This window comes from Trichosurus vulpecula, chromosome 2 (genome assembly GCF_011100635.1).
Source record: "Trichosurus vulpecula isolate mTriVul1 chromosome 2, mTriVul1.pri, whole genome shotgun sequence".
Classification (NCBI taxonomy): Eukaryota; Metazoa; Chordata; class Mammalia; order Diprotodontia; family Phalangeridae; genus Trichosurus; species Trichosurus vulpecula.
In genome coordinates this window covers 327,451,748-327,595,926 of record NC_050574.1, presented here as the reverse complement: position 1 = coordinate 327,595,926, position 144,179 = coordinate 327,451,748, and the positions used below count along the sequence as shown (strand labels likewise).

Sequence of the window (144,179 nt, the reverse complement as noted above, 5' to 3'; positions counted from 1 at the left end):
GACTCCCTGCGTATATTTGGAACCTGTATCTTATTTCTTATCACGTTTTATTTTGTTTTAGTGGAACAGGACAGGGAGACAGGAAGGAAGCCTGTCTTGTCAGTTCACGGTGAGGGGCAATTAAAGACAGTGTTAGGAGAAAGATCTCTATGTTCTCCCTTCCCTTCATGTTCCAGTCTAACCTCAAAAGGTCAGACAGAGTGGATCCAAAATAGAGCAGAAAAGCCTTCATTACCTGCCTCTTTTATTTTATAGAACATTAATAAATGTCTTTATCCCTATAAACCTCAGTAAGGCATACATATATTATCCACTACCTTACCCACATACCAACTTCAAAGGAAACTGTGTTCTTGGTTCTGCAATTCTATATTTCAAAAGGTCCACAGTTTCATTTCTAGCTAATAGACAGAGACTTTAAGAAGTAAGTCATGGCCACAAGAGGAAGATCCAACTGAGCTACCTGCTGAGATCAGTCAGGTTCCAGCTAGGGTCCAACAACAGAATTTGACTGTGGGTGGCTGGGTGGGGGGGTCAGGGTGAGAAGTGGGGAGAGACAGAGAAGTTCCATGGTGTTTGAATAACATTAAACCATATGCCACTGAAGGGGAAATAAAGGTAAGATTTATTTCTAGAGTCTAGGTTGAGCCTGATTAAAGCTCAGTTCAATCTTACATTGATGATCAAAGCCTCTTGGAACCTCAGCCAGGACCTGGTGGAGGTGTCCCATAAGTGAGGTTTAATGAAACCCTTTGGAGGACAAAACAGACTTCAGTCAGTCAACAGGCATTTTTTTGGGTGGTAAACTTTTTAAATTTAATTTAATTTAAATTTATTTAACATATTTAGTTTTCAGCATTGATTTTCACAAGAGTTTGAATTACAAATTTTCTCCCCATTTCTACCCTCCCCCCCACTCCAAGATGGCATATATTCTGGTTGCCCTGTTCCCCAGTCAGCCCTCCCCTCTATTATCCCACTTCCCTCCCATCCCCTTTTCCCTTCCTGTCTTGTAGGGCAGGATAAATTTCTATGCCCCCTCAACAGGCATTTTAAAAGCACATCCTGTGTGTCAGGCACTATGCTAAACAATGCAAACACAAGTACAAATATAAAGCCTTCTTAGAAATCTACCAACTGCCCAGGTTGGTAGAACATGATCTGGCTTCTGGGAACATCTAACATAGTTTAAAAATTTGTGGAACCCTAATTAGTCGATCATCCTCACCTTCTATGAAGGTTAAAAAAATTCTGTCATCTGGTTTTCTCTCTTTTGGTGATGACCCTCTAACCACTGATGAGCTTAATACACCCCTCTAGGCACAACTCTTGAAGTCTTTGCAGTTTGGTTTAGTAATATTTTGAGTTGGGCCCAACTCTTCATGACCCCATTTGGGGTTTTCTTGGCAGATACTGGAGTGGTTTGCCATTTCCTTCTCCAGCTCATTTTACAGATGAGGCAGAGTGAAGTGACTTGCCCAGCGTCACCTAGCTAGGAAGTGTCTGAGGCCAGATTTGAACTCAGGAAGATGAGTCCTCCTGACTTCAGGCCTGGTGTTCTGTGCACTGTGGTGCCACCCAGCTGCCCCTTCCAATTTGGTAGGACTTGCCAAATCTAGCATAAATTTCCAAATCTACACGCAACTCCATGATATGACATCACAGTAGGATTTTACTGGAGGCTTTGTCATCTGGGAGATAGAAAATATGAAATCTCTATAGCCATGTGGATCTAAATTTACAGAGGGAAAGTATCTACTAGCTTCTCTGTCTTCATGCAGAAAGTATCATTTGTAGGAAAATCATCTGCAGCAATGTAAGCCTAATTGTAAAAATCAAGGAAACTGAATCTATAGCTTCAGCTCCTACTATGCATTGTGTTTACTCTGTAGCCCAGCAAAACTGGCCCCCTTACTGTCCCTCACACTTAGCATTCCATCTGCCACCTCAGCACCCACAGGCTTGAAATACCTTTCCACCCCACCCCTGGTTCTCATGCTTAAGCACGGTCTTCTCCATGAAGCCCCTCTGACCCGTCCTCCTCGCTCCATCCCAGCTGCTAGTGCCTTCCCTGACCAAATTTACCTTTCCTTTAGGCTGTATATACTTTGTATTTACTTTTATACATGTCGTTTTACCCAATTAACATAAGTTCTTGTTGTATCCCTTATCCCACAGCACAGGCGCTGGCACATATTAGGTATTTAACACAGTGCTGATATACTTATGGCTAATAACAAGGCCTAAAATACAAAAACTTCATCCTTCATTGATGTAGCAGAACCAAAGCCCTTTCAAGGGTTTCTAATTAAAACCAGAATCGCCCCTCTTAGGAGAAATTCATCCAGGGAAGCAGCAACCTAGAATATCACAGAATCTCAAGGAATGTCTTTTTTTTCCCCCAGAACATAGTCACTCTCCCAGATCTGCGTATTTATTTGTTCACCACAATGGGTGATGTCATTTTCACGTAACTGTCCATGAATGCTAAGCCCTGGTGATCATATCATTCAGTACAAGGATGCCTTGTAGGGTCCCAACAAGAGGTTTTTTTTTTTCCTTCCTTCACTCTCAGGGAACTTTTGTCATTGGCCTTTGTGCTTCTGTCCTGGGGATTTGGGGGAGGGACAAGCATGCAATTGATGAGAACCAAGGAAGCTTAAGTGTTTGATCTAGTTTAAAGGTGGGCTTCTTGCTCTCAGTGTACCAGTATGGCTCTGTGGGACACCATCATAGACATCTCTGAGCACCCCTGCCTGTAGCAACAACTGGTCCTCTGGAAATGGGGTGGGGCAGCTTGAATGAAGGAGGACAAGGGGGAAATTGATGCTTTATGATGTCAGGGTCCCCTCAGATCCTCTCTCTGGGATAAACGCATTGAAGTTCAGTCTTGCTTTAGGTGTCTGAGGAGCACACATCTAGTTTTCTCTGAATCCCATGACACAATCCTCTTGGGGAAAAGTGCTTATCTTTCTGAAAAAACTAGATTTTGCTTTTGGTGACTTTATATTTGTTGTGGATCCTATCCCTAAAGGCTTTTTTTTTTTTACTGTAGGGAAGCTTGTAACCAACAAGAATCACAAGCAAGAATTGGGCTGGCAAAAATTGCTGAGTATTAGAACATTTTGAGATACCCTGCTCATCTTGGAAGTTCTTACTGGTAAGATCTGGGTGCTATGGTACTCCCTCTGAGTATATGTTTAATGTACTTTGCAAACCTTTAAAGTGCTGTATAAATACCAGATACTATGATGGCAACCTTATATTGAAACTATCTAGGCCGGGTGGTAGATTTCATTTGCTAAACTCTCTGTTCAAACCCAGAGAGAGAAATTTTTGTTTTGAATCAGACCCTTGAGGTCTGACTTACATCTCCCTGAACCAAGGATAGATCCTATTTTCAAATTAAAAGGGAAATGCAGTTATTTTAGTCATTCATTCATATAAAATATAGCCAAATAGCTTTGTGCAAGGCACTGAGTTCATTTAACATCTGGCAAAGTAATGGAAAAAATATTTGCTGTCTGTCTACCCAGAGTTTACTATGGTAGCTGTGATAACAAAAGGGACAGGACTATTCATACTTTTTGTTCTTATTGAAAGAAATACTGACTCTTAGTGAATGGAATGATGGGGCAACCAAGGACAAACATGAAATTCCATTTTTTTTTTCACGGAGCTGGAAGATCAAGCTTTTCGTGTTTTGTGTTCCTGGAGGAGCCTGCCAATGGAAAGGGATCTTAAATCACCCTGACCTGAAAATATTCCTGTGGATGACAGACACTTACTACTGTTCTGTGATTTCAGGACCTCGGGTCCCTAGAGCAGTCCTACTATAGGGACCCAAAAACATTTAGTTTTCTCTGCCTCTTGAGATCCAACCTCCTCAGGAAGAAAAGAAGAGGGGTTTTGAAGAGGTCTAATTAACCCAGTCCTGCCCATCTTAGCTCCACTTGTAAAATAATCAAAATAGTCTCTGGTTTCTTGAGGAGGGCATCCCAAAATTCTCCACAACTTCAAAATAAAATGTATTCATCACGGTAGGAAATAAGAATATGAACACACACAATAAAAATCCTTTGGTGATATGGTGATATGAGGGATTTCAGTAGGTCTTAGAGTGTGAGCCTGAGCTAGCCCTTGGCCAGTTTGTGATCTCCTCTGACTCTGGGGAACCTGATTTCTCTGAGGCTGGGAAAAGGAGATATTGAACTAAGAAAATGCCACCAGACATCACGGGGGGTGAAATAAGAAATCTCTGCCTTGAAGCTTTGTTCTTTTAGCTTGTTAAAAATGCCCCCTGAAAAGCGGATAGTTCTCTTCTTTTCTCAGTGAGTTTGTACTCATGCAAGTTTCTTGCATCTTTTCCTTGGAAGGAACTATTACTGGGAGGGGCCAACCTTGGTTGAGGAGGGATGGGACAGAGTGGGATGGGGTTTGACTCTTAGAGAAGGTTTGGAAGGCCTGGAAAGCAATGAGAGAGAGAAAAAGAGAGAGAGAGAGAGAGAGAGAGAGAGAGAGAGAGAGAGAGAGAGAGAGAGAGAGAGAGAGAGAGAGAGAGCGCACTGCTTGGCCAATTTTATCCATTCTATTGATGTTAGTGGTAAGATAAGGCTAGAACAACTCTGTCCCAAAATAGGGACCACAGTGATCCCAGACAGACCAGGGTGGATCTAGAGGCGAAAGTGAAGTGAGTTGTCACACTAGCCAGCCTTTTAACTCGAATGATCTTTTGAAAAGTTCACTGGAATCAGATCTCTGTACACTTTTCATTAACATACTGTTTTCTCAAGGAGACCTTTTGAAAGAAGAATGGAGAGAAGACCCAGGATTTTTCCCAAAGGTGAGAACTTTGGTTTTCAGTGATCCCAACTCAGTCCCTGTCACATCTCTTCTTGACTACTTTTTTTGGGGGAGGGGTGCGGAGAGGGCAGTACTTATTCAACTATCTGACCCTGATCCCATCAGAATATTCAGAATAAAAACTCAATGTAGTGGAAAGACCTCTGTCCTAAAAAAAAGAAGACCTGAACATAATGTTCTAGCCTTGTTCTGACATATTAGCCATATGGCCTTGGGCCAGTCATTTTAAATGCTTTGAATTTCTGTTTCCCAGATCTGAGTCCTGGCTGTTTATCATTTACTATTCTTAAAAACCTTGAGTGAGAGTAACTTCTTATAAAATTGACAATAAAAATACAGGAACTGCCTCTGGGGAGAGACAGTAGCAAATGTATGGGGCAAAAGACAAAGGCAGAATATAATACAATAAAATATATGACATAATAAAGTATATAATATATAAAGTATAAAGTAAAGCACCTTTTCTTTCCTCATCTGTCATACGGGAATAATGATATATACATTGTCCCATGAGCTTTCTTTCCATGTGGTTCCAAGGGGAGGAAGACATAGAGAGTGCTTTGAAAATGCCAAAAGGATACCAAAATGTTCAAATATTAAGATGGTTTTATGAAGATGCACACACATATAATACATACATACACATATACATATATACAGATATACACACACACATTATATATATACATACATCATTTCTTTTCATTTCAATTTACTAAGTACTTCTTTAGAAAGCCTAGTACTAAATACACTAGCACTGTGTTAGGTTGGGTCACGCAAAGAAATTTATACTTTCTATTGGGAAGAAACAACAACGTATACACAGTTAAAGAAATATAAAATATATGTAAAGTAAAAACAATGGAATTTCCAGAAGACTGGGAAGGGGGGTGGTCAAGGGAGGGAGGGTAGATAAGAGAGAAACATGAACAAATGGGAGAATCGGGTCTATGTAGAAAGTAGCAGATGAGCTAAGCCTTGAATGGAGTTAGAGATTGCAAGTGTTGGAGATCCAAAAGGAAAGCATTCCAGACAGAGGACATAGACTTCCAAGAGGCAGGAGAGTCCACCAGGAACAATGAGCTGTTCATCTTGGTGGAGAAAGTAGAGTATGATGAGGGTGGAGGCAAAATCAGCCAGGTTATGAAGCACCTGAAATGACAAAGAGAAAAGCATTTGTGTGTTATCTTAGGACAGAAAGGAAATTATTGGAGCTTCTTGAGCAGGGGAATTATTTTGGCCAAATTTGTGCTTTAGAAATATCAATTTGGCAGCTGCTTACTGTTGGACACTTACTTGCTTTTCCCATACAACATAGTGGATGTGAAGTGTTCTGTTACCCTTATACCCATTATCTTCTTTACCAACAGAACTGGTCCATTTCCCTCGGAAAGGCCTCCAAAACAAAACACCATCAGTGCTGTTACCTTGTCCCCCCCACCGGATTTCCCCTCTGTGGGAACAAAACTGTAAGTCCAGGGCTGAGCAGGTGCCCCAACTCAGCTACCAGGCCAGAGTCATTGAAACATCATCAGCCCATACTTTCCTCAAGGCTGCTGAGACAGCATCCTCAACACAGGTGCTCAGACATCTGTCTATATCTTCCCATCTGTCCCTCACTGATCACCAGACAATGGCTGTCCTGCTACCCTGTCTTCACCACCGAGGTCTGACTAAACCATCCCCTCGCCATAAATACCGTGCCTTGGCCACAGTCATGCCTTTTCCTAGGTCTAACTTTAGGGTCAAGAAAACTACTCTGAGCCTAACAGCTGATGAACAATGTCTGATGCCTCTACCACGTGACAAAAACCAGCCTAACTACCTACTGGATGCTGACTACAAGCTTTCTGATTATCCGGGCCCTGACCACCTTCCTAAAATTTTCCCAGGCTACAAAAATAAGACTGAGGCCATCATACATCTTGACCAAAAGGCTCCATCTCCAACAACTCCTGCCCACAAGGCTGAAGTTCCCTTATGTGAGGGTGAGAAGACCAGGATAGGACCTGTATGCAGACCCCACCTAGACTCCCAGACAGGAGCAACACTTGGGCCACTGACCACTACACAACAGACTAAAGCTTCCCTGAGGCACAGAAGAAACCAGGTTAGGGCTGCAACTATGTTGTTAGGATTTACCAAGAAGGGAGACAGACCTACAGCTTCAACCTCTTCCCACTGTCTTAAAGATTGGTCCAGGGCCAAAGCTTTAAAACCACCAGACCTGGCCAAAGTGTTGAAAAAATCACATTCTGACCTCTGCCCCAGGAATGCAGTATCACTGACAGGAGGATTCACTAAATTCAGGTCCAGATCCCCGACTCCATCCTCATCACATCATGATCAGAAGACCAGGATTGCAACTGCTCTCAATCCTGACCATCAGGCTGAGGGTATACAAGCCCCAACTGCTCAGGTAACACTTCCAATGGAGGTAGAGCCCTGGGAAGAAGCAAGAGCACCAAGGACAGATGACCAGGCCACAACCGTAGCAGAGAAAGATCATGAAGCAACACCTCTGCTTAATCAGGACAGCCCAGAATACTGGACCACACCAACAGCTGTCTCCAAGGTTGAAGATTTACCAGACCCAAATATCCATTTTCCCCTTCAAACAGAACAAGACCAACAGAAACAAATGAATGAGGAAATAGAACACCAAGCTGTAATCCCAGCAGGCAAACAACTTGAGACAACACATCCACCCTCAGTCCCACACGATTCTTCACCTGACCAGTGGGTCAAACTTACACCAAGCCCTCCTCACCAGGTTGAAGATACACAATGTCTCTTTGCCCATGTCTCAGTTCAAACAGACCAAGGCCCCGTTGCCCATGCCTCAGTTCAGACGGAACAAGAGAGTTGGCAAACAATGTCATCAAGAATAGACCATCAGGCGTCAGCACTCATAGGCTCAGATCATGGGACAATACCTCCGCCGGGCTTAAATCCCAAGATGAGACTCTCTGGCCTCAACCACCATTCCATACCCACACAGAGCCCAGACAACCAGGTGACTGGAAATACAGTAGATATTAATCTTCCTGTTACACTTCCAGCAGGGCAAGACCACTTGGAGGAAATGGAACAAGAAGTAGATCTAAACCAGGCCATATTTTTCACAGGTCAGGATCACGGGCCATTGTATTTAGAACCTCAGGGCAAAACTCTACCTGGCTCTGACCAAGCTACAACACTGACTGGCCAGGATCCTGGGACAATACCTCCAATGACCTTAGGCTCACGTGACCCTGGCCAACAGGCTACATCTCTAACAAATCCTCATCACTTGGCCAAAGAGACACAAGGCCACTTTGCCTATGTTTCGGTTCAAAAAGAACATGAGCCCTGGGAAATAATGCAGAAAACAGATCAGCAGGCTACAGCTCTAACAGGCCAGGATCATGCCACAGCATCTTTACCAGGCTTAGACTCCAAAGACACACTTCAACCTGGTCTTGACCATCAGACTACATCTCCACCCAGCCTTGACCATCAGGCTGAGCATTTATCAGTACTAGGTATCCAACTCACATTTCAAAAAGAACTACTACCCTGGGAAGAAATAGCACTAGGAATAAACCACCAAACGACATTATTAATAGACCAGGGTCCTGGGGCAACTCCTCCTTTCAATTTAGACCCCCAGGATAAATCTTTACCTGCCTCTGGTGACTGGGTTACAACTCCATCAGACCAGGACCATGGGACAACACCTCCACCAGCCTTAGGCCCACAGAACAAAACCTTGCCTGAGCCTGATTCATTATGGTCCATGGTTCTAACAAGCCCTCATCACCCAAACCAAGCTATTCAAGACCACATTCTTGAAATCTCAGTTCAAACAAATCAAGAGCTCTGTCGAACAATGCCACCAAGAACAGGTCAGCAGGCCACAACTGTAATAGGCCAAGATCATGGCGTAACAATGCCTTTACCAGTCTTAGACACGAGGAACACATTTCCACCCAGCTTTGACCACCAGGATGAGACCATACCAGATGCAAATGTCCAAATCACAATTCAAGAAGAACAGGACTCCCTGGCACAGAAAACGCACCACCAAACCACAATCTTAGCAGACCAGAGTCATGGGACAATACCTTCATGGAACTTAGACCCCCAGGGCAAAACTGTATCTGCCTCTGCTCCCCAGACCACAACTTTAAGAGGCGAGGATCATAAGACTACACTTTCATTCACCTTAGGACAACAGAACAAAACCCTGTTTGAGCTTGACCAACAGGGCAAGGATGTGCAAAGTCATGTAGCCAAAGTCTTCATTCAAACCGGACAAGAGCCTCGGGAAACGATGGCACCAAGAACAGACTACCAGGCCATGATACTTACAAACCAAGATCATGGGGCTATACTTCCAATGCATTTTGACCCCCAGGACAAATTCATCCTTGGCCCTGGCCAACAGGTTTCAACTCTTATAGGTCAAAATTATGAAACAACACCTCCACTGGATTTAAACTCACAGGACAAAACCTTACTTGAGCCTGAAAACCGTGTCAAACCTCTACCACACCTTTGCCAACTAGCTGAGGATACTCAAGGCCAGACTCCTCAGGTCTCACTGCAAACAGAACAAGAACCCCAAGAAACAATACCTGCAGGAACAAATGACCAGACCACAGCATTAAAAGCCCAGGATCATGGGATGATACCTTCACTCATTTCTGGACCACAGAACAAAACCCTGTTGGAGATTGACCAGCAACTGTCCACACCACCACCACCTCCTCACCACCAGGCTAAGGATGCACCAAACCATATTGCTAAAATCTTAATTCAAACAGAGCAAGAGCCCTTAGAAACAATGCCACCAAGAACAGACCACCAGGCCACAACTTTGACAGTCCAGGATTATGGAAGAGCACCTCCAGTGGGTTTAGGCCCCAAGGACATTAGTCCTACAGACCTTGACTACTGGGCCATATCTCGAAATAGCCTTAACCAACAAGATAAGATGATCATAGACCACAATGCCCATGTCACACCTCAGGCAGATCATAACCACTGGAAAACAGTATCACAGGAAAAAGACTTGAATCATATGAATCTAATAGTTGAGGATTTCTTAGACTCACCTCCTTTCTTGGGCCTAGATAACCAAGAAACAACTCAAGCTGGCCTTGACCCCTGGGACATAAGTCCACCCAGTCCTTACTACCAAGTTGAGGATATGCAATATCCTAAAGTAATGGTCTTACCTCAATCAGAACAAGACCACTGGGAGTCGATACCACAAGGAATAGAACCCAAGGCTATAACTCTCACAAGCCAGGCAATAACTCCTCCATTGGCCTTAGGCCTACAAGAATTTCTACCACTCTTTGACCACCAGGCCATACCTCAAATCAAACCTGAACACTCAGCTGAGGTTACCCCAGATTCTAATATTCATGTCTGTCCTCAAATGATACAAGAGCCCTTGGAAACACCACCAACAGGAAAAGGCCAACAGGCTGCAACTTCATCAGACCAGGATCCTGAGGCAACACCTCTATTGGGTGTAGAGGAGGATAAGGTACAACCTGGTCTCTATCACCTCAAATGTTTATCCAGCCCGGATCATCAGTCTGGGGGTACACCACCTTCTAACGTCCATGCTTCAACTCAAACAGAACAAGATCCTTGGAAAACAATGCCAAATAGAAAAGATCCCCAGGCCAAAGCACAGACAGACTTGGATCATGAGGCAATACCTCTTGTGGGTTTAGACCAGGGCGAAGCTTTCGTTGGCCCCGGACTCCAGGGTATAACTTCACTTCACCACTATAAGCAGGCAGAGGATACACAAAGCTCCATTGCCCATATCTCATTTCAAACTGACCCAGAACCCTGGGAAACATTTCTGCCTAGAAGAGACAACCACACCACAACTCTCAAAGCTCAAAATAATAAGGCGGTATTTCCAGTAAGCTTAGACTTCCAGAACATAACTCTACCTGGCTCCAATTACCAAGACACAAATATGCTCAGTCCTGACCACCAGGCAGGAGATATACAAAGGCCCATTGCCCATGTCCTACTTGAAACAGAACAAGGATATTGGGAAACAACGTCGCCAAGAATAAACCACCACCAAAACACAACTCTCAAAGGCCAAGGTAATGGGCCAATATGCTTACTAAGCTTAGACTCCCAGGACAAAACTCTGTCTGGCTCCAGTCTCCAGGACACAAGTAAATTCATCCCTGACCAGCGAATGGAGCCTACACAAAGTTCCAATGGCGATGCCTCGTTTCAAACTGAAGCAAAGTGCAGTGAAACAATGCCGCCAAGAATAGCCCATCAGGCCACAAGTCATGTGGGTCAGTTTAATACGTCAGCATCTCCACCAGGCTCAGTTCCCTGGAACCCAAATCAATCTGGCTCTGATCACCAGGCCATCATACCTCCAGTCAACCACAGCCACAAGCCAGAGCTTGTTCTAGACCTCCAAACCTATGCCGCAGCTCCCTCAAACAATCATCGCTTGCCAAAATTGTCAATGAATTTCAATCACAAGGTCATGTCCAAATCTATTACCAACCTCAAGCCTAGGCAAAGTAAGCAGAATCCATGGTGTTTCAAGTATATCGAACCATACGCTGTGAATGGAACAACTATTCCTACTGAAATTATACATACCATCATTAGTTCGATCCCTCAAGAAAGAATAAAAAGTGATATCTCAAAACAGATTCTCCTAAGGAGGATGAAGGTCTCTACTCTTCACAGTGCTCAACAGATCTCCTCTAGTTATCCGGTCTGTTTGATCTGTGCCTCCTGGATCCCAGAGGAGTGTCCCCATGTGCAAAGAATGAAGTACCCCTGTGAGGCCCAACTAGTGGTCATACCAACCCCTCTGCCTGGTTCTAAGGAAGAAGACATGGGTGTGAAATTTGTCCTTCAAATACCTCACACCAAATGCTCCACATTTAGTCTCCCAGAAATGCACTACCTTTCACAAATGCCCTCATACCATTCAGCGGACTCTTCTCCATCTTCACGCTCAGAATCTATGAGGACCTCTGTGCTCCTGAAACATCGAACCCATATGCCATCCCCTGTTCCTGAAAGGATAGAGGGGCTCAGCTTTTTAATTGACAGGTATCGCCAGCCAAGGCGGAGGGCCACATTTAGAAGCCAACAGTCACTCACAGGCACAAAGCTCATGAGAGAGTACAGGAGCAGAGAAGGCCAGCCAAGGGCACATCCAATATATTTCAGGTCCCTGCTGGAGAGATTTCAGTTGAGGCAAAAAGTAAATTAAATGGCTAACGTTTCCTCTTCGAAAAGTATTGACTGTGTATGTCTGAAATTTGTATTTTGTTTCATACTTTTTTTTAATGTAGTTTGATAAATTGAGAGTAATGATCTCTTTTTAATTCGAGAGGGAATCAATTGAAGACTGTCTTAAGTAGTCAGTGAGAAAAACTTCCTGTTTTGACTACTGTGAAAATAGGTTTAATATGAGTGTGCATGTATAGCCTACACCAGATTACTTGCCATCTTGAGGCAGGGGGGAGTGGAGGGAGGGAGAAAAAAAAATGTGGAACTCAAACCCTTATAAAAGCAAATGTTGAAAACTATCTTTACATGTAATTGGAAAAAAATAAAATACTATTAAGTAGGGGGAAAAAAAGAAAAAAAAAGAAAAATTGTATGTTCTTCCTTACCTCTCATGCTATGGTTTAGCCTCTGCAGGGGTGGAGAACCTGTGGCCTTGAGGCCACATGTGGCCCTCTAGGTCCTCATGTGTGGCCCTTTGACTGAATCAAAATTTCATGAAGTTTAGATTCAGTTAAAGGGCTGCGTTTGAGGAACTAGAATGCCACATGTGGACTCGAGGCTGCAGGTTCCCCGCTCCTGTGTCAAACAGACTATATTCAAAATGAATGTATCGCAAAGCAGAAACCTGGTTTCATGAGCCCGGATCCCCTTATCAGAAGTGTGCTGGAAAATGTCCAACAACCAACTCTCAAAAAAAAAGTATGCATGATATACTTTTAAGTTTAATTGCATGATTAGAATTTTTCTCTATCATATTTTAAAGTCTAGAAATCAACAAAAACAATTAAGAAAGCCCTGATTTGTAGCATTTGCCAATTTCTGAGGGATAAATGTTCAAAATGAAAGTTAAACAATCTGTTTGCAAGCTGATCTGAGCTGGCTCCAGCACACTCCTGCCTCCTCCTCCCCATAAACCTTGATGAAATACCAAGTCTTTGGATATGGTATTGTCCATATACAAATACTCAAATGGATCTATGATCTCATCAATTCGGGAATTCCCTTCCTTGATAAAGAACATAACCTATTTATACCTGTCCATCCCTTTTTTTCCCCCTGTACTTCCAAAAATTCCCTACAAGAAGTCCACCCAAAATTCTGGAGTTCTTCCTCTATTTCTTCCAACACTGAGAAAACACCAGTAGATGTCTACCCGCCCATCCCTTGCCCTTGCCATGTGACCAGCCCATCATCTCTTCCTACCATATAATTTCTTAATCGTGTCCTTTACTCCTGTTTTTCACAGTTCCTCTAGGGTTGCAGGCTGTTGACATCTGCCATGTGCTTCTCCGTTGCCCCTCTGTGTGATAATCATTTTTAGTTCTTTGGAGAAAGTGGTGGTTTATATATCATCAGCCTATAGCAATACTGGTAAAACTGTGGTCATGGGAAGAATAGGTTCAGTGAAGGAGTTTTGCAATTTCCTAAAAGCGATCCAGCCCATGGTTTTCCTCCTGTCAAACTCTGGGCACAATTCATTGTCTATCTGCACTGTCTGTTCCGTATAGACCTACTGATGGACAAGCTCTGTAGGGAATCCATTCACATGCATGTTGAAATCTGATCAACAGATATTCTTCATCCACTTCGTCTTTCTTGAGTGGATGGATAGGCCAATCTCCTTTGAGTAATTATAGATCTCTTCCAAGGGGCTTTGCAATCTTTTGTAGCTTGATGAGATCAGTACAATGTCATCCACAAACAGGAGCATCTGGAAGACCCCATCGACATGGAATTCCTCTTTGACCTGGACTCTTTGCTGGATCTCCTCCTTCACAGTTAGAATCATTCCCCTAGAACAAACCCAACCTAAGAAGCACCAACCCAGAAGATCATAGATTTCACTAACAGTGACTATACATTATTATTCATAAACCTATTTATTCTGACCCACCGCCTCATCCATAACCCATCCTCAAAGGAAATCATGTTCATAGCTCCATACTTTATCATTTTAAAACTTCAAAAGATCCATAATGACCTCAATTCAAATACTTCACCATCCGGCATATAGCAGGAATCTGTTGAACCATAAGAGCTATTGTTAATTTTTTGCCTTTTATTAAGTTGAAAAAAATTCCATCATTTGCTTAGTGGTATTTATCTAACCATATTTGAGTCTTTCTATGTCATGGCACACTTTTCTGGGTTAATAACCAAAGCCTTTCCAGTTTGGTAAGGCAGCAAGATTTGGCAAAGTTTTCAAAACCACCCATTCACTCCTATCCTATGAAGTTGGCATCAGAGTAGGACTTTATGGAGAGCAAGGATCTATGGAACATAAAAAATACATGCAGGGCAGATAGATGGCACAGTAAGTAGATAGAGTACCAGCCCTGGAGTCAGGAGGACTTGAGTTCAAATCTGACCTCAGATACTTACTAGCTGTGAAGCCCTGGGCAAGTCGCTTAACCCTGATTGCCTCCTCCCCCACCCCCACCCCCCAAAAAAAAGAAAAAGAAAGAAAGAAGAAAGAGAAAATATATGCTATGTGGCCACTTACAGATAAAGTGTCATTCCGTCTAACTTTCCAAATGGCAGTATTTACTTTCTTAGTACTGAAAGTCTCACGTATGAAAAGCCCATCTGGTATTCATGGTAATGTCTTCTGCTGGCTCCACAACTCTTTTTCAGACTTCTGAAGTCACCTGTAGATAGAATGTCTGAACAAGCTTCTCTCCCCATTCCAGTCCATTCTCCAGAGACTCAGCTGCCTCAGCTTCCTAAAGTACAGGCCTGACCAAGTCACTCCCCGAGTCCTCTAGTGACTTCCTATTATTTCCAGGATCAAATAATCCCCCCTCTCCCCCTTTTGGCATTTAAGGCCGTTCCTAGCCTGGCCTTTTCCCACTCTTTCAGTGTTCTTATGCATTACGCCCCACACATACTCTGTGATCAGTGACACTGGCCTGCATGCTGTTCTGCAAACAAAGCATTCTAAATGCTGACCCTGTAGACATTTTTACTGGCTGTCCCCCATGCCCGGACCTCTCTCCTCCCCATCTCTGCCTCTTGGCTTCCTTCAAGTCCCAGCTAAAATCCCACCTTCTGCCTGCCTTCTGAGATTATCTCGAATTTATCCTGTGTATATCGTGTTTGTACTTTGTTGTTTTCATGTTGTCTCCCCCATCAAACTATGAGCTCCTTGGGAGCAGAGCAGGGGCTATTTTTTTTTGCTTTTCTTTGTACCCCCAGTGGGTACAAAGTGGAACAGTACCTGGAACATGGTAGGAACTGATAAATGCTTGTCATTGACTTGACAGGCTAAAATACGAAAACACTTCCCAATTACAGTAATGCTAAAATACAAAAATACCATCTCTATCATTGAAGTGGTAGAACCAGAGGCTGGCAAAACTGTAGAAAAAACCTTAAGGAGGAACAATGTGGAAGACCGCATGATATCAGGAAATATCTTTGTCCCAGAATACCACCACCTAGCTCTTTTTTAAGTTGGGGCTTCCAAGAAGTGGTTTGTTGTTTGTTAGGAATTTAGACGAGCTTCTGCCAGATGGATAGCAGTGTTTTGGTTGTAGAATCATAGGTAGAATGATATACTTAAAGGCAAAGAGACCTGGGTTCAAATGCTGCTTCAGAAATTTTTTTGTAATGGTTTTATAGCCCTTTGGGCATAGTTCCAAATTACTCAGCAGAATAGTTGAATCAGTATACAACTTCACCAACAGTGCATTACTGTCTCAATTTTGCCACATTCACTACATCATTTGCCATTTTCCTTTTCTGCATATTAGACAATTTGATTAGACAATTTGTGGGGTGGTAGTTCAGAGTTGTTTGGCTTGCATTTGTTTGACAAGCGTGATTTAAAGCGTTTTTCATATGATTATAAATAGCTTTGATTACTTTGTCTGAAAACCGCCTATTGATATCCTTTGACCATTTATCAATTGAGGAATGGCTCTTATTTTTATAAATTTGACTCATTTCTCTACATATTTGAGAAAGGAGGATTTTATCAGAGAAACTTGCTGTAAAATGTTTTTCACAATTATGATTATTGTGTATTTCCCTCCATCTTGTTGCCCCTCCCATTTATCCTCTTCTCTCTCTTCTTTCAACCCTATTCATCCTCAAAAGTGTTTTGCTTCTGTCTTTTACCTATTCCAATCCACCTTCCCTTCTACCACCCCTACCCTGCTTATCCCCTTCCCTGCTACTTCCCTGTGGGCAGGATAGATTTCTATAATCAACTTAGTGTATATGTTATTCCCTCTTTGAGCCAATTCTGATGAGATTGAGGTTCATTCTCTCTCCCTCCCTCACTTCCCCTATCTTCCCCTCCACTGTAAAAGCTCTTCTCTGCCTCTTTTATGTGGGATAATTTACCCATTCTCCCACTCCCTTTCCCCTTCTTCCAGTGCATCCCTCTTTCTCACCCCTTAATTTTTTTAATCATCCTATCATATTCAACTCATACCTGTGCCCTCCGTCTATGTATACTCCTTCTAACTGCTCTAATACAATTTTCTGATTATTGACCAGTATAATCTCAACTCAGTACTAGTCTTCTTTCCATTCACCCTGAATCCCTTAATTATTACAAAAAACTCCTAGATGCTGAAAACTATCTGTGTCACCAACACTGACTCCACTTTTGAGAAAAGCCTCACCCTTCTTTCCAGCTGGTCTGCTCTCCTGCACTGAATTGAGTCCTAAGCATTTCTGAGCTCTGTTCCCCTTTGATTTAAATGTAGAGCTTACTCTTTCTACATGGCTGCAGATGGAAATTTATTTATTCATTCCTGCTGCCATCGTTCAGTCATTTCTCAGTTGTGTCCCATTCGGGGCTTTCTTGGCAAAGATGCTGGGGTAGTTTGTCATTTTTTTACAGATGAGGAAACTGAGATAAACAGAGCTAAGTGACTGGCCCAGGGTCACACAGCTAGTAAGTATCTAAGGCCAGATTTGAACTCAGGAGGATCCAGCCCCAAAACTCTATCCACTGCAACACCTAGCTGCTCAGTCATCCTATCTGTGGCAAATCCTAGGACATAATTTTGGTTGCATTTGCATACTCTCTTCCCAAAATTAGAGGGCTTAAGGTGTATGAATTTACTCCTTTTCTTAACCCACAAAGAAATAACTTCATATTGCAAAAAGATAAGATCTTCTACTGATGAACAAAGGGTATTCTGTTCCCCAGCAGGCAGGAACATAGTATTCCAAAGCCCATACAAAATCAAAATATTTTACTAACATCTGAAGTACCTTTACCTCAGGCTAAGGATCCTGATGCTTCTTTCCCTCCCTCTTCTATCCTTCCCTCCCTCTGTCTTTGGCACTGGGAATTGGCGATCTTTCCCTAAGTAACCTCCTTGATGTATGTGTTAGAGCAGTGGCAGTCTGACCCCAGGGGCAGCTAGGTGGATAGAGTTCCAGGCCTGGAGCTGGGAAGACTCCTCCTCCTGAGTGCAGATCCAGCCTTAGACACTTACTAGCTGTGTGACCCTGGGCAAGTCACTTAACCCTGTTTGCCTCAGTTTCCTCATCTGTAAAATGAGCTGGAGAAGGAAATAGGAAACCTCTCCAGTATCTCCACAAAGAAAACCCCAAATGGCATCATGAAGAGTTGGATACAACTGAAATGATTGAATAATAAAATGTGATCCTATTTTTTTCACCACTGAAGGATGGGGGAATTCTGGACCTTACAACCTACAACTGCCTCAGTTTCCTCATCTGTAAAATGGAAATAATTGTAGCACCTACCTCTCAGGGTTGTTGTGAGGATCAAATGAGGTGGTATCTATAAAGTACACTTCTTAAAGTGGACTCTGCTAGACAGTCAAACAAGGCCCATTTTCCTGTGCATTCAATACTAATAACTATCATTAACGTAACATTTAAAGTTTGCAAAGTGTGTGTGTGTGTGTGCATGCGTGTGTGTGTGTGTACCTTATAAATTTTCTTAAGCTTTTCCCCATCAATCAATCAACCAAAAGTCAAAACACATTCATCTCATGTGCCAGACACTGGGCTAGGTGGTGGAGATACCAAAACCAAAAAGAGGCATAAGAAATTAAATGGGAATTTTGGGGGAGTTTTGCAGAAGCCACAGACGACGCACAAAGCCCAGCAAATGATACAGAAAAAGTTTAGAAACTCAGAAATGCATAAAATATATGTGTAGTATTATATGACACCAACATATTTTGTCTCTTAATACCGTAATAATTCAGACTTCTTTACCGGTATGAAAAGAGAGCCAAAAAATTTTAAGCAGATTTTCCAGATCACAGAGGTGTCACGCCCCTAACCCCCATAATGTGAAAGAGTTAATTGTATTTTTCTCTCCTGTCTTCCTACTTCTTAACTCATCATTTTTGTTGATGTTTTCATAAGGATATGCCGGAGATGCTGACAACCCTAGACATAAGGTTAACAGTTCATTGAAATCTTCATCTCCAAGGACCTGCCAGTCGTACCCCCAGCTACAGAGAGACTCAAACCCTCTAATTCTATCACCAGAGTTGAGAGTCTGGACTTGTAAGAAGCCTCAATAACTCTGGGGGGGAAGGGGGAGATAGCTGTACTCACTCTAGAATCTGGCTAATACTATTTTCACTATTTCAATATTTGCATCCTGATGAGAGGTTTATTGTTTCAGTTTCAGTTCTTTGCCTGGTACATAGCGCCTGGCACATAAGGAACCTTGTTGATTGTTTGTATCTTTTCATTAGCATAATAAGCAACTGGAAATCTAGGCCTAAATTAACTTCAGAAATTGCCAGTTTGCAGACAGGATGGGGGTGACATGATAGGTGAATTATCAGTCAAAGTCTCTATTGTTGGAAACCACGCCGTTCAGGTCCGCAGATCGGAGAAAAACATAAAGCACATAGTGGGAGCTATTCTGGAATAACCAACTCAACTGGGATTGCTTTCTGTGAGTTATGCGGCCATTAGTTCACTTGTGGCTCTAACTCCAAAAGACTCACAAAGGTACAGACAATTGAGCTCAGTATGCGGTAGTGGGGTCCTCTGAAAAGATTGTTCCCGTTTACAACATTCTTCTGGGATTTTTGTCAATGGTGTATAAGCTTGGGCTGAGTTGATTTCAGGTAGTGTCAAACAGGCAATTTTCTAGTGAAGCTATCTGGCACAAGATGAAAATGTATCATTGTGTTCATGGGGTTCAGCTGGCAGAAATGGAGGGTGCCTCCATCCTTTGGAATCCTTATCTTCCTCCAAAGCTCAACTCAAGCATCAACTCCTACAACCCCAGTTGATGGTGCCAATCCTGAAATAACACTGTAAGTAAGCTTCCTACATATTGCGTATTTAATGATATGAACTCATATAATTTCCTCCAAAAGAACATAATAAGATCCTTGAGGTCAGAGTGTTTCATTTTTGTCTCTGAAGCTAGCATGATGCCTGGTGTTTAGCTGGAACTAGACAAATTTTTAATGCTGCTCAGTTGTGTCTGACTCTCTGTGACCCTATTTGGGGTTTACATGGCAAAGATAACTGGAGTGGTTTGCCATTTCCTTCTCCAGCTCATTTTACAGATGAGGAAACTGAGGCAAACAGGATTAAGTGACTTGCGCAGGGTCACACAGCTAGTAAGTGTCTGAGGCTGGATTTGAACTCAGGTCTTCCTGATTCCAGGCCTGGCACTCTATACACTGTGCCATCTACCTGCTGTATAAATGTTGTTGGATGAATAAATAAATAAATAGGTGATAGAAAGTGATATGAGAAATTGGATGTGTGGATTCAATGCCCTAATAAAAAAGGGGGGCATATATCTATGCATGGATGATCTTTTTCTCTTCTATCTCACATGTCTCAATGCTTCAGGAAATAGCCAACTCTTAACTTTCTTTATATCTCCAGCACATAGCATAGTGCTTGGTACATAGCAAGCACTTAATAAATGCTTATTGACTATTGACTATTCAAAGGGACAATGAACAAAGAAGGGGACAGCTAACTGATGAGAACCAACAAGAAACTGAGTGTTTGATATAGAACCAAGGCAAGTATTGCTTATCTAGTGTGTCCTCACAGCTCCATGGGATACCTTCATCCATCCCTGAGGGCCCCTGACCTGCCTAGACTGACTAGTCCCCTAAATATGAGCAGGACAGCAGCTCTGCCTGTAGGAAGAGGACAAAGGACAAGTGGTGTTTTATGATGTCAGGGCCACTTCTGGTCCTCTATCTGGGATAAGAGACCAAAGGCTTCAGTGCTGCACTAACTATGTATGGAAAAAACATCTACTTTTCTTTGTATCCCAGCACACAGTCCTCTCTGGAGAGAGTGCTTACTCTTCTGAAATGACTGGATTTTTCTCTTAGTCACTTCGTAATTCTACAGACCCAGTCCTAACTAAGTAAGCCTTTCCCTTTTGGAAAATCTTATGACCACACAGAACCACAAGCAAGAATCAGGCTGGCTGAGACTGCTGATCATTAGAACACTTGAAATACCCTGCTCTCCTTGGAAGTTCTTAATGGTAAGGTCTTGGTCCTCTGGGACTGACTCTTATTACAGAGGAATATTTCCCCCAGAGACAAATGTGATAAATATTCTTGTGGGGCAAAAGGAAAGGGAAGAAAATCTGTGCTCAACAGTGAGAACACAACATCAGTGGACAGTCAGCCCAGGGGCAGGCCTCAGGTTCCAGTTCCTGGACCCTACAGCGCCCCTTCCTTCTGATTTACGGACAATCCAAGACCAGGACAGCCTCTGAGTGGATTCTGACAATGGGAGAGGGAGAGGCTGGAGTGGAAGATGAAGACTGTGTTGGGAGAGTTTAGAGCAGGGGTTCTTAGCCTGTTTTGTGGTGGTACCCTCTTTGCAGTCTAGTGAAGCCCATGGACCCCTCCTCAGAATAATGTTTTTAAATGCATACAATAAAATATGTAGGATTACAAAGGAAACCAATTATATTGAAATATAGTGATTATTTTTTTTCAAGTTTCTGGACCCCTGATTTAAAACTCAGGACTAGATGACCTAAGGCAAAGATCCAAACTGCAGATGTAATATTTCAAAATAACTTCAGCTTAATATCTTAGGGAATGGCCAAGATATTCACAAAATGAGGATTTTAATTTCAAGGTAGAATCAGAATAATTTCAGGGAATTTCTGAGTTAATTCAGGCCTAGTCTTCCAGTTGCTTATTATGCATTAAGTTGTAGTTATGGGCCAGATACTGTGCTAACTGTTGGGAATGAGGATGAGAATAGGGAGGTACCTTGAAAGCAAGGATAAATTCAATTCTTTTCTCCATACTATTGAAGTTGGACCTAAACGAAATCTAAAGTCAGCAACTAAACAAGTTCTAAACCTATTAAGGGCAGCTAGTGGTGCAGCAGACAGAGTGCCAGCCCTGGAGTCAGGAGGACCTAAGTTCAAATCTAGTTTCAGACACTTATTAGCTGTGTGACCCTGGGCAAGTCACTTAACCCAGCTTGCCTCAGTTTCCTCATCTGCAAAATGAGCTGGAGAAGGAAATGGCAAACCGCTCCAATATCTTTGCCAAGAAAACCCTAAATGCACACGACTGTAAATACTCAATAACAAAAATCTATTAAAAATGATGGAGCAGATAGCAGAAGAATTGATGTGTTGACTATTTTTGCTGAACTTGCTTCTTTCTTTTCTTTTTCTTTTTAATTCTTTATTATAATTCTGGTTATGTGTGTGTATGTGTGTTGTATTTGGAAATGAAGGTGATATAAAAATAAAAGAATGATACAGATCAAAAAAAATGAAAAGAATTGTCCCAGGCAGGGTAGGGCTATCCTGTAGGGGCTACCAGTCTTTAGTAGCCATTTTGAGAACCAAAGAGAGAACTTTATACTCCTTCATTAATATGTTGTTTTCTCAAGGAAATCCTTTAGGGGAAGAATGGAAGTCAGAAGGCCCAGGATAACTCCGAAAGGTGAGAACTTTGGTTCTTAGTCGTTTCACTTAGGCTCCCATCACACAGAGGTGATACCACAGTGCAGTGAAATGAAGTCAAAGGGTCTGGATTCACCTCTCACCTCTCTCATTTTACTTTGGTGAGCAAATTGCTTATGCTCTCAGAGCCTCGGTTTACTCACCTGTAAAATGGGGAGAAATGGACAAGATTGTTTCCAAATTCCCTCCCCACTCAAGGCAGAACATCTCAACCATTTCTTGTTTTGCTCGTCCAATTGTTCTTAATGCTGTAAATTTCAGTATGCAATGGTTCAAACATCTAAAAACTTGCAGTCTAAAGCTGTTGCTGCCTCTTATTAGCCATGTAGACTTTGGTCAATTCAGATAGAGGCAGCTAGTAACTCGTGGGTTAGAGCGGTGGGCCTGGAGTCAGGAAGACTCCAGTTCAAATCTAGCCTCAGGCATTTACTAGCTGTGTGGTCCTGGGCAGGTCATTGAACTAACCTTTGTGTTTGCACATTCCCTCATCTGTAAAGTGGGGATGATAACAGCACCTACCTCCTAGGACTGCTGTGAGGATTAAGTAAGATATCTGTGTGGTAGGATGAAATAAGATATGTGCAAACCTTAAAGTGCTACATAAATGCTGGTTATTATTAGTAAGCTACTTAAATGCTCTGAAACAGGGGCGGCTAGGTTGTGCAGTGAATAGAGCACTGGCCCTGGATCAGGAGGACCTGAGTTCAAATCTGGCCTGACAATTGACATACTTCCTACCTGTGTGACCTTGGGCAAGTCACTTAACCCCAATTGCCCTGGCTTCCCCCCTCAAAAATAAAAGGAAGAAAAAAAATAAATGCTCTGAAACTCAATTTTCTAGATTTCCATTCCTATCTGTGTACCACTTACTAACCACAATATGCAACTTAGAGCAAATTACTTGTCCTCTGGGTCTTGGTTTTCCTCATTTGCAAAGTGACAAAGAAAAATGCTTGTTCTTCCTGCCTTGCAGACCTGTAGGAAAACAAGTGGTTTTTGGTTTTGATTTTTGTTCATTTGGTTGGGTGGTTGGGTGAGGTTTTTTTTTTTTAAGGGAAAAAACAGTATAGTTATATAAATGTGATCTCTTTCATTTCCTGATATTTTCCTTAAGTACAATGAACCTCCTGCATAGGAAAAAAACGAGTATATGTGAAAGTGCTCTGATTATAATAAAGTGGCTGTAACAGATGGAAGTTATGTCCTCGCTATCCCTTCTACTGCCCAATGTCCCACAGCTGCCTTTCCCATCCACCCTATATGTATAACTATATGTGTGTAAATTATATATATGTATGTATAAATGTATAAAATATACACATATATGTATAAACACATTAAATATACATATATGCATAAATATATAAAATATGTACATGTGTGTATAAACATATAAAATGTGTATAAATATGTAAACTATGTACATATTATATAAACATAAATGTATACATATAATTAATATATAAATATTATAAAATATATACATGTGTGTAAATATACACATGTGTATAAACATATGGATCATATACATATGTGTACAGATTGTGACATATATGTGTGTAGATATATAAAATTTATGCATGTGCATGAATATATAAATATATGCATGTGTATAAGTATATAAAATATATACATGTGTGTATGAATATATAAATGGATGCATGTATGCATATATGTATATAAAATATACACATATACACACACCTATATACATGTATCTATATATATAGAGAGAGAGATTTGGTTCCCCTCACTCGCATAGCTTCTCCTTCATCAACAGAGCTGGTCCCTTTCTCCAGAAGAAGCCTCTATTACCAGGCTCCACCGATACTCTTACCGTGTCCTCCACACCAGATTTCACCACTGTGGAAACAAAATAATAGGTCCGCGATAAAGCAGATGTCCCGCATCAATCACTTCTCCAGAATCATTAAACAGTCATCCCCTCCCTGCTCCTGGACCAAAACATCACCTTCACCATGGCTCCAGCATCTAATTAGAGTTCCACGGGCGCCTCACACCTATCACAAGACAACGGTAACACCATTAGGCCATCTTCATCACAAGGCTACAGCTAAGTCACCTACACGCCACAGAGAGCATCCAGTGGCTTCAGCCAAGCCTTTTCCTAGGGCCAATACTGGGAGCAGTAAAACTGAGGGGTCATTAAAAGCTGATAAACAACATCTTACGCTTCTACTTAGCTCCAAACATCAGCCTGAGTCTCCATTGCTCCCTGATCACCAGACGGTGGATTCTTTAGATCTTTGCGGTCATTTTCCTAAGACTAACCGATGCTGTGATCAACCAGCTGAGAAGCTACCAACCTTCAATCAGAAGCCCCTAATTCCACCATTCCCCAATTACCAAACCACTGAGGATCCACCCTGTGAGGATCATGGGGCCGAAGCTGAAGCTATCCCCAGTACATTCCCTGACTCCCAGGACCCGGCCACACCTGCCACAACGAGCCCTGGGCATCAGGATGAAACTTCACTGAAGTCTAGGCAGAGTTTTGTCAACTTGAAGCATGTCATAATCATACCATCTTGTGATGACCAGTATTATACTTGGGCTACAGCTTTTGAGTCACCGAGTGAAGTCCAACATTCTAAAACATCACATCCTTGCCTACGCCATAAGGAAACAGCATCACAGTTAAGATGGGCTAGCCATCAAATACCCAGGTTCCTGGGTGTCACTCCATCACATCTGGATCAAAGAACTAGAGCTACATCAGCACCCGGCCCTAAGAAGCAGGCTGAGAATATACTGGCCCCCACTGCCCAAACCTCATTCCCAATGGAGGTAGAATGCTGGGAAATGACACCATCAAAGACAGACCACCAGGCTGCAGTTGTAACAGGCCAGGATCATGGAGCAACATCTCCACTAGTCTCAGATCCCCAGGACAAAACTTTACCTGGTCTTGACTCCCTGGATACCTCTCAACTGAACCTTAATCAGGAATTTGAGCATTGGAAGGTGATGCCAGCAAGAACAAGCCACCATGCTGCCACACAAACAGGTTCAGATTATGGAAAAGTGCCTCCACTGGACACAGAGGAAAAAATTCTACCTGGCCTCAATCATGAGGCCACAACTCACACCAGCGCTCACTGCCAGGCTAAGGATATATCAAACCTGATTTCTCAAGGTGAAGTCGATGTTTCGACTCAAACAGAAGAGTACTGGGAAACACTGTCATTAAAAACAGATCACCAAAGCACAATTCAAGACCAGGATCATGAGACGATGCCTCTTACGAGCTCGGTCTCCCAGGATACAACTCTCCCTGGCTTCCACCAGGCACCATATCCACCTGACTGTGATTACCAGCTGGAAGCTGCTCCAGACCCCAACACTCAGGCTTCATTTCCACCAGGCTACATAAAATTGTCAGGGGATCCAGAACACCATGTCACACCTAGCCTCAACACTCTACCCAATCATGAAAACCAGGGTAAGTCTGTATCAGACTCCATTGATTACAGGCAAAATCACACATCTACAATTCGTCTGAATGATCAGGAAACAGTGCAACCAAGACCCAGTTGTAGGACTAGATCTCAGCCAGGTCATAGCCATCAGACACTAGATTCTAACCATCGAGACCAGGTTCAAAATGGGCTCCGACAACGGGCCCAGACTGTACCCAAAAGACAAGATCCACGGGGTTTTAACTACATCAAACCATATGTTATTGAGGGGGGCTCTGTGCCTGCTAAAATTGTTCATGCCGTCATCAATTCCATTCCTCAGGAGAAAATAAAAAAAGACCTCAGCAAGAAGATTCTCTTGTGGAGGACTGGGAAATCTCCAACTCATTGGCCCGATCAAGTATTTTCCAGTAATTATATGGTCTGTTTAGTTTGTGCCTCCTGGATCCCATATGGCTGTCCCCATGCACAAAAAACAAAATATCGATGTGTAACAAAACTGCTGGCCATACCAATACTGATGCCTGGTTCTAAGCAAAAGCTAAATGTAAAATTTGTCTTCCAAGTGCCCCAGACAACAGCACGCAACATTTTCAGCCTCCCATATACCCATTATTGTTTGCAAAAGCCCTTACACCACCTGTCAGCCTTTCCTACATCTTCCCATTCAGATCCTGTACTTGCTGAGCCTGCAAAGAAAAAGTGGCTTCACCTCATCCTTGGCAAGAATCACCAACAGCCATACATGAAAGAAATGCCCAGGAAGAGACGAAGGAGCACCAGAGGGGGCACAAGGGGATTAAAACAGAGAGGAAATTAAACAACCATTTTTCTTCTCTTTGAAAAGAAATGAACAGAAAACCCCTACCCTGAATGTATTTGAATCTCTCTCTCTCTCTCTCTCTCTCTCTCTCTCTCTCTCTCTCTCTCTCTCTCTCTCTCTCCCTCTCCCTCTCCATCTCTCTCTCTCCCTCCTTCTTCCTCTCTGTCTCATTCTGTCTCTATTTCTCCATCTCTCTCTCTGTCTCTCTGTCTTTCTCTCCCTCTCCCTCCATCCCTCTTTCCTTCTCTCATTCTCTCTCTTAAAATATATCAGACAGTAAGAAAAGTTCAATTAGGGACTCTCTTGGGCATATAGGGAGAAAAAGTATTATGTTTTCTTCTTCCTCTCATGCCACAACCTAGCCTCTGGTAAGATATATTGTACCTTGATTGACTCTCCATAGAACGAAATAGCTTTTTTCTCTACCTCCCCTACATCCTATATGAAAGTGGCTTGATTAATATGTCTTCCACTCCATTAGTTTTGGTAAAGTACACCTGTTGTCCATGATTCTCTTTATTCTATCCCTCTTCTTCACCCAACACCCAAATTCAAATGACATGCTCCATATTTCAATGCTTCAAAAAATTCAGTGAATATGGCTGTCTTCTGGAACCATATTCCAGTTATGTTTCATATCACCAAATCTCACTGATATTCATGAGGTCAGATTTGTCTCTGCATCAGTATGTCCAGCTCATTTTCCTTGTTAGCTGTACTTTGAAGTCATGGGTTTTATAGATACGGCTGAATTTGTGGATTTTGTCTTTTGTGACCTCCTAAGGGTTGCAACTCCCATTCTTCCAACATTGTATATACTCTCTATAGTATTTATTTTGGTGGAAATGAGTAAACAATTTTTTCCCTTCCTTTGTTCTTTTCACTGTTAAAAACTTTTTGGTAAGATTTACAAGAATCCATGTAAATCAATTTTACTAGTCCTTGTTAGCTATACTCCATCTTTGCCCAAGAGCCTGCCACTCCTATATTTTAAGCCATGGTCCAGGCATCTAAACCTCATTCTCAGACACCATTTTTTCTTTACTAGTATTTTATTTTTTCAATTACATGTAAAGATAATTTTCAACATTCATTTTAAATAATATTTTGACCTCCAATTTTTTTCTCCCTCCTCCCACTCCTCTCCCACTGTCCAAGACAGCAAGCAATCTGATATAGGTTATATATGAGCAATCATGTAAAACATATTTCCACATTAGTCATGTTATGAAAGAAGAAATAGAACAAAAGGAAAAAAGATAAAAAAAGAAAATAGTATTCTATGATCTGCAGTCAGACTCTATCAGTTCTTTCTCTGGATTTGGATAGCATTTTTCATCATGAGTCTTTTGGCATTTTCTTGGATCATTGTATTTCTGAGAAGAGCTACATCAATTATAGTTGAGCATGGCACAATACAACTGTTACTGTGTCCAATGCTCTCCTGGTTCTGCTCACTTCACTTCACATCAGTTCACATAAGTCTTTCCAGGTTTTTCTGAAATCTGCCTGCTCATCATTTCTTATAGCACAATAGTATTCCATTACGTTCATATACTACATCTTGTTCAGCCATTCCCCAATTGATGGGCATCCCCTCAATTTCCAAAGAGACACCATTTCTTAACTAGTTGTTCATCTCCCCATTTGTCTTTTCTCTCTCAATCAATTGTCTTTCATCAGCAAGAGTAAGGAAAATACTACCTGTGCCCTAAGTTTTTGGTTGAAGGTCAAAGACTTTAATTTTTGGTTATATATTCTACCTTTCTTCTGGCAAATTCATTTATGCCTATAGGAATCATTGGAATTGGTAGCACTCATCTGATTTGGCAAGACTTGGAGGGTTCTCTGTCGAATCTTGGATACATTCTCCAAGAAGATGACACACTTCTATAAGGATGATACAGCAGCGTAAGTCCCCCAAACCAGAACTATTCATCTCTTCTTCCTCTGACCCTTAGTGGCTGATCTGTTGCCTGAGAGCACCTGTAGGTAGATTCACACATCATCCCATGGAGTAAAAAACAGATGCTTCCTGTTCCTAAGGTACAGCTCCCTCCTCTTCAGAAAGAGTCTCCTTTTTTTTTTCTTAGTCCCAAGTATTCTCTGGTCCTTCTTCCCTTTACTGCTCTGCATGAGAGTCTTCCAATCTCCAATATTGTCAGGGTTTGTCTCTGCTTCTTTGGATCTATTTTTCCTTTGTTTTCACTTCAGAACCTTCTTCTGCAAGGCTCAAAGTCTCATTGGATTTTAGTTCTTTGAAATTGAAGTCTGAAGAACTTCTCCCTCTGAACAAAAACAGCTCCTTCTTTCTGCCATTATGGCAAATGATATCAGTTGGAGATGCCGTCCTATGAACTCTTATGAGTCTGTCATGCCATGCCACCTCTGGCTGACTATGAAGGTGTTCACATTATGGTGGGACTCATGAACTATGGTTTGGTAGCATTCTATTTATTCCTAAATCCAAGTCATTGTTAAAAATGTCAAGCTGAAACAAGTGGATAGTACACTTTCACTTGACTAGCCCTTTCCTTTATATTTTGGGGGTCCAGAATTCTCTCTACTCTGTCATACAGCCTCTTGCTGACTATTAAAGATGAAGACATTGGTGGAACCTCATAGGGAAAGGTGGGTCCAGAGAGTACTTTGAACTTGGGGTTTGGGGCTGGGAGAGGGTAATTTTATTTGAAAAAACCCACACTACAAATTGGAGAGTGCTATCTAGGGGCAACTAGGTGGTATGGTGGATAGAATACTGGCCCCAGAGTAGGAAAATCTCACCTCACATACTTAATAGCTGTGTGACCCTGGGAAAGTTACTTAACCTCTACCTCAGTTTCCTCAACTCTAAAATAAGAATCATAAAATACCTGCCTCCCAGGAACATAGAAGGTACTTAATAAATGTTTGTTGCCTTCCCCTTCTCACTACTGTACCCCCACCCCCACCATATCCCCTTCCCTGGAGGGGCTACACTTATCAAATTTGCCATTGACACAAATCAGTAAAGGACAGATAACACACTGGATGACAAGTCAGGATTCAAAAAAGATCTTGACAGGACAGACCATCAAGTCAAATAAAGTTAGATGAAATTAATAGGAAAGGTGTAATAATATTACATTTGGGTTCCAAAAACAAACAACACCAATTTGGGAGAGCAAGGAAATAGTTTGCCTGTCAGATTTATGGATAAGAGAATAATTTATGACCAAACAAGAGATAGAGAGCATTATGAAATGCAAAATAGATAATTTTGACTATGCTAAATCGAAAAGTTTTTGTGCAAACAAAGCCAATGCACCCAAGATTAGGAGGGAAGCAGAAAATTGGGAAAGACTTTTTACAGCTAGTATCTCTGATAAAGGCCTGATTTCTAAAATATACAGAGAAGCGAATCAAATTTATAAGAATACAAGTCATTCCCCAATTGAGAAATGGTCAAAGGATATGAACGGGCAGTTTTCAGAGGAAGAAATCAAAGATATCTATAGTCATATAAAATGCCCTAAATCACTATTGATTAGAGGAATGCAAATCAAAATAATTCTTAGGTACCACAACTCATCTGTCAGATTGGCTAACATGACAAAACAGGAAAATCATCAATGCTGGAGAGGATGTAGGAAAATTGGAACACTAATGCATTGTTGGTAGAGTATTGAGCCAACCTTTCTGGAGAGCAATTTGGAACTTTGTCCAAAGGACTATAAAAATGGGCAAACACTTTGACCCAGCATACCACTTGTAGGGCTATATCCCAAAGAAATCATACAAGTAGGAAAAGGACCAGTATGCTCAAAAATATTTATAGCAGCTTTGGTGGCAAAGAACTGGAAATCAAAGGGATACTCATCAATTGGGGAATGGCTAAACAAGTTGTGGTATATGAATGTAATGGAATACTACTGTGATATAAGAAATGGGGAGCAGATGGACTTCATAATAACCTGGAAAGACTTACGTGATCTGATGCTGAGTGAGGGGAGCAGCACCAGGAGAACATTATACATGATTACAGATACATGGTATCTGTGATGACTAACTTTGATAGACTTGGCTCTTCTCAGCAATACCAGGCTCAAAGACAGCTCCAAAGGACTCATGATGGAAAAAGCAATTCACATCCGGAGAAAGAATTATGGAGTCTCAATGCAGATTGAAGCAAACTCTTTGCTCTCTTTTTTGTTTTTGTTTTTGTTTCTTCTTTCTCATGGTTCATTCCATTGGTTACAGTTCTTTAAAAGCCATTTAGAAGACAGTTGTGAAAATATGTTTGGTGTGAAGGTATATGTAGAACCTATATCGAATTGCACATCATCTTGGATAGGGAGGGGGTAGAAGAGGAAGGGGAAGAAAATTTGAAACTTAAAAACTTGAGGAACTGAATGTTGTAAACTAAAACTAAAAATTAATTAGTTAAAAAAAAGAAAATTCCAAATGGGGTCACAAAGACTCAAAAAAAACCCCAACAACACAGGGAAGCAGTTGCTTTTTTATATATACCAACAATAGCAATACGTAAGAAAAAAAAAATAATTGAAGCTTTATCGAACCCAAAACTCAATATGAATCAAAAAATGTGACCTCACAGATAAGAAAGATCATGTAATCTTGGGCTGCATCATTATGAAAGGCAAAGCACCCAGGAAGAAAAAGGTGATGGATGGTCTTGTGTATTCTACTCTGATCAGACCAGATCTGGAGGACTATATTCATTAGAGAAGGATGTTAAGAAGCTAAAAAATGTCCATGGAAAGGAACCAGGATCATAAAGATCTTTGAGTTCATGCCATATCAATGCCAAATAAGAAACAGATAAAGGAACTAAAGATGTTTAGGTTAGAGGAGAGAAAACTTAGCAAAGTCTTGACAGATATCTTCAAGCATAGGAAAGAGGAATTAGAGGTCTTCTACTTGGCTCCCAAAGGATGGAACTAGAAGCACGAGGTGGAAGTTGCAAAGGGACAAATTTAAGCTTGAAATTGGAAAAAAATATCTGACAGTGAGAGCTGCCCAAAATTGGAGCAGGTAACCCCAGAAGGTGGTGGGGTCACTCACATGTGGCCTTTCAGTAAACGATAGACAATGGCTTGTTAGGTAGTTGGAGGGAATCTTTTCAAAGGCATGGGTTAAGGGGGGATCCTTTTGGTTTTTCAGATACTGGTTGGACTGGATGGCCCCCAAGGTTTCCTTCCTTGTGTGAAAATCTGTGTTTCTGTAAAAACTCTGAAAAACAGAACTTACTCTGAAAGTCAGCTTGGCCAGCTCCCCAAAAGTGCTCTTGGGCTCCTGGATGCCATTCGTTGCTACCAAGAGCTAGCATGTATTTGGCAATTTATCCTCACAATAATCCTGAGAGGTAGGTGCTGTTATTATCCCCACTTTACAGATCAGGAAACTGAGGCAGACAGAGGTTTAACTGACTTGCCCAGGGTCACATAGCTAGCCAGTAAATGAGGCTAGATTTGAATTTGTTGTCCTGACTCCAAGCCAAGAACTCTACTCACTGCATCACCTAGCTGCCGATATTAAATATCCATTGGCCTTTCCACTAAAGAAAACAAAACTTAATCTTCCGTGGCAACAAATAATGTTTTTATTGTAATGAATATAATTTAAAACAAAGGTATATACATATATGCATATGTGTAAATGTGTGTACGTATAGATGTATGTGTGTATATATATGTATGCATGTATGTATGTATATTTCAGTTCTATGTCCTGGCCAACAAACAGAAAGGAGATAGGGAAAGCACAAAATACACACACACACAGACACACACACACACACACACACACACACACACACACGGAAAGAGAGAGGAAGAATAAGGCTGAGGAAAAAAATACAGAGAAACAAAGATGGGAATAGAGAGAAAAACAGCAAAAACTGACACATGCCCTGCCCCCCCCATCCCATCCTTTCATGGAGTAACAGCTCCACCTTTTGGTTTTTGAGATAATTTTTATTAAGCCGAAGATCTAGAGTGCAGAAAAACAGACAACACCAAAAACCGTGGCAGGTATAATTTAATTTTTCTTTGATCATTCAGGATGTTCCATTGTCTCTGGGTCATGTTTTTAAACCTTGGTTGTCCCATTACAGAAGTATGAAGACACAGTTGAATAGAGATGTCTACAGCCAGAAAGGACAAAACTGCTTACTATAATCTGTATTTCTCAAGAGGAAATGATTCCAAGAACAAGAAAACAATCATTTTTAAATAGGATGGGAATATAATGATTTTGAAAGTTTTCTCATTATATTTTCAGAACACTATTGTGCAAAGCTGAAAATACTGATAGAAAATACTGATAGAAAACTCCAAGAGTCAGGTTTTTCATTGTTCTTTCAAACACTGGTGTAATATAATCCATCCAGAAAAAAATGCCTATAGCCTCTCAATGGACATTAATGATGTTAACAAATGTGAACAGAATTTAGAAGGGGAACTATGAAGACTTCCATCAGCACTTCCTAAATAGGGCTCCATGGGATCTTTCCTTAAATCCATCTAAGGGTTTCCTGAAAAAAAAAAAATCTGTGATGCCAGACAAGTCCTTAGAACAACCCACTTGCTTTGCTGTCTGTCTCACCTAATTAATATAGGTTCAGGATTTATAAATTCATTCTACCAGTATTTCTTTATTAAGTTCCTATTATGTTCTAGGCACTGTGCACTGAGGGTCATTGTCGTTCAGTCGTTTGAGTTGTGTCCAACTCTGCATGACCCCATTTTAGATTTTCTTGGCAGAGACACTGGAGTGATTTGCCATTTCCTTCTCCAGCTCATTTTACAGATGAGGAACTGACGCAAACTGGGTTAAGTGACTTGCCCAGGGTCACACAGCTAGTAAGTGTCTGAAGCTGGATTTGAAATCAGATCTTCCTGACTTTGGGCCAATGTTTTATCCACTAAGCCACCTAGCTGACCCCACGAGGATATACAGACAAAAAGGTGAAATGATCCATACCTTCAAGAAATTTAGATTCCCCAGGGGTAAATATATGCACAGATATGACCATGCAAAATATATAAAAGCTAAATAGAAAAATAATGCCAAGTAAACCAAGAAATTTCAGGGAGGAAAGAAAGTGCTAACAACTAAGGAGATCAGGGAAGGCATTATGGAGGAGGTGGTAGTTGACAGTACTTGATGGTTCTTGAAAGAATCTAGGGATTCTCTAGAGTTGGAGGTGAACAGGGAGAGCACTCTAGGCATGGGAAACAGCCTTTGCTTTTGGTCTTATCCTTATTTATTTATTCACTTATTTATTTATTTCATTTTATTATTTGTTTGTTTTAAATATTTTTTAAAATTTTGAGTTCCAAATTCTCTCCCTCACTCTCACACACCTCCCACCCATTGAGAAGATGAGCAATATGATAACAATTATACATGTGAAATCATACAAAACATATTTCCATATTAAACATGTCGTAAAAATATTATATTTCAATTTGCACTCAGAGTTCTTTCTCATCATGAGATCTTTTTCATCATGAGTCCTTTGGAATTATCTTGGACCATTAGATCAGAGTAGATAAGTCATTCACATTATTACAGTATTACTGTTATTGTGTACAAGGATCTCCTGGTTCTGCTCACTTCACTCGCTATCAATTCATATAGACCTTTCTGGATTTTTCTGAAACTATCTGCCTCATCTTTTCTTATAGCACGATAGTGTTCCATCATAATACATACCATGACTTATTCAGCTATTCCTTAATTGATGACCATCCCCTCAATTTCCAATTCTTTGTCACCACAAAAAGAGATGCTATAAATATTTGTGTACATATAGATCCTTTTCCTTGTAGGATCATGGGATTTTAGGGTTGGACCTTAGAGTTTATCTAGTCCAAATAACGTTCATTTTATCGATGAGGAAACTGATGAAATGACTGACAGAACCTGTAACTCAAATCTAGGGCTTTTTTTCATTCTGCCTTGGTTCATGTCATTGAACATTTTTTTTTAAAAAAAGAAGAAACAACACCAAATCTCTGACCCCACCTTCCCCATACAATATTTGGAAATATTCAACAGAAAAACAAGCAGCCCATTTCCACTACCCCCTAGTATTAGTAGATATCTTCCTAGAAGAGTAACAGCAAGGGTGTGCTAGAATCAACTCAAATAGACTAGAGAACTAATTTTTTTTCAGTAGGAGCAGTCACATCTCAGGAATTGGCAAATGCTACAATCAGGACTTGTTTATTGTTTTGTTGTTTGTCCAGACTTAAGAAAGCGATGTAGAAAATATTAATAATATAGATTAAATTCAAAAGTATGTCATTGCTGCTGTCATTTCAGTCTTATGTAACTCTTCATGACCCTACTTGGGGTTTTCTTGGCAAAGATACCGGAGTGGTTTGCCATTTCCTTCTCCAGTTCATTTTACAGATAAGGAAACTGAGGCAAACAAGGTTAGGTGACTTGCCCAAGACCACACAGCTAGTAAGTGTCTGAGGCTGGATTTGAACTCAGGTCTTCCTGACACCAGGCCCAGCTGCCCTAAGTATGTTATACATATACTTTATTTTTGGAGAATCAGTTGTTAAACCTGTACCAGCCCATCCCTGGTTACAGCCACTCTGTAACCATGCCTGGTAAAATAATTTTAAGCAACAAAGTCAGGGCACAGGTCAGAGAATGAGAAGACAGCAGAAATTACCTAATTCAAGCACAGGTCTTTTGCTTGCTGAATGTCATTTATAAATTGGGTAATATCTAGCAACAAATATTCATTTACAGAGGGCAACTAGGTTGCGCAGTGGATAGAGCACCAGGCTTGGATTTAGGAAGACTCACCTTGCCGAGTTCAAATCTAGCCTCAGACACTTACTAGCTGTGTGACACTGGGTAAGTCGCTTAACCCTTTTTGCCTCAGTTTCCTCATCTGTAAAATGAGCTGGAAAAGGAAATGGCAAACCACTCCAGTATCTCTGCCAAGAAAACCCCAAATGGGGCCATGAAGAATTAGACACGACTAAACACACATTCATCAGAGAGATTTAACTTCTTAGCCTGTCTACCAGGAGCATCTTTCAGTTCAGATCTTTCCATAAGATGGCAGATCTATGAACAAACTTTAGTAGCCTTCATCTGCCTCCAGGGCAGTATCAGAGAGAATCACAGGATCTGAGAGAATCTCCCTTTGGATTATGTTTCTGAACTTAATAAAAAGTTGAACAGACCCCTGGGTTTCTTTTCTGTTGGCATACTCAGGCGTACTTAGGACACATGGAGACGTTGTCCATTCTGGATAAGATCACAAACCTAGAGCCAGGAGAAGCTTTGGAGGCTATTTAGTAGAATTTCTTCATCTGACAGATAAGAAAGCTGAGGCCACCAAGCTAAGTGACTTCCTCAAAGTCACACAAGTAATTCACACAGAAGTAAGATTTCAACCTAGGTCCTTCGATTCCAAAGATAGCACTTTCCCTGCTCTATCACATTGGGAAAAATCTTTGGAATCAGGGCGTAAAGCAGGAGGAAGCAGGAGTCTGGGGGTAGGGCAAAGAACACAGGACAAGAAGTCCTACCTTTATATCTATCTCATTTTGTACCCATAGCAAAGTCATTTAATCTCTTCATGCCCTGGCTTCCTCATCCATAAAATGCGAATAGTAATTACTTTGCATATATTTTTCATATAATTGTACAGCATAAATATATGTATGTGTGTTACCTGTTTCAGGAGAATGTAAGCTTCTTGAGGACAGGGACTATTTTACTTTTGTCTTTGCAACAAACCCCTGGACCTTTGCTAGAGAAATAAGTTAAGAAGAAAAACATGCACCAAAAAGTAACCCAGACCTATCCCTTCACTGATACTGTGTGAATCATGTAGTCTGTGTAAGTATGATGGTTTGGAAATGCTGTAAGGAAGACAGACTCCCTAGGGACTCTGAGCCACGTGGTCTATATCACTTTCTAGACAGAAAAAACTTCATAGGTCCCTCTGAAAAAGGAAAGATAGTTTTCCTGATAGCTGGGGGATCATAGATTTAGGGCTGAAAGAAACCTTAGAGTCCATAGAATTCAACCTCTTTATTGTACAGTTGAAGAAACTGAGTCAGCCCTAGAGAGGCTGTAACTCAACCAGTCACATGGTTGGCAAATGTCTGAGGTGGGATTTGAACTCATATATTCCTGACTTCAAGGCCATCATTCTGTCCCCTAAACCACCATGCTACCCAGTATAATCCAATTCTGTTCTTTGGTCAAGTTAAATAAACGCTGTCCTACATTTAATGTCTTGTTAGCCTGAATGCTTGCAAGGGAGGGTCCCTTTAAGGACAACAAAACCAGCAAGAAATTAATCTCTCTAGAATTTTCCCTGGAGCATAAGCTAGAGAGATTATATGTGCGAGCTCCTCCAAAATTGTATCTATGTCCTCATGTGAGGACTGAGGAATACCCTGACACCAGGATTACATTAATACCAGTCCTTCCTACTTTGTACGATAGTTGTAAAGGTCATATGAGACAATGTATTATGTGACTTGAAGAATTAAAGATAATGTGAAAATGTTATGTTATTATTGCTTCCTTTATCAAGGTGGAGATGGAAGCATGAAATATTGGATAGAGAGCTGGCCCCAGAAGATCTGGATTCAAGTCCTGCCTCCCACACATACTATGTGACTTGAAGCAAGTTATTCAACCTCATTGTGCCCTAAGCAACTCTCTAAAATCATATGTTACCAAACAGATGCTGATATGTGCAAATAGAGAAAAGTTCCTAATGGAGAGTTCCATTTACCAATGAAATCAGGTCTGGTCTCCAATAAAAACAAACCTTGAGATGATATACTCAGAGAACTAATTCAACCCATGTAGAAATGGCAAACGTGGGTATTCTGTTTTTCCCCTTCATACTATATGATAAGTAACCCTTGTGGGCTCTTGCTGTGTCCAGATGGTGCCCAAAGTGTGTGGTAATATCTTGGAAGTCTCTGCTGCTTTTTGTCCTAGGTGGAGCCAGCCTTATTCAGCACCTGCTGACCTAGAGTTTCTATTCAGAATAGTAACGTGAGGATGTCAAAGCCAGGATGGGTTTTACCCCATGATCAGATATTGGGGCTTATTTTTCTCCAGGGAAGTGCCAGCCCCTGTCCTGGTCTGGCTGTGACCTGAAAGGTCCTCTGCCCTAGGAAAACTCCTAGGGGAGTTCAAGGTCAGCTGCAGAGTATGAGAGAAAGAGAGAGGGAGAGAAACAGAGACAGACAGAGAGAGAGAGAGAGAGAGAGAGAACTGTACATTCTCAGAAAAAGCCAAAGTTCAAGGTCCCTTGATTTTCTTTTGAAAGCAGCTAAATAAAGCTCTTAATTTTCCTGCAACATTTGCTGTTCAGTCATTTCAGTTGTGTCTGACTCTTTGTGACCCTGTTTGGAGTTTTCTTGATAAAGATACTGGAATGTTTTGGCATTTCCTTCTCCAGCTCATTTTACAGATGAAGAAACTGAGGGTTAAGTGACTTGCCCAGGGTCACATAACTAGTGTCCGAGGCCAGTTTTGAGCTCAATGGGTCTTCCCAACTCCAGGCCCAGAGCTCTATCCCCTGTACCACCTAGCTGTCCCTCTTGCAACATGGAATTTAGAAATTCTAGACCCATCCCTTAGCAAGTCTTACAGGACACTCGTGAGGTCTGAGATCTTTGTTCTGTGGGGAGGGATCTCAATAGCTTCCTACTTAACATGTCCAGTCAGTCAGTCAATCAACAAGCATTTAAGAATAGGAATCTTTGCCTGTCTCAAAGGTGGGAGTTTCAAGAGAGGACCTAAAAAGATTCTTCCTATTGGACATTCTATAGCTCTAGAAAGAAATATCAAAAATTTATAGAATCACAGTCTTTAGAGCTAGAAGGAGACTTAAAAACCACCTAGCCCCATCTCCCCAAGTTACAGGTGTGTTTCGCTTTACTTTGTCACCTCTAGCACTAAGTGCAGCGCTCTGTATACAGTAAGCCTTTAATAAACGGTGTGGAATTGTTGGATTCTCCTCATCCTTGTCTATGTAAGATATCATAGAATCATAGGATCATTGGTTTAGAGCTGGAAGGCACCTCAGAGGTTATCTAGTCCAGCCTCACCATTGTCCAGATGAGAAAAAGGAGTCCCAAGGAAGTTAAGTGACTTGATCAGAATCAGAATCATACAAGTGATAAAAGGCAGAGCTGTGCCCAGGTCCCCTGGTCCCAAATCTATTGTTCATTCCTCCTGGGTTGCCCCATCCGTTTTTAAAAAACAAAGCAAAACCATCAGCCAACAAAACTTCTAAACTACTAAATGAAATACAATAGAATGAAGAATGAATACAGTAGAATGAAGAAATGAAGACACAGTAACTTCTTGTACTGGGCAGGTGGTAGCAGAAATTATATTCCCAGGCTACGGAACAAGCCCAGGTCAGGTTCTGCTTAGTGAATTAGTAAAGAAAAGAAAATTGCTATGAATTTGAGGAAGAATGAGACCATTTTACTGACCGTTATTGCAAATAGAAAATTCCACTGCAGACTAAGATAAGACACTTACCTGGAGGTGATGAGCAGCTAGGTGGCACAGTGGAAAAAGCACTAGGCTTAGGATCAGGAAGACTCATCTCCTGGAGCTCAAATCTGGCTTCAGACACTTATTAGTTGCATGACCCTGGGCAAGTCATTTAACTCTGTTTGCCTCAGTTCTCACCTGTAAAACATGAGCTGCAGAAAGAAATGGCAAGCCACTCTAGTGTCTTTGCCAAGAGAACCCCAAATGGGGTCACAGGGAGTTGGACAAGAGTGGAAAATGACTGAACAAAGGGGTCAGTCTGTAGCCGATCCTAAGGTACCATGGGACAGGGCATCCCCTTGCTGTGTATATCTTTTATGTGCCTAAATACTTACATACTGTCTCCCTACATTGGAAGGTGAGCTCCTTGGAGGCAGAGACTGATTTTTCCTTTCTTTGTATCCCAACAACTAGCATAGTATCTCACACAGAGTAACGCCTTGATAAAAGCTTGTTGACTGACTGACTGACCTCTACATCCCCAAACTCCTCTTCATGCCTGCAGCCCTCTTCTTTCTGGGGTTGCACATAAGGCTAAAATGTAAAACAAAGCAGTCTTCCCGAGGCTGCAGATAAACAGCTGAATTTGGGTTGCCACAAACCACAGCTTTCCTGTAGCCTGGCACTCTTTTCGCCTCCCAGCACATTTAAACTTTTTTTAAATGTTGCATGAATTATCTTTAAGTCCTGACTAGCTGTTGCTAGTAAACAAGACAGCACAGGATATAAACACAGGGAAAACCAGTTTATTCACTTAAGAGTGTGTCTGATAATTCTACAGATGACATATATATGTGTATATGTGTGTGACATATATACGTATATATGAATATGCACACACGCACACAGACACACACACACACACACACACACACACATATATATATATACAGAAAGAGAGAGAGAGTAATAGAGAAGATTGCTTCTGGTCATAGCAGGTACAAAACTTAGGCTGGAAAAAAATAATAATAGCTAATAATAATAGCTGACCTTTACATAACACTTAACTATGTGCCAGACACTATGCTAAGTGTGTTACAAATATTATCTCATTTGATCCTTACAACAACTCTGGGAGGTAGGCACTGTTACTATTCTTCCCATTTTTCAGATGTGGAAACTGAGGCAAACAGATGTGACTTGTCCAGGGTCACACAGCTAGTAAGTGTCTGAGGCCAGATTTGAACTCAGGGGAAAAGAGGATGTTTAACACTTGCTTGGAAAATGTTAGCACAGTTATTTGTATTAGGCCAAAAAATACAGTACTTTTTTTTTTAATCAGTCATCCAGTGAAGAGCATTTGTTAAGTACCAACTACATGTTTTAGCAGATAGGTAAAGAGAAGGAGACAACTTCCTTGAACCATGGAAGTCCTCTTGAGTCTCCTTTTTGTACGGTGATTAGAAGGAATGGAGGTAGAGTATTGAAGGTGACATTTGGCTTTCAGCTGTCTCCGCAGTAGGTGCTGAGACCTCGAAGAGCAAAAATGACAAATATAGAACGAAATGGAATTAGTTATGGCAACTCTTTACAGATCTCTTCTAGCTCTTAAAAACCACTCCTCTTACAACAACAAAACAAATAAAAACAAACAAAATCAACACCTCCCCCTTCCCACACCAGAGTTCTACGAAAATTCTCTGTTATCAGACATTCTAACACACGGTGACCCTGAGCATATGGGTATACAGATATGAAGACTTCCCTGGGTGGAATGGGTGGATGAGAACATTAGACATGGATGACTCTGGAAGAGATAATGAGGCTAACTGCCTCACTTAAGTCCAACTGCACCAGTCAAGACGTCACCCCATGATGTCACTGGTCTTCTTAGAAAATGAAGGATGTTTGTGCACTGTCTGCTCCAAATGCTTTCCTTCTCACTGGGCAGAAGCTCTGTCTTTGCTGGCAGGAAGTCGGTCTGAGGTGGAGAATTCAGAGGGGATCTGGTGCTCCAGGAAGAGGTAAGTTTTTCGCTTGCTTCATGACATGTCCTCACTGTATAAGCTGGCCTCTTCTTTAGTAACATTAAGGGCAAACTTCGAGGTCTGCAACTGCATGATGAGAGGTGGCTGATGTAAGGGGAAATATGTTGTATTTGTACACCCTAGGCTAGTCTGGGTATGTCAAGATCATTTAATAAGGAGGCACTCCTGGGGGAGGAGGGGTTTTGCTGGGTCATGCCCAGATGTCCTAACATGGGGGCACTTTTGGTTCCCTACCAAATGGGTGGGTATATGTAGCCTCCTTTGATTGGCTGCACAGCCAGGAAGGTTGTATATTTAAAACTGGTGAAACTGAGAAAAGCCCCCCTGTTTCTACCACTGGCTCAGATTCTTTCCTTCAAGCTCCTTCCTACTTTGTCCAGAGGATGAAGATCTCAGTTCACCCACAATGCCACCTCAGTGCCATGAACTGAAGCAGTGAGAAGGGAGGGTCTTTGTTCCCCTGCTCTTCTTCTTTTACCCCACTTAGAGAAATGGGCCTGGGGCAGGGGGCGGTTTGTTGCCATTTGTCCTCAGTTTTTCCATTCCATGTGCTGGTGGTCATCCCCACTTGACTCAGGAATTTGAGCCATGGGGACATTAGAGCCAAGATTACAGGCAGGATGATGCAGCCGGCCGGGCAGGGAAGCCCAAGAAGCCTTCGACCCTTGCACAAGGAAGGTTTTGAACTTGGAACTGGGTTGTTGCTGTTTGTCCTTCATTCTCCAAGAGGACCATGGCTGAGACTGTGCGTTCTAAAGGAGCTGCAATTAACTATGAACCTAATCCCCTTCTCTCCAGAGACTAAGGTGGTGTAGGAGGCTTGGGGGAGGGCAGGGAGATTATGCCTCCCACAGGTTGGGGAGTAAGTTTATATATTTGTGTTTATATCTTTGAGTGAATATTTCCTTGTAAAAGTGAATCTGACTGTTAGAGGTAAAATGAAACTTGGATGCAAAGGACTCCCCTTACACTTGGGGGATCACCACTGACTGGAGCTGGAGCCATTTGCTAGTGTCATTTCCCCCTCAATCCCTCTAAAGGGTATCAGAGAACCCTGGGGATGGGGTAAAATGTAATACATAACAATAATATAGGTAATATTATATATAATGTATATATAATATACGATGTATTATAATAACCTACATAATAATAAAATGCAATCTGGCCTTCAGGCAGTGGGGGCCAGGGAGTCAGTGTTAGCTTGGAATTCAGAAGATCTGGGTTACTGGAAACAACAGAAATGCAGGAAAGAAAAACAAATATCTCACCCAGGGACATCAACAAAAGACCAACAAGAAGACTATTAAGAGATTTCTTTCTAAAAGTACCCAGGAAACGCAGGGTGTAAAAGGAAGTCAAATAGAAGAAGAAATGGTAGAAAAAGAGGTCTGAAACACGATAGACTAAACTCACAACGCCCTGCCTACAGGTGTATCAAGGCTTGCATGTGGAACAGCGGAGTTCGATTGCAGAATGTGAAGGTACATGAAAGGGAAGAAAGAAGATACCAAGCTGGGATGAGCCCCTCTTTCTTTGGCACCTCAGTATTCTCTCGGAGGACACGCCACCCTACAATTGGCATAATTAGAGTAGAATAGATTCTGCTCCTTACAGTGGTGGCCGAGCCAGGCTTCAAACCTCAGGTTCTCTGCTTCCTAAGGAAGGGTGCTCTCCATCCTACCATGCTCTCCTTTAACAGACAGAGATTTAGAGGTGGAAATGACTTCAGAGGCTACCTAATACAATCCCTTCATTTTACTTTTTAATTTTTATTTTACCTTTTTTTCAATTAACAAGCATTTATTTCCTCTCCCTCCCACCTGCCACCTTCCTCCCTCCCCCACATACACACACAGTTGAGCAAAAAGTAAAAATAAAAAATGAAGTCTTCACAACAAATCTGTAAACTCAAACAAATTTTCACATTGGGCATGTCCAAAAATGCAAGTCCTTTACCTCTCTGTCAAGAGGTCCTTTGGAATCCTAGTCGGTCCTTGCACTGATCAGAATTCTTAAGTCTTTTGAAGTTGCTTTTCTTTATAACGTTGTTATTGCATAAACTGCTCTCTGCTCACTTCACTCTGCATCAGATCATATGGATCTTCCTAGTTTTCTCTGAAACTGTCCATTTCATTATTTTTTATGACACAATAATATTCCATTATATTCACATACCAGAATTTGTTTATGGTATAAACAGGCACCACTTAGTTTCCAGTTTCTTGCTATTACAGAAAGACCTATTATTAATATTTTTGTACATATCCATTCCCTTCATTTTACAGATGAGGGAACTAAAGCCTTAGGTGATTTACCCAAGGTCTTACATAGGTAGTCATGGAACAGTCGAGATCCAAATCCAGATTCTCCAGCTTCAAATCTCTTATTCTTTCCACCAAGGAGGAGCAGGCTGTCATGGCACTTGTACACAGCTGGACATCTGCTACTTTTCTTTTATTCCCTTCCTCACCTGGCTCTCCAGGAATAAGCATTCCTTTTCCATTGCTCCCACCCAAGCCTGCTAGGATAGGCACTCCACTGGAGCCCACGCCTTACTGAAAATGGGCAGATTGAGGGGGAGTGTGGAGTGAGAAGGGGGGTGGGGCAGGGCAGGGATGAAAAGCTTAGTGTGTATGAGACAACAAGGAAGGAAAACACTGAGAAATTTCTGGGTCTGACTGTTGATCCAAGGGGTGGTGGGGGTGGTGGTGGAGGCAGTTCAGAAGCTATCATAGAATTAAGAGCATCATTGTCAGATTGATACTATACTGTCTCCTAGCTGTCAGCCCAAGAATCTACAAAGAATTGAGACTCCCCTTTTCTGTTGTTTCTTTTCACCCCAATCCCATTAATCCACATTCCTTCCTTCTGCTCCCCCTTAAGCCTGCTCTCCAGGGCTGTGACAGACCCTAAGCCTTCCAGAAGATGGACTTATTGGTGTGTGCCTATATATGTGCGTCTATGTGAGCAAACAGGGGAGGGGAGGGGAGGGGGTGGGTGAGAGGGTTGAGTAACTATTGAGCAACAAGGAAGGACAAACATAGTTAGGTCACTAATTCTGCTAACAATTCCTGTCTCTCTGTAACAGGGCCAGGAGAGCAGCTAAGAGGCTATCCCAGAACCCAAGGGATCATTCAGTGATAGACACCTTACCACCCTCTTGCTGCAAAACCCAGAATCAGCAAAGAAATGCAACTCACCTTCCCTGCCTTATTATCCTTTGGGATATTAGGTAAGTGACCCATGGCTAGATACTAATTTAGAGAAGGAATGCCAGCAATGTGGGGGGTGGGGATGGGGAGTGGGTGGGGAGAAGATGGTTTTGCAGTAACTGATCTCTTTTAGGCCCAGACAGATGAGGTGTCCCAGGAGCGCCCAGGTACACTCCAATGTACCAGCAGCCCTCATGACGTGGTAGGGCTGCCTGGGATCCAGAGCAGGGTAGTGTCTTTCCCAGTCTCTGGAAAACATCCATTGCCCACAGCCTCCATTGTTGCTTCCTCCATTTACTGCCTTCTTTCTTTCCACAAAAGGGGCTCTGGTCAGGGAAGAAATCTAGTGACCAGGTCGCCAGACAGGCCAGAGTCCCTCTCCAACCCTCTTCCAGAATCTTCCCAGATTGGCCAGAGCTATAAAGATTGTGCCTTGCCTGCCCTGATGGTGCTTATGCTTGATGGATTCCAGTTCCTGCTGAGGTCCGATGGACAGTTTCTCTTCTTTCCTCCCATTCCCCTGAAGCATCCTACTCAGATCAGGGAGCTCCAGCTGGCTGCTTCTGGGACAGGGGAAAAATCTACTAAACTTTTTTTTCCACTTCGACTCCTCTGGCCACTATTCTAAAGGTCTCCATCTAGAATATGTGGCCCTGGGACTATGGTTGTTATGGGTAAGGAGAGCAATAAAAAGTTATAAGTTTAAATTCTATTCCCCAGTTCTTAAGCTCCTCCTCCCTCCCTTCATGCAGAGTGTGAGGCCAAGAGGGCAAGTTCCAGGCAGCAATCTATCTTTTTGCCCCAAAAGATAAGGCTGAACATGTTGTTCTTTAATTTAGTATCAGGAGAAGAATTTTATTTAAAGGGGCCCATTCCAAAGTTTGTATTTTTAAAGTAAAATTTATTCATTAAAAAAGAGTGTAGTTAAGTTTTAGTTTCTTTAGGTTGTCTGAGAAGCATAATGATGCCCTATATTATTCTGCTGCCTCTGGAGTCAGGGCCCCTGGGATCATACTAGGACTCTGACAGTTAGTGACCTATGACTTTGAGCAAATCATTTAACATGGCTGGACCTTCATTCTTAAAATGAGGAGCTTGGACTTTGAAGGATCTGCAAACTATTGCCCAAGGACCAAATCTGGCCTGCTGCCTGCCTGTTTTTGTACGACCTGGAAGTTAAGAATTTTTTAAATTTTGTTTTACTTTCAATTCAGGGGACAAAACAAGTATTTCTATGACATATTACAATAAAAAAATTTAAAAAGATGATTGCACATGAAACTGCAAACTTACCATGTACAATTTGCTATTCCCTCCAAATATACAACAAAGTTATCATGTAAATTTCTTTTTTTTCCTTCCCTCCCCACACCCCACTCCTGCCCTAGAGATTAGAGGCAAATAGGTATATATATATATATATATATATATATATATATATATATATATATATATGTAAGTAAAATTATTCTATACAAACTTCTATTTATCATTTCTTTCTCCGGATGCAGATAGCATGTTTCTTCATATGTGTTTTGTAGTTATTTATAATATTTGGGTATTTATAATATTTGGATATTTATAATATTTGGGTATTTATAATAGCCAAAATGATTTAGTTGCTCAAAGTCATTCTTAAAACAATGTTGCTGTTACTATACACAGTGTTCTCTTGGTTCTGCCCACTTTGCTCTTCTTCATTTCGAGCAAGTCTTTCTATGCCTTTCTAAGATCATTGAGCTCATCATGTCCTACAGCACAGTAACATTCCCTCATAATCATACACTACAACTTATTCAGCAATTACCCAATTGATGGAGATCTTGAAATTTCCAGTTCTTTGCCACCACAAAGAGAGCTGCTATAAACATCTCTTTCACATTCAAAATTATAATTCGTATTTGTGAATTTCCCTCCATCTTATTTTTACTGATTATTTTCTTTTAAAATTTATTTTGGTTTTTACATTTTAAAATATTTATTTAAAATATTTTGCCACAGTCTGCTGACCCCTCAACCAGACAGTCTCTGAGGTCCTTTTCAGCTCAAGTTTCCTCGGGGGAGAGAACACATGTTCTCTCTAAACTAGTCTTGCTTCTTCTTTAGGGATAGTTACACGTGTTTCTTGTAAGCGATGTAATGATAATAACACCCTAATAAAATGTGGTACAAATGTGCCTGTCAGCTCCATTCATCTTCTTGACTATAACTTTGTCATAAACACCTAATAGATTTTACAATGGAGTTAGCTTTTGGAGGGTTTTTGTGGGGGGCGGGGGACAGGGAGCAAAATGAGGAGACAAAGGAACCCTCATCATTTCTCCCAATATAAGCTTCCTCTGAAGCCACCAGCAAGCGTATCAGAAGGTGACCAGAGTTAAATTCTGAGCCCTGTCTTTACAAAAGGAATTTAAAGGCAGCAGACCTGTATTTGGCACAAATGAGACAGTGGTCTCTGACTTAAATGGGCAGTGAGGGCAGACTGGAGTGCCTGATCAACTTTTTTCTATTTTGTGGGAGAGTGGAGGGTTGAGAGGCTTGGGAGAAGGAAGGGAAAGGTCAAATACACAGAAATACAGAGACTGAAGTTTCTTGACAGCCTTAGGAAAATGTAGAGTGATATACAACTTGGGTTAGGGGCTATATTGGACTATGTGCCAGAGGCATGAATAACAAGGGGTGCTTGGTGCTTTGTCTCAAGATCTAACATAGGGAGAAATGCTTCCTTCTTGACTAGAGGGTGGCGCTTCCTCCCTACAGTTACAACTGTCCCCATACTTTGCCTTACTGGTACTCTTGAGTGGCACAGCAACATCTTATCACTAAGATCCTGTCACTAAGGTGCTCCTCTCCCAGACCTACCTTCCCCTTCTCCTTTGAAACACCGCGGAGTCAAGAACCAGACCACCCCCTCTCTGGACACGACTATGCCTGTGACCGGCCAATCTTCTGAATTACTGCCACTTTAACCGCCCAGCTCATTTACAACTATTGTTGCTCCTCACCCCCATAAAAATGCCTAGCTATATCTCAGTAAGTCCCTATACCTCAAGCATGCCTCATGCTTTGCCTTCCTGTGCTCTCTGTTCATACTTTTGTTTCTGTCTGGCAACCCTGTAAAACACTTTCAAAAATTCTGCCCTGTGGATGCCCATCAATTGAGGAATGGCTGAACAAGTTGTGGTATATGAATGTAATGGAATACTATTGTGCTATCACAAATGATGAGCAGGCAGACATTAGAAAAACCTGGAAAGACTTCTATGAACTGATGCTGAGTGAAGTGAGCAGAACCAGAACATTGTACACAGTAACAACCACAATGTGGGATGACTGACTTTGATAGAGTTAGCTCTTCTCAGCAATGCAAGGACCTAAAACAATTCCAAAAGACTCATTACGGAAAATGCCATCCACATCCAGAAATAGAAACATGGAGTCTGAATGCAGATCAGAGCAGACTATTTTCTTTTTTTTTGTTTTGTTTTGTTTTATGTTTTTCTTTTCCATGGTTACTCCCATTAGTTCTAATTTTTCTATGTAACATGACTAATGTGAAAATGTTTAATAGGAATATATATGTAGAGCCTATATCACATTGTATGCCATCATGGGGAAGGGGAGGAGAGGGAGGAGAAGAAAATTTAAAACTTATGGAAGTGAATGTTGAAAACTAAAAATAAATTAACTTATAAAAACAAATTCTGCCTTGTAAACTCCAGCTCAAATGCCACTTCATCCCTGATTCCCAAGTCAGAAGTGATCACTCAGTCCTCTGACTTTCTATACACACATACCCTACTTATAGGGAATAGATCCCCTCATTTTTTTTTTCTGCATCATGACATAGGTTGGTCAGTGAGACAACAAGCATTTTTAAAATTTTTATTTATTTTTTAAATTTAATTTTTATTTTCAGTTCTAAATTTTCTCCTTTCTACTCACTTCCCCACTTAGGTGGAAAGAAATATAATACCCATTATACACATGAAGTAATGCAAAATATACTTTCACATTGGCCATATTCCCCTCCAAAAGCAAGAAAAAACAAACAATGGAAACAAAATGCTCACTTTAAATCCATCAGTTCTCAATTATGAGTCCTTTGGAATTGGGGTGGATCATTGGATTGGTCAGAGTTACTAAGTCTTTTGCAATTGATTATCTTTATGATATTACAGTTGCTGTATGCATTTTTCTCCTGGACTTCAGTTTGTTCATTTCGGTTTGTATCAGTTCATATAAATCTTCCCAGATTTTTCTGAAACCATGTCTTTCATCATTTCTTAGAGCACAGTAGTATTCCATCATATTCATAAACTATAACTTTCAAAAACATGAATTAACATTTACTATGTGCTTAAGCACTAGCACTGTGCTAAGTCCTAGGGATACAAAGAAAGGCAAATAAAAAAAAAAACCAACACAGCCCCTGCCCTCAAGGAGTTTACGTTCTTGGGGGGAAGATAATATGTAAATCTCTAGGTACAGATATGTGCAGAGCATGTGAGGGTAATCTAAAAGGGAAAGGCATTAGCAACAGGGCGAGTGGGTGGGGAGGCAGTGGAGAAGGGCCAGGAAAGGCAAGAATTTATATTAGAAAAGGAGTCGAACTTTGGGAAAAAAACAATATTGACGATGACAGGCTAGGATCCTCCCTCCCTTAAAGTCTTCCTTCAACATTTCCTCTTTGCATGGAGGTAATCCTTTATTTTCAAATCCTTTGCCAGTAGAGAGAGCAAACCCTAGCAGACCTTCCTTGGTCATCTCCAATTTATCCTGTATAGATCTTGTCCATATATAGTTTTTTGCATGTTGTCTTCCCCCATTAGACTGTGAGCTCTCTGAGGGCAGGGACTGTTTTTTGCCTTTCTTATCACAATGCCTGGCAAATAGGCAATTAATGAATGTTTATTGACTGAGGTAGGTACTACTGAACTTGAAAGTTTTTAAGATATGAGCCTAGTGTGTCTATTGTCTCAGGACCCCCTGATCAACAGACTTTAGAGCCATAAGGGACCTCAGGGATTTTCTAATTTAAATTTCTGGGGTTTATAGAAGGGAAAACTGAGGCTACTTGACTTACCTAAGGCTACATAGGTACTAAATGGAAGAGTCAAACCCAGGTTCCAAATCAAGTTCTCTCTTTAGTACACCACCTTGCCTCTCAATTTAGCTGAGTTCAAAGAGACATCACTAGGTAAAGGCAAAAAGTTAGCAGAACCAGGAGAACAACATACCCAATGACTACAGTAATAAAAATAAAAACAAGACTTAAAAGGACTTAACTCTGATTAGCTATGATGAATAATCTTGGTTCTAGGAAAACAGGCAATGAATTATACCTCCTTTCTCTCAGCAGAGGTGGAAGACTATCAATGTTGAAAATAGTAAACACTCTCAGAAGTGGTTATTGTGTGAGCTGCTAGTGTTTCTCTTTATTACAAGGAAATTTTCAGTGGGAAAGTGGATTCAAGGTGGAGGTTTTTAGTTTGGGGTCCACAGACTATTTCTAGGGTTAAGAAGTCAGAAGTTGTAGTGATGGTTAAAAAGGGCTTTTGTTGTGAACTTTCTCATGGCTGATCAGATAATTATATCTTTGTTTTACTGTTTGTTGCCCTGTATTATAAGTAGATAGATAGATAGATAGACAGATAGATAGATAGATAATGTAGCACAGCATAGTACTGTATGGTAAGGCATGGCATGGCACGGCATGGTATGATATGGCATAGTATATACCACAAAGAGTACAGCCAGAATATGGATATATGTTTTACATGACTTCACATGAATAATAGATATCATTTTGCTTGTCTTCTTGATAGATGGAGAGGGTAGAAGGCTAGAGGAAGGGAGAGAGAGAATTTTGGAGCTCACAATCTTAAAATGAACATAAAAAAGAAAAAAGATAAATGTAATTTTAAAAATAAACAAAAAATGAAGCTATTTGAGTTTTTTTAAGAAAAAGAATATAGCCAATTATTTGTTTTAAACCTAGGAGATTAAGGAGTTTTACATATGAAGAGAAACGAACACTTAATGGGAAAATAGGTCTTCCCAGTTTCTAAAAATAAACAGTATTTAATAAATAAACCTTCTAGGCACCTGGAGATGGTTAATAGGGAGAGATGTTGCATTTTTAGTAATTAAGGTGGAAATATCAGAATGTACTCCTTGATTCCTATAGCATCAGGTAAGAGAATGAGTAAGGAAAATTAGCTAGTGACAGATTGAGAAAGGGGATATCACCCCACCTAAAAAGAGGAAATCACCCCTAAATCCTGTTATCAATTACCAATAATCGTTGAAGAAAAAGATATAATGTTAATCCTAGGTAAATGAAGGACTTTGCTATACCTTCTCTAGTAAAATATAGGGCTTGTTAAAAACCAAACAATACAAAAAGCAAACTAATGAAGAATAAACTAATATGGCTGAAGTTGTTTTCTTTTATTCCCCTTGGCTTCCCCATCCCCTAATAGAAATGCTAATGGGTAAAGAAAAGGGGGCCAGAGGAGAGCAATCAATGGAGAAGGGGAAATATTAGGAGAATGAAACTAGATAATCAAAAATTGGTGGTAAAACAAACTCTCCTCTCACCCATCTTTTTCCAGGGCCCAACAGGAGCACATTTACTTATCTTATACGTGATTATGGAGCATCAAAATGGAAACTGCCCTGCTGTGCTCCTGAAAATGACTACAACAGGAGAGAGGATGTGGTTCCTGCTAAGAACTCTCACTTGCCTTTTTTTCTGTTGCCAACAAAAATCTCTCTCAACATAGATTATAGAGTCACTTACTTCTTCCCTCTCTCCCTCTGGCTTCTTTCCATCAGGGTTGTGCCTAGCTGCTGCAGGGCAACAAGTGAGATGGTGTGTCCAATCAGAAAATGAGCAGAAGAAATGTAACGAGCTTAAAGAGGTCCTGATGGGTACCACGAGCCCAAGTTTGACCTGTGTAAAGAAAATTTCCTACAAGGACTGTTTCAGGGCTATCTGGGTAAGTATCTTGGATAAGGGGGAGAGGGTGTCTTCTTCCACTCCCTACTCTCCACTCCCATCTATTTCAATATGCTGGTAGTGAGGTGGTGTGCTAGACAGAGTGATGAGTTTAGAGTTAGGAGGACCTGAATTCAGTCTTACCTCAGATACTTAGTAGATGCTTGATCCCACACAAATCACTTAGCATCTCTCAACCTCAGTGTCCACATCTCTAAAATGAGAGGATTGGACTCAAAATCCTTTAAGGTCCCTTTCAGCTCTAGATCTATGAACCTATTATCTTTAGAATTTTCCTGGTACTCAGTAATTTTGGAAAATTATGCTCCCCACAGGGAGTTTAGATGATACATTGAGAACATTCGATGCTGAGACAAAAACTGAAAATTTAAAAATAGAGAAAAATGGAAGAGGATAAAAACATCCAGAAATAATCAATGCAAAGGCAGCTATGTTACTTTTAAATGTAAATACATACAGCATTTCCTCTGCTGCGGTATTGTGGCACGGAGGCCTCATTCAGGTTCTGAGAATGGAGGGCAAGCTTGGGCAGGGAATGCCAAGTTGGAAAGCCTTTGAATGTGGATACAGTGACTGCAGTAAAGAACTTTAAATCATTTCTGATGAAAGGACCAGAGAAAATTTCACATACAAACATAGGTATTCAGAGAAACCCAGAAAAGTAAGTTTGTTTGAGTGAGTGGATGGGGCTATATGATGATGTCCTAATGATTTAGTGGGGGTAAAAGAAACAAGCGTCCCTTCAGAACCCTGATGTCTTCCAAGAGAACTGCAGGAGCTAGATAAGAAAATAGGACTTTATTGGTTCTGTTTTGAGGCTGCAAAGGAAGAAAGAGGAGGGAGGACTATACTAGTGTAGAAGGGAGGAAGAATGGGGTGTAACATGCTATTCTTATGATTGGGATGCATGAGAAAAAGAATATACAAACAGGGAGGAAAGGGTGGGGGAGTTTACACTCACTTATTTTAAATGGGTAAAGGAGAGTCGAACACACAGTTTGGTGTAGAAATACATCAAAGGGAAGGTAATACTGGGGAGTGAATGAATAGTCACAAGCAAAACAAACTTCTTGAACCCAAAAAGGAGATTAGAAGGGAAGAAAATTGCCTATTAGATGACTGGGGAGTGACCAAACAAATTACGACATATGAATATAAAGAAAAACTATTTTGCCATAAGAAATGACAGAAGAGATACTTTCAGAGGGTTTTGGGTTGTATGAGCAATTATACGAGGACAGTAACAATGTAAAGAAAAACAGCTTAGCAAAATTTAAGAATTCCGATTGATGCAATGGCCAACCCTGTCTCCAGAAAACTTAGGATCAAGCATGTTGCTCACCTCATGACAGGCACAAGGTACGGGGACAAACGTTTATGGGCACAGCGACTGTGTGGAGTTGTTTTACTTAACTACGTTTGTTTGTTGCAAGAGTTCTATTTTGTTTTTTTCTCACTTGGTTTTTAATCGAGAGGAGGGGATTGAGGTAAGGCTAGACTGACAATAGTGATGATAAAAAAAAGAAGTTATTGAAATATTTTAAAAATGAATAGTACAAACAAAAGCAGGAGAGTTCTGAAAGTAAAGTATATACCTCCACACAACTGCCAAAATGATAGCGTATAGCTCTGACTCTGTTACTCCCCTGCTCAATAAACTTCTGTGGGTGCCTACTACTTCTAGGAACAAATGTCGGGTTTGGCATTTAAAGCCTTCACAACCTGACTTCAAGCTGCCTTTCCAGTTTCATTATACACCACTCCCCTTCACACCCTCTACAATCCAGCCAGACTGGTCTTCCTATTCCTCATTCACAATATTCCAGCCCCTCAATCTACGTCATTGTACAGGCTATCTCCAATGCCTGCAATGCATTCCTTCATTACCTCCATTGCCTGGAATCCCTAGTTTTCTTCAAAGCTTAATTCTAATGTCACTTCTAATAGGATGACCTTTCCTGAAAGTTCCAGTTGCTAGCACCTCTACCTTTCATTTTCTGTAGGCTTATATATGATTCCTAGGTGGTGTAGCAGGTAAGAGCTCTAGACCTGGTGTTAAGAAGACCTGAGTCCAAATCTGTCCTCAGGTACTTCATAATTGTGCAACTCTGGGCAAGTCATTTAACCTCTGTTTCCTTTGTTCCATCTGTTCTCCTATGAAATGGGTTGTTGTGATGATAAAATGAGATAATATTTATAAAGCACTTTGGAAACTTTAAAACGTTATATAAATCAAAGCTAGTAGTAGTAGTAGTGGTAGTAGTTGTGGTAGTAGTAGTGATAGTAGAGGTAGTAGTGGTGGTAGTAGTAGTAATAGCAGATGTTGTTTCTCTCAACAGAATGCAAGCTCCAGGTGGTCAGGGAATACATTTTTGTCTTTGCACCCCCAGTCTCTAGTATAGCACCTGACACATAGGCACAGAATAAGTGCTCACTGATTGACTTTTAATGGCTGTGTTGATTATAAGTGGACAATACAAGAAAGGACCTTTCTGCTTAGGGTAGAAAGGATAAAGAGAATGGATGAAGAGAGAGGTGACTGGTCTATTCAACTGTTACCTGGCTTACTTTAAGATCCAGCTCAGCCCTGGAGTCAGGAGGACCTGAGTTCAAATGCAGCCTCAGACACTTACTGATGCAGGGCAAGTCACTTAACTCCAATTGCCTCAAAAATAAATAAAAAAAAAGATCCAGCTCATATTTTCCTTTCTCGGGGAGACTTTTCTCAGACCCTCCATGCCCGCATCTACTAGTGCCTTCCCCTATGAGATTACCTTCTGTCTACTCCATATAAATCTTATATATACCTACTTATTTACATGTTGTCTCTACTATTAAATCGTGAGCTAGTTGAGGGTAGGGAGCATGTTTTTTGCCTTTCGTTGTATCCTCATCACTTAAAACATTCTCTGAAATATAGTAAGTGCTTAATAAATGCTTCTTGGCTGACTGTTAAAAAGGAACAAAGGAAGGAAGGAAGGAAGGAAGAAGGGAAGGAAAGAAGGAAAGAAGGAAGGAAAGAAAGAAGGAAGGGTATGATTTGTTATAGATAGATTGGTAGATAGATAGATAGATAGTTTTTTTTTAAGCAAGTAAAATGGAATGGAGACAAAATTATAATGATTAAGCTTGGCCTCAAAGAAAAAATATGGGAAAGCAACTCACTTCTTACTTTGCAAAGGTGAGAGACAATGGATATGAAAGAATTAATTTAGATCTTTATCAATAAATAATTTAAATTTTATTGATGTGTTGACTGACTTTGCAAAAGTATTTTTCCCCTTTTTTATTTGTTATAAGAAATGTCTTTCTGTGAAAGGGAGAGGATATATAGTAGGATTTATAGCAGACATATAAACAAAAACTATTCATAAAAATTATTTAAAAAATTACAAAATGCTGCTATAAATGTTTGAATATAGGGGGCATTTTGCTCTGTCTTTGACCTCTTTGGAAGTATATGCCTAGTAGGGGTTATCACTGGGCCAAAGCTCAATGACATTTGGGAGCATAAATCCAAATTGTGTATAGAATTGTTGGACCAAATTACATCTCTACCACATTAATGTGCCTGTCTTCCCTGAAGTTCTTCCAATATTTATTAATTTTGTTTTTTATCATCTTAGACAATTTAATTGCTGTGAAATAAAACCTCACAGTTGTTAATAACTTGAATTTCCTCTTTGGAAAGCTGCTTCCTTTGACTACTTATATATTGGGGAATAATGGCTCTTGTTCTTATATATTTATGTCAATTTCCTATACATCTTGGATATCTGACCTTTATCAAACATATTTGTTGCAAAGCTTTTCCCCCTCAATGAGTTTTCCTCTAATTCTAAATGCACTGATTTTACTCTTGCAAAAACTTTTCATTTTTTTGTAATTAAAATTGTTCATTTTCTCTTCTATGATCACCTTTATCTCACGGTTAATAAAGAATCTTTCTCTAGCTTTCCATTCTCCCCTAATTATTTTTAAATGTTATTTTTTTATATTTAGGTCTTATAATCATTTGAAATTTATATACAAGGCTGTCCAACCTTAGGTTATCTTAGGGCTGCATTAAAATAAAATAATTATTTGAGGGCCATACCCAGAAAAAAAATACAGTATGCTAATAGAAAGTGGGGGAACACGCATCATCAATACAACAAGTAAAGGCGCGAAGCACAAAAGCAAACACAAAACAACAAAGTGACAACACAACAGTATAAAGGTAGGTGCATACTGACTAGTCTGCATCCTACAGGCAGAACACATCGATTGAAAATTCCGGGCAATATGTTTCGTAAGTAATACTGCTTAAAAACACCAAAGAAAATTAACATCGACAAGACCCTTTATTAATGATGGAATTAAAAAATCTAATATGCATTCCATGCAAATCATTATTTTATTTTTTCCACTGGTGAAAATTAAAACCCACAGGCAGGCCGCATAAAATCGCACTGTGGACCACATGTGGCCCCGTATGTGGCCCGTATTTTGGACAGCCCTGGTGTAGGATGTTAATCCTACAACTTCTGCCACGTTGCTTTCCAGTTTTTCTAGCAGTTTTGTTGCGTAGGGAGTTCTTACTCTAATAGTTGGTGGTGAACTTTTACATCAATTTATAGGAAGGGAAGTTCATATTTTAGTGAAAGGTATTTCCATTGATAGGGTCTATGAGACACTGGAATGAGTTACTAAGGGAGACTAAAGAGAAAGGTCACCTTTTTTTTCTTTTAATGAAAGAGAACCATCCACCATGTTTATATGCTTTGTGTTCAAAGGCAGAGCCATAGACTAGATGATCTCATGAAGAGAATTCTAGTCTTGATTTTCTATCAAATACAAACCTTACATGTATTCCAACTCTTCTTTTTTCAGAGGTAAAGGACTTCATTGCTTTGTTTTATTTTGGCTCATCTCTTGCAGAATAATGAAGCTGATGCCATTTGTGTTGATGGTGGCTTAGTCTATGAAGCAGCTGTGGCCCCCTTTGATCTGAAGCCTATCATAGTTGAAGACTACGGCTCTGAAGAAGGTGAATTATCCCTAATGTGAATCTATTGACTCATATGCCAGGAGATCTCATGGCTTTTGGAATGTTGATAGAACAATCCAGGCTGTTCAGAAACTGAGGTTGGCTTAGTAAAGGATTAGAGTTTCTGCCAAAAGTTCCTCCTAAATTGCTGGAAATGTCCTGGGTGACAGAGGCCCTGATGCAACCAACATACCTCACCACCTATATTTCCACCTCTTTGTTTCTCTTAGAGACACCCTTTTGGTGATGGGAAATCCTGACAAATGATAGAAATGTAAAACACACACACACACACACACACACACACACACACATACACACATCCCACCCTTTCCTTAGCTACTTCTCCAGTTCCCATTGACATTAAGCTGGTTGGATCCCAAAGGATGATTTACCACTCTCTTCTTCAAGGTTCTAGGGCTAACCTTTGGAAGTTGGGTTTTCTCATTTAAGTTTGGTAAGGACTCATGAAAAATTTTTGGGAGCACCTTGCCCTGTATTGGTTATAGGTAGGTAACCATGCCATATGGAAATTCAACCATAGGGTTACCTGCCTATGTGTAAAGTATGCACATGAGACCAATGATGATGCACTGCTGCCTTAGGATTGGAAGTCTTTTTTTTTCTTTGCAGAATTCTTATGAAGCTCCCCTTAGGTATCACTTTCTGTTGGGCTCCAATGGTAGGTACCCTTGAGGAGTAGCCAAGCTAGCTGTCCCTGGTGTACCTAGTTAGTCCTCCATGTGCCTCCCAATCTCAATGCAGACTCTGTCATCAGCCACTGTTGCTCCAGGGACACTGCCACCCCTCCCCCACCCCACCCCATCCAAATTCAACTGTTCTAACCTTTCAAAGTTTCCATGATCATCCTCTGGTCAATGTAGAGGAGGTGAGTGTGAAGGGAGAAGAGAGAGCTCAATCCTCCCCCAGCCCTCCAAGGAGAGTCCTTTACTATCCCTAGACTGTCTTGTTGTTAGACTCTGGCTGGAATGCTGCATTCCAGACTGGCTTGCTATAGATACACACAGTCTCAGAGGTATGTCTAATTCTTTCAAGTAATTCTAATTCCTTTCCTGTGTGGCATTTCTGATTCATGTAATGATCCAAGTACTTCATGCTTACCCAATTGATTAGGGCTTTGTTGGCCCATAGTTGACACCTTTGATTTATCAATCAAGAATTATAAGATTCCTATGTTTGTTTGGGGTGGGGGCAGATACCCCATCCCCTTAAAAAAAAAGGAAGAGAGAAAAATTCACAAGGGATATCCTTCAGGGGGAAGCCATAAAAATAATGTAGTCAGAAAATTTCCTGAAATAGACTGCAGAGATTATACAGCTGCCAGTTACAAGACTTCATAACTCTTTCATTTACCTTACTCGAGCCTTTGAAAAAATCCCGTGCATTCTAAAATACAACAAGCATATATTAAATACCTACTGTGCTCAGAGCATTGTGGTGGGTGCTGAGGAAACAGAGGGAACAGCCCTTACATTTTGCTGTTGGGGAAAGGCAGGGAGGAGGGAGAAAAAAGCGTATAAAATGTATGTAGATGAGTAAAGATGATCTGCAAAGTTAATATAAAATAATTTCATAGAATTGTATATTCAGAGCTGGAAGATATCTTAGAGGTGATGTAGTCTAACCCTCTTATTTTACAGAAGAAGAGATTGAGGCCCAGAGAGAATGAGAGACAAGGTCTCACGGAGCACTAACAATTGGGGGGATTAGAAGATGTCTTGTGTAGGAGGTGACACACGAGCTGAGCCTTGAAGGGAGCTAGAGATTCCAAGGGGCAGTAGTGAGGGAAGGCGGCATTCCTGAGTGTGGGCCAGGCTTTGCAAAGGTGTGAAAGCAAGAAGTGGAATGTCACTTATGAAGAATAAAAAATAGACCAGTTTGGCTGGAACTTAGAGGCTCTGGGGGGAAGTGCCTAAGAACTAGTGTTTTTGTAGCATTTGCAAAGTGCTTTACAAATATTATCTCATTTGAGCCTCATAACTGCTCTGGGTTTTATATCTAATACAGAGGAGGGTCCTTCTATGTGTAAAGTATGCACATGAGACCAAAGGTGACTCATCACATGAGTGGTAGGTACTGTTATCATCCCTGTGCTACCCCATTTTACAGATGGGAAAACTGAGACTGATAGAGATTAGGTGATTAGTCCAAGGTCTCACAGCTAGTATGGGACTGAGGCTGGATTTGAACTCATCTTCCTGACTCCAGGTATGAGCATCCAGGTATAGCATCCACCATGCCACCTCCCTGCCTCTGTCATGTGAAATCAGTCTGAAAATGTAAGCTGGAGCCTGACTGTGAATGTCCTTTTTAATGAGAATTAAGCATTTATTTCTCAAAATTTTGCCACACAGGTCAAGGGAGAGTCTTCTCATCCTACCTTTCCTTACTTACTGGGTAAAAGTGAAGAATCTGAGACCCCATTGACATCTTCCTATCTCTTGAGACTATTGTCTGAGAATGTTCCTTAATCTTCTACCTCTTACAGAACAGCAAATTTCCTCCTTTGCTGTGGCTGTTGTGAAGAAGGGAACTGATTTCCAACTCAGGGATCTCAAAGGCAAGAAGTCCTGCCACACTGGCCTGGGCATGTCAGCGGGGTGGGTCACCCCCATTGGGAAGCTTGTGCAGCTTGGTGTGTTGGACTGGAACAAGATCAATTATCCTATTGAGAATGGTAAGCTGGCAAGCAGACTGAAAGCACTGAATACCGCGAGTGGCTTCTGAAACTGCGCTTAAAAAATGACAGTTTATGACTAATGTGCATATTAATCATAACATGGCTAATGTATGACTAATTAATCATAATATGACAATAATAGAAATAATATGACATAATATTGCATGACTGCACATGTGTAACCTATGCTCGCCTTCTCATTGAGGGGGGAGGGAGGAAGGAAAGGACAAAATTTGGAGCTTAAAATTAAAAAAACCCAAATGTTAAAAATAGCTTTACATGTAATTGGGGGGAAAATAAAACATTAAATAATATGTTTTAAGATGATGCTTTACAAAGCCAGCAATCTTTACTTGCATTTGTGCATGAGCTTTGGACACACAGTGAGTAATGTCTGAACTTAGATGTTCAGGAAAATAATTATCTAGACCAGAGACTCTGAACCTTTTCTGTGTCCTGCACCCTTTGGCAGCCTGGTGAAACCTGTGGATCTTTCCCAGGAGACTACTTCTAAATATGCAAAATAAAGGATGAATAATTACAAAGGAAAACTAATTAAATTGAAAAATAGTGATGAAAACATTTTTAGAGCAAGTCTTAAGAACCTTGGATTCTAGACAGATAAGAACAAGCAACGGGCACAGCGCATTTCGGCCACTTGAGCTGTAACCACCAAATCTTTTAGTGCACGAAAGGTCTATTTTGGAAAAGATGCGTCTTCTGTAGCTTTGGATTTTTATTCAAATTCTTATTTCATGCCTGAAGCTTAATTTCCTTCATGCTTACTTGCATTTTGATATGCATACTGCACGCGCACACACACACACACACACACATGTGCGCACATACACATACATATATACATATCACATATATGGACAAACACACATACATGTACTCACATCATACACATGCACACCTACACGTACACACATATACTCAGGGAAATGACACGCACATGCACACATACACTCACATCACACACGTGCACACATACACACATATATTCAGGGAAGGGATACATACATGCATACATTCACATCACACAATGCACACATACACATACATACATAAATGCACATCACACATGTGCACAATTCACACACACATATGCACATCATCCAAATGCACACATACACATACAGACATATACTGACATCACAGACACCCAGAAATCGCAGGTACAAGAGTCCTCGGCTCTTCCATGACTTATCCTTTCCTCTGTGCAGCGGTAGCTGAGTTCTTCTCTGCCAGCTGTGTGCCCTGTGCTTTTTGGACAAATTCTCAGCTGTGTCGTCTGTGCATCGGAGTGGGGCCTGATGAGTGCGCCTGCTCAGACAGAGAACCTTACTTTGGCAGCTCGGGAGCTCTCAAGTGAGTGGGACCCTCCACTTAATTGTGATTCAGATATCATCTGACCTGTGAATATTTTCTGTCTCCTGTAAATTTATTCTGGTCCCACTAAAAACCTTATCTTAGCTTCAACCATCCTCTCTGCATCTTTCCCATTGTACCTAAGTAGGAAAACACAAGGTTGTCTGTGCTTCTCTTTCCTTCTTTTCTTTCTTTCTTTTTTAACAAAGCTTTTGTTGATATTTTCCGTTTCTGAAATCACCATAGCTATCCCAAGGATCCCTCCCATAGAATCATCCCATATGATAAATAGTATTTTGGGGGGAAGAAAAAAATCAGCACAACTGATTGGTCCATTGAAAAAGTCCCAAAATATACGCAATGTGTAATACCGATGGACCTCTCACCTCCACCAAGGGATAGGTTGGGGCGTCTTCTCATCTCTTTTCAAGTCTTGTTGATCTTTATAATTTTGTTACATTGACTTTTTGGTGCTTCATTGTTCTTTCCATTTACATGGTTTCTGTCACTGTGTGTATTGTTTTCTTGACTCTTCTTACTTCTCTCTGTATCAGTTCATGTAAATCTTTTCCGTGATTCTCTGTATCCATCACAGACAACATTTCTTACAACCCAGGGAAATTCTACTACACTCATGTGCTTCCACATGTTTAGCCATTCTCCAATTGATGGGCGCTTCCTTTTTTCTTCCCGCAGCACTTAGGTCAAGAATTCATATCCCTTGATCTGAAAGGAGTCTCAGTGGTCATTTCACCTACCCCCTCCATTTTAGAGATGGGAAAACAGGCTCAGGGAAGTTTAATGATTTGCTTTAGTTAACACAGGAATTAAGTGGTTTCTGTACCTTCTTTCAGGTATGGTCCTTCTATTTCTCCTCAGTCCTACCTCACAGATGAATTGGAAAAAAATAAAGGTTCTGGACTAGAAAACAGGCTATAATATCCAGGCATCTGCCTGAGAATATCCCTAGGATATTGGAAAAGGGCTCCCCACCTAGAAAAAAAGCCCCCTGATATAGGTCTCCCTCATGCTAGGCCTGGACTCAGGAAAACCTAAGCCTCAGATACTTACTTGCTGTGTGACCTTGGGAAAGTCACTTAATCTCTGTCTGCCTCAGTTTCCTCAACTGTGAAATGGGGATCATAATAGCATTTACCTTCCAGGGCTGTTGTGAGAATCAAATGAGATAATATTTGTAAAGCACTTAATATAGTCCCTGGTATATAGTAGGCATATAATAAATGGGTATTTCCTCCCCTTCCCTTCATGGTAAGGTTCTTAGATATTCTAATATTTTTAAAAATTTTTTTGTCTTGTCTTTTCAGTAATCAGTGGAGAACAGAGCATACAGACTTCATGCTCTGACATGCTTTGTCAAGTACCATGAGAATACAGAAGAAATAAAAAACATAGTTTCTGTATTGAAAAAGTTCATAGTCCTGGTGCAAAGACAAGAGTAACACCCAAGAAAAAACAGGCAGCTATACAATGTAGTCTAATGATAGCTAGTATTCCCATAGCACTTAGGATTGATTCTGTGCTCCTTGTGCTAATTTTTGCCTAGCAGTTAACACCAAGAAAACACAGGTACTCCACCAGCCAACACATCACCAACCATATGTGGGACCATCAGTTACAGCAAATGGAGAAGTTGTGAATGCTGTGGATGATTTCACTTACCTTGGTAGTGTGCTTTCCAGGGCTATACACGTCGATAATGAGGTTGAGTCATGCATTGCCAGAGCTAGCCCAGTGTTTGGGAGGCTCCAAAGGAAAGCATGAGAGATAAGAGGTATTAGACTGACTACCAAACTGAAGGTCTACAGAGCTGTGGTGCTGACCTCATTGTTGTATGCCTGTGAAGCCTGGACAGTGACATGCTAGAAAACTGAATCGCTTCCATTTGAATTGTCTTAGGAAGTTTCTGAAGATCCCCTGGCAGGATAGGGTACTGAGCACAGAGGTCCTTTCTCAAGCTAAACTGTCAAGTATTCAGACTGTTTCAGAGAGCACAACTCTGATGGGCTGGTCATGTTGTTCAAATGCCAAATGTATGCTATTTCATGGAGAACTCACTCAAAGAAGGCATTCTCATCGAGGTCAGAAGAAGCAATACAAGGACACTGTCAAAGTCTCTCTGAAGAACTTTGGAATCAGTTGTGCAACATCATGGGAGACACTGGCACAGGACCACCCAGCGCAGCATGTCCACATCAAAGAAGGTGCTGGGCTCTATGAGCAAAGCACAATGATCGTAGCTCGAAAGAAGCATGAGATGTGCACAGTTAGAGACATCTCCTCTACAAATGTTCATATGGACTGTTTGTTCCCCAACTGTGGTAGAGCCTTCCATGCTTACGTTGGTCTGATCAGCCACAGTCAGACACTGTACCTTGACTCTAACATAGTGACGTCTTTTTGGTCCTCTTTAAGAACAAAGGACAACAACCAGCCAACGGTTTACAGAGGGATTTTACATATGTTTTCTCATTTAATAATCCACAAATCTATGAAGCAGGTGCTATTATTTTACAAATGAGGAAACTGAGGCTGAGAGAAGTCATGTGACTTGTCTGGGGTGACACAGCTAACTGTCTCTAGAAGGATTCAAACTCAGATCTTCCTAATTTCAATTCCAGATTTATCTACTGGACCACCTTGCTGCCATATGACTAAGTATTACTGCATGTTATTAAGTGCTGATTTGTGTGGTATAGCCTCATGTGTAATGGAAAGATTCCTAGATTTAGAATCAGGAGACCTGGGTTGACTCCGAGCTCTACCTGTGTGATCTTGGTTAAGTCACTTTACTCTTCAGGGCCTCAGTTTCCAAATGGGGTTGAATTAGATGATCTTTGAGGTTCCTACCAAATCAGAAATTCCATGATTATGAGCACTGCAGGAAGTCAGATGCATTAGTGATGGCTGGACTCTAACCATTCTCATGCTTCCCCTTTTCTTAGGTGCCTGAAGGATGGTGTTGGGGATGTGAGTTTTATGGAGCATACAACACTTTTAGGTAACTACAAGAGTCTAGAAATCCAACTCACCTCGGCCCAGTCTTGAATATTACCCAACCTCAGTCTTGCTCGCTCTGTTTTCTCCCCTTGTGTACTTCCTTACACCCCTCCTGGGAAGAGAAAGGAAAAGCACTCTTTGTGATGATCTTATGTTTAGCCTAGACTTCCTCCTCTGAAAGTTATACTCAGGCTCATAGCAGTTTTTAGGGTGGCATTCAAAATCAAAGGACATGAGCTCCCATCCAATTTTTTCCCTATCAGACCATACCAAGGAACACATTAACTCAAAGCAAAGGCATTTTATTAAACAGAATATCAATATTAAGAATGTAGAAAAGTTCCCTCCTCCCTCAAACACAGGGTACACCTTCCCACAGATTCCCATGCCACTAGTGGGAGAGGAAATGAGCACAGACAGCATGGATCACATCCCCATTAGAATAAGTCAAAAAGCCAAGTCAACAAGTCAACAAATATTTAAGTACTTACTTTGTGCCAGACACCATGATAAGCACTGGGAATACAAATACAAGAAGAAAGAAAGATAGTCCCTGCCTCAAGGAGCTTATATTCTAGTGGGGGAAGATAATACATAAAAGGAAACTGAAAAAGTTGGGGGTGATAGGAAGACATAGGTGTTTCAGATACAGGAGTATGGTAGAGAAAGTTGAGAAAGTAGTCAAGATTGTAATTTGGAGAGAAATAAAGACATGGTTGGCCTGGGTATCCTCTATAAAATAAAGGGTTCTGGGAAGAACCAGCCAATCAGAGGGAGAAGCCACAGGGAAGGCAGATACTTCCAATATGAGAAATAGGCCAAGGGTAGAATGAGTTTCCAGGGGGAAGAGGTTTCTGTGCCATGGTGGAGAATACCTTTCTGCCGGCGGAGCTGTTGGCTGATACTTAGCCTAAGAGATGGCACTGTCTATCACTGGCTCTTCGTTGGTGGGCTGCTGAGGTCACCAGTAGTTTCTCTGCTGAGCTGCTACTGCCATCTGCTGGGGTTTTTACTGAATTGTAATTGTTTTTAATAGTTTTACCTCCAGTGAATTTGGCCCGACAAACTCTGGTCAGTCCCAACCTCCCAGAAGGAGATCATGAGGCGTTAGGTTAGAGAAAACTGAAGGATGGATGAAGCGGGGGATGGCTTTTCCCTTGGGGCTGTGCTCATTTGCTTTTGTTTTGTTCCTGATTCTTTCAGAGATGCTCCCAACTGCGGCTGAAAGGGATGAATTTGAGCTGCTCTGTGAGGATGGTACCAGGAGGCCAGTGGATGAGTACAGGAAATGTCACCTAGGCAAGGTCCCCGCTAATGCTGTTGTGGCCCGAAGAGTGAATAGCAAGGAGGATCTAATTTGGAATCTTCTTTCTGAGGCACAGGTATGGACCATCTTCTCTTCATGCTTAGTTTTCCTTATTTGGACTCTGAAGATTTTTCCCTCTCTACCTGTATGCCTCTCTTTAGGCAGCTAGATGGCACAGTGGAGAGAATGCTGGTCCTGGGGATAGGGAGACCTGAATTCAAATCCAGCTTCAAACATTTCCCAGCTGTGTGACAGTGGACAAGTCACTTAACCTCTGTCTGCCTCAGACTCTTTAACTGTAAAGTGGGGATAATTTCAGCACCTACTCCCCAGTTGTGAGGATCAAATGAAATAATATTTGTGAAGCACTTAGCATGGTTTCTGGCACATAGTGGGTGCTTAATGAATGCTTTCCCCCCTTTCTTAAATGCTTTTTAATTCTAAAAGATACTTCTCCCTATGCTAATCTCCCCAACAAAAACATATATTACTGCGTAATAATCATACATCACCTCCATACAACACTTTACAGTTTATAAGACTCTTTCGGGTACACTACCCTCCATTGCCATTAAGGCAGTATGCTGTGTTGGAAAACTAACTGGACTGGAAGTCTGAATACTTGGGTTCAAATTCTGATTTTGCTTCTAATGACCTTGAACAATTCGCTGCAACTTTATGGACCTTGGAAGCAATACCAGAATATATAAAATGCTTCAGTCCCTTGTAGCCTTGAAGTTCTCCATAAATGTAAGTTATTCTTATCCTTTGATTCTCACAATAGCCTGTGAAATTGGCAGGGTTGGTATTACGCCCAGTTTTCAGATGAGAAAACCAATGTTTAGAGATGTAAGCAGAACTTGAACCAGAAACCAGGTCGTCAGATGTTGTCAGCAGACATTTACTAAGCACCCAATATTTGTGATACATTTTGCTAGGGGCTGGACAAAAAGACAAAAAGGAAATAGCTCTTGCCCTCAAGGAGTTTATAAAGGCAAAACATTTGTTAGAAGTGTCTTTATCTAGGGGCAGCTAGGTGGTGCAGTGAGTAGAGCACCGGCCCTGGAGTCAGGAGGACCTAAGTTCAAATCCGGCCTCAGACACTTGACACATGTACTAGCTGTGTGACCTTGGGCAAGTCACTTAACCCCCAATTGCCCTGCCAAAAAGCAAAAAAAAAAAAAAGAAGTGTCTTTATCTGAATCAGTACAACTCAAACAAATGTGATTGGAAGTCTGAGCATCATTAACCATAATAGAAACAAATCAATAACCCATGAATTAGAAGGCAAGGCCAGCTTGGGTGTGTGTGTGTGTGTGTGTGTGTGCACGCGTGTGTGGGCACATGCACATGCATGTGTGAAAAGAGACAAAACAAAATACTGTTTAAAAAAAACAAGCCAAGAAATACACTCACCTCCAAATATTATACATTATAGCTGTTCAAACTTCATTCTATCCTATATATCTATGGAAAAAACTGTTCTTCATGGAGACTATATATCTCAATGATTCCTCAGCCTCTCTTTCAGTATCAGATGGCATATAAGATATTGCAAAAGAACTAGAGTTTGGTCAGTTCAGTGATTCCCTCAAAAAGTGTTGCCATCCACCATACCTTGGTGCCTCACTACCCTAGTACAGACTCTATAGACCCTAAAGCCCATGAAGGCTACCTCCTGTATGGTTGACTCATTGATCAGGATCTTATGAGCCTGCACCTATTTTCCAGATGCTAAGCTATGCCATCGAGCAGTGGTTTACAAACATTTTGGTCTCAGGACCTCTCTATATTCTTAAAAATTATGGAGGACTCCATCCCTAGAGATATGTTTTCATGAGTTATATCTATCAATATTTACTGTATTAGAAATTAAAACTGATCAATTTTTAAAATATTTGTTTATTAATTCATTTAAAAATAACAAACTATTACATGTTAAAGAATAACATTTTAAAGAAAACATATTTTCCAAAACAAAAAAAAATTAATGAGAAGAGGGGTATTGTTTTACAAATCTTTTTAATGTTTAGCTTAATAGAAGACAATTGGATTCTTGTAGCTACTCTGGATTTAATCTGTTGTGACATATTGTTTTGGTTGAAATGAAGCATATGAAGAAAATCCAGCCTCACACAGATATATAGTTGGAAAAGGGAGGAATATTTAATAGGCAAATGACATCTTAAGATTATTTTGAAAGTACTTTTGACCTCACAGATCCCCTGAAAGGGTCTTGGGAACTGAGAAATGAGAAGTCCTTCCACAGAGAAATCCACCACAATCTATCCATAGTCACATCTATATTTCCCTCTATGGACCTATTTTATTCAAAGATTCCTTTCCCCTTTTGGCCTTTTCCCTTTTGTCCCAAGGATTCTCCTTTTGTGGTCTCATTTTCTTGTCCTTTTAAGCATTGAGTTACACCCTCCCTGGGCATCTACTTTCACTCATGGTTCTCTTTTCCCTTGAATAGGAAAGGTTTGGCAAGGGCAAATCGGAGACATTTCAGCTCTTTGGTTCCCATCATGGAAAGGACCTGCTGTTTAAAGACTCAACCAACAGGTTTCTGAGGCTCCCTCCTAGGATGGATCATGAGCAGTACCTGGGCTATGAGCACATGAAGGCTGTGAAAACTTTGACAGTGTGTAAGCAATGAGTCTAAGCCATGCCAAAGGGGCTGAGCAGTCTGATGGGAGCAGTCCGTAATAACCCTAGTTTTGCTGCAGGCATTGAGAGACAACTTAATACTTTGGGGAGTATGGTCCTTTGTGTTTCAAAACACTTACCTAAAATGAATGAATGGATAGATAGATAGATAGATAGATAGATAGATAGATAGATAGCTCACTCTGGCAAATGAACAGCCAGAGGAACTGACATCTAGAGATTTAAATTTAAATTTAAGTTAAAACCTTTCCCACAGGTTTTCACAGACTCCTGACTCACCGTTTTTTGATGTATTGGCAAACAAGCCCAGTTACTCCCTTATCACAATTCTCTTTTCATCGGAGTCTGGTGAACTGCTAGACACAGTTAGCTTCTTCACCTATGTTGTGTTATGGGCTCCTCTGGCACTTGGGTGAAATTTAGAGATCCCTCCTCAAAATGCTTTAAAATAATTAAGAGATGAGAGAGGAATGTACTGGGAAAAGGAGAAAGGGAGAGGTAGAATGGGGTAAATTATCTCACATAAAAGAGGCAAGAAAAAGCTTTTACAATGGAGAGGAAGAGGGGGAGGTGAGAGGGAATGAATGAAACTTACTCTCATTAGATTTGGCTTAAGAAGGGAATAACATTCACACTCAATTGGTTATGAAAATCTATCTTACCCTTCAGGAAAATAGGGGGAAAGGGATAAGAGAAAGGGGGGATGATAGAAGGGAGGAGGAGGTAATCAGAAGCAAACACTTTTGAGGAGGAACAGGTTCAAAGGAGAGAGTAGAATAAATGGGGGGTGGGATAGGATGGAGGGAAATATAGTTAGTCTTTCACATGACTATTATGGAAGTGTTTTGCATGTCTACACATGTATAACCTATATTGAATTACTTGCCTTCTCAATGAGGGTGGGTGGGGAGGGAGGAAGGGAAAGGACATGGAACTCAAAGTTTTAAAAATGAATGTTAAAAATTGTTTTTACATGCAACTGGGAAATAAGATATACAGGCAATGGGGTATAAAAATCTATCTTGCCCTACAGGAAAGTAGAAGAGAAGGGGATCAGAGAAGGGGGGTGATAGAAGGGAGGGCAGATTGGGGGAAGGGGTAATCAGAATGCACTCTGTCTTGGAGTGAGGGAGGGGAGAGATGGGGAGAAAATTTGCAACTCAAAATCTTTTGGAAATGAATGTTGAAAACTAAAAATAATTAATAAAAAGAAAGAAAACACTGTGCAAGGGAAACAAACATTCAAATAAAATAATACTTAAGGGGAAAAAACTCAAAATGCTTTAAAATAAAATTTCATAATTAGAGGAAATGCTAAATTTTGGCTATAGGCTAGTGAAAATAAGGATGTTCTTCTTTTTCCAATAGAAATTTCCAGGTCTCCTGCAATGTATCCACAGACCCCAGATTAAGAAGTTCTGTATTGGACTGTTCAGCACCAGTGTAGGACACTGGCACACGTGTGTCAAGAACCCGATGCTGAGTCTCCATGCTATCTACCACCCTGTGTCCATTGACAAAGCACAGAGAAAGTTTTCAGAACATCCCTTCCAATTTCTTGCTGTGAAATTCCCTCCCTCAATCCAGGAGACCAGGAAATCTCTCCTCCTTTCAAAGTCCCAACCTGTCACCACTGAGAAAATACAACTAGAGCTAGAAGGATCATGACAATCATCTGGTCCTTCCCACTCATTTCCTAGATAGGGAAATTGAAAGCTCAGGGAGGGGATCTGACTTACCCAAATTGCACACCAGTGTTAGGTCAGTCGGTTCACTTTGGAAGTATCTGGAAAGTTGTTAGTCGACCAAGTACCATCCCACGAGAGGAAAGAGCACCAGGTTAGGAGTCAGAGGACCTGGGTTTGAATCTTGGCTCTGTTTTCCTATGTGAACTTGGACAGATCATTCAATTCAGTTTCTCCATCAGCAAAATGATGAGATTGGACTAGATTATTTCTAAATTCCTTCTTATCTTCCAGTTTTATACTTTACTCCCCAACACATACTCTTCAACACAGTGACACTGATCTCCTGGTTATTCCTCGAACAAGACACTCCATCTCTGTTCTGGGCAATCTCTCTCATTGTTCCCTCCTGCCTGGAATGCACTCACTCCTCATCTCTGCCTCCTGACTTCCTTGGCTTCCTTTAAGTCCCAGCTAAAATCCCACCTTCTGCAAGAAACTCTCCCTAATCTCCCTTAATTTTAATGTTTTCTCTGTATTGGTTATCTCCAAGTTTTCCTGTCTATAGTTTGTTTTTACACAGTTGTTTGCAAACTGTGTTGGCCATTAGACTGTGAGCTCCTTGAGGGCAAAGATTCTCTTTTTCCTTTCTTTCTATGCTCAGTGCTGAGAGCACATACTGGGTACTTAATAAGTGCTTGTTGACAACTGATCTTCCAGCTCTAGATCTTCTGATTTGCTAATATTTCTATTTGTCTTTCTGCCTCAATAGCTTTTCTACCTCTTGCTGAGTCTTGCTGATTGGAAAGGAATTCATTTCTGGGCACTTTTTTAGATCTCCTTTCTAAAAAATCATACGGAATTATTTGTTAGTGGTCTTGGATTTTGTTGATCTGCCTTGTCAAGGTGAATTGGGATATTAGGATCAGTGAGTTGTGCTTGAATGCTGACACTATCTTGAATTAACACTAGCATTGTGTCCACAGTAAAAATCTGGGCTGTCTGATCCAGATAGTGAAATTTATTATTAGTAAGATGGTAAGGGACTTCAGAAGTTATCTCATACAAGCCTTCCATTTTACAGATGAGGAAACTAATGTCCAGGCAGTTTGAGTGACTTGCCCAAGGTCCTACATATATTAAGTAACAGAGTTAATATTTGAACCTAGGTCATAGGATCATAGATTCAGAGCTGGGAAGGATCTTACAAGTTACATTTTACAAATAAGAGGAGAAAGAGATAAACAGAGAGACAGAGACACAGAGAATCTGGTCCAACACTTTTGTTTTCTAGATATGGACAAGGAGGTCCACAAAGTCTTTCCATGAGGGTGCCTTTTCACTGTCTGAACCTCATGCCTAGAAAGCTCTGTCTTCATCTCTGTTTCTTCATTTCACCGGCTTCCTTCAAGACTTGACTCAAATGTCACGTTCTGCAAGGAGACCTTTCCTGATTTCCCCAGCTGCTTCCCCTTCCCTTCTCAGGTTACCATCCATCTACACAAAGTTTTGCTGTTTAAATCAGCTCACAAGAGCTGATTGTTAAATTTTCAATGTGAGCATTTACACCTCAGAAATCAGCAAAGGCCACAAATCAGATTTTGATTCATTATGTTGTTGATTGTCTAGACTTAAGAAAAGGATAAAGAAGATGTTAATAATAAAATGACAAAATATTGACAATGCATATTAAACTTATTTTGAACTTCATGCTTTTTTTTGAGACCCAGTTGTTAAACACCAGCGCACTCCTGTCTGTATATATCTTGTATGTACCTAGTTATTTACATGTTGTCCTCTCCATTAGAATTTAATTCCTTGAGGGTTGGGACTATTTTTTCCCCAGTGATTAGTAGTGCCTGGCACATAGTAGGTGCAAAATAAATGTGTGTTAACTGACAAATGGGGACAAGTGGAAGGAAATTAGTTCAGCTTGTAAAGTGCCCAGGATGTCCCACTGTTAAAGGAAACGAAACAATGGCTATTATTGGATAGCAACCTCTGTTTGAAGCTGGCAAGTCTCAACACAAATATTAGTGCACCTCTCTTCCTCTTACTGCCTTAAGGAACAAACAGAAAACCAGACTCTGACCTCTCCTTCTTGCTTCCGTCCTAGCTGAGACTTCTCCCTCGATATCCAACAGAGTGAGATGGTGCGCAGTGAGCAAGGATGAAGAGTCCAAGTGCGTCGAGTGGAGTGCGGTCAGCGGTTTAGCCATTAACTGTGTTGTGGCAGAAACCGCAGAAGAGTGCATCGACCAGATTATGGTACGGAGACGCCATACTGACATTACATCACCATTCTTGGGTTCTTAAGGACAGAGAACTTGGATCTGAATCCTAGCTCTGCTACTTACTTGGTGCGATGATACAGGACAGGGAGTGCTGCATTTGGAGTCAGAGCACCTGGCTTAGAATCCTAACTCTGCCTTTTACCGCTCGTATGGACTTCAATAAGTCACTTAATGTTTCTGGGCCCCAGCTGCCTCATCTATAAATTAAATGGGTTAAACCTGATGACCTTTAAGCTCTATGGTCACATGATCCTAAGTTGGAATTAGTTGAATATGTAGCTCCGTGCTTCCTTATCACTCCGGACCCCTCTATAGGTATCTTGTAAGTCTATCCTCTCCAAAAAACTGGTCCTAAACACCTACCACTATGTTTACTTCTACCAGTCAGCCACCACACTCCTTAGTTCGTAACAAAGGGGGCTGGGGGAGAGAAATAAGCATTTATTAAGTGCCTCCTATGTGCCAGGCACTCTGCTATTTTACAAATATCTCATTTGATCTTCACAACAACCCTACAAGGTAGAGCTATCATAATCCCCATTTTACAGCGAAGAAACTGAGGCAGACAGAGGTTAGGTGACTTGGCCAGGGTCACCCAATTAGACGTGGCTGAGTCCTCAATTGAGCTCAGATCTCCCTGACTCTAGGCCGAGTGCTCTGTCCATTGCGCCTCTTGTCTCAAAGACATTTAATTAAATTGCAGTGGAATAGCGATAACAATATTCTTCCCATAAACCTTTAGATCACTTTCTCACATATTAGAACACTCTCGTTGTGAAGCGTGGACCTGCACAGGAGTGCTTTGGAAGTGTATGTATGTGTGTAAAGCAGCATATGGACAGTAGTCATTATTATTGTCATTTTTCTACCTGTCTGTTCCATGTGGCTGATCCTCTGAATCGTGTCTGGCAGAAGACCTAGTCTTAGGCCTTCATTTGCCAGCATAGTCACCTTGTATACAATGAAGCTGTCCTGATGGAGGGCTGCAAGGAACATGGGACAGGAAACAACCCAGTTGCTTTGCTAATGATCAAATGATGTAATATTTATAGGGCTTTGCACAGCGCCTAGCATACGATATGTGCTTAATAAATGCTTATTTTATCCATGCATCCCTCTAATTATTTGCTTCACCATTGCAGAAAGGAGAAGCTGATGCCATGAGCTTGGATGGAGGATTCATCTACATTGCTGGCAAATGTGGTCTGGAGGTTGTTCTGGCAGAGAATTACAGTGAGTTGAATGAGACCTTCCCTTCGTAACGGACTCCATCTGGTTCATGGAAAAGTGATATTTCACACATAGATTTTATTGGGTTATTTAAACAGGTTTGAAATGCAGTGATGGCAGGCATAAAAGAATGGTCAGTAATCATGAGAAGCATAAGTAATTTGAAGTTCAAAGACCATCAAAACATCTTAGTTTAGTCTTTTATTTTAAATTTCTTCCACCATACCAAGGAGGAAGTTTCAGCTCTTCTCTCTGCCCCTGCCTATTCTCTGGGGGAGGGAGGATCTAACAAGCAATAGAATGGCCACAAGGAAGAAAACAGGTAGAAAAAAGAAAAACAAAAGAGTCTGAGTTATCCCCAAGCTGCATTAATCAGATAATAACTAAATGAGCATTGGCTGAATTCAATCAGATTCTTTTCAAAATTAACTTTATGCTAAACTGTGGAAAATCAAAGAATTATGATATCAAACAGTTACTAATAAAGATACCTGATACTCAGCTCAGTAAATGCTAATGAAAGATGACATCTCCTTTATCCTTGTACTTTCAGAGACTAAGGATTCCAATCATGGGCAAGGGCCTCTTTGCTCCACTAAACCAATCGAAGGTGAGTCTATATTGGTAACACAGATAGTGGAAGTGTTGAAGTTTAGGGGTGCTGGGACCCTGAAAAAGCAACACGCGGGTCCTGCCTTGAATGAATTTCACCCAAGCCTTCTTTCAGCCAAAGACAAGTTTTATTAGAATACCAACAGAGGATGGGCATGATTCTAAAAATCCAAAATATTGGCCAATTAAAGTGCCTTAATGGAGGCAAGATGGATCTTATATACAAAAAGACTGTCAGAGGGATCTAAGAGTGTCCAAGTAGTCTGGGATGACTGGGAGGTAACAGAGAAGGGCCAGGAACACCAGGAACCTGGACCACATGGCCAAGGGAGAATGAGGTCTAGATAGGATCAAGGGTGGGAAGTAGCCAGAGGCAAGGGGCTAGGGGTAGCAGAGAATTGGGAGACTGGGTGTAGGCTACAAAGAAACACAGGTTGACTGGGATGGGTTGATGCATCAGGCAAATGTCAGAGACTTGACCAAGTGGAAAAATTCAAGGAGAGTTCAGGGGAAAGTTCAAGGTGGGGTTTCCAGGGCCCATAAACAAATGGGACCCAAATTCTTTTGGGGTAAAGGGTAAAGGTCTTGGCTTGGACCTGTACCCCATCAGAAGGAAATTTCTAACCCCTGAGGGGAAAAAAAAGCTGTAAAGAAACCCAACTTGATGGATCTGTAGAAAGCCAAGTTCAGTTGTGAAAATATACAAGGTTTCTTGGATGACTGCTTCTGTGGCTGTCAGGTAAGGGACTATGAATTATCAGCTTCAGTTAAACTCAGGAACACATGAATAGTCTTTTAGTAACTGAATCTCGATTGTGATGAAACCAAGCAGCCCAGATGAAAGGGCAACATCTAGCTCTAAAGACTTAAGAATTATTCTGAGTGTGGAGGAAAGGGGAGGATGTAGAAGGCAAGCTCCTTGAGAGCAGTAGCCATTATCGCTTCAGTTTGTAAATCCCCCACCTAGCACAGTGACCTAAGAGCCCACTAACTAGCACATCTGTTGTTGTTTAGTTGTTTTTCAGTCATGTTTGACTCTTTGTGAACCTTTTGGGGTTTTCTGGGCAGAGATACTGGAATGGTTTGCTATTTCCTTCTCCAGCTCATTTTACAGATAAGGAAACTAACGCAAACAGGGTTAGGTGATTTGCCCAAGGTCACACAGCTAGTGAGTATCTAAGGCCAAATCTGAACTGAGGAAGATGAATCTTTGTGACTCCAACCCCGACACTATCCACTGTGCCACCTTGCCACTCTACTAGCACATAGTAGGTGCATGTTGAAGAAGCAGTATGGTGTAGTGAATAGAGAGCCAGTTTCAGAGTCAGGATAACTGACTGTGTCTGAAACATAGGGACGTCTCAGTGACATCTGAGACTCTAAGTCACAGAACAGCCGATGCATATCTCTATTAGTAGGGGGAGTTTCCTCACTGAAAAGTTCCCTACAAAGATGACATCACAAGTCAGAACCAAAAATAACTAAATAAATGATTGTTGAGTGAAATATGTATTGAAGGAAGGGATATGTTTCCCTATGCTTATACAGTTGCTAACAATAACAAAATGTGAAAGTCGATACAATACTTTACAGCTTAAAAGCCCTTTTACATGCAGCCATCGAGTGTTTTTTAACTTCTCCGAAACACTCAATGCTATTCCTTAGAGGGAGGATCCTGAAAAAAGAAGGGTATTCTTCCCTCTAGCACCTTATAACAGTCTTTTATTAGGGCATTAAGTATGTGAGGGATCTTCAAGAATCTCAGAATTTCAGTTAGAAGGGTCCTGGGAGTTCCTCCGGTCCATACCCCTTTCCTAAATAGGAATCACTTCTAGATCTAGTCTCATTTTACAGATAAGGACACAGAGGCACAAAAAGGCCACATGATTTTCTTGAGGTCATACAGTAAATTAGTGGTAGAAACAGAATGATTCCTAGATGTCTTAGTGATCTGTGTCATACTAGTTCCATCAATAATCAACAGACCAATTTTTAAAAGTATTTATTAAGCATCTATTGTGTTCCAGGTCTTAGGGCTACAAAAACAAAAATGAAACTGTCCTTGACCTCAAGGGGCTTACATTCTACTGGGGGAGAAAGAAATGTACATAAATGAGCATATTAAAAATATATGGATCCGATCAGTGTTTTCACTGACATAGGGAAATCATGAGGAAACTCCCCCTACCAATGACACCAACTATGTGACCCTGAGGAGGTCACTTAACCTCTGTTTGCCTCAGTTTCCTCACTTGTGAAACAAGAATAATATTAGCACCTACTTTGCAGGGTTGTTATGAGGATCAAATGAGATAACAATTGTAAGGAACTTGACCCAGTGCCTTCTCTGTAGTAGGTACTATATAAATGTAATACGATACTAATAAGTGACCTTAATATTAAAGGTCATATTATTTTAAAAAATTAGAAAAGAAGCCCATCATAGACTCTCATAGCTATGAATAAAAGATCTGCTCTTAAGTAAATGAGAGATAGAGGCAATTACAAGACTTGAAACTGAAAAGAAAACACAGAAAGTACCTACTATGTGCCTGTGCATACAAAGAAAGGAAAAATATAATTGCTGCGTTCAAAGAATTCATAGTCTAAGGTGGCGGTGGGAGGTGGGGGGAGACAACATGCAAACAATTATGTATAAACAAGCTATATAGAGGATAAATTGAAATAATCAATGGGGAAAGGCACTAGAATTAAGGGAAAATCAAGAAAGGCATCCTGAAGAATGTGGGATTTTAGCCGGCATTTGAAGGAAACCAGGGTAGAGAGAAGGCAGAGATGATGGGGGAGAGCATTCTAGGCACGGCAGACAGTCAGTGGAAAATGACCAGAGTCTAGAAATGGAGTGTCTTGTTCCATGCTGGAGTCACTGGATCTCAGAGTATGGTGGGGGGAAGGATATGAGTTGTAAGAAGACTAGAAAGGAGTGGGGGGAGGGGCATGTTATGAAGGGCTTTGAACACCAAACACAAGGTTTTTATATTTGATCCTGAAAATAATGTTTATTGTGTAAGGGATAAACATGGTCAGAGTAGTTTGTTATTTAACCTCACAGGTATAGAGAGTCACTGAAGTTTATTAAGTAGTGATATGAGAAGACTTTAGGAAAATTACTTTGGCAACTGTGTGGAAAATGGATCAGGGGCAGCTAGGTGGTGCAGCAGATAGAGCAACTGGCCCTGGAGTCTGGAGGATCTGAGTTCAAATCTGGCCTTAGACACTTATTAGCTGTGTGACCCTGGGCAAGTCACTTAACCCCAATTGCCTCCTAAAAATGGATCAAAGAAAGGGAAAGACTTGAATGGGAGACTATTGGGATATTCCAGGCAAGAAAGAGGTAAATAATACTAGAACATTAGATCCGGAAGGGATATTTGAGATCATTGAGCTCAGTTTCTTCATTTTAGCAATTCTATAGCAACTCCAAATAGCTCCAAAACTGTTTGAAAATTGTCAGGTGGGGGCAGCTACAGTGAGCAGAGCTCTGGCCCTGAAGTCTAGGAGGACCTGAGTTCAAATGTGGCCTCAGACACTTGACTCACTTACTAGCTGTGTGACCTTGGACAAGCACTTAACCCCAATTGCCCTGCCTTCCCCCTCAAAAGAAAAAAAACTGTCAGGTGCTTTAGTGCTACATATGCCCATAGTGAGCACCATGTATTGCTGGAGTAAGTCTGCACACATCATGGAGCTCAGCTGTAGCTGAGTAGAGATTCTGTTAGCAAAGGTCTAGAGCAGGAGAAACCTGTGAATACCTTAAGCTTGTAGTAATTTAAGAAGAAAAATAGATGATAACTTTTGTTCCATGTGTTTAATAAAGTGAAGGCCACAAAATAAGATTTTAAAAGCCTAAATTGAATAGCAGTATAATATAGTGGGGAAAGGCCTGTCTGAAAAAAAAATCTGTTGATTATCAGAGCAAGAATCACCTATAACTTATTCAACAAGTAACCATTCATTTCTTGCTGGAATTCCATGGAGGGGGAACCAACTACCCCTCAGGGGAACCCACTCCATTTATACATACTTCTAATTGTAGGGAAGTGTTCCCTTACACTGACCTTAAGAGCTGTGTGACCTTGGGCAGATCAATTGAACTCTGTGGTCCTCAGTTTCTCCATCTGAAAAGGGAAAGAGTGAGGCTATAAAGGGAGGGAAGAGATGTGGGAGTTGGGGGAGACCTTCTTACCTCCCCCCAGGGTGAAGAGAAGAGTGGGGTGGGCAGGAGCCAGCTGCACCTAATGAAATGCCTAAATCAAGGACTCCTCCTGCCCCTGCATTAACATATGCTTTTCTCTGTGTCTTGCAAGGCTATTATACTGTGGCAGTTGTCAGGAAATCAGATGCTGATCTCAAGTGGGGCTCACTACAAGGCAAAAAGTCCTGTCATACAGCAATGAACAGAGTTGCTGGTTGGAGCATTCCTATGGGCCTGATACACAATCAAACCAACTCCTGTGAATTTGGTAAGACAGTTGTCTGAGAGAAATAAGGACAGGGCTTTCCGGGGGTCAGAAAAGGAGTAGGGTGGAGTATGCAAACCTCGATAAAATCATATTGCTCTCACGCACACAAAACATTTTTATACAGGTGAAATTAGGTTAAAATACACGAAAAGAGTCTCCCCCTGAAGAGGGAAAATAAATCACCAAAGAACCTGGGTGATGGGGGGAGTTTGTAAGCTGCCTTTCTATATTTAGGAGACTCAAATCTTTGAGGTTTTTAAATTATCAGCTAATAGTAATTTTCCTTTCCCTGAACTGGGCACCTTAATTGCCCATAGACTTTGGGAAGGTTTTTTATAAACCTCAAATTTATTTCAGATTCTGATACTATGACCATACATGCCTATTTAATTTAAGCATTTGTGAAGATTAAAACAGAAGTTCGTAACGTGGTGGGAGGAGTAGGGGATGATCAGGGAAGTTCCAGTTCAATTTGATGAGTTCTCCACTTAACAGGATGAGATTGACCTTTGGGGACACCAAAGGGGCAACCTCCCATGGAGCATAGGTGTGCTCACTGGTACTTGTGGAGAGGATGCAGGTAACACAAAATGATTAGTTGACTAGGGGTAGATTTCCCTTTTGAGAAGGGAAACCGCACCACCTCCTTTTTATGTCTTTTAATTGTTTCCCTCTTTTCTTAACTGTTTTTTGAGCTGGGACAGGTTTTTACAATCACAAGGCAGGCCTGAGCTTTAGGAACTATACTGTGTCTCTTCATGCCCCAACAAACGCACTGCATCCCTCTACTCTAGAGGTTCTTAACCTTTTTCTTCTGTCATGCAATCCTTTGTCAGTTTGGTGAAGCCTATAGAGAGAACCTTTATCAGAATGATTTTAATGCATTAAATAAAAACATATATGATTACAAAGGAAACCAAAGTTTAGTGAAAATAAATTCCCATCCAAGTCCACAGACCCCCAAGGGATCCACGGGCTCCAGGTTAAGAAGCCCTGATCTAGAAGGTCCAACTCCCCAACTCTTGAAATTTTGGGAATCCTTAAATTTGGGAAGTCTTAAAATTGAATTTACCTAGGAAACGTCTCCCGAAGTTGATGCTGTGCAAGAAATCTCTTCTCTGGCTAGAAAATTAGAATCCAGGATAATGCTGCCTGGGCCATTTAATTTCAGGGGAAGATACAAGAAGGGGTAAGGGAGAGGGTGGGAAAAACTGGAGGAAGATCTCCTGCAGAAAGGATTTGAACTGAAGTTTGAAGAAAGCCATAGGAGTCAGGAGTTAGAGAGAGGAAGGAAAACATTCTGAATATGGGGGATAACCAGGACAAAGGCAGAGTCTGGAGATGGATTCTTCAAATTGCATTGAGTGCTTGGGGCCTTGCACACGGAGAGTCTCTCCCACTCCCAGAATGCAGGGGTCTACTCTACTCCTTACTGGTCTGTAATCTCAGAATGAGAGAGAGAGAGAGAGAAAGAGGGAGGGAGGGAGAGAGGGAGAGAGGGAGAGAGGAGGGGTAGAGGGAGAGGGAGGGAGAGGGAGAGGGAGGGGGGAGAAGGAACAAGTTGGTCCCTAGCTTATTTTATGGATGAGGACCAAGGACAGATCCTTCAAAACCTATCCATTCCTGAGTCTTGGGCAAATTGTCATCTAGAGATACTTGTGTCATCTCTGCTAGGCATCGGTGGCTATTCTTATACTCCATGGGCAAGGGTCCCTCAGTTGCCTCTAAACTAAGGCTCATGCCTTATAATCTAACCAGGTTGATTTCGGTTAAAGTGATCAAGGAACGTTCTGATCACCCCCTTTATGCTTGTAAAGGGCGGGACTCCTATGCTGACTCTGGTAGAACAACTGTCTTTGCTCTGTGCAGATAAATACTTCAGTGAATCTTGTGCTCCTGGTGCTCCTGTTAATTCTAGCCTCTGTGCCTTATGTGTTGGCAATCCAGAGACAGGGGGTTTGAACAAGTGTGCTGCCAACAGCAAAGAGAAATATTATGGCTACACAGGGGCTTTCAGGTAAGTGACAGAGAAAATCAGTGTTCAGATGAAAAGTTATTTATTTTCCTTCCTTGAAGGCAGTTACTTTATTAGGTCAGTAGACAGACAGCTATACCTTCCTCCTAAGAAATGAGTGATAAAGAGTTGTCTCAGGGCAGCTAGGTGGCGCAGTGAGTAGAGCACCAGCCCTGGAGTCAGGAGGACCTGAGTTTAAATCTGGCCTCAGACACTTGACACACTTACTAGCTGTGTGACCTTGGGCAAGTCACTTAACCCCCAATTGCCCTGCCTTCCCCCCCCCTCAAAAATTTTTTTTTAAAAAAGAATCATCTGAAGAAAAGGGATGGGTTCCCTCTATTCTATATGATCTAGACTCAGCAGGATGGAATACTGGTTCCTAGCCCTCTCTGCTTAAGGCCTGGTACTGTGATTCCTTAGAATAGGGACCTCCTGGGTAAGGAAACTCTTTCTGCCAATGCAGGTCAACACCTCCTAGTGTTAGAGTTTTCTAGAGAAGAGGGGTCCAACTTGAAGCATGTAACTATATGCAGCTGGAATCAGATTTAGATGCAATTGGGAAATGTTTAAAATAAATTAAAAACAATAAAACATAGATCATAGATTCTGGTTTTTAAAGTCAATATGTAACCTGCAAGGATCCATTTCCATCTGGATTTGAAACCACTGATCTAGAGCACTGAGAATTCAAGTGACTTTTCCTGAGGTCACACTGTCAGTATGAGTCAGGGGGCTTCTTGTAATTGAGCTTGGTCAAGTCTTTTAAATTCTCTGAACCTATTTCTTCATCTTTATGGTAATGGGTAACCTCAATGATTCCTTCCATAGCTTTAAATACTAACCCTGACTCTGCATACAAAAAATGGTCCCTTCCTTAAGGGAATTTATAATCTAGATGGGGAGAGAGACAACTCCCTATCCATTATGCTACACTGCCTCTGTTAAATCAGATCCCATTCACATCACCACCACCATCAATTTCTATCCCTTATCTTCTCGGCACATTTTCCAATAATTATCTCATTTTTTTGCTGTTATTCCAACTTCAGGAAGCCTACACCTACACCATAATGTAGAGGAATCAGTGCCAACCTCTTTTTTTTACTGTTTTTTAATTTAATTTTTTATATTTAGTTTATAACATTCGGTTCCACTAGTTTTTGGGGTTCCAAATTTTCTGATATAGGTTCTACATATACCTTTGCATTAAACTTATTTACACAATAGTCAAGTTGTAAAGAAGAATTATAACCAATGAAATGAATCATGAGAAGGAAGAAACAAAACCAAAAAAGAAGAAAAAAGAAATGATAAAAAAAGAGAGCAAATAGTTTGCCTTGATCAGCATTCAGACTCTGTAATTCTTTCTCTGGAGGTGGATAGTTTTTTCCATCATGAGTCTTTTGGAGCGGTCTTTGAACCTTGTATTGCCAAAAAGAGCCAAGTCTATCAAAGTTAGTTATCACAGACACTGTGTATCGATAATTGCGTATAATGTTCTGGTTCTGCTCCCCTCACTCAGCATCAGATCACATAGGTCTTTCCAGGTTATTATGAAGTCCGTCTGCTCCCCATTTCTTTTTGAAGTGCCAGCCTCTTAACCTGCTACGTCTCTCTGAAGGTAGATGTAGCTTTGAATAGAAGCTTTCATCTTCCTTCCAAAAGGGAGGGGATTTTTTTTAATTATAGGATCACAGATTTAAAACTAGAAGGAAAATTAGAAGGCAGGTAGTTCAACTCTTTTGTTTAATAGATGAGAATACTGAGGTTAAGAAAGGGTAAATGACTTGCCCAGGGTCACACAACTAGCTATTAAGTGTTTGAAGTGAAATTTAAATCATGTCTTCCTAACTCCAAGTCCAGGGCTCTATTGACTACAGCTTACTGCCTCCCAAGTGAAGCCCACTAACCCACGGGAAAAATCCATTGAAACTCACATACAAGTAATAATCAAACATATTCAGTGTTGTTTTTGAGTAAGAAATATTAAACATTGTAGCCATCAGTCTTTAAAATTAAGAACAGAAAACATTCACAAAAAATGATGTACCTTTATTGCAATTAATAGAATAAATAATGAAAATAACTTCAGTTCAATGTGATGGTCAGTTAAGAAATAGGGATGGGAAGAGAGATGGTAAAAGCAAAATTCATGGAGAGACAGACAGAGATACTGAGACAAAGAAAATATAGGCTAGAGAGAACAAGAGGAAAAACAAAAATTAAGCACTCAGATATAGCCACACACAAACAAGCAATATATCATGGAATAACATTCAATATTTGGCTTTTAGAATATTGTTCCTTAACCCAAAGACTTGGAAGCTATCAAAACAGAACCAACACTAAAACTATAAAGAATATAATTTTATTTGACTAATCAGGATCTCCCCTGTTTTGGGGTCACGTTTTTGAGTTCTGGATACCACACTGTATATGTGTGAAGATGTCATTGAATAAATATTTCAAATGGACAGAATGGCAGAAAAACAGCTCCTAATATAATCTGCATTTGTCAGAAGAAAAAAAAATTAAAACTATGTCTCAGGATCATTTTTAAGGGGACCAAGAATGTAATAATAGAGGAAGGAATGATGTCACTTCATAGAGCTATTGTTCAGAAACAGGAATCCTGATGGAAATCTCTCAGAATTAATTTATCTATTTTTCTCTCTAGCTCTATCACATTGTATAAACCAACCAGACAGTACGCCTTTAGCCTCCCAGTTAACATCAGTGATATTAACTAATGTAAACAGAATTTAAAAGGAAGAGAGAGGCTGGACTGCATTTGGGAAATTGTGCAGTATTTTTATAACCCCTGCTCCCCACCCACCCACCCCCAAAACCCCACCTTCTTCTTGAAACAAAATCACACATTTTTATGGTATCAGAGCTCTTCCGGAGATACTCTGTGACTATAAGTCTTGGAATTCTATCATGTCTGGGGAATCAAAATTGTAGATCATCCAAAGGACAATGGAGAAAAAAACCAAAATAAGCTAGAGCGTATTGTGAATGATGAATGGCATACGAGAAGAGGCACAAAAGGTATCATCCAGGAGATATACAGATGGAAAAAGAGGTGGACCAGTCAAATACAAGTGTGAAGGGTAATGGATTATCTGATGACATTGGTTCTCCATGTAATGTTAAGAAATCAAGAGGAAGGTCTTCAGACCAGAGTCCCTGGTGAAGAATTTATGGAAGAACCATGGACAAGTGTTGCATAGGATAAAAAAGCTTACGCTTAAGTTGCTCTCTACAGTGTTAGAGGGAGCATTCAAAGTGAGTAAAATCATGCATACGCTGAACTATTGAAGTGTATCATTAGTAATACATTTGCAAAATTTCAATATAGAAACCAAATATAAACCCCAAAGTTTTATGTAAGTAAAAGTTCCTGACAGAGCAAAAATTTCAGAAATAGTTTCTTAAAACTTAATAGAAACTTTTTTATCTTTATTTTTGATGACAGTCATGGATTGTAAGTTATTATTATTGCTGGGAAGATGAAAAGCATTACATGTGTAAAATGATTCCCTTAAATGAAAGGTATAGGACCCTAAAATGAACTGCTTTTAAGGAGAGAAAATAAATAACACTTCATCCCAATGCTGATTCTCTCTCTCTCTTTTACCTGATCCTTTTCTCTCCTCTCTTTCTCTACTTCCCTTCTCCTCCCCTCCCTTTCTTCCCTCTTCTCTCTTCTCTTCTTTTTCTGTAGGTGTCTGGCTGAGAATAAAGGAGATGTTGCCTTTGTGAAACACAGCACTGTCCTGGAGAATACAGATGGTATGTCACTGACTATGCTTTTATCTGCCCTTAGAATCATATTATCCAGGGTATACTCACCTCTGTGGAAGTTTCATGAGCTCTTCACCTCTGTGGCTCCAGGCACCAACATTTTTTCCCTGGAAAGGACCAATAATAGGTCTTTCATATGTCTAAGCAGGATAAAAGTACAAAAGGTGTTGCATTTTTATTATTACCTGGATAAAGGCTTAGATGACATGTTCAACAAATTTTTAGATCTGATTTATAAATCCATAAATTTACAGATTAAGCTGAAAAGGATAGCTATCACACTTAGACTAATGAGTCAGAATACAAAAAGGTCTTGAAGAGCTAGAGCATTGGGCTGAATCTAATAAGATGAAATTCATTAGGGACAAATGTGAAGTCTTACCTTTAATTCAAAAAGCCAATTTTACAAGTACAGGATTGAGGAAGGAAACACTGTGAGACAGTAGATGTCTGAAAAGTAGCTAGAGGTTTTAGTTGACTTCAAGGTCGATATGAAACAGTAGTGTGATGGGACAGTCGAAAAATCTAATCCCTTCTTGGGCTGCACTGAGAGTAGCATAATTTCCAGAGGTAAGAAGTGATAGCCCCTCTGTACTCTGCCCTTATCAGACTGTATCTGGAGTATCTTGTAAGGTTCTGAGCACCACGATTTAAGAAAAATATTGATAAACAGCAAGAGAATGTCTAGAGATCAACCAAGATGGCCAAGCCAAGTCAAATCTAGTCAATAAATATTTGTTAAGTGCCTAATATGTGATAGGCAATGTGTTAAGTACTGGGATACATAGAAGGGCACAAAAAACCCCAACCCCAAACTCATAGTCCATGATCTCAAGGAGCTCATGGTATAATGGGGGAAACACAATGCAAAAAACTATGTATAAATAAGATATAATAAACAAGATAAATTGGAGGTAGTTTCTGAGGGCCTCGAGTCCATTTCCTATGAGGTTTGGTTCAAGATGGTCATGTTCAACCTAGAGAAGAAGAGACTCCAAGAAAACTTGACAACTGTCTTCAAGAACTTTTAGGACTCTCATGTGGAAGAACAAATGGATGGACTTGTTCTGCTTGACCTCAAACTAGGAACAATGGGCAGAAATTGCAAATGGGTCAATTAAGGTTTGACATAAGGAAGAAGTTCCTAATAATTAGAGCTGTCCAAAAGTGGAATGTTCTACTTTGAGAGATGATGGATTCTCTCTCCTTGGAGGTCTTCCCATAGAAACTACATGTGTCAGATATGTAATAGGAGGAATCCCTCTGAGATATGTGTTAGACTATGGGTTGATCTACCAATTCTCAAATTTGGTCTTTACATGAAACTTCTACAGTTCTATCTAACAAGCATTTATTAAATACCTACTGTATACAGAGCACTTTCCTAGGTGCTGAGAATTACAGTATGATATAGCGAAAAGGGGACTGGAGACAGAGGATTTGGCTTTGAATACTGGATCTGCTGCTTTCTTATACATTTATACTCTATGCTTATATGACTGAGTAAATGACTTCATTTCTCATTTATAAAACTAATGAGTTGGACATCTTTAAAACCACTTCCAGTTTTATGATATATGAAGTTTGGATAAGAAATCGTCCCTACTCTCATGGAGCTTGTACTCTAGAAGGGTGCTAAGACATATATATCATATATCATGCCAGGCATGATAGTGCATACCTATAATCTCAGCTACCAGGGAGGCTGAAAATGGTGGAAACCTTGAGCTTGAGAGTTCTTAATTGAAGTAGGCTATGTAGACTGGATGTCTCTACTGGGTATGATATCCATATGGTAAACCCCTGGGAGTGGGAGCCACAATGTTGTCTAAGAAGGGGAAAACTAGCTCAGGTAGGAAACAGAGTGGGGGGTCAAACATCTGTGCTGATTAGAAGTGTGATTGGGCCCATGAGTAGTCCATATACTTCCAGGCTGGGAAAGATAGGGAGATGCTCTCTTAAAGATGGACAGACAGACAGACAGACAGACAGACAGATTGTTGATAGATTAGATAGATAGATAGGTAGATAGATAGATAGATAGATAGATAGATAGATGGATGGATGGATGGAAACACATACTTGTTAGGTGCCTCCTATGTGCCAGACACTCAGGTAAGTGCCTTAAAAATATCTCATTTAATCCTCACAACCCTGTGAGGTTGGTTCTATTATTCCCCTTTTACAGAATACGAAACTTAGGCCAAAAGAGGTTGAGTGACTTGCCCAGGGTTACATAGCTAGTAAATATATGAGGCTAGATTTGAACTCAAGTCTTCTTGTCTCCAGGCTCGGGGCTTTATCCATTACGCCACCTAGTAGTTTCTAGAGACATACATGCAAACGATTGTGAAAATTAGAATTAACACAATCACTAGCATCACTGCTCTATCCATTTACTCACATAAAATACTATGGTAATAGATTTAGAGTTTAAATAGACCTTCAAGGGCGTTGATCCTAGACACTGAGGCCCAGAGAGATTAAATGCCTTGCGTAGAATCACACAGCTAGTAAACATCTAAAGCAGGATTTGAATTCAGGTCTTCAGGACTCCAAGTCCAGCAGTCAATTTGCTATACCACCTTGCCTCTCAAACACAGAATCTCGGCGTTGGAAGGGACTAAGAGACCATCCAATTGACCCATATCTGAACAAGCATCCTTTATGCAACACTCAACAAATTATTACCCAGCATCTACTGGCAGACCTCCAGTAAGGAAGAATTCTCCATCTTTTGAGGAGGTTCGTTCTAATCTTCTAATTATAGGAAGCTCTTTCCGACATAAAGCCTAAATTGACCTCCCTACAATTTCTACCCATTGTTCCTACTGCTGCCCTCTGGGGTCAAGCAGAACAATTCTACACAATTCCTCTTCTACATGTGGTCCCTGGAAAGACTTGAAGAAAACCATCAGTCCCACCAAGTTCTCTCTTCTACAGAACAGTATAGCTTTACTTTCTTCTTTACATGGCCCAGTGAATCCATGGCCTACAGACACAATTCAAATCATGCCTAATGTCCCCTTACTACTGAAGGTACCAGGAATTTCTGCAGTTAAGTCATGCCATGCATACATCCTAACTCAGAGGAACAGAGAAGTTTCAGATGGGAGCAATTGTATGGGGGTGATTAGGGATGGGAAAGGAAAGAAGGGGAAGAGCTGTAGCTTATTAGAAAAAAGAAGGAAAAAAATGGGTGGACAATAGGGAGGACAGTAAACAGTAGCAATTTTGTTCATGGTTCCCAATGACCTAGATAAGCTGTAAAGTTACTGAGAAGCTATGTTGCCCATGAAGAACTGCACTGAGACCATGAACCTCATCTAGGGTTGAAGAAGTAGGGGGAAGGATGACTTACTGGTGGTGAACTCTCTAATGAGAGGGTCAGAGTAAATCACTTCTGAAGTTATTTCCTTCTAGCTCTCAATCTATGACTTGTGACCTACACATGGCACAAACATACAGATTTCTGTGACCCAGCAGGTCCTATGCATGGGTGCTTGTGCCATCCTTATAGAATCCCCACTAGATAGAGGAAGAGAAGAGATTTTTGCTAATCATGAACTCCATTCTCTCTACAGGCCGGAACCAAGAGAGCTGGGCCCAAAACTTAAAGAGTGAGGACTTTGAACTACTGTGCTTAGACGGAAAACGGAAGCCTGTGACAGAGGCTAAAGACTGCCATCTGGCTCAGGCCCCCAATCATGCTGTGGTCTCACGGCCAGATAAGGCAGCATTTGTCCGCCATGTGCTGTTGAACCAACAGGTGTGTGGAACTTGGGGTGTCAATAATAATAACAATATTATTTATATAAAAATGCTTTACAGATATTATCTCATGCTATGCTTCCAACAACTCTGGAAGAACATTTATTTCCATTTTATTTTCATTAATTAGTTTATTTTATTATTTCCATTTTACAGATGAGGAAACTGAGGCAGAGATTTATGTGATTTGCCCAAGGTCACACTGCCAGGCTAGATTTGAACTCAGGTCTTTCTACTCCAAGTTCACTTGTCTATCCACTAGCCACTACTACATAGCTCCCTATATAACTAGCTTCCTATATAATAATAGCTTACATTTATATAGTGCTTTAATGTATGTGATATACTTTACAAATATGATCTCATTTTATTTTCACAACAACCTTGGAAGGTAGAGGCTATTATTATCCCCATGTTTACAGATTAGGAAACTGAGGCAAACGGGGGTTAAGTGACTCACCCAGGGTCACGCAGTTAGTTAAGTTTCTGAGGCCAGATTTGAATTCAGGTCTTCCTGACTCCAGGTCCAGTGCTCTAGCCACTGCACCATCTAGCTGCTTAAATTCAGGTTCAATTAAATTCAACAAATATTTATCAGGTACCTTCTATATGACAGGCATAGTACTCATTCCTAAGGATAAAAAGATTTTAGCACTTACTTTCAAGGTGGTTCCATTCTATTTGGGGGAAGGGATACAACAGGTACACAAATGAGTAAAAGGTACTTTGTGGAGGGACAGAGCACTAACTAGTGTTTGGGAGGGTTTGGGGAAGACTTCATGGAAGAGGTGGCACCTGAAGCGAACCCTGAAGGAAGATAAAGAGTTAAAAAGGCAGCGTTAAGAAGGGAATACATTCTAAACATAGGGGATGGCTTCAGGGCATGTTCTGAGGAAGAAGATGAAATGTTTAGTTCAGGGAACTGGAATCTGATTTGGATGAAATGAAGAGTACGTAAAGGGGAAAAGAATGAAACAAGACTAGAAAAGTATACGGATTGGAACAAGGTTATAGAGGGCTTTAACGCCAGGCTAAGATGTTTGTATTTTATTGTCGGGATGATAGGGAGTCACTAAAGGTCTTTGAGAAAAACAATGTGGCCAGCCTCTAGCTTAGGAAAACCATGTTGGCAGCTAGGCAGAGGATGGATTGGAGAGGGGAGAAACTTGAAACAAGGGGGTTATTACAATAGTTCAGGTGAGAAGTAGGTGATGAGGGCCGGAAATAGGGAGAAAGCTATATTAGTAGAGAGAACGGGGCAAATTTCAGAGATGTTGAAAACGTACAATGGAGAGAGCTTAGCAACTGGTCAGATATGGGATGGAGGGGCAGTGAGTAAGAAGGAAGAATCACAGATGATTCCAAAGTTAAAGACATGAGGGGCAGCTAGGTGGCACAGTAGATAAGAGCATGGGCCCTGGAGTCAGGAGGACCCAAGTTCAAATCTGACCTCTGTAACAGCAAGCACCCTGGCACATCCAGGATGGCCTGCTAGCACAGCTTCTTTGATCTGCTTTTAAAGGAAAAGTAATTTGAAAGGGGTCAACAATCTTCTTTAATTACATTCACTAGTTCAGGGGAAAAAGACCCCTGAACATCAGAGAAAATACAAACAGAGAAATTAGCATAAATACCATTCAGGCTCTGACTGCCTGAATCAAAGCAATATTGCTATACACTTTACACACACCACTGGATCGAGAGAGCCTTTACATCTGAGCAGTTGAGAGGTCTGAACAAACGGCTACTCAGAGTCTCGACCAGGGAATCGAAAGATCCTTCTCATAAGTGAACCCCCAAAGCAAAATCTCACCTCAGACTTTATATACACTTCTGGCTAATAGGCTCGGAGCTAGAAGGCATCACAACCCTCGTGACTCAGTGCCTAATTAGCTTAGTACCAATAGACGTGAAAGCCTTCCTACAAGCAAGCCCCCCAGTAAGCAAGCTTCCCCTTTAAGCGAGTCCCTCACCCAGTGGGCTCTGTGTGACTCAGGATGTATCACAGCTGTGAGCTGGGCCAGAGCTCAAAGCAAGTCACACAGGCCTTTTAATGGATGAAAAAGATCTTCCTATTCCATTAACATTATAGCCTCAGATACTTAACTAGCTGTGTGACCCTAGGCAAGCCATTTAATCCCAACTGCCTCCCTCCCTCCCCCCAAAACAGTTAAAGTTAAAGACATGAGAAAGTTGGAGGATGGCAGTATCTTTGACAAGAACAGGGTACTCTGGAGGATGGCTAGGTTTAGGGGGGAAAATGATGAGTTCCATTTTGGACATGTTGAGTTTGCATTATTTATGGGACATCTAGATGGAAATCACCACCAGACAATTGCTGTTTAAAATCTGGAGTTTAAGAGTAAGAATAACATGGAAGATATAGATTTGGAAGCCACCTGCATACAAATAAGTCCATTATGCAGATGAGATAACCAAATGAGATAGCTGATATCCAACAAAGGTGATGGAAAAGAAATAGACATATAGCAATGAGGAGAGATCAATATCACGGAAGGCAAGGAAGGGGAGAGTAATTAGGAGAAGGGCATCCTCAACAAGGTCAAATGCTTCGGAGAAGTCAAGAAGAATGAGAAATAGTCTTTGGGTTTAAAAAGTAAGAGCTCACTGGTAGCCAGACAAGGGTGTGGTTAGTAGCCAGGTTATAAGGAGCTGAGAAATCCCTGGGTTGTGAGAAAGGAAATTCAGTGAATACATGCTCTTCTAGGTATTTGGGAGTGAAAGAAAGGAGAGATATAAAATGGCAGCTTGGGAAGCTGGCAAGGTTGAGTAAAGGCTTTCTGCTGCTTTCGAAGGCTTGGAAAACCTGAGATTGTTCCTAGGTGGCAGAGAAAGAGCTGCTATGGAAGGAGAGATTGGACACACTAGAAAGGGAATGGGACTGATCAAAGGCATAAGCTCTTCTGGAAAACAGGAAGAGAAGGGATAAAGAATACAAGCAGAAGAGTTTAATTTCTCCCATGAAAAAGGCCACCTTTTCCTCAGAGACTAAAGCAAAAGGGGAAAGAATCAGTGAAACTGCAGAAGGATTTTGAGGTATGGAATAAAGGAGAGGAGGAAATTTAAGACTGATAACCTCAATTTGTTCAGTAAAGTATGAGGCAAGGATATGAGGAGACAGGGGCCAAGGGGATCATTGGAAGGTTGAGATAAGAGCAGAAGGCTTGGAATATCCCCTGATGGGAGAATATTAATAGGGGAAGAAGAAAAGGATTGATGCATAGTAATGAGAACCAGCTAGGTGGCACAGTAGATAGAGCACCAGGCCTGGAGTCAGAAAGATCTGAGTACAAATCCAGCCTCAGACACTTCCTAGCTGTGTGACCCTGGGCAAGTCACTTAACCCTCTTTGCTTCAATTTCCTCATCTGTAAAATGGGCTGGAGAAGGAAATGGCAAACCACTTCAGTATCTTTGCCAAGGTAACCCCAAAGGGGGTCACGAAGAGTCAGACACAACTGAAATGACTGAATAACAAGAACAATGATGAGAATCCATTTAAAGTCAGATAACATCAGTTATCTGCTAATTATAAGCTAATTAGGCACTGAGTCACGAGGGTTGTGATGCCTTCTAGCTCCGAGCCTATTAGCCAGAAGTGTATATAAACTCAACTGGCACAGTTATGTGGCTTCCTCCAACAGAATTCATCAACTCAGGAGCAAAAGTAGCCAAGGCAGATGGTGGGAGTCACTCTAAATTGAGAACTGGTAGAACGAGAACGATGCATGAACTAGAAGGAAGGGAATCAGGGGTAGAAGGCAGTGCGTAGTTGAATTAATTAGCTAGAGTCAAGACTGTGAAGAGAGGAAAGTGAGACCACAGGGCAAGGGGTGGAAGGAGCAGAACAAGGAGGGTTAGAAAGGATAGAGGCTGTACTTTGAAGCCAAAGGATATGTTTATGAAGAGTGAGACAGAGAAAAGGAAAGACAATCTGTCAACAAGCATTAATAAGTGTCTAATGTGTGCCAGGCACTGGAGATACAAGGACAAAAATAAAACAGTTCCTGCCCTCAAGGAGCTTATGTTCCATCAGAGGAACCAACATGTATAAACATTTTGTGGTTCAGTTGTTTTCAGTCATGTCCAGCTCTTGGTGACCCCCTTTGGGGTTTTCTTGGCAAAGATACTGGGGTGGTTTGCTATTTCCTTCTTTGGTTTATTTTACAGATGAGGAAACTGAGGCAAACAGGGTTAATTGACTTGCCCAGGGTCACACAGCTAGTAAGTGTCTGAGGTCGGATTTGAATTCAGGAAGGTGAATCTTCCTGACTCCAGGCACAGTGCTCTAGCTGCTGTACCACCTAGCTGCCTGTATAAACATAAACATATATAAAATAAATACTAGATAAATGAGAGGAGAAAGCATTACCAGTGGAAGAGATCATGAAATGTATCATTTAGAAAGTGGTGTTTGACTTTGATCTTTGAAAGAAACTACAGAGAAGTGAGGAAGAAGGGATGAGGGCATTCTAGGGATAAGGGCAGCCTATAGAAATGAGATGAAAAAAGATGAGTGAGATGAAAGAGAGAATGCTGTGTGTGAGGAACGTTAAGAAAGGCTATTTGGGCTGATTTGTAGAGTATATAAAGAGAGTGATATTTAACAAGGCTGGAAAGATAGGTTGGCACTAGGTTACAACGGACTTTAAATGTGCAATAGTACGTATTTGATCCTAGAAATAGCAGGGAACCACTGCTGTTTAATGAGCAGGAGAGTGACACGGTCAGGATCAGGCTTTAGGAATATAATTTTGAAAGCCATATGAACAAGATATGATTACGAAGGAGAACCTCAGATTGCAAGATCATGGAGGAGATACAACTTGGAGTAATTGTGAGGTCTAAGGTATGGCCATCCCTGTGAGTGGCTGAAGTAGAGTGAATACTGTAGGTCAGGAGAAAGTGGAAGGCCTGGGTATTCAAGAAGACATAAATATGAATACTGAAGTTGCATTGTATGAATGCAGGGGCTGGGGTAGAGAGGAAGACTGGAGAGCAGAGGGGAACTGAATCTCCATCACTCTCTTTGCTTGAGCCAGTTGGAAGATTGAAAAATTCACTCATGGACTCCCTCTAACCATTAGGTCTCTCCCCAATCGAAATGAGGGCAATGGGACTATCTCCTTGGTAGAAGCTATGATAAATTTGGTTATCCTTTCTGATCTGCCTTTTAATCAGATAGCTAGTTTGGCAGACAGCATTTTGCTACCAAGGAAAAGCTATGACCCTTGCATTCAGAGATCTTTCATTCTTTAAACTACTACTACTACTGCTACTGCTACTACTACTAAGAAGAATCTGAGAGAAATGATTATTTCTCTCACATTAATAACCAATTACTGAATTAGGCTAAGGTTTTTCCCCTTTCTGCTTCAGCCCCACAGTAGGTTATTCAGCATCTGAAGGACATTGCTGATAATGAGCTTGGATTAACTTTTTCCTCAAACTAGTTCAAACCCCACCCCTCAGGATTGGGTAGATCCTTTGTCTAGATCAGGGACAGCTGGAGGGCCACATGCCGCCTGCCGGCAGTGTGGATTTCATGCGGGTTTTAATTTTCACAAGTGGAAAAAATAAAATAATAATTTGCATGGAATGCGTATTAGATTTTAAATTCCATCACTAATAAAGAATCTCATTGATGTTAATTTTCTTTGGTGTTTTTAAGCAGTGTTATGGACGGAACGTACCGCACCAAATTTTCAATAGATCCGTGGGATGCATTCGGTCTGTACGATGCAGACTAGTCAGTATGCACCTACCTTTATACTGTTGTGTTGTCTCTTTGTTGTTTTGTGTTTGCTTTCATGCTTCGCGCCTTTGCCTGTCATATTGAAGACTGTTCCCCCACTTTCTATTAGTGTACTGCATTTTTTATTTTGGGTGCGGCCCTCGAATAATTATTTTATTTTAATGTGGCCCTAAGGTAACCTAAGATTGGACAGCCCTGGTCTAGATTACCTCTAGATAACGTAGGGGGTACACACCCAGGCTGGGGTGGTCTGGGTAGAGTTAAGTAAGAGAAATACAATAAAAAACTCTCCTAGCCCCTCATTAGAATAGGTCCACCTCTCATTGTAATATTCATTATTCTCATTCATTGTTAACCAGTCAGAGTGGATTGCTGCCTATGGGAGGAGGGGGAACCCACTCTTCTAAGCACATATAAGTGTTAAGAAGCTACCATAATTTATCTTTGGTTCGGGAGAATTGGCCAAATGACCAATTTTTTAATCAATTATTTATTAACCATAATTAATAAAATGATTAATTACTCAGAAATTATGTCAAACTTTTTTATGTCACAAATCCAAGGATAGCTTTTATACTTCAGAGTATTAAATCAGTCAATCATCCTATTAATCAATCAGTTGTCCAATAAGCTTTTATTAAACACCTACTGCAAGGTACTATGCTACACACTAAGCATATAAATATGAAAAATAAAACAATTCTTAACTTCAAGGAGGTTACATTTTAAGGGGGGGAATACATATAAAATATATAAAGTATAGCTGTAGAGCTAATAAATACAAATATATACAAAGTCATTAAAAACAAAGTAGTTTGGATGGGTACCCACCAGCTATTGAGGGTTAGGAAAGGCTTCATGCAAAAGAAAGTACTAAGTTACAACTTAAAATAGAAGAGGGATTCTATGAAGCAAAAATAAGTAGCAAGTATATTCCAGGCATGTGGGACAGTTTACATGAGATGATTTGAAGATCATTCTAAAAAGCCTTTTTGCACTAAATAAATCTTCATGAGGACGCCCCAATCATATTCTACCATTCAGTCCTTTGGAAGAAGTATTTTGTCTCTAGGAGGGCCCTGTTGACTATAGATGGGGTAACAATGTAACAGGTGAATTGGCTGTCAGAGAAAGGAGGGAGATATAGAACAGGTAAGATCTGATGGAGAGATGTTGTTACTAAAATTAGAAAAAGTTAAGGCAGGCAGGTCTGACTGTAAGTGACATCACGTGAGAGCCCAGTACACCTGGGAGTGGGGAACAGAACACTGAAATTGACCAGGTAGGGGTGAAGAGGACAAAAGGCTATGATGAGGTAAAGGGAGGTACCAAAAATGAACTTCACTGACTTGGAAGTTTCCCCTAAGGCTAATCCCATGAGTGCTCACCCATATGTCTGCCCATTTGATACAGGACCTCTTTGGGACCAATGGGACAGAATGGCAGATGTTTCAGATGTTTCAATCAAGGAACAAAGACCTCCTGTTCACAGACAACACTGAATGCTTGTCGGTCGTTCCAGACAAAAGAACCTATGAAAAATATTTGGGACCAGAGCATATCAAGGTCATTGAGTCTCTGAGAAAATGCTCAGATGCTTCAGGCAAGTAGAATGAAACCTCAAGGGGTAAATCAGGAGTGTAAAAATGGATCCTGAAGCAGCACAGATGTCATTAAGTACAATAAAAGTGTTTTGAGGATTTACTTTGAGCCCAACAGTGAAGGTGGAGACAAATAGGCGGAAATTTACGTAAATACCTACTTGGGGAATAGCTGATAATGGCCAGGATTGTCCTGCCCTTCTCATGTCCTCTGCTTATTCTTCAGTTTGCTAGTGACCCCTTGCTTCTCAGCCCACCCCAGGGTTGTTCCTTAGTTGGATTTGTACTGGCAGAACTGCTGCGGAGGAAGAGGAGGATAGGAGAGAGAAGTGGGTTAAACTCCCCAATTCTAAGGATGGTCCCTTTTTATTCATTCTCTGCTCCTGTGGCAAATTCCTATATCTACATCACTGGCCATGTTGGCAGCTTATTCCCATGCTTATTTCCTCATAACCCAGTGCAGATTATTCATCCTGTTCTTTACCCAAGACCCCCAAACTTCTAGCTCCTATGAGAAAGTGAGAGAGAGCATGAAATGCAGATGTCAGAGAGTTTTCCCTCTGAAATGTAAATAACTTATTTTAGAATATTATGTAAAGAGCCTCATTATTGCTCCTGTAGTATTCTTTCCCTGATAAAGAACTGAAAAAAGAGGGGAGGGACTTAAGTGAGAGCCTTTTTCTTCACTTTCTGTTCCCTCTATCACTACCACCAAAAGGGAAAAAAATAAGCCTTAGGAAACTTCAAAAGGACTGTGTGTTTATGTATTATCAATAGTAAGATAGGGGAAAAGGCAAACCTTGATTCAGAAGCAGCGAGCGTTGACAACTGAAAGGAAAGCAGGGAGACCAGTTTGGGGGAACCCCGGAGGAAAGGATATGTTAGCTCAGAAATGTTCCCAGTTTTAATTGGGTGGGAGGGTACCCTGGGTTTTTTCTTGATATGAGATACTTGTGCTGATAACTTACTCCTGAAATACCCCCCCCACACACACACACATCCCCAGCCCCCTTCCACACATGTCTTGGGCCAAGCCCTCACCCAAATAGAGCCTCTACCTCAAGCTAAAAAAGCCAATACCAGTGACTTGGGGCTAGAAGAATCCTAGTACAACTGGCCAGCAAGAAAGGGACCAGAGAGAGGGGAGAGTCTCAGATCCCACTGAAGGAGGAAAGTATTCTTGATACTTTAAGTTGAAACTCAGATTTTACCTTCCTTTAGAACCACAGTTTCATGGTTCCACAAAATATTAAGTGCAACAGAAATATGCTTCAGGAGCACTGAAGGTTATTTAGGGTGGCCTCCAAAGTTATCAGTCGTCAGTAAAACATGACTTCTTTGAGTAAATTCTAATGCTTTCTCTTAGTTGACTGTCACCAATTTATACTGTATATAGCTTATTTATAAAAAGTTGTTTTCATGTTGTCACCCTTATTATGCTTCTGGAGGGCAGGGGCTGTCTTTTGCCTTTCTTTGTATCCCCAGTGCTTAGCACAGTGCGTGGCACACAAAAAGTGCTTAATAAATGCTTGTTGACTGACGAAATGCATTCTGAATTCTAGACAGCTGACTTGTGAACTTCTGGGCACAGCCTATTTGCAAGCTGAGGACTATCTTTGTAAGACATGGCTTTTGCCTGAAAGAAGTTTGTGGACTAGTAGAGGAGGCCATATACGTGAAACAATTAGGGGGCATAAATGACAGTACATCTTAAAATGCTAAATTAGGTGGTACAGAAAATAATGGTGAGAGGGGCTTCTACTCTCTGATGCATCTGTAATCTTATTGATGTGAGCATCCCAGCGGTAGTCTAGATTGCAACCCACCATCACCTTGTCTCTGTGGGGACAAAAGTCATCAGCCAGATGGAGATTTACATTGGTCTCATATATAAATATCAACACCTTATTATATTGCACCACTTTTTTTTGTTCAGTTATTTCAGTCTTGTCTGACTCTTCATGACCCCATTTGGTGTTTTCTTGCAAAGACACTGGAGTGGTTTGCCATTTCCTTTTCCAGCTCATTTTACAGATGAGGAACTGAGGCAAACAAGGTGAAGTGACTTGCCCAGGGTCATACAACTAGTAAATGTTGGAAGCTGAGTTTGAACTCAGGAAGCAGAGTCTTCTTGATTCTAAGCCCAGTGCTCTATCCACTTGTACCCACCTAGATGCCCTTCTTGCACCCCAAAGCTATAAATCTACAACTTGGAGTGTACTCACCATGCTAGGGCTGCCTCTATGTATCCTGATCTTTTATGAATACCAATGAAACTGTCCATGAATTATCCATTGTTTTCATTACATGACAGGTTCATCTCCTTTTCTGGTTATACATTTCTCTGATGACATCTTTCATGTTGCTCTATATGTTATCTCCCCCATTAGATTATGAGCTCCTTGAGAGCAGGAACTGTCTGTATTGTCTATTTCTCCAATTCTCAGTACATTGTAAGTGCTTAACAAAGGACTTTTCATTCACTCATTCATTCATTCATTCATCCATCCATTCATTCTCCTGTACAAGTCTTAGTTGTTGTATACATATACATATATATATATATATATATATATATATATATTTATACACAAAATGTAATATGCTGTAGCCTACTAGTGTCCACCAAGCACTTCTCAATTATTCTTTGAGTGACTCATGATTTTAATTCTTTGGAGACTTCTAGGGCATTCAAATAGTTTGATATAAATAATGTTCTGCCCATTTCTGTTCCACAGACCTCCTATCTATCTGCGAGTTCATTAATCCTTAGAAACCTAGTAAAGCGGGATGATCTTCCAGATGGGCTTACAACCCAGAATGACCACTGCCAATATGATGGAGGCTCTCACTTCTTGTTAACAGATGATCTCAGAGAGGAGTCTGGGCTAATTTCATGAACTTTCATGCTTACCTGCTGTCACTTGAGCAAGAAATAAAGTAGATGAATGTCATTGTGTGTGTGTCTCTTCATATTTTATAGAGTTCCTCCATTTCTAAGTTTTTCTCTCATGTAGAGCACATTCTTCCACAGTGTAATCCCCAAACTGAATTATATATTCCCATACAGTTGGGCCCTTCCTCAGAATTTCCAGATTTTGTTCTTTACCATCCCTTACAGTGGAAGCTACAGTACCCCAATCAAGTGACCTAAGTGAAACTTAAATAAGAGGTTCCTGAGAGATGGTAGTCAGAGGTATCAAATTCATAGTACAGGCCAAACGACCTAGCAAAACTCTAAAATGCTGCCCAATCTTGACTAAAACATAACTGGGGAATGTTTAATAAAATAAATAAAAATGTAATGAGACAGAGGGAATGTGAATTTATAGTTTTCTAAATCCATTTCAATTTAAGTTGGATATCAATGGTGTAGGTAGACTTTAGTAGTTTGGACTTTGGTGCAAACTTATGCCTGTATTAGGACAGGGAACTCCCAGTAGGGAACCTTTTTTAACAATTCAGTTTCTTTATCTGAAAGTGATAGTAATACTTATACCACCTATTTTTCAGAATGATTCCAAGAAAACTCTTTATGCTAAATCACTATATAAATGTGGCAAATCCTTTGAGGCACTCATTAACAAAAATGTAGGAATGATTAGCATATTAAAATTTGCTTATACATGGATGTCTAGCACAATGCCTGGCATATATTAGTGTGACATTTAAAAAGTTTAATTTCTGAGTAATTAATCATTTTATTAATAAAAGAGGTCAGTGGCACTCTCCAATGCCAAAGACAATCATGGCTTATGTGCTCTAGGGAAAGTAGATGTTCTAGGGGGTGGCAATCAATTCTGATTGGTTAACAATTAATGAGAGAATGAATATTAAAATGAGAAGTAGGCTCACTCCAATGAGAGAGTGACATCATATCACTCTTGGACAAAGAGACCACTGTATCTCTACACTCAGACCACCACCAGCCTTGGGCAATCCAGACAAAGGTTCTACCTCTACCCAAACTTACTAGAGTAGGACACAATGGGCAGGAATTCACCTTAGATAAGATTCCTTATAAGATTGGTTGGGGTCTGACCAGGATTGAGGAGAAATTTCTATTTTCAGAGAATGAGCTTTTGAAATGAAGACTTTAAGAAAAGGGGGGAACCCTGGATCTCCCCAAATCATTAGTTATTAATAATAATTTCTCTCATAAAACACTTTTTAATTGATTAATGCCTGAAGGTCTTAAATGCACATTTGTTCTCTAAAATAGAGTAAGCCTTCTCTCTTGCAACCTAATTTACACTATTACTAATTAACTTAGCAAAGGTAAACTACAGCCTGTGTCTCAATTAATATAAATTCACCAGTTTGATTATTAAGACTTTGCTGTATGTGACATTTACCATTAGTTACTGGGTTTGAGTATGCAAGTGTAGTCTTTGGATAGTCTGGAAATCCTTATCCCAACCCTCCTCCTTTACCCTTCCCCCCCACCCCAATTCTCACTGGAATAAGCCAGGGCAGGAGACCAAAACAAAGGGGGAACCAGTAGTTCATTCACTCTGAACCTATAGAACCTTCCAGAGAGCTAACAGTGACTGAGTTCAACAGCAATCTATGAATGAGAGGGAGGGTAGATTAAGGAAAGCAATGGTCAGAAGCAAAATAGATTTTTGAGGAGGAGACAAGGTAAAAAAGAGAAAAACAAGTATAAGAGAATAGGATGGAGGGAAATAAACAGTTAGCCATCATAACTGTGAATGTGAACTCATAAAACAAAATCTCAAATTTTACTACAAAGCTATAATCATTAAAACAGTTTGGTACTGAATAAGAATGGTTGATCAGTGCAACAGATTAGGTGCACCAATGTCAAGTAGTAACAAAGACACTTAGGCTGATGTTGAGGAAAACAGCTAAAAAATGAAGCAATTCCTTTGCTGAGCAGTTAGTTATTTTTATTTATGATTGTATGAGTACTCTTTCTCATAGACTTAGATTGTATTAGTGCATGAATTCTTATGAAGCACCACGAACCAAAAAAGTCATTACCAGGTACCCAGCCTTCTAGTGCTGAAATTTTATTTATCTAGGTTGGACTTTGAGGATAGGAGCAGCCTATCTTAAAGGCCTCTACTTAAAGCCTTAATCACCCCAACTTGCAGTCCATTGGAAAAACCTTTAAGAACACAGGGTCTCTTCTGGGCCACAGTGAGGCATCAGAATAGGACTTTAGTTGAGGATTAGAGATTTAATTGATTAAATGAGCAATTTATATGTCCAGTGGTGATTAGAGTCTTTTTATTGCAGATTGATACAATCTACCAGTGGCGGTAATACTATTGTATGCTGAACTAGTGAACAGGCAAATAACATCAGGAACTTCTCTCCCATTTTTTGTAGACTAGGCTACTCCTCCCATTTTGGGTATGACTTTTATTTTTAGCCACTTAGTCTACTCCTTCCCCTCTGGAGGAATGGCTTTTTTTTCAAAAGGAGAGAGGATGACAAATTCCTCCCTCAATCCAGCCCAGCCATTAGCTAGCTGTAGCTCCTTTGGACTCATTTGTCTAGAGAATCCTGGGCAAATATTTTCTCTTTCTTGGAAAGAAGACAAAATAAAACACTGTAAAGAGTAACCTTTCCAATCAAGAAGGGTTTTAAACAACCATGCTCTTTAGATCAATTTCCTTGTTTTTCTCAGTTTTCAAGGAAAACTAATGATAATAATTTGGTACAGCAATATAGTACCTTAAAGGTTTACAAAGCACTTTCTCCGCAAAATTACTTACTATATATGGGTTTCCAACTAAACCTGGGGCATTTTGCATGCTTATGGTGAGAACCACAGCTCCTTTGGCGAAGAGAATGCTAAGACAAATCTGTGTACTCTTTTTTTAAAATCTAGATGGGAAAGGAGGCATACAGGTTAGTAGAAGTTGATAGTCTTTTGGTTGCCCATTTTTTGTACTAATAGCGTCTATGGTTTTGTTCTATTATTTTCCTCTCTGTTGGTTACTCTATGGATCGGTTCCTTAATTGTGTCAATTTTGTCATTTCTAATGTAAATATCCTGCAGGTACACTTTGTATTTAAATTGCTTTTCTTGTCTTTGCTTTCTTCAGCCATTTCTATTTCCTCTATTAAGTGCATCTGGATGTGTGGTGTCAGGAGTCCAAATGTGGTAGCTCCACTGTAACTGATGGTGAAAAAAACTTGTTATGAAACTCTTTGCTGATTTTTTCCATTTTCGTTCTCGTTGCCCTTCCATTTCGATCTTTAAATATCCTTGGAATGACTTTACTTGGTTGCATCTGTTGGCAAGCCATCTTTAAACTAGTTTTACACGACATTGCTCCTCTATTTTACAAGCTGGTATTGCTCATAAAGTTCTAGTATCCTTCTTCCTAAGATTTTATAAGAGAGTTTATAATATAAACTTGTGCTGCCCTTGGTTATCGCATTCTTCTGCTTGACAAGTAAATTTGGTAATGAAGGTGCTTTTAAGGGCTCTTTTGGTTTTCCTTTTATTGCAATTAATTTATACTGGTGGAATTTCGTATGGCATTATTGTAATATGTGTATATGTCCTTTCTGTTGTCTATATCCTACTTTTATTATCAGTAATAATCCTAGACAAGGTTGTTTATATTTGTTGCTCTACTTACTCTACTGTGACTCACTTCTCACCATTTATATGCCGATCAATTGAAACTCTTTGTCTCCAAAGATACTAATGATTTCTTAATATCCAAATCTGATGCTTTTTTCTCATTCTTCATTCTCCTGGACCTCTATGCAGCATTTGACATTGTTGACTTCCCTTTCCTCCAGGATATTCTCTGAGTTTTTGTGATAATGCTTTCTCCTGGTTCTCCCCCTACCCTTCTGACCACTCCCTTCTTGGTCTCTTTTCCTGGATCTTCTTCCATATCTTGGCATCAAAGTACAGGTGAGTCCCAAGGCTTTATGTTGGGCTCTCTTCTCTTTTCTCCCTATACTTTCTGACTTGGTGATCTCATCAGCTCTCATGGGTTCAATCATCATCTCTATGTCTTTTATGTCTTAATTATATGCCTTGCAATTGGAGTCGGCTAGGTGGCACACTGACTAGAGTCCTGGACTTCAGAAGTTAGGAAGACCTGATTTGAAATCTGGCCTCAGATACTTACTGGCTGTGCTTCATTGGGCAAATCATAACCTGTGTTTGACTGTTTCCTCTGTAAAATCTGTAAAATTGCTCCCACATCCCAGGATTGATGTAGGCTCCCAGGAAAGGATGTCAGCTCCCTGAGGGCAGGGGCTGTTCTGCTACTGCTTCCTCATCACCAGAGCTCAGCATGCCAGATATTCTTGGTAGAGATACACCCAGTTCTGGAGTCTTAAGGAAAGAATACATGAACTGAGAGGACTCCAAGGAATAGAAAGGGAAAAAAACCTTTAGAAGTAGCAGATACATAAGGGATGCCAGTTCCTTGACAGATCCAGCTTGCCTCTCTAGAAATGTTTGAGAAAGAATTTCCTTTTGTTTGAGATTGGGCCCTCTCTCTTGGTTCAAGCTGAAATTTTACCTTGCTCCTAGCAGGAGAATTCGTTCATTCAGGTATCCTCCATATTCTAATCTGTAGAATGTCTCCAATTTCAGTTTGTTGTTTGCTTGGAAAAATGCATTTACAATACTCACTATTTGTGACAGGCTTTTGTGTAACCAGCATTTGGAGGGAAAGGGCTAAGCTAGTGAGTTGTTCCATCCCCACATCCTAATCTGCTTAAGAGCAACCAGGAAAGTAGTTTTTGCTCTGAACCTACTGTAACCTTAGACCAGCAGTATGTGGGTACAGATAGGTATAAATCAAGCCCAATACTCCAGTACAAGTTAGGTGAGGAAAGAAGCTCCCAGTCATGACCATTCTCTGTCATGAGAGGGTTTAATTATCATCCCTGTGCTGATGACCTACATAGCCTGTCTCTGCCTTAAGTTCCAGCTCTGCAACACCAATTGCCTATTGGACATTTCAAACTGGGTACCCCACAGACATCTCAAATTCAACATCCCTTAAGCCCCAAGCCCACTCTTCTTCCACTCCCTATTTCTGTCAAAGGCACCACCATCCTTCCCAGGTCACAGCTTTGTAACTTTGGTTATTCTTGTTTTCTTTCCTTCATCCTACATATTCAAAGGTTTTGCATTTCTACCTCCACAACTTTGAATTCTTATCTCCACTCACCCAACTCTCACTTTAGCTCAGGCTGTCATCACTGCTAGCATAGTTATTGCACCTGTCTCCTAATTAGTCTCCTTGCTTTATATCACTCCCACCCCTCCTTACTGCGGTCTAACCTCCATGATGCAGCCATCATGATTTTCCTTGAGTATATGACTGACTGTGTCACTCCTCTATTCAATACACTCCTACAGCCATTTATTGCCCTTAGGAAAAAAAATATGAACCCCTCTGTTTTAAAGAACCAGCTCAACAGGTCCTAACCTAATCTATAGACTCTATATACATTATCTCTATAGAATCTATATACATCATTTCTCATCTCCAGGTCTTTGGACTGGCTGTTCCTCATGCCTAAAATGCAACCCCTCCTCCTCTGTGTCATTCCTCTCACCTCAAGAGGTAGTTCAAGCACAATCTTCTATGCTAAGCCTTTCCTGATCTCCCCAACTTCTAGTGCCTTCCCTCCCAATCTAGTTAGTATTTAACAATTTTTGTATTTATTCAACTTACACCTATGCTGTATATTTTAGTATGTGTATTTGTTGTCTCTTCATTAGAATGCAAGTTCCTTGAGAATAAGGAGTTTCAGTCTTCAAATTTGTACCCCCAGATCTTAGTACAGGCACACAGTAGGCATTTATTAAATGTCCTCTTGTTGGAGTTTTCAGTATTTCTTTTTGCTTTCTATTTGTATACAAGATGTCTCCAAAATCTTAGTGCTTAAAACTGCACTAAGACTTTGGGGACAACCTGTATGTTTGCATTTATTCACTTACTAATATATGTATTCGTATAAATACGAATGCTTATTCAAGCATATATGCAAGTACATATGTAAATATGCAAGTATGTACACAAGTATTTATATATGTGTGCATGTGTGTGATTTTATATATACATATACACACACACATACACATACAAACACACACATTTGTGTATGCATAAGTCTGTGGGTAGCTAGATAGCTGAGTGGATAGAAGGGGTGGGCCTGCAGTACCACAAGTCTTATCTCCCCAAGTTCAAATCCTGCCTCAGACACCTACTAGCTGTGTGACCCTGGGCAAGTCACTTAACCCTGTTTGCCTCAGTTTCTTTATCTTCAAAATAAGCAGAAGGAAATGGCAAAAAAAAATCTCAAATGGGATCACAAAAGTCAGCCATGACTGAAACAAAACAACAAAAAATGTGTGTGTGTGTGTGTGTGTGTGTCGGGGCTCATCTCATTCTTGGCGTTTGCTTGACACACAGCAGTCACTCATTAATGTATCTCGGTGGCATGAGCCACCCCATTCTGCTGCTCAGGCGCCGTGCTGATCTGGGAGTGCCTGGAATGAATGAGATTGCTGCTAAGGCCCCGACGGTGGGGAGACCCCTGCACCACCTCCAACTAGCTGGGCAGTGTCAGGGTCCAGGACCCCCTGCTGAAGGCTCCTGGGATAAGAAACCTCCAGGTGCCCAGGCTCCACCAACAGAGCTCCGTGACGTCCTCCCCCAACAAGGGCACGTGACCCTGCAGGGATTGGTAGAAATCGGTAATTATTTCTCCTGGGCCCCACCTTCCGGCCACGTGCCTGCGGCCCACGTCTATCAAACGCTCTGTCAAATGAGCCTGAGGTGGGCGGGGACAGTGGGTTTCGGTAGAGCGGTAGCTGCTGGGTCCTGTACGCGAAGGGCGCCTGCGCAGTAGGCTGTTCCGGTCCCATATCCCTCCCCCCGCCGAACCAGCAGCGCCGGAGCCATGGCGGCCGCAATGGGAACGGCGAGGTTGTTGGGGGTTTGCTCTCGGCGGTTGCTCGGAGCGGCACGGAGGGTGCCGGTCGCCGCTTCTCTTCGCTGGACCTCCAGCACGACTGGAGCCGTGGTCGCCCCGCCGGCGGTGGAGAAACGGCCCCGGGCACCGGAGGTCGCCTGGCGAGAAGACCCAGACAAAGAAGATGTCAACCTCTACGAGAAGGTGAGGGGGCGGAGCTAGCGAGCCGGAAGAGGCTGAGGGGGCGGGGCTTATCCTTTCCACAGCACCCCTCCCCCTAGGCCTTTGCCCGTGGCTGCTGCCCTCCTATCTGTCCAGCCCCTGTCGTCTCTCCTTTTCCCACGGTCCTAATTTCTAAAAATTACAAGGACCAGTCGTGTCAGTGGATGCAAGAATTTAAAACATAATTTTTGTGACTTTACTACCATATACCGTCACTTCTATCTGTGCAAATGTGCTTTTTAAATCCATGTAATTACAAGCGGTTGCGATTTTTCTTTCAAATAAAAATTTTCATCCCATCTCTATTTTCTTTGCCTCATGGTTAAAAAAAAATGCACGGTGTCAGTTGTCGCAGCTTGATCCTTAGAGAAGTGTATGTGCTTTCTAACCCTGAATCCGCCCTCCAAACGCAGAACCCAGACTCCCACGGTTTTGATGAAGACCCCTTCATAGACGTCTGGAACATGAGAGTCGTGTTCTTCCTCGGCGTCTCTGTTGCCATCGTCCTCGGCTCTACGTTTGTGGCCTATCTCCCCGACTACAAGTGAGTACGGATTGCTCGGGCGAAGGAGGAGGGGGTGGGGCTGGGGGAGGGGAGGGTTGAGGCAGCCCCAGCCTCCAGTACGAGGGAGCGCTAGCATGCCCCTGGCTGCCTCTGACATAGTTCAAAGTAAAAAGCTGACTTGATGTACGTTCTGCCCGTGCTGCAGCCCAGTGCTGGTACAAGCAGTGACTCCTCCTGGTCCTCACTCTCCTCTCTTTGTCCTCTGCCACAGGATGAAGGAATGGGCCCGGAGGGAGGCAGAGCGACAGGTGAAGCTAAGGGAGGCCCAGGGTCTTCCCCTTATGACTTCCAACTATTTTGACCCCAGCAAGATTATTTTGCCTGAAGATGAAGACTAAAGTAAACCCCAGCTGTGAATAAAGTTATTCTATTCTCTTGGTTACCTTTTTTTGTGTGTATTGAATGTTGAAAGGGGATGGAGGATCTCTGTGCCATTCTCTGCCCTTGTCCTCTGGTTGCTCTGTCCTTGGGTTGGTTTTCTGTTTTTAGCTCAGAGAGAAGACCGTGTCCAACCTTGGCAAGTCACTTGGCCCACTTAATTTAACCTCAACTTTAAAATGAGGACTTTGGAACAGCCAGCCTCTGAAGCCCGAGCTCAGATCCTCAAGTAACAGGATATGTAACTTGCTCAGTGACAATAGTGGTACATTGGGAACTATAACAGATAATTTCCACTACAAGGAAAACTAAAACCTTGACCAACTCTTAATAGTGTTTGCAAATACACATCCCATTTTCTCCAAATCTCACTATCTGCAATAAAGTATATCTGCATTTATTTGCTAATGGGTAGTTAGGTGGGGGGAGGGGGCGTGTTGTGTGAGGGAATTTTACAGACCCGTTTGAGAGGAAGCAGTATGAGAGAGACCCAGATTTCGAGTTAAGGGCACTGCCGTCAGTTTCTCCATTTGCTGCATATTACCTGTGTGACCTTGAGCAGTCATTTAACCTTGTAGAGGCCTCTTTTCTCATTTCTAAAATCAGGAGACTGGCTAGATGGCTTCTGAAGTGACTTCCATTTCTGATACCTAAGATTTTTTTTTTTTGTATCTTTGTTTTTTCACTAGACCTGTGATTTCATTGAGCATGTAGGAAGCTCCCAGTGAAGCACTGCTACTTATGCACACTGGCCCCCAGCACCTTCCCTGCAACTTATTGCCTTAAATTAAATGTTATATTTTCTTCAATTATCAAGCATTAATTTTCTTTTCCCACTTTCCCCCCACCCACTTGAAAAGAAAAAGAAAACTTCTCGTATGTGATAGTCAAGCAAAATAAATTCCTGTAGTGGTCATGTCAAAAAATGTCTCTGCACGATTAGTCCACCTCTGTGAGGGAACTGATAGCATTCGTCATCATTTCATTGATTAGAGAGGGGCATCTAGAGGTTAAGAGACTTGCTTAAGGATCCCATAGCTAGTATATGGCAGAAATAGGATTTGCCTAGGGCCGCTCTGCCTTCAGTCTTCAAGATCCATTCCCTGTCATCTATGATCCTAGCATCCTCCCCAGAAATAACCACTGCAATGGAGGAATGGAATTAGAGGAAGGACACACTTGTGCCTTTTCTTTAAAATTTATTTTTTATTTTTAGTTTACAACACTCAGTTCCACAAGTTTTTGGGTTTCAAACTTTCACTCCCTCCCTTCTCCCCCAACCCCCAAGATGGCATGTAATCCAATGTAGGTTCTACATATACCTTCACTTTGAACTTATTTACATAATAGTCCAGTTGTAATGAAGAATTATAACCGCCAATGCAACAAAGATTAGGAGGGAAGCAGAAAACTGGGAGAAAGTCTTTACAGTTAGTGTCTGATAAAGGCCTCATCTCTAAAATATACAGGGAACTGAGCCAAATTTATAGGAATACAAGTCATTCCCCAGTTGAGAAATGGTCAAAGGACATGAACAGGCAGTTTTCAGAGGAAGAAATTATATCTATAGGAATATGAAAAAATGCTCTAAATCACTACTGATTAGAGAAATGCAAATCAAAACAACTCTTAGATACCACATCTCTCCTATAAGATTGGCTAAAATAACAAAACAGGCAAATGATAAATGCTGGAGAGGATGTGGAAAAATTGGAACACTTACATTGCTGGTGGAGTTGTGAGCTGATCCAGCCATTCTGGAGAGCAATTTGGAACTATGCCCAAAGGGCTATAAAAATGTTCATACCCTTTGACCCAGCAATACCACTTCTAGGGTTGTATCCCAAAGAGATCACACAAGTGGGAAAAGGACCCACATGTACAAAAATGTTTATAGCGGCTCTTTTTGTAGTAGCAAAGAATTGGAAATGAGGGGATGCCCGTCAATTGGGGAATGGCTGAACATGTTGTGGTATATGAAGGTAATGGAATACTATTGTGCTATAAGAAATGAGGAAGATACGGACTTCATAATAACCTGGAAAGACCTACATCATATGATGCTGAGTGAGGGGAGCAGAACCAGGAGAACATTATACACAACCACAGATATATGGATTCTGTGATGACTAACCTTGATAGACTTCTCTCTTCTCAGCAATATAAGGTACAAAGACAACTCCAAAGGACTCATGATGGAGAGAGCCATCTACATCCAGAGAAAGAACTATGGATTCTGAATGCAGATTGAGGCAAACTGTTTGATCTCCTCTTTTTGTTTTTTTTTCTCTTTTGTTTTTGTTTTTGCAGTTTTTTTTGGTTTTGCTTCTTCTTTCTCATGATTCATTCCATTGGTCATAATTCCTCTTTACAACTTGACTATTGTGTAAATCAGTTTAATGCGAAGTTATATGTAGAAGATGTATTGGATTCCATGCCGTCTTGGGTGGGGAGGAAGAAAATCTGGAACTCAAAATCATGCAGAACTGAGTGTTGTAAACTAAACATAAAAAAATCTTAATAAAAAATAAAAATTAAATAAAAGAATTTTAACCAATGGAATGAATCATGAGAAAGGAGAAATGAAACCAAAAAAAAAGGAAAAAAAAAAGAGAGTAAAAAATTTGTCTCCATCTGCATTCAGACTCCATAATTGTTTCTCTGGATGGGGATAGCTTTTTTCATCATGAGTCTTATGGGGCTATCCTTGAACCTTGCATTGATGAGAGAAGTCAAGTCTATCAGAGTAAGTCCTTACAGATACTGTGTGTCTAATTGTGTGTAATGATCTGGTTCTGCTCTCCTCACTCAGCATCAGTTCATATAAATCATTCCAGGTTGTATTGAAGTCTGTCTGCTCCTCATTTCTTATTGCACAATAGTATTCCATGACATTCATATACCACAATTTGTTCAGTCATTCCCCAGTTGATGGGCATCCCCTTGATTTCCAATTTTTTGCCACCACAAAAAGAGCTGCTATAAATATTTTTGTACATATGGGTCACACTTGTGCCTTCTGATAGCGAATCACAGAGGTTCAGAGAGCAATGTTCCCCCAAATTTTGTTATAGTGGTTACTGAAACAATACGGAGAAAGCTAAATTTATTTAGCTCAGGGATGTAGTCTTCGATGAAATTCCTTGATTGACAGAATCTCAGAGTTGGGACAGCAAAGTTTATCTATGCTAAGCCATCCAACTCCTGCAACATTCTCAACAGGTTATCTTGAATTATAGTGTAAGATTACTTAAGAAGTGTAACAAACCTAGCCAGTAAGTCTTCTATATGAAGTCTAGCTTAGGACTGCCCATTTTTGTCAAAAGTTCCAAGTTTAGGTAGACATCATACTGATTGGGGGACAGGCAGTGGAGGAGACATCAAAGGCATGGAAATCAGTCCTGTGGCAAGGTTTGTATGACTATACATAGTTAAGAAAATTAAGTTATCTCTATAAACAAAGATACCCAAGGGTTATGTTGTGCACAGGTAAAGATAGCTAAAAGATGAAATATAGTACACGATCCAGCTAAATACTTCTTTTAAGATAATTTTTTCAACAGTATGAGTCATCTAAATAAGAGGCACATAGCATAGTAACATGAAGGGAATTAAGATTTTTATAATAACCAATAGATGTGTAATGAATAGATTAGATTTTTCAGAATTGCCTCTTGTGAGTCAGACTTACAGGGCAGCTTGAAATGATAAATCAAACCTTTGACAATACTCAAAATCACTGGCCTCCTTGTGCCTTTATACCTGAGGTGAAGCGAATCAAAGACCATGGAACCTGTGACCCATAAAGTAATGACCCCCAAGGATTTGAATAATTTTGATCCCACAGGACTCCAGAATTGTTGTACTGTCTTCCACTTGTGGGTTTGTCATGGGAAACTGCTCAAGCCCGGGGAAAACATAGTTTGTAATCCACCTTCCCCCTTCCCTTCCCACTTCTGATTTATGTACATAATCACTTCAACAAAGTGGAATTCTGTTCAGGAGAATTCCCAATTTGCAAATCTGTTCCTCATAATGAAACTAATCAATTAAATGGCTACCTACTGGCACTTTGTCTCTGGCCTGCAATTTCATCATTCTCAGGTTAGAGACTGGCTCAGTAAAATCCTGTTAACAAGTAGAATCAAGATGAGGGTTCTTAACAGTTTGGCCATATGTCGTTGGGCAAGTCACTTAATCTCTCAATGCTCTAGGCAGTTCTCAAGTTACAAAACTGTTTCCTCACCTGGAATTGTTCCTCACATGTGGACCAAACTAAAAAAAGATTGGCTAGGGCAGAGGATGGTGGAAATACAATAAAAAGATAATTTAAAAAATATAAATGCCTAAGATATACATGAATGCCTCTCCTTGACAAAACTTCATCTGCGTTAATCATTACTTAACCTGACTGATTTTTCTTTCCGGGGCCAAGGGGTCATCGGTTTTTATTCATCTTGAATCTTTTCTTAGGGTTAGAAACATTCCAGGGCATCTCTCTGAGGCTACATCAGAAAAAATAATTTGTAAAGCTACGTTTAAAATACTGCTAGAAACTCAAAGCGGTAGGGGAAAAGGAAGAAAACAACCCTTACTGCTTAAGAAAGACTTGAAAAGGGATCAAGAAAAAGTTAGTGCATAAGCAGTTTTAGAGTTGACTTTGGGGTCTCTGATTTACAGAGTGGTAGCTATAGAATCTGTGGGCAAGCATTGTATCACAATATTTGCCATAGTAGCATACGGGTAAAATCCAGATGGGTGGTATCCTGAGGAGGGCAGAGTAAAAGGCTGATGGTTATTGGGACAATGTGCGTACATGTTCAAAAATGGAAAGAAAAACCCAAACTTTGAGAACATGAATGCTTTTTAAAAAAAAATATGGTAGTGGCTACGGATCTATGGCTACATATCCCCTCTCCTTTATAACTTGCTAATCTCTTCCTGTCCATTGTGAATGGAATTTTGAAACTGCTAAGACTGTTGCCTCCAGTTAGTCACAAGGCTGGACTTGAAATAGATGAACTTATTGTCTCTCCAAAAATGGGTCTGCCTAACCACTCCACAGTCTCCTTGTCATTGGAAGCTAGAATGCTGTTATGTAGGGCAAGTCCAAATCTTAAAAGTATCTCCCTAACAAAACATGAGTCACCAGGCCTCATAGCTATAGAGATGGACATTTTGTTTTGTTTTATATGTCTATCATCTCTTTGTTTCTATGCCATTATCCCTTTCTGTCTTATTTTTACCAACCTTAGATGGGGACAGTATAAAGAGCCTATCTATCTGGGTGACATCATAATTTGGGTGACCTTGTCACTTAAGGGGCAGCCAGATAGAGCTCTGGGCCTGGAGTTAGGACTCCTCTTCCTGAGTTTAAACCTGGCCTCATTTACTTGCTGTGTGACCTTGGGCAAGTCACTTAAGCCTGTTTGCCTCAGTTTCCTCATCTGTAAAATGAGCTGGAGAAAGAAATGGCAAAACATTCAAGTATCTTTGCTAAGAAAACCCCAAATGAAGTCAGGAAGAGTTGGACATACTGAAAAACGACTAAACAACAAAAAATCACTTAACTTTTGAATTTATTTCTTTACATAGGAAATGAGTCATCTTCATCATTGCCACCACCATCATCATCGTCATTGTCCTCATCATCGCTACCATTTATATAGAGCTTTAAGATTTTCAAAGTGCTTTACATATTTTAACTCACCTCTAAAGATCTCTTTCAGCCTGGAAATGTATGATAGTCTCAGGGACAAGAGACCTTATCTTTCATATTGTAGAGAACTCAAACCATGGCTGCTCACAGGTAGACATTTGGCATTGTGTGAGGGCTCAAAACTGGCAAGGTAGAGACCTAGAGACATTGCATTTTGTGAAAGGGTCAGGGAAAGCTCTGGGATTTAAAGTTACATTTCTATGCGGGGTGCAGAATTGTTACTTGGGGGTACAATATTTGGGAACCACTTTCCTAGAACTTCAGATTTTGGCAGCACAGACCAGAACTCAGTTCTCCATTCCGGAGATCTCATCTACTTTAACATAAAACTTTCGACCAAAGACGTTTGGAGTATATGGTGGAGAGGAGGAGAGATTTAAAAGAGAGAGAGAGAGAGAGAGAGGGAGAGAGGGAGAGAGGGAGAGAGGGAGAGAGGGAGAGAGGGAGAGAGGGAGAGGGAGAGACTACAACTCCCAGAAGGCTCCTTTCAGGAAACACACGGCCTACTACCGGCTTGGGGAAAGGCCCGGAAGACTACGATTCCCATGATGCTCCGCTCCCTTACGACTGCGTAGAGCTTCGAGGGCCACGTCTTTGTATCGCGGCGGCCCTCCTCAATGATGGTCTCGGCGGAAGCTGAGCAGATGGGGGTCGGAGGTGGTACCTTCCAGCCGTATCTGGACTCTCTGCGCCAGGAGCTGCAGCAAAGAGACCCAGCGATGCTTTCCGTGGTCGTGGCGCTGCTCGTCGTGCTGCTGACGCTGGGTGAGGGGCGGCCACAGCGGCCTGAGGTGGAGGGGGTGGGGTGCCGTTTGGATCGTTGCGGGGCTCGAGGGCGCGAGCCAGGGGGTCTCAGGGGGCCGCCTGGTAATGGGAGCCTCTGAATTCTTCTCTTGGTGGGCCCCGCATCCACGTAGTACATTCCTCTGCTCTGTCATTTCCTGAGCGGCCCAGGCCGCTGTACACCTGCTCCAAGATGAGGGGTCGGCTTGGCTAGTCCCCGGCTGATTTCCCATCCTTCACGGTCTCGCCGCCCCATGCCCCCTCGGGCGGGGAGGTGGGTGTGGTACTCCTGAAGTGTCTGATCCCACCTGTCGGGATAGTCCCTCCTCTGAAGCCGATATCGGTTCCTCCAGTGCCACCCCTGGACAAGTAGCCGGAGCTCAGTCCAACGGCCTGGGGGTCTCTAACACCCTCTCCTGACCCCAAGGGCCTGCTAATGGGCTCTTCTCTCCCTAGCCACCCCCATTTGTTACATGACCAACGCGTAACACTTCGGTGCCGCGGTCCTCGCCCCTGTTCGTCGAAGATCCTAGTTTGTTACCTGTTGAAGCCCGCCCACCCCTGCCGCACGCCCCTCCATTGCTGGCCAGTTGACACCCCAACACACCTCCATTGCCTCCCTGTTCACTCCCCCGCTCACGCTCCTCCGTGGCTCTCCCGTTCAGGCCCCAACACGTGCCTCTTCAGCGCCCTCCCGATGACACCTTCCATTGCCCTCCATCTGATACATTTTTTAAATCAGTTCTTAAGAGGCTGACCTGCATAGTGACCCGCCGCAAATAAGGCAAAATCGCGCAGTATTGGTATCGCAGAGTTTAAATGGGCACTTTGGTTTCTAATGAAATGTGGCGGCACTTAAAGGGGCCTAGTAGTTTCCAGAAGACCATCCAGCCCCTTGCCCTCCCCCTGCCCGTAGGGAGTGCGTACAGAGGAGGGATGTACCAAAGGACTGAAAAGATAGGACTAGGCCCGGGTGTGAAGAGATCCGAATGCTAAACAGAGGAGTTTATATTTGGTTTATTTATATTTAATAGGGAACTATTGGAGTTTTTGAGTGATCCTTTGACAGCCATAGGGGGGATGGATTGCGGTGGGGGTGGGGGTGAACTCGAGGCAGGGGGACCGTTTAGTAGGCTTTCTACATAGTCCAGCGAGAGGCCTAGAGGGCCTGAATTAGGGGGGTGGCTGTGTGAGTGGGAGGAAGAGGATTTAGGCTGGAGATGCTGTGAGGGCAGGAATATGTGGGGGGCGGGGGAGTGAAAGTGAGACAAGTTTTGTGACATGGTTGTGCCATTGACAGGAATAGGGAATTTTGGGAAAGGGGTGTGTGTTTGAGGAGGAAAGAGAATGAATTCTGTTTTGGACGGGTTGAGTTTGAGTTGTCTCCGGGACATTTAGTTTGAAATGTCCAGATGCAACTGGAACTCTGCAGTGAGTGCAGAACTAGAAAATTGGTGTGGGAATCCTCAGCATACAGATAGTGTTGGCTCCCGTGGAAGCTGGTGGGATCACCAAGGCAGAGAGTATTGAGAGAAAGGGGAAGGGGGCCTGAGGTGGAGCCTTGGGGCACATCCACGGTTAGTGGGTGTGTCATGAAAAAGCTGAGACTCAGGACCAGAATTTAAGACTATCCCAAAGGACCAGGCACAGTTTTTTTTTTGTCAGTTGACACACCCAATTCTTCTGATTAAATGACTTGCCTGTCAGAGGTAAAATTCAAACCCAGAACTTGCTGGACTTCATCCATGTCCAGTACTGTTTACTGTTTCTTTATACATATAAATATATATGCATAAATATAATATATACACATGTATACGCATATATATTTTGGGGGTGTTTTGTTAGGTTTGGAATTTTAAAAACGTGTTTTTCATTCTGAGCCTTACAAATACCAAAAAAAGCATTTCTGTATACAAAATAGAACAGACAAAGAAGATTGGATATAAATGAGTGAATCTTTTCCATACTCTGTATTCAGGCCACTGACTCACTTGCTCCTCTTTGTGTGCAGCCCATCTCCTGTGCTGGTACCATCGAAGCGCTTGGGATGCACTCTTTCCCGTTCCCCTGCTCCTTAGCACCCTTAGGTCCCATAAGAGCCCACCTTAAGTGCCATCTGCTGAGACCTTTCCCGATCCCCCAGCTGATGGTGCTTCCCCACTCCCAAATTACTTTACTTGGCTTGTATTTTGCATTTACTTTTATGCCAGGTATGGTTTCATTCTGATTTCACAATAAATGTAGTTGATTAAGATATATTTAGTATATATTCCCCCGCTGCTCCAAGAAACTTTTCCAGCTGGTGTTCATTAGTAATAATAGTACTTTATATGTCAATCAATAATTAATAATAGCATTTACAGAGTGCTTTAATATTTGCAAAGTGCTTTACAGTTGTTGACTCATTTGGTCCTCACAACCATCCTGTGGGGTAGGGACTGTTGTTATCTCTATTTTACCGATGAGGAAACGGAGGTACAGAGAAGGTGAGGGACCTGCCCAGGGTCACACAGCTTATGAGTGTCTGAAACAGGCTTCAGACTCAGGTTTTTCCGACTCGAAGGCCCCACCGAGCTGCCTGGTGTAGTGAAATGTACCACAGATAAGGCGTGAGAAGAGTGTTCTAGTCCTGGCATTGTTTTTTTAGTTAAAGGAGTCCTTTAGACCAGGGCACCTCTAAGATATTTTCCCTCGTTGAAATTGTGTGATTCTATTATCTTAACTATTTTCTTTTCACTTTCATAGTATGCTGGAAACTCATTCGGAGCAGAAAGAGCAGTCGAAGGGCTGTACTTCTGGTTGGCCTTTGTGACTCGGGGAAGACGCTCCTTTTTGTCAGGGTAAATGCTTTTACTGTCATGTAATAGAGTGTGGAACAAATGTGAGAGATGTGCAGTATTCCTCTGAGCTATTGGTTGCTTTGTGGAAATTTGTAAATTAATTCTGATAGGTCTGGAGATATTTGCTACCCTCTGAGGTAGGAAAAAGGGATCTTGGAAAGCATGTAAGCTGCCAGCTTTGACCATTGCAGTTTTCATGTGCATTATCACAATTGATTGAATGGTGTTTAACTTGTTATATATTAGAAAATGTGGTTATATGGTTAGCACTTCCCTTTGCTCCTTTAACCCAGTTACTGAGGATGCCAGGACAGCTGAAGAAGCGGAAGGAGCTGAAATATTGTAGCAATGATGTTAAAAGCTGCAAGGATGCCAAACCCTTCAGTGAAAGTCAGTAAGGCTGTGCTCATGATGGTTAGGCTTCTTTTGAAATGAGTTACATCATAGTTAATCTTACAGAATTAGGGTAAAATCTTTCCTTTTTCTCTCTTTTCCTCTCCTCTTGAAAGTGGAAATCACTAACAATGGCATTTATGAAAATCCAGTAAATTCATGTCATTAATTCTAATTTCTATTGAAATCTAATTTTGTTTCTCATGTTTTGTGTCAAGTTGTTCTGGAGGTATGGGAATCAAGCATGTCTTATTCTGAGTAACCCCTAGCAGGACTGATAATTTGAAAAGAAGCATCATTTTGATACTTTATTTTCATATTAGTTTGTTAAGCTTTGCATCTTGGAGAGCCAAAAGACTTTCATGCTTCGTAAGCCTGAGAATTAATTTGATCTCCTGTCTTGTTTTACAGCTGTTAACGGGACTTTACAGAAATACCCAGACCTCTATTACTGATAGCTCTGCTGTGTACCGAGTCAACAACGACAGGGTAAGAATTCATCAGAGTCTAGAATACCCATGTTACTCTTTGCTCTACAAATGGGTTTCAGTTATAAGTCGGTTGTTTATAACTTACAATACATTTCCCCATAAAAATTAATTTAAATAGTGGTTAGCTTCCCAACCTGACTCACAGAACCAATTTTACTTATTCAAAAGCCATCCTTCATTTTAAAAGCCATGCTTCTTTTGAAAATACAAGAACATTTTCTTCATGCTTTTTGTCTTTATGCCACACTCATTTCTAGGGGCGGGGGACCTTCTTCCTTGTCAGATCAAGCCCTCCTTTATGACAGTGAAAAACAGTTAAGCATAAACATCCCATACAGTGACTACATCTTACCAGTGTATATACCATTCTGCCCTGCTAGTCCATCTCTTTGCCCTCTCAGTTTCTCAGATTCTTGATTGTGATCTTTCAGTTTACACTGTTGTAGTCACTGTGTGTATTGTTCTTTTGGTTCTGCTGACTTTGCTGTGCATCACTTCATAAAAATCTTCCATGTTTCACTGAATTCCTTACATTCTTACTACAGGACGATATTCCACTGCATTCATATGCTGTCATTTTTCAGTCAGTCCCCAGTTGTTGGGCACCCAGTTTTTTGTTGCTGTTTTGTTTTTCCCTATTGCAGAAAGTGCTGCTTGAATATTTTGGTCTATGTTGGACTTTTGTTTCTGTCTTTGACTTCCTCTGTGAGTGCCTAATAATGAGTGCACTGCTGAAGAAGGGATGGACTGTTTAGTCACTTTTCTCTAACAGTTCCAATTTGATATACAAAATAGTGGGACCTGTGCTGTCAGGACATGCAGCGGAATATTACTTAATGATTAATTTTGTTAGTTTCTTGAATTTATTTTTTCCATATCTTTGTAGCTTGGGTCTGAAAATCAACTCCCCCCCCCTTTGTTAATCTTTGTGAGTATTGCAATGTAGATTGGTTCTCTCAAGTGGAATGCCATTAGTTGTCCTCCCTTCCACCTCAGCCTTCCCACCCCCCATCCAGATCTTTTCATCTTCCCAGAGCCATCTCAAGACCTATGAAAAGCCTTTCTTAGTCCTCACTGATCTCTCTTCTGAACTCCTTCAGCACTTACACCAAGCAATTTGCACTTAGTTATTTTCTGTTGCATAATGTTTTTATTCTTTTCTCTCCTCAACTAGATTGCAAACTTCTTGAGGAGAGAACATGACCTTTTAAAATTATCCACAGGGTCGAGTACAATACTGACCTGAGACTCAGTAAATACCTGCTGAGTGATTCCACACTTTTTTTTTTGGTCTCTCGCACATATGTTGTAATTTAAATACTTAAAATAACTATACTAATTTGTGTAAGTAAGTTATTTCTAAGCATATTGGTATCCTGGCCTGACTTAGTTTTAGTAAATAAATTTACTCTTTTCTAAACGTGGAATTTCCATAATAATGTTTATGTTATTGTTGTCAATTCCTAGGGTAATAGTTTGACTTTGATTGATCTCCCTGGTCATGAGAGCTTGAGGCTTCAATTCTTAGAGCGGTTTAAGGCTTCAGCCAGGTAAGTAATAGAGATATAATATTGATACTTCTGTAGAAAGTACATAAATCAGCACTCCAAATGTGATTTTCATTGAATGCTTTTCTGATGGAGCTGTATTTTAGCATTTATTATTTAAACGTTTCCATGAAAATATCTCAATAAGGCCAAACTTTTTTTTTTCTTTTTTCTAATGGGGAGGAGGAGGCAGGAGAGCAGACAGGAGAGAGAATAAATTTTTGTTAATTAAAAAAATTAAATTTAAAAAAACTGGTACCTTAAGGAGCACAGGAGAAAAAACTTCTTAATTAGAATAACATATTCTAATATTAATGAACCTTTAAAAATTTTATTCTAAAATTCTCTTGCTTTAGTTTAAAAGCCTTTGAAAACTCTTATCTATAATCCATGGCAGAAATAAAGAAATGAAATTATAAATTGAAGTCCGTAAACTTTTATTAAGCACCTTCTATGTGCCAGGCACTGTGCTAAGTCCCGGGAATACAAAAAAGAATCAAAGGACAGTCTCTGCACTCAAGGAGTTCACACTTTAATGGGGGAAGTAATAAGATTTTATTTTCCTCCTCTGTGAAAATGTCCAGATATCTTTTTTATTGCTACTGCCTTTTGAAACACTATGTAGCAAGGGAAAGTAACATTGAAAGATATCAGTGATTTGATTAATGCAGTGACCAGTCTTGACTTCAGAGGACTGAAAATGAAACATGCCCCAGAGGAGCATTGGTTCATACGACCAGAATGAAGTCTGTGTTGTCAAGTATGGCTAGTGTGTTTGTTTTCCTCGAATATGTTTCAAGGGGAATCTATGGCAAGGAGTAAGGGGATGGCTATTGGGTAATCTTTAAAAATTTAATACTTTTTAAACAGTATTGTTTTGTGAGGAAGACAATCACAGTTAAAAACTATTTCCCTGTGTGGTGTTATTGTTACTGTTTTTTTTTTTTAATAATTATTTATTTTTAGTTTACCACACATGGTTCTACATAATTTTGAGTTCCAGATTTTCTCTCCTCCCTCTCCCCTCCCTTCCCAAGACGGCATGGAATCTCATATAACTACCATGTATAACTTCGCATTGAATTAATTTATACACTAGTCAAGTTGTGGAGAAGAATTATGACCAATGGAATGAATCATGAGAAAGAAGAGACAGAACCAAAAAAAAAAACAAACCCAAAAACAAAAACAAAAGAGAAGCAAAAAAGGCGAGCATGTAGTGCACCTCAATCTGTATTCAAACTTCACAGTTCTTTCTCTGGATGAAGATAGCATTCTCCATCGTGAGTCCCCTGGAATTGTTACTGTTTAAACAAGGGCAGTTTTATTTTACAAATTAGAAGGTAGTTAGAGTTGGAAAATAGGCAAACCATGAACAAGCTCTCTGGATTTAATTCATTCACTATGCATCCTACTCTGGTTAAAATATTACAGAAACCAAGTGACTAATTCTCATGCTCAGGAAAGATCAAATGAAGCATATATGATGTCAATGAGGGAAGCTTGCTAGTTCAAGCTTCTCATTTTATAGAAGAGGACTCCTCTTAGTTCTTTCTGAGAAGTGTCTCTTTTACAACATTTTTATTGCTGTCTTTTGTTTTTACATTACTTTCCTTTCCATAAATATCCCTCTTTTCTCCCCTACCCAGAGAGCTGTCCCTTATAACAGAGAGTAAAGGAGGGGAAAAAAGCCATTCAACAAAGCCGCCTCAAACACCCCTATAGCCTGACAGCATATACAATATTCCACATCCCTAATTCCCCACCTCTGCAAAGAAAGGGGCTGAGGTCTACGTCACCCTCCCTCCAGGGCTAAGCACAGTCATTTTCATCCCACAGTGGTCGGCTTCGTTTTGTTGTTCCTTCCGCTGACGTTGTAGTTCTCGACTTTTGGATTAGTTCATAGACGCCTTCCTGTGCTTTTCTGTATCTTTTTAAAAAATCTTTTCCAAATCCAACGCTCTTTCCGCTGCACCACACTGCCATAAACACTTCTTTCGCTGGCATTCAAGGTTCTCCACTTTGCTCTCCTCCATCAGTCTTACATTAAGCCCAGCTGCTCTGCTGTTTCCTGAGCACATCTGACCCTGCCTTATTTTGGCGGTGTGCTCACATGTCTCCTTCTGCCTGTGATGCGCTGTGCGCTGTCCTATATTTACCTATGGAAACTTTCCATGCTTCAAAGCCCATTTTTCGAAAACTGTCTCCTCTTCCTCAAAGCTTTTCCTAATTACCCCAACCAGAAATTGACTTCTCCCTTCTCTGAACTCCATGCATCTAATTCCTGTGCCATGTATAGGGTTCCTACCTTATTTCAATTGCTGTTGAATGTGTCCTAAATCCTCTTATAAACTAAAAGTTACCCAAGGAGAGACCATCCCTCACACGGTACATCCACACATGGTACCGTGGAAAGGAAAGAAAACGAGACTCAGAGTCAGAGGATCCCAGTTTGAATCCCAGCTCTGCCACTTACTTCCTGTGTGACCTTGGGCAAGTCACTCGCCTCTCTGCACCTCCATTTTCTCATCTATAAAATGAAGAGGTTAGCCAAAAGATGTTCCCTGGGTCCTTTCCAGCTCTCAATCTGTGATTCTGTGACTGTGTGGTGGTAGTGAAAGCGTGTGAAAGTGTGAGCACCAAGAGGTGCTTTGGAAAGCTGATTCTTGTGGTTTGTGCAGGACAGACCTGGGGGAAAGGGGCTGAGACTGAAGGCAGAAAGACTGGCTAGGAAGCCAGTGTAAAAGGGTAATACAAGCCTGAACAAGAATGTTGATGCTGTAAATGGAAAGGAAAGGGTGAGTGTCCCATGAGTTGTGAAGGAAGACTTGATAGGACTTGGACATTGAAGGACGGCAGGGGGAGGACTGAAAGATTGAGTTTTTGAACTTGGATGACTTAGAAAATATTGGTGCTATTAATAGAAATCCAGAAGGCTCATAGGTCTTGCCCATTCTTCCTTCCATTAATTAAAAGTTTGAGCTCTTGTATTTTTTTAAAAAAATCTTTTATAAATTTTTCAATTAAAAAGAATGTTTTCTCTCCTTTCTACATCTTTCTTCTCTCTTAGAAGGCAAAGCAAAACTCTTAGAACAGATACGCACGTTCAGGCGAAACTTGCACATGAGCTTATGTATCCTTTAGGAAAACAGGTCAAAAGGTCCATTCTCAAGTAGTCATCAGAGTTCAGTTTTAGATATGTTGAATTTGAGGGGTTGATGGGATATCTGAGTAGGACTGGTGTTTGGGAGTGAGCATTGAGGGTTGAGAGAGATCATTGGTGTCATTTGCAGAAAGATGATCATTGATATGAGAGAATGAGAGCTTTGAGCAAAATAGTATCAGGATAGAAAGAATAGGTCTGAGACCTTAGCATTGGGGAAACCTTGTACTTAGGGACATTAGGAAGAGGAGCCATCAAGGATCATGAGAAGTGTTTGCCAGTAAAGTAGAAGGTCATTCAGCAGAATGAAGCCAAGAAATGAGGTGTGGCTCTGAAGAAGCCGTTGCATTTGGTTTCTCCCCCTTGAGAGAAGGCCATCCACCTTCATCTCCCTTTTTCTTCTCCAAATCCAATGAGGGCTCAGGCCAATATCATATATTTTGTATTCTCTCAGCTTCTGGCACCTGGAGGGTTGCGAGGGGGGAGGGGGAAGGCCCTCAGCTACTACTTACTGAATTTTCCTTAACAAATTCAGGACTTGGTGATGAGAAAGTCAAAGTGAAGTGAAGAGCAGTGGGGTCTGGCTTTTCATCTTGACTTTGAGTGGACTTTTAGCCTTTTAAAACATTGCTTATCTTATTTCAGTCTCTGCTTAATTTTTTTTTTATTTTATAAAAAGGAGGATGGTATTCATGACTTATTCTGGGGGCAGTCTTTTGGATGTTTAACACTCATAAAGTAATTATTTAGATGAAAGAGGATATGAATTCATCTATAAGAGTTGAGTTGGGTAGAGAAAACTTCCTATGGAAGCTCTCATGTTGCACTTTTGAATTTACCTATAATTACAGGAGTCTCAGTGGCTGTGGATTAGAAGCTGCAGATGCTCGGGTGGAAGTGCTGAGCCTGATTCTGATCTTTGACCCCCTGCGGCCTTCGCTTGTTTTACTGGCTCATGCCTGGAATATAGGCCTAGAAGACATCATAGATGATCTAGTTCAAGAACTCATAGTTCATCGTGACAAGTCACTCTGTTTTGTTTTTTCATTTTATTCAGAGCAATTGTGTTTGTTGTGGATAGTGCGACATTCCAGCGGGAAGTGAAAGATGTAGCTGAATTTCTCTATCAGGTCCTTATTGACAGCATGGTATTGAAGAATGCACCATCCTTACTGATAGCCTGCAATAAGCAAGGTAATCATCATGTTGGTAAGATTACCTCAGCCCATCTTCAGATGTAATACTGTTTTGGCATAAACATTCTCATTCTGTGACATTTTCATACATTTTGACAATGTATCCTTAGTGGTGCAAAAACCTATTAAACTTAGTGATTAGGAGGAGCATTTAACAAGATACTAGAAGAGATAGCAACTGTGAATAACCAAGTGTAAATTCAGGTATTTTGAGCCCTGATTTTAGCTCCATGACTGTCTCGTTTTGTGATCTTGCTCTGCCTCAGTGGTCTTACTAACTTTTTTTAAAGACTAACAAAGGAAAATGCTTGTAGATCATTTTAATTTTAATAAGGTGTTTCCGAGTTGCTAAATTATTTTCGATTTAAATTTAAAATTGTGCCCCTCTTGTCTAGCATGGTAATTTGACTTAAAACAGCTTGTGGATACAGATATAGTTGCTCTGGTGGAGAAGGAAAGAAGATAAAGGTTATCCTTTTTTAAAAGAAAAAAACCTGTAAAAGACTGGTCAAACATGAAAGTACCTCTGTGTAGGAGGGCTTATTACCAATATCATTCCTGGTTTAAACCAACGATGACATCTCCATCTTTCTAGATCTCACAATGGCAAAATCCGCCAAGTTAATTCAGCAGCAGCTGGAAAAAGAACTGTGAGTATGAATCTTAAGCTTTTGAATATATCCGTGTCATTTAAAATTGAGTGCCAGAAATTATGAGGACTTTAAAACCATTGAGCTGTGCACATATGTGTATGCATGTGTGTATATGTATTTATCTATATACACATGTGCCTATGAGGAAGGTAGCATGTTATTATCCTCATTTTACAGGTAGAGAAATTGAGGCTCAGAAAAGGGAGAGGCACTTAGCCAGTGTTTCTTAGCTTGTTGCTTACATGTCAGAGCCTCCATCTATATTGATGGAGGGGGCATTTCCTGATTTAAAATGCTGTGCAATATGTAGCCATAGGGTTGGATGTTTTGATCCGATTGGAAATGATGATGGAAATTTTAAACTTTTATTTTAAAAAACTATCCTGTGTGTACGGAGATGAAGCTACCACATGAATCATTGTTAGCAGTAGAGAGGTGAGATTTTTCCCATATAACTGTCATGTATAACTTCGCATTGAATTAATTTATGCTCTAGTCAGGTCGTGGAGAAGAATTTTGACCAATGGAAAGAATCATGAGAAAGAAGAAACAGAACCAAAAAAAAAAAAAACCCAAAAACACAAACAAAAGAGAAGCAGAAAATGCGAGCATGTAGTGTGCCTCAGTCTGTATTCAAACTTCGCAGTTCTTTCTCTGAATGAAGATAGCATTCTTCATCGTGAGTCCCCTGGAGTTGTCCTTGCCCTTTAGGTTGCTGAGAAAAGCGCAGTATGTCAGGGTTGGTCCTCACGGAATCCATATATCTGTGGCTGTGCACAACGTTCTCCTGGCTCTGCTCCGCTCACTCAGCATTATGTCGTGTAGGTTTTTCCAGGTTGTTATGAAGTCTGCATCATCCCCATTTCTTATGGCACAATAGTATTCCATCACCTTCATATACCACAGCTTGTTCAGCCATTCCCCAATTGATGGGCATCCCTTTGCTTTCCAATTCTTGGCTACCACAAAGAGAGCTGCTATAAATATTCTTGTACATATGGGTCCTTTTCCCTCTTGCGTGATTTCTTTGGGATACAACCCTAGAAGTGGTATTACTGGGTCAAAGGGTATGAACATTTCTATAGCCCTTTGGGCATAGTTCCACACTGCCCTCCAAAATGGCTGGATCAGCTCAGAACTCCACCAGCAATGCAACAATGTTCCAATTTCCCCACATCCTTTCCAGCATTTATCATTCTCCTGATTTGTTATTTTAGCCAATCTGACAGGAGAGATGTGGTATCTAAGAGTTGTTTTGATTTGCATTTCTCTAATCAGCAGCGATCCAGAGCATTTTTCCATATGCCTGTAGATAGCTTTAATTTCTTCCTCTGAAAACTGCCTGTTCATATCCTTTGACCATTTCTCAATTGGGGAATGGCTTGTATTCCTATATATTTGGCTTAGCTCCCTGTATATTTTAGAAATGAGGCCTTTATCAGAGAGAATTTTAAAGCATTAGAAACTTTTCCCCAAAATAAAGACATTTTTGGAAAGATTCAGAAATATGCTGTACTTTTAGAACTCTTAGTACATCTAAAGTTACCATTTGGGATACCAAATATTTTGTGCATAATTCTTTGCTTATTAAATCATATTTAGTATGTCATTTATTTAGACGCATTTATTCATTAAAAGTAACTGTGACCCATGAGAAAGTCACTTAATCCCTGTGCCCAAGGCAACTCTCACAGTAACTATAAATTAATAAATGAGTTTCTGATCCACATTGTGAGGACAGGTTTCCACACCAGGAGCTCCACTCACATGAAATCAAAGGCACAGCTTTAAAAAAATATGTGAGTAACTCCCTACACCAGCATAGATTGCATTCTTTTTAAAACTGATCATCTTCAAGAATTACTATAGCTGAAAAATTCATCAGCTTGTGGCCAACCTGTTGCTGTGCTTCTTCACACTTGGCTAGGCTGGTCCTCTGACAGCACACACATTGGGGACTTTGTGGAATTGTCACAGTGCTGGCTTAGCCTTCATGAGCCCTGAGTCACTGTGCCACAGAGAAGCATCGGATTAGGACATTAAGGGAAGAATGAGACTAACGGCTCCCATTTATTTAGCTCTTTATGGTTTATAGAACACTTTCCATGCAACAAACCTATTATGTAGGTAGTTCAAGTGTTATCCCCATATCACAGATATGGAAATCGAGCCTCAGGTTAAGTGACTTGTCCATAGTCACACAGCTAGTAAATGTAGGGGCCAGGGATTGAACTGAGGTCTTTGACTCCAAATTCACTGTATCTTACCACTTCTAGGCTTGAAACCCAACTTAACTCTTATTATGTAAATTAACATGAAACTTGATTCCGATGTTAACATTATATGCTAAAAAATAAAGCATTTCCTTTACTGAAGAGTTAGTTTGTTACTTGTATTTCTAATAGTCTGGGTACTCTTTCTCACAGACTTAGATTGTATTAGTGCATGAATTATTATGAAGTACCATGAACCAAAGAAGTACCAGGTACCCAACCTTCTAGTGCTGAAATTGTACTTATCTAAGTTGGACTTTGAGGATAGGAACAGCCTATGTCTGGGCCTCTACTTAAAGCCTTAATCACCCCAAATTGCAGTCCATTGGAATAACCTTCAAGAACACCAGGTCTCCTCTGGGCTACAGTGAGGCATCAGAGTAGGACTTTAGTTGAGGATTAGAGATTTAATTGATTAAATGAGCAATTTATATGTCCAACTATAATTTAGCTATGTAGGATAGTCTGCAAAATTTACTAATCTGAAGATGTTTTTACCAGTTCGCAAATATTACAACACACACTGGGCCACCTCCCCACCTGGCACTCATACTCGTGGGTTGGGTTCCCTAGAGGGTAGCTACTACCATCAGGTCAAGGTACATTGTGAGTCCCATCCCTAAAACTGTAACTCATGATTCCCTCTCCGCCACACCCTACCCCTAGTGTGCTTCAGTCCGTAATTGGCTCTCTTCCTTGCTGCCCAAAGTCATGCTTCTTGAAGCTGCTTCCTGCCCACCCCAGATTTTGTCTCTGGCTGTCGCTCTCTCTGGCTCTCTGCTACTACTGGTGAGTGGCCTATGAGAACCAGAAGTACAGACAACCTCCTCCTTTCCCTCTGTATCCTCCACCAGGACTATGATGGTCATACTCTACACAGCTGTTTCCTGCTTCTGATGTCCTCTTGGGCTGTCAGGTTTTGCTTTTCAAAGGCCATCAAGAACATGACCAGTCTTTGGTCAGTTTGTTCATGACCAGTTGCTTTTCTGATTCTACCAGGGGCTATACTTTACACCTTGTAGATAGATAACAGGGTGTAGACTTATTTTTGCACTTAGTTTGACATATTAACACTGTAACTTCTATTATCTTCCCCTTCGTATGATTATATTGTCTAGGAGTGAGGTGGGAAAAGGAATCAATCCCTCCCTGCCCCGCCAAACACACACCTGCCCCCTCAATACCGAATAAAATTTTCCTTAACCTTTTTTAAACTTCAAGACAGTTATGCCTCAGTACCCAAGAGAAGGACTCCCTGTCCTGTACACTTTGCTCTCTCTCTTTAAACCAAAGTTCTTTTACTATACTCCTAACTTACTGCTTTCAGTCTCTAGAATAGGAGATTCTGTCCTGTTTTACTTGGGTTTTAAGTAAAACACTTTTAAGAATGGCTACAGAAAGAATTTATTGGGTGCTGCTACACCCACCAGACTGAGTCTCCAGAGACCAAGTCCTAGGAGAGTTAATCCACTTAGTTTTGGAACTCCTGCTCTGGGGTTGATGTGTTCTCATGGGTGAGGATTTGTTCTGTAAAACTTGGACCCAGTCAAAAGGGCGCACCCAAGGACCTAGAAGTTCACATGTGGCCTCAAGATTGCAGGTTCCCCATCCTTGTCTTACACCATATCCTTCCCCCCATGCCCAATCCTAATGGGCTCTGCAATCCAGTTTCACTAGCTGTCCCCATGCCTGGAATGCTCTCCCTCTTCGTCTTTGCTTCCTGGCTTCCTTTAAGTCCCTACTAAAATCCTACCTTCTATAGGAAGTCTTTTCCAATCTCCTTGAATTCTGGTGCCTTCCTTCTGACTATTTTAAGTCTATCCACTATATAGCTTGTTTGTACATAGTTTGCGTGTTGTCTTCCTCATTAGATTGTGAGCTCCTTAAGGACAAGGACTATCTTCTGTCTTTCTTTGTATCCCCACAGGGCCTGGCACCTAGTAGGTGCTTAATAAATGTTTATTGACTGACCAATTGGCACATCCTGTTAATAAATGCTTTTCATTCATACATTCATGAAGGTTTTTTGTAGACCTATTCTGTGTTCTAGTACTTTATTTGGAAGCAAATCATGTTGGGAAAAAGAGTGACAAGCTTTTTGTCTCCGGCTGTACCACTTCAGAGGAACAATTTGGAGCAATACTTCTCTCCACTTGATAGCCAGTAGATGGCACCAAGATGCTTTAAATTGGGACTTTCCTTGTAATCTAATTAAAAATAATCTGGTTGAACATATAGTGAAAATGAAGAATCTTAGCACCATAGAACTAGAGTTAAAAGGCACCTCAGCATTTCTCTGATGTTAGCTAATAGGAGTGTAAAAATATATTCATAATACTTAAACTGTTCTAAAATTCTAATCTTTATGAAAGAAAAAAGGTTACTAAAGAGGGGCTGGTATTTAGAATATTTGGGAAGCAGGTATGACCTAATGGTAAGGGCAGGACTAGGGCTGCAACTGCAGGCAAGTGATTTCATCATGTCGTGCCTCAATTTCTTTGTTTGTAAAAAGGGGATGATAATATTCACCCTTCTTACCTCATAGTTTTGTTGTAAGGTGAGAGAAGCATGAATATTTGGGGCGGGGGGGGAGGCAAATACAATAATAATATGTGAAAGATTCTTCATAAGATTTATATCTGTATCCTAGTTCAGTATCAGGAAGAAAAAGCTAGATTATAGTTGGCAAAATTAGAGTTTTGTTTAAAAAACAGTTTTAAAATGAAATTTCATTATAGTATAATGTATATGAAGTGCAAGTGCTGTGAGAGACTTCTGAAATATTCTAGTTTTCTAAGGATCTTCAGTACTGTAGAAATTTGGATTGTGGACCCCTTCCTACCTTTTCTAATTTATGTCTTTCCTCGGTCTCACAGTAATACTTTACGAGTTACTCGCACCGCTGCCCCCAGCACACTGGAGAGCTCAGGTGCTGTTGTCACTCAGCTTGGAAAGAAGGGCAAAGAATTTGAATTCTCTCAGTTGCCGATGAAGGTGGAATTTTTGGAGTGCAGTGCAAAGGGAGCAGCGGGGGACGGCTCTGCTGACATCCAGGACTTTGAGAAGTGGCTGGCACGGGTGGCCTGAAGAGGTGGAGTTGGGGCAGAACAGAAGATGCGACCTTGACAACATGTGCGTAGGGGTGGGTTAGCAGTGAGTTAATAAGGGGTGAAAAATATAATTGGAAATGCTTTCTTATTGTTGGAAAGGAATTATTGTGAAGATATTAAGGATAAATGTACTGTAAGCTGCTTGGGGTTTTTAAAAAGACTTCCAACTTTTTTCACGTAATTCAGCTTTTCTTTATTGTCCCATTGCCAAGTACAATGGTTTTCATTTCTGCCTTGAATCTGTAACACTGAGTGTAAAGTTTATCTTATCCTCAGGAAAGATAAAGGATTTTGCTATTTCCAGTAGACTCCAAGTAAAGAGGTGCATTACCATAAGCATTTTTATTTCTAGAATTTCATCCTTCCTAATTTTGGGTTTTCTGGCGGGTTTTTTTAAGTAGTCTCAACTGTATGCACATGGCCCACAGATTTTCATAGCTTAAGACAGTATCATTCTTGGATCAGCCAAATTCATTGTGACTGAACAACTCAAAGTCACTTTTATGGAATACTTGATTATGAGATGTCTTCCTCTGCTCCCTTAATTTTATAAAACTAAGTAATGAACAAATAGCAGAAAGATTCTCTGTAGGGTTTTATATGTGTGCAAACTCAGCAGTGTTAAAGAATATCTGTGTTTTTGTAATGAAATTCTTGGCTTCTCAAATTTTTGGGTTTTACAAATAATACATTTTTGGTAAATAATGTGGCCAGCATGACTTAGAGCAGGCAAAGGTCATGTAAGAGCAGGATGAGACTAACCTTTGTCAGGTTTCACAGTTACGGGCTGCTCCCTGCCCCTCCTGCATAAATGCCTTGACTCTCAAAAGGTACTGAATGAGACTGTGTGGTCCTTGCAACCTCATCCCCACTACTGGAAAAATAGCTCAGTACATACCCCTTACTGGTGGGTCAGGGGTGCCATCTTTGTATGTGAAAAACCAACATTATTATTAGGAAGGAATAAAACCTGAAATTGACAAGAACTTTTCTTATGTCTCATGTCAGGATTCTGATTTGAAAGCCTCTCTACTGCTAATATTTAGTCTTATTTTACCTTTGCTAGCAGAAATAGCTTAGGGAAACAGAAGTAGGAAAAAAAAACAGTGAAAAGAAATTTAATGCGGTCATATATGCCATTATAGCTTCCCTGTTTAATGTTTGTGTGTGTGTGTGGTAAATTAAAAAGCCACTGTTACTTAGCATGGAGTCTTGAACAGAGGAGGTGCTCAGTATGTATTCAAGCAGTGGCTTGAAAAACCCGTTAAATGGCATGTTTTCTTAGTCTGTTTTCTTTCTTGCAAAATTTCCCATTTAGTTTCATTCTGTTTCTTGGCTATTTATTTTTTTAAAATTCTGTGTTAAGCCAGTATTTCAGCCCATTAGCAGAAGCAATAGAATGTCACAACAACGGTTGTTTAAAGCAGGGGAGAGAAACTGGTTTTTATTTGTGACATAAATTAATTTACAGTTAGGAAAGAGAAAATTCAGTGAGTATATACTGCCATTAGGAATGTATCATTTGGGGGATTTTACCTACAAAGATTTTGAAAGCATTTTATAAGCAGTAGTTAAAAAACAAACAAAATAAAACTTCATATTTTTCCAATGGAGGAAGCAGAAGCTATATAATTGAATGCATTACAGAATTATCTCCATAGGATTGAATGGTCAGACTTTTAGTATGCTGTTAAAATGTTATATCGTTGACTTACCTGTTTTGGAGCAGCCTGTGGCTGTGGTGTTTGGTCCTTGGGACCCTTGAAAGAATTTTTCATAAAATAAAAGCAAAGAATTCAGATATTTCTTTGGTGTTTCTATTTTTGTGTGACTGAAATCCAGATGTCTTTGTTTTTGTGAACTTCGGAGCCTTCAGTTAAAATGTTTCTCACCAGTGGGATGCGGGTTTCTTACACCAGTGACTGGCCCTCCCCCCAGCATGAGTCTGCGTAAAAGCAGAGTGTGCAGAGGATCTACTTTATGGGCACTGTGCAGATCCACTCCTGTGCTGTTCGTGATGCAGGGAACAGACACTAGGGAGATGCCCATTGTTAATAGGCCTCATAAGCTTTGTCTGTGACTTTTGTCTGTTAACTAGAATGGAAGGTTCCAGCTGGTCCAGAGGTCATTTTGCAAACTGCAAATGATTTGGTACTATGGACCACGTCCTTTAGCTTCTCTTCAAGCTTCTTTTGAAAGGGTTCCTATGACTTTTCTGCCTTTCCCATTAGCCCTTTCGCTACCTTCATTAGCCAGATAGACCAACAATTTCTATGACTTCAGTGATGGCCATTTGTTAGCGAGTAGGGCAAATGCCTGGGGTCTGTGATTTTGTCTCATTGCCATTGAACTCTATGTAAATTCTTCTTAGATAATCGTAGGGCTCAAAATCTCATAGATCTCACCCATGGTACTTTTGTTACTGACACCTGAGTGGCTTGTGCCCTTTTGTTTCACTTTACATAATTTGGTTTAAGCAGTAATGTGTTTTCCATAGAACTCAAGGTCAGTACAGAGTGGTCAGGGCTAAATTGTTTTTTTGAAGATTATGTGCATAGTAAACAGTAGTCTTAGGAACAGGAGGTGCCACACTTTCCCCAGTGTCCCCAGCCATGGTTGCCAGCACTCAATTTTGTGTAAATGTGAATATTACTTGTTTCAATTTAGACGAATTTTGTCTTGTTTTGTCCTCAATGAAGACAGAGAGCAGATGGCTTCTTGTAATCAGGGAACATGATTGAACTGCTTGTCTTCATTTTTCTCCAGACTAAATCCACATCCCTTTAAAAAAAAAAGTTCCAAACAAATGGAACAGATTGCTGAGTGTAATTGTCACTCAGTTTTGAATGTTTTACTTCTATCAACAGTCTGGGTAGGATACCATTTTATACATTACTTTATACATTGAACCCTTCCTTCACATCCATTTAGCCCACTTGGGGCCACACTTGGCTTCCTTCATGACCCTGGACACTCTATGGCCAATGGCATCAATGATGCCTGCACCACCACCCTTGACTCCTTTTACTTAGCCTTTCTGCCGCTGTTCCTGTTCCTTTTGTACCAGCCCCTAACCCTAGCTAGAGCTGCTGGGCAGCAGAGTACTGCTGGAGGAAGACACAGAACTGAAGGCAAGGCCTACAACATAGACCAGAGCCTTGGCATCTCTCAACAAATGGTATATCCATTTGGCAGCTGTTATAAGCCCCTCAGTTAAAGTGTTTCTTACCATTAGGAAGTAGGTCTTTTATATAACTGTCTAATTGGTCCCACCTCCTGTGTGTCTTTATAAGGAGCCATTTCCAGAGGCACAGGTGATCAAGATGCTGGGCCCATTGTTAATGAAAAGAAGGACAGATACTAGCAAGACTACATTAGCTGAGCTCCTGTTTTTGTCTCCAAGCCCCCACTCCTAGCTGCTTTACACTCAGATGATGGTACATCTGATTTTATTGAGGTCATGAAATCAGAGAGAGAGATTTCCCCTAGCTCCAGAGGAGGACAAGTTCTTACCTCTAAAGTTAACCCCTATGTGTCTGTCAGAGAGAGAGAGAGGGAGAACATTTGTTAAGCTTGTAATATGTGTCAGTCACTAGGCATGATGTGGACATGGTGGGGAAGCATCAGGGAGTGGTTAGTCCTGGCCAAGATAAGATGAAAGGCCGCTTTATCGAAGCCAAGAGACACAGGCATAATCAAAGGTTCTAGAATCTGGGGGAAGCACCTGCTACATACCAGGCACTGCACTAAGGGCACAGTATGGTCTCATTTGATCCCCACAACAACCCTGGGTGGTAGGTGCTATTATCTCCACTTTACACTTGAGGAAACTGAGGCAAACAGGTTCAATGACATGCCCATGGTCATACACCCTGTGACTGTCTGAGGTCAGATGTGAACTCGGGTCTTCCTAACTCCAGGCTGCCTTGTGTGCTTCATGACAGAACTCAGGAGGCTTGTGGTTGAGAAAAGCGTTTGTAAATCCTAAAGTGCTACATAAATGCTAGCTGCTATGGCCTCCCCAACCAGATTATTAAAGTGGAAATAGAAATAGCACCAGATGTTCCATTTGTGTAATTCCCAACTTCTACAAAGAAAGCAGTCATATTTTCTCCTTTCTTCTGTGGGGCCACACTTGTTTATTATAATTATGCAATGTTCAAGTTTTATTTTCTTATTGTTCTTTTCATTTGCGTTGGAGTTATTGTGTATTTTTTCCTGGTTCTGCTTACTTCACTTTGCATCAGTCCATATAGCTTCCCATGATTCTGGTTTGTTTTTTTTTTTTGCAGGGGGAGGGCCAGGCAATTAGGATTAAGTGACTTGCCCAAAGTCACACAGCTAGTACACGTCAAGTGTCTGAGTCTGGATCTGAACTCAGTCGTCCTGACTCCACTGCATTGCCTAGCTGCCCAATTGTCTATATTCTTAATGATCGATTTGTGTGGTGCAGTAATATTTACATTACATTTAAGTACCTTAGTCTGTTTATCCAGTCCCCACTTAAGGGCATCTATTGTTATTTAGCTACTAAAAAAATGCTATAAATATTTTGGTGTATATGAGACATCAGAGCAGCTAGGTGGCTCCATAGTGGAGAGAGTGCTGGGCCTGAAGTCAGGAAGACTCATCTTGAGTTCAAATCTGTCCTCAGATACTTACTAGCTGTGTGACCCTGGGCAAGTCACTTAACCTTATTTGTCTCAGTTTCCTCTTCTGTAAAATGAGCTGGGAAAAGGAAATGGCAAACCACAGCACTATCTTTGCCAAGAAAACCCTAAATGGGGTCACAAAGAGTCAGAACTGAAAACGACTGAACAAAAACCAAAAATATGAGACATTCCTCTCTATCTTTGCTCACCTTAATCTACGTGCTTAGTAGTAGTACCTCCGAGTCAAAGGGCAGGGATATTTCGGTCATTTTCTTAGCATGATTCTAAATTGCTTCTCTGAATGTTTGGACCAATTTGTAACTCCACCAACAATGTACTATTGTGCCTGTCTTCCTGCGGTCCTTCCAACATTAACTCCTCCCATCCTCCATCACTTTGGCTTGTTTGCTGGGTGTGAGTCAAAACTTGTGAGTTGTTCTGATCTTCGTTTTCTTAGTAACTTAGGGCTATCATTCATATGATTGTTTAGTTTTTAATTCTTTTGAAAACCGTTTATATCCTGTGGCTGCTTTTCCAGTAGGGAATGGCTCTTGGTCTTAAATTCTTGTGTTAGTGCAACTTACAGCTTTGACAGATTGCCGGAGTGAGTCCCTGAGAGGTTATGTAATTTGCCTAGAGTCACATAGCCAGTATGTGTCAGAGACTGGACCTCAACCCAGATCATTGTGACCCAAGACCAACCTTCTCTCTCCTATGTAGCATTTATGCTTCTATTAATGCTAACGACATTAGTTCACTAACACTAGTAGTGAGCTCCTATTAGCCATTCTGACATCTGTGCATCATTGATTCATATTTGGTGTGATAATAGCTCAACCAAATTCTAGCCTAAACAAAATCCTTCCCCAGCGCCCCCTTGTGGTGTGAAGGTGAGTGACCCTTGGTTCTTGAAGGCTGTGCTAGAGGTTCACGTTGCTCATGGGATAACGTCCAGACAACTTAGTCTGACGTTCAGAGCACTCTACAATCTGCCTCTGAGTCAACCCTTCCAGCCTTATCTTCTACTATTCCTCTACACAAATGCTCTGCTCTAAGTCAGTGCATTTGTATAGAGGAATAGTAGAAGATGAGTGTCTTCTCTGCCCAACTCTTCGTGATCCCATTTGGAGTTTTCTTGGCTGAGATATTGGAGTGGTCTGCCATTTCCTTCTCCAGCTCATTTTACAGATGAGGAAATTGAGGCAAACAAGGTTAAGTGACTTTCCCAGGGTTACACAGCTAGTAAGTATCCGACTCACGTCCTCGTGACTCCAGGCCTGGTACTCTATCCACTCTGCCACCTAGCCTCCAGTAGTTATATAACTCGAGGCAAGGCACTTAATCTTTTGGTGACCTGAGCAACTCTGTATGATTAGAAGCTAGGGACAAATCTCTGATCTGCAATTAGTGGAGAGAGATTGCACAGTGGAAGTGCCCTATATCAGTTAAATCACAGGTCCTCCTCCCCACCTTAAAAAAGAATAAATCAAAAAACCAGGAGGATGTTATCAGTTTTGGCAAGGCTGCTGGCAAACCCTCCCATGCTGTCTACATATTGGAGAGATTTGGACTGGATGATGATACAATTAGGTGGATTCAAGGATGTGTTGGTAAATGTTTTTAAAATGAACTAACACGCTTTAAAGTTTAAATTATTAATGTTTTCTCTATCACTTTGTTAAGTTTAGAAATTAACAAAACAATAAATCAAGCCCTAATTTTTAACGTTTGCCCATTTCCAAGGTAGAAATGCCCGCACTGAAAATTTAACATTTGGTGCTTAGGAGCTGGTTGGAGCAGGCTTCAGCACCGCTCCAATTTCAGGGAAATTATTGTATTCAACATTCTTACCAATAACTTCAGCAAAAAGAATCTAATGCAGTGACTGGTACATAATAAGCACTATATAAATGTTAGCTATTATCACTGCAGGTTCTTAACCTTTGTTATGTTATGGATCCCTTTGTATTCATAATTGGTTGAATGCCTTGACCCGGAGAGTGGTGATTAATGGATTGATGTAAATCTAGAGACACAACTCTAGTACAATGACAGGGGAAATTGCCGTGTTCAACATTTTTGTCAATAACTTAAATAAAAAGCACAGATGGCATGCTTATGAAATTTGCGAATGACAGGAATCTAAGAGGAATAGATAAACATCTGAATGGCAGAATATGGATCCAAAGAGATCTTGACAGTCTGGAAATGATGGGCTCTGTCTACACTTTCTCAGTAAGCAGAGAGAGGGGAAGTGTGAGCTTGGGGGCCAGGGTGCTCCTTGAAGAACCAAAAGTTCTCCTCTCCCCATTGGCTGCTTGTCTTGAGCCATGAGACCAGGGACTGCTGACCCAGAAGAGCCAGTACTTTATTCCCTTGCAATTCTGAGGCAGGCCCAATTTCAGCAACCTTCCTAAAAGAACCCTGGGTTTGGGAGTCAGGAGAAATAGGTTCTCTTCCCATCTCTAAAGAGAAAACTTAACTCTGCCTCTTTTTTCCCTCCTTTCCTCCCGACAGAGTGGCAATGGACAGGGCACAGAATAAGACATACATCTTTTGGATAGGATGGGGTCTGTGGATCCTAGTGAAGAACCCTTGATCAGATGATCTCTGAGGTCCCAGCTCTAACATGATCATTGGAGAGTTTTTCCCTCTAAGCAGACTTCTTAGATTTCAAATGTGAAGAAACAACTGATTTTAGCTAGCACCTAATAAGAATGATTAGTTTAAATAAGGAGGTACAAAAGGGTCCTCTTTTGGGGGAGTGGGGGAAGCTTCCTCATTGTTATAATCCAGTTTCTGTCTCTTCAGGGTGATATAATAGTAATAGCTAATAGCTATTAATGATATCCACCACCCCTCCATGCCCACCCCCCATTCCCACCAGTTAATCCCTTGCTTCAGCCTCAGTTTGTGGTGCTTACCCCAGGTGCAAAGATTCATGGTTGTGGCTTGGTCTACACCAACCACACCAATAGCTGTGCTTTGGCTGCTTTATCTTGGCTGTGCTGCCCCATTTAATACCCTAGGTCACCCTTCCTCCCTCACTCCATCCCACTCCAAGTAGGAAGAACTGGGAAAATGTATGGTTCAGGTAAGTTGTTTGAGGCAAAGTCTGATTAATGGCTTCTTATCACCTATTTAGGCCATGGGGGAAGGGAGGGGGGGAGCGGAGATGGGGAGGAGGAAGGTACTCGTGACCCAAGTCAGCAAATTGCTCTTCTCCACAATCCTCCTCTGTCTCTCTCTTCCTCTCTCTCTCTCTCTCTCTCTCTCTCTTATTCTCCTATTTTCTTTCCTTCCTCCCACTTCTCCCTTCCTCTTCCTTTATCTCTCTCCCTCCCTCTCCCTCTTCCATACAGACTCACTAAGATAATTGTTACCAAATTGTTGAATTTCTATTTGCCCAGGCTGACACAACATGTGACATGTTGCTAAGTTGTCATACAGACACAGAACCTGAGTTGGAAGGGACCTCACCCATTCTGGGCAGTATCAACCTGCATAGAATCAAAGAAATCTCAAAGACCATCTAGTTCGAACTGTACCTGAGCAGGAACTCCTTGAACAAAAGCCCAGATGGTCATCTAGTCTCCCCTTGAAGGCCTCCAGTGATGGGAAAACACTACCTCCTAAAGCAGCCCTTTACTATAAGCCTGTAGGTCACCCACAGACTTCTACGCCTGACAGAAGGCCTCTATGGCCTTAGAGGGTCCCTGATCTTTTTGTGTGTGATTTCCTCCTTCCTTCCACCAATTTAGTCCTAGTGACACCAGATATACACATACAAAGTGTACTCAGTAGATCAAAGACAAATATGAAAGCTGGCTTATGAGACAGGAGATAAAATCCCTTGAGAATAAGAACAAATCCTAAGAAAATAAAGTGAGATCATAGGGAAAGACATCAAGTCTCTGGGGAAAAGTCCAGACCTGAAGGAAAATTTTGAAAAAAAGAGAATTAAGTGAAAGAGAAGAAAGCATGAAAGCCCTTAGGGAAGAGACCAAAGTCTCTGGGGACCTCTCAATATTCTGGAAATATTAGTTAAAATAGGGGTAGAGAGGGAGAGTCACTGGGGAGTAGGTGCAGGGGAGAATAAAGGTGGGGCATAAAAGCCATTTCACTTTCTTGGGAGGCAAAGGAAAGAAAATAGAGAAATTCTAAGGAGTAGAAAGAACTGAAGATGGCAGCTTGGGCATACACAGAGGAAAGACCCCATGCCTGAAAACTAATGCAGCCGGCATTTATATAATACTTTAGGGTTTAAAAAACACTTTACAAATATCATCTCATTTTATCCTCAAAATAACCCTGCAGGTAGGTGCTATTATTGGCCCCGTATTACAAATGAGGAACCTGAGGCAGATTGCCATTAAGTACCTTGCCCAGGGTCACACCACCTATAAATGTTTGAGGCTAGATTTGTGCTCAAGTTTTCCTGACTCCAGGTCTGGTTCTATGCACTGAGCCACCTATTTTCTCCCCCCCCCCCACCTTTTTTTTTTTTTTAAAAAGTACTTTATTTTTTTTCCATTTACATGTAAAGACAAGTTTTAATATTCATTTTTTGGTATATTTTAAAATTTATTTTAAACTTAAATACAAAATGAGAAAAAAATTGCCATATATACAGTAGAACATAAGAGAGAATTCAACATGAAACAATAAATTTCAATTTCAAAAAAACCTATATAATAAATCCTGCATATTGTTTTCAAAGCCACCCATCTTTCCTTTCCTTCCTTTTAATACTCATTTTTAAAAAATTTTGAATTCTAAATTTTTATTCCTCCCTTTCATCTTTCCCCCCTCCCTAAAATAGTAAGCAATTTGATATAGGTTCCATATGTGCAATCATGTAAAACATATTTCCATATTAGTCATGTTATGAAAGCAGAAAAAGACCAAAAGAAAAAAAAAACACAAAACATAAAGTGAAAATTGTATGCTTCGATCTGCATTCAGATTCCATAGCTCTTTCTCTAGATTTAGATAGCATTTTCCATCATGAGTCCTTTGGAATTGTCCTGACTCATTGTTTTGCTGAAAAGAACTAAGTCATTCATAGTTGATCATCACACAATGTTGCTGTTATTGTGTACAACGTTCTGCTATTTCTGCTTACTTTGCTCCGCATCAGTTCATGTAAGTCCAGGTTTTCTGCAATCTGCCTGCTCATCATTTCTTATACCACAAAGAGTATTCCATTATCTTAACATACCACAACTTGTTCAGCCATTCCCTAATTGATGGGTGTTCCCCTCAATTTCCAATTCCTTGCCACCACAAAAAGAGCTGCTACAAATATTTTTGTACATGTGGGTCCTTCTCCCTTTTTTTAATGATCTCTTTGAGATACAGCCCTAGAAGCAGTATTGTTGGATCAAAGGGTATGCACATTTTTATAATCCTTTGGGCAGAGTTCCAAATTTGAGCCACCTACTTCCAAAAAGAGGGTCAGGTTATATGGCCAGTGTTTGAGCAGCCACCAGGGTTTGGCTGCTGTAGCTGCCACATCTGAGAGCTTCTGACCAAGACAAGAGGTATGTCTGGGTCTACCAGTCATTGCTGGACTTCCCATTTGAAAGAATTGATGAGATGGTGATTTTTGCCTCTTCCTTTTCCTTCCACTGTTCTGTAAAATTTGTTCACATTAATTTGTTCAATTAATATTGAAAAGCTAACATAAGATAAAAGTATAGTAGACCACAACAATTTCTGATTTGCAGGTATTTCATCATTGGGAATAAATGGTAACATACACTGACTGGCATGGTACACAAAGAGAGAAAACTAAGGTAATGGGCTTCCTTTTGAAAATTACTGGGACTTATCCCAGCTGAGGGCTCTGGAGCAAAATAAAAGAGAATCTTAATTGATTTATATTCCATAACTTCCCAAAGCAGAGTGAAAGCAGAAATTTAGTTTTTCCCTTAGGCAAAAAAAGGTGATCCCAGAAGTAGTTTCTGTCTGGCATGGAGATGGAGGAGCTGAGCAAGTGGCTGCTTTGGGTCATGTATGTTCCGTTGTTCTACTCTAGGGAGTCTAGAAGGTGCCCAAAGATGGGAAGGTGGGCACTAGAGAGTAATTCATACCCAATGGGAGGGGAAGGGAATGACTAGAAAAGACCGGCAACAACCCACATTCCAGAGGGGGAAAAAATAAAAATTCTAATCCTTCTTCTCTTGCAGCAGCCCAGAAGGACCCTTTCTTCACTTATACAAACACACTAGTGCATTCACATCATTCTAAGTTTTACTAAAAGCAGGCCCCAAATGTCTAGCAATTACATGAACAAATATTGTCTCTTTTAATGATTTTTTTTTTACAATATGAGGAGTTTAATACCTACAAAGCATATAAGCAGAGTTTTTGAAAATTTCTTTTTAAAACATTTCACTGGTTTCCCATACAATGCAAACTCCTCAAGATCAGACACAGTTTTGTTTCTTTCTTTGTATTTCCCAGAACCTATGGTATAGTAGAGGCTTAAGAAATGCATGTTGAAAAAAATATGTGAAGGCTCTTCTCTCCCTGCCCCCCCCCCTCACCCTGCCCAACCCCCTACCCTGCCCCCAATCTTCTCTGCAGAGGTGGGAGACTGTGGGTGTACAACACTGCATATAAAGTCAGACTTTTCAAATTGTTGGTTAATCATACTGAATTTTTTTTCTTTTAAACTTTTTGTTTTTAAAAGGATTACTCTATGAGGGAGGGTACATTGGGAAATGTAGGTGATGTAAAAACAAAAGACAACAATAAATGTATTTTTAAGAACAAATATGAAAAAGAATTTGGAAAAAAAAGGGAAATACTTATTGAATTAAATTGTTTAATTTCCCATTCTTTTACTTGTATTTTGTGATCACTTGAATTTTCTGCAAAAGAGATCCCAGATGACCATATCTACAGTACAGCCATTCCAGCTTGAAGCTCTGGGAAATCCTAGAAGTCAACCAGTCACCTTTGTGTCCTTGGGGCTCCACAGAAGCCCTTGTCTCTTTTCTTTTTTCCTGCTTTCTATTCGGGGTCTGACCTGCCTCAATCCCTTTCATTCGTCATTCTTATTGAAGAGAGATAAAAAGCTGCGACCTTGGGTTCAGTACTTCAGCTATAGAAAGGCCATTATTAATTTTATACCTTTCTAATCTTTGAATAAGCCTTTTTCCCTTCAGTTTTCCCTTTCTCCCAGATGATTCCCTCTGAATATGTCCTTCTCTGTAGTTCCCTTCTTCCAATCTGCAATGGAGGCTACCCTTTCTCACAGAATCCTTCATCAACTTAGCAGCCTCCTCTCCTTTTCAGGATAACATATATTCTCCCTCTTGGCTTTTCTTGGAATCTACAAAACTCATTTTACATTCTGAACATCAATCATCGTATTGCCTTGCAATTTTCACCCTTCCTTTTCAAAGGGGCTCCCTCGTATTGAAGTGTGAGGTTTCATGGGGCATTGAACATCCATCTTTCATGGGGCCTGATTCTTTCTCTAATATAAATCAGTAGAAGCCACCCAAAGGTTTATTAGGCACAGGTCCTTCCACAAACAACCTTTCTCTGCTAAGTATCAGTTCTGGGAGGCATGGCGCTTAGCTGTCAGTGGCGAAAAATCATTGCAAATTTGGGGACATCATTGTGACATCATAACATGGGAGAGGCACTGTAGAGGCACACATATCTATCTACGACTGGACAAGCTACTTTTCTATGCTATGCAGGCCTTGTATATGTTCTCCATCTTTTCTAGACTGTAGGAATCTCCCAGTCATTTAATTAGCAACTGTTTATTAAATGCCTGATATTATATATTCCAGGCACTATGCTAGGTTTGGGGGGATACAAGGACAAAAACGAAATAAATCTGTACCATTAAGGAGCTTATGTTCTACTGTGAACATAAATGAGTGTATACAAAATAAATGTAATTTGGGGACTGGTTCATCAGTAGTTGGGAGCCTCTGTATCAGGGGTTCTTAACTTGGGGTTCATAGACATTTCAGAGGGTCTGTGAACTTGGATGGGAAAAATTTCATCTTTATTTTCACTAATATCTAGCTGAATTTTAGCATTTTCTTCAGTTATTTGAAAACATTATTCTGAGAAAAGTCCATAGGTCTTAACAGGCTGCCCAAGGGGTCTGTGACACAGAAAAAAGCTTAAGCATATCTGTATCAATCCATGCTAAAGAATTTTTATTAGTCAGATAGCATGAAGTTTGCAGGATAAGATGTTTGGCTTTTTTAGAACTAAACTAGGTGGGGCACCTAGGTGGCGCAGTAGATGGTGTCCTGAGGCTAGAGACACTTACTAGCTAGGTTAACCCCTGACTGCTTCAGTTTCCTCATCTGTAAAACGGGGATCATAACAGGAGTGACCTCTCAGGGTTGCTGTGAGGACCAAATGAGATGATATTTGTAAAGCGTTTAGCGTAGTACCCGTTACACAGTAGATGCTAGGTGGTGCAGTGCGCTGGGCCTGGAGGCAGGAAGACTCATCTTTGTGAGTTCAAATCCAGCCTCGGATACTTGCTAGTGTGACCCTGGACAAGTCACTTAACCCCATTTGCCTCAGTTTCCTCATCTGTCAAATGAGCTGGAGAAGGAAATGGCAAACTGCTCCAGTACCTCTGCCAAGAAAACCCCAAAGGGGGTCATGAAGAGGCGGACACAACTGAAAAATATCTGAACATTGTTCACCTACATTAATTGTAGAGATACTAATTGCCTAGGTATAGTTCTTTCTGAATGAGGACCAAGAATGATTTAGCCTATTTTCCAAAAAGGAGACAGATGAGTTTGTTGGAAATAGCTTCAAAGAGCTACGTTGGCTTTCTCCTTAGTAAGTTCAAAGACAAGTCTGACCCAGTTGGACAATCATTCTAGTCATTGCTCATTGTCAGAACTGTTACCTCATATTTTACTGAAAAAAAAATGAGGCTATACCCTAGGAGCTCCTTCTTCTCCTCTTCCCCTCATCTCATATCACCTACATGTCATCTGCTATCTCCTTCTTCTTTACTGTCTCATCTAAGTGAGTACATGAAAAGGCCTAAAAGGGCCAGAGTCTCCCATCATGTCCTGGGTCATCTCCAGTCATCCTGATGAATGTCAGGCCACTGGACCCAGATGGCTCTTGAGGAGAAAGTGAGGCTGGTGACCTTGCACAGCTCTCCCTCACTCACATCAAAGTCAACTGCAAGTCGTGTCATCATTTCCCTGATGTCATGGTCCTCTTTGAGAACAAAGCACAACACAATCTCCTTCTTGTCTCATATTATGGAGCAACCCTTCTCCTTGCCAAGACAAACTCCTGTACAAACATTCACAAGCAATCCCATCTTCTCCAACAGATTGCCACCTCTGTCATTCCCCACTGTCTCACTTACCTTCAGTCTCTCCCTCTCTATTAGTTGCTTGCCTACTACCAACAAGTATGCCCATGTCTTCCATCCTCAAAAACCCCTCACTTGATCCTTCTACCTTCACTAGCCATCATCCCATATCTCTCCTCCCTTTGTGACTAAACTTGAGAAAGCCATCTACAATCAGTGCCTCCACTTCCTTTCTTCTTAACTCTCTGTGGTCCAGCTCCTGATCTCAGCATTCAATCAATAGTGCCCTCTTCAAATTTACTAACACTCCTCTTAATTGTAAAATCATATGGCTTTTTCTCTACTGTCATCCTTAACCTCTCTGCAGTCTCTGACAGTCATTTGCCACCTTCTCCTTAATTCTCTCTTCTTTCTAGGTTTTTGTGACACCATTCTCTCCTAGTTCTATGGACACTCTCAAGGTCTCTCTCAAGAACTTTGGAATTGATTGTGTGACATGGGAGTCACTGGCACAGGACCACTTAGCATGGCATGCCCACATCAGAGAATTAAAACAGCTCAAAGAAAACACAGGATGTGCAAGTTTGGAGCATCCACCCCAAATGTTCACATGGACTATTTGTGCCCGACCTGTGGTAGAGCATTCTGAGTTCGTATTGGCCTGATCAGCCACAATAGGATACATTGAATCTTGACTTCAAGCATAGTGATGTCATTTCGGTCCTCTTCGAGAATGAAGGACAACAACCAAGCACCTATATGACTCTTCCTTCTCATTCTTCTTTCTGAATCTTCAGTTCCATAACCGTGAATGTTACCCTGAGTCCTCTTCTCTTCTTCTTCTATACTTTTACTTGTGATCTCAATAGTTTCCATGGAGTCAATTATCTATGCTGATGATACTCAAATCTACTTATCCACCCCTAATCTTCACTGACCTCTATTCTCTCATCTCCAGCTGCCTGTTGAATATCTCACACCGGATATCCCATAAACATCTTCAACTTAATATGGCCCAAACTGAACTCATTATCTTTCCCCCCAAATTCTCCCCTCTTCCTAACTTCCCTATTACTGTTGATAATACTACCATTCTCTCAGTCACCCAGGCTCTCAACCTAGGGGTCATCCTGGATTCCTTATTCCCTCTGACCCCCATGTCCAGCATGTTGCCAAGGCCTGTGGACTTCACCTTTGTAACATCTCTCACAGATGTCCCCTTCTGATACCACTGGCATGCTTATACCAGCCTGGTCAGACTCTCATCACTTCACACTATTGCAATGACTTGCTGGATGGCCTGGTTACAAGTCTCTCTCTCCCTTCCAGTCCATCTTCTGCTCCCCCATCAACCTGATCTTCCTAAAGCTCAGATGTGATTATGTTGACCTTCCCCCACCTCCCACTCCCTAAACTCCAGTGGTTCTCTACCAAACATGAAATCTCCTGTTTGGTGTTCAAAGCCCTTCATAGCCTGGCTCCTCCCTATTTTCCAGGCTTCTTACACCTTACACTCCATCACATACTCTGCAAATACAGCAACACTGGCCTTTCTGTTCCTCAGAAAAGATACTCCATCTCTCAACACTTTCACGGACTGTCCGCCATTCTTGGAATACTCTTTCTCTTCATGTCTGCCTCCTGGCTTCTCAAACTTCCTTCAAGGCCCAACTAAAATCCCACCTTCTACAGGAAACCTCTTCTGATCTGACTTAGTTCTAGTGCCTTTCTCTGATGATTATTTCTAATTTATCTTCTATAGCTTGTTTGTAAATAGTTGTTTGCAGATTATATTAGGTCTTTCGGATTGGGATTGGGATTGTGAGGTCCTTGAGGACAGGGACTGTTTTTTGCCTCTTTTTTGTATCCCCAGTACTTAGCACAATGCCTAGCACATAGTATGTCCTTAATAAATATTTATTACTTGACTGACTGCCCCATCTCATTGAAAAAAAATAACAATTAAAGCCCTTCACTATGCTGTCTGCAGCCCTTGTATTAATAGAGAGGATCTATTTATGAACTAAAGCACATAACTTGAACATAGATTTTATACTGTGAATGTTTTCCAGAGCTATTAACAAAAAACTATTGCTAAAACTGTAACAGTTTTGTAGCAGATGAAATTGCAGTTTCCAATGGCATTAAATTGGACAGTGTTTTAGGAACTCTACTATTTAGTTGTAGCTGAACAATTTTGAGAGGCAGCATGGTGTAATGGATAGAGGTCTGGCCTAAAATTCAGGAAGAGCTGGATTCAAGTCCTGCTTCCCATACATATATAGTTTTATGAATCTGGGCAAGCCCCCTAAGCCTCAGTGTACTTGGTAACTCTAAGACAATAATTTATATCGTATTTATTTCCATTGGTAGAAGGAATTTCCTCATTGGGAATTCCCT

At 40.9% G+C, this 144,179-nt stretch overlaps 4 protein-coding genes across 5 annotated transcripts; all 4 read left to right on the top strand.

Moving 5' to 3' along the window:
- Positions 1 to 20,364: 20,364 nt before the first annotated feature.
- LOC118835858 lies at positions 20,365 to 26,394 on the top strand. Of its 2 annotated transcripts, XM_036743140.1 has the most exons (4): positions 20,365 to 20,635; positions 22,018 to 22,070; positions 23,871 to 25,553; positions 26,202 to 26,394. In XM_036743140.1, exons 2-4 carry the CDS (start codon positions 22,037 to 22,039, stop codon positions 26,348 to 26,350), a joined length of 1,866 nt encoding a protein of 621 aa, XP_036599035.1. In that variant the 5' UTR covers positions 20,365 to 20,635; positions 22,018 to 22,036; the 3' UTR covers positions 26,351 to 26,394. The 2 variants fall into 2 exon arrangements, with proteins under 2 accessions (XP_036599035.1, XP_036599034.1); XM_036743139.1 differs by having other exon boundaries at positions 23,871 to 26,372.
- Positions 26,395 to 43,979: 17,585 nt separating this feature from the next.
- LOC118837447 (inhibitor of carbonic anhydrase-like) lies at positions 43,980 to 97,481 on the top strand. The gene is made up of 17 exons (XM_036744329.1): positions 43,980 to 44,149; positions 50,970 to 51,133; positions 56,074 to 56,182; positions 58,692 to 58,880; positions 60,113 to 60,257; positions 63,221 to 63,276; positions 64,479 to 64,657; positions 67,058 to 67,229; positions 71,053 to 71,204; positions 72,373 to 72,463; positions 73,014 to 73,070; positions 77,401 to 77,556; positions 79,426 to 79,573; positions 83,301 to 83,368; positions 86,965 to 87,149; positions 94,340 to 94,529; positions 97,266 to 97,481. The coding sequence occupies exons 1-17, from the start codon at positions 44,107 to 44,109 to the stop codon at positions 97,298 to 97,300; spliced, it is 2,139 nt and encodes a 712-aa protein (XP_036600224.1). The 5' UTR covers positions 43,980 to 44,106; the 3' UTR covers positions 97,301 to 97,481.
- A 6,918-nt stretch (positions 97,482 to 104,399) lies between these two features.
- On the top strand, positions 104,400 to 105,629 carry NDUFB11 (NADH:ubiquinone oxidoreductase subunit B11). The gene is made up of 3 exons (XM_036744331.1): positions 104,400 to 104,664; positions 105,096 to 105,226; positions 105,459 to 105,629. The coding sequence occupies exons 1-3, from the start codon at positions 104,449 to 104,451 to the stop codon at positions 105,583 to 105,585; spliced, it is 474 nt and encodes a 157-aa protein (XP_036600226.1). The 5' UTR covers positions 104,400 to 104,448; the 3' UTR covers positions 105,586 to 105,629.
- Positions 105,630 to 111,899: 6,270 nt separating this feature from the next.
- SRPRB (SRP receptor subunit beta) lies at positions 111,900 to 129,599 on the top strand. Its single transcript, XM_036744330.1, has 7 exons — positions 111,900 to 112,109; positions 114,876 to 114,970; positions 115,775 to 115,852; positions 117,322 to 117,404; positions 121,622 to 121,758; positions 122,356 to 122,410; positions 127,563 to 129,599. The coding sequence occupies exons 1-7, from the start codon at positions 111,962 to 111,964 to the stop codon at positions 127,771 to 127,773; spliced, it is 807 nt and encodes a 268-aa protein (XP_036600225.1). The 5' UTR covers positions 111,900 to 111,961; the 3' UTR covers positions 127,774 to 129,599.
- Positions 129,600 to 144,179: the final 14,580 nt, after the last annotated feature.

Excerpts from the sequence above, each read along its gene's own strand:
- LOC118835858 (XM_036743139.1), top strand. The coding sequence starts at position 22,037 with ATGGAAGTCAGAAGGCCCAGGATAACTCCGAAAG. Across the intron at positions 22,071-23,870 it reads GCCCAGGATAACTCCGAAAG|AGCTGGTCCCTTTCTCCAGA; the intron begins GTGAGAACTTTG and ends CTTCATCAACAG.
- LOC118837447 (XM_036744329.1), top strand. The coding sequence starts at position 44,107 with ATGCAACTCACCTTCCCTGCCTTATTATCCTTTGGGATATTAG. Across the intron at positions 77,557-79,425 it reads AACCAACTCCTGTGAATTTG|ATAAATACTTCAGTGAATCT; the intron begins GTAAGACAGTTG and ends TGCTCTGTGCAG. Across the intron at positions 94,530-97,265 it reads AAAATGCTCAGATGCTTCAG|ACCTCCTATCTATCTGCGAG; the intron begins GCAAGTAGAATG and ends TCTGTTCCACAG.
- NDUFB11 (XM_036744331.1), top strand. The coding sequence starts at position 104,449 with ATGGCGGCCGCAATGGGAACGGCGAGGTTGTTGGGGGTTTGCTCTCGG. Across the intron at positions 104,665-105,095 it reads ATGTCAACCTCTACGAGAAG|AACCCAGACTCCCACGGTTT; the intron begins GTGAGGGGGCGG and ends CTCCAAACGCAG. Across the intron at positions 105,227-105,458 it reads GCCTATCTCCCCGACTACAA|GATGAAGGAATGGGCCCGGA; the intron begins GTGAGTACGGAT and ends CCTCTGCCACAG.
- SRPRB (XM_036744330.1), top strand. The coding sequence starts at position 111,962 with ATGATGGTCTCGGCGGAAGCTGAGCAGATGGGGGTCGGAGGTGGTACC. Across the intron at positions 121,759-122,355 it reads GATAGCCTGCAATAAGCAAG|ATCTCACAATGGCAAAATCC; the intron begins GTAATCATCATG and ends CCATCTTTCTAG. Across the intron at positions 122,411-127,562 it reads CAGCAGCTGGAAAAAGAACT|TAATACTTTACGAGTTACTC; the intron begins GTGAGTATGAAT and ends TCGGTCTCACAG.